Consider the following 144179-nt stretch of genomic DNA (forward strand, 5'->3'; position numbering starts at 1 on the left):
CATGTAAGGCTTGGATAGGGGGACTAGCCAAGAGGTCAGCCAGGAGATATTAACATAATAATAGTAATAACAATAAAACACCTAGCAACTGAATAGCACTTTTGAGTTTATGAAGCACTTTCAACCTAGAACTACGTTTGGATTTTTTTCAACTTCTCTAGGGCTGTTTTTCTCAACTACAAAGTCTGAGGATTGAAATAGAGAACAGCTGTTCCCTATAAAGTTCGTTAAGACAGAACTTGTCACGGAACCACTCCCTAGTAACCTGAATCCCTCGATCTTTTGGTAACTGGGGCTTGGGAAGTCTAGTGTGGAGCAGGATCCTTGGGAGCAGGATCCAGGTCGTTCTCTTCATCTCTAAAACAGGTATGCGCTCACGGGGTTGTGGTGAGGATTACATAGTGGCCATCAAACAGTTTACAAGTGGCCAAAGTGACTTCTCCCAGTCCATTCACCATCTTAGCTATTGAGAAACCCCAACCAGGACTTGAGATGCTGTAAACCCAAACACCGTCATCTAGACAGACATCCAGTATGTCATTTAAACTGTAACCCAGGTTTTTAGGATGAACCTGCTATGGGCTGTATCGTGACCCCGCCTCCACCCATCCATTCATGTTGAAGGCCTAACTCCCAATAAATCCAGCTGGAGATAGAGCCCTTGGTAGGTAATTAAGATTAAATGAGGTCCTAAGGGTGAGGCCCTAATCAGATAGGACTGTGGCCTTCGGAAGACATAAGGTCTCTCTCCCCTAGGAGCTACTGTGAGGGTGCTGGATGCAAGCCATTAGAGTTGTCATCTGAACCTGACCGTGCTGGCACCCTGATCTGACTTCCAGCCTCCAGAATGTGGAGAAAATCAATTCCTGTTGTTTAAACCACCCAATCCTTGGTATTTTCTTACGGCATCCTGAGCAGACTAAGACAAGTCCTTAGTGGAAATTTTCAGAAATGGCCACACCCTGACTGAGCTCAGAGCCTAGACTGTTACTGGCCATTTAAACATTCCCACTTGTCTTAGCAAAGTCTAACTTCTGGCAATATCCAGAACTAGGGATGGACACATTCGTGTTTCTAAGCGAACAGCTGCAAGTCCCATTATCCTTCAGCTCAAGTTCTTCCCCCAAATCACACCATTTGCACCTCTGGAATCTACCAGCAAATTCTCAAGCTCATGAACTCTCTAGGACATTTAGTGATGACAACAACACTCACTGTCCTCGGAGTCACGATTATTTTTCCCCAAAACTTTTCATATCATCTAAATATCTGAATGCCATATTAAGAACTTAGTTATCATTACTTCGTGTTGTGTGGTGGGAATAACAGCGAAGAGAGGAAGCTTGCAAGAAGAGAAGTTAGTTCTAGGTAAAAGGAACAGCTGTCAAGGACCTCTCCGGAGTCCTCTGTGGAAACCACCTACTTACCACCTCTTTACTCCTTTATATGATGAAGGCAGGGGTGCTTCCAGATGGAAAGTTCGGGATTTAAATAACTACTAGTGACCCTACTCTGTCCAGTAGAAATTGTCAAGCAGATAATGGTGCCAGAAATGACTGACCTACACATCTGTATGAGTAAGTAAGGTGGCAGAATTTAAGAGATGAAAAATCAAGGACTACAATCATGCCAGAAAGAACTTGATACAGATCTCAACTTCATTCTTACCTTTAAACATTTTTTCATAGGATACCACAGTATAAAGTGCCAAAAAGCAAAACATACTGTAAATTCCAAAAGTTATATCTATGTTTGGTCCAAACAGTTCTGGTAGTCAAAACCTTCTCCCTTTTATGTATTAGAGGATATTTATCTGCCTTTTTAGTGAACAAGATAAGTCATGATTTCTACATAGTGAGTGTAACACCTTTAATTCAACTATTTATTGACTAGCTCTGTGCCAGGCACATAAACGACTCTATCCTGAACACAAAGAACTGTGTGCACGACTGACTGTCCATTCTTCCAGGAATTTGGCCTCACAGTTTAGGCTCTAACCCTTAGGTCAAGATGAGTCACTTCTTTACATACCTCAGCTTCATCCATCTCCCTCATGATTTCCTAGCACTAAACTTTTTTTAGGGTTTCTTCTTAGTCTATCTTTCTAGTTTTTTTTTTTTTTTTTTTTTTTTAAAGAAGACTCCCTTCTGTGATCATGTATCACCAGAACCTGATGTAGCTTGCCCTCTCCATCTTTGTAAATGGCAATCACCTAGGGGTTCAGTGACAAGAAGAAGAAAATAGACTTAATGGATCTTCGGTAAAATTGCTTAGAAAGGGCTCACATACTATTTATAGCAAGGAATATAAGCTTATTACTCTCTTCTAAATTCTACATCAAGTAATCACTATCAATCTCCACCTTTAAAAGCTTCCAACTAAATTGTCTCTTATTTAAAACAATCACTAATTTTAGAGAAAGAGATCTTTAGTAAAATTCTGGTAACGTATTTTTTTCTTTTGAGAGAAGTCAGATAAAGAACTTGCTGTGATATAAAAAACATGTAACATCCCCCTTTTACTTTGTTTCCCTATTAAAGAATGCTCTCTCTGATTAGGAGCCCCCACTAAAAAGCTTAAATCAGGGGCGCCTGGGTGGCTCAGTGGGTTAAGCCTCTGCCTTTGGCTTAGGTCATGATCTCAGGGTCCTGGGATTGATCCCAGCATTGGGCTCTCCACTCAGCGGGGAGCCTGCTTCTCTCTCTCTCTGCCTCTCTACCTACTTGTGATCTTTGTCAAATAAATAAATAAAATGTTTTTTAAAAAAGCATAAATCATCACTCTATGTTCTTCTATATGGCAAATCAAATAACTTTATAGTGGAAAGCAAGCTGTTGCTAAAATAACACTTTTTAATCTTGTTGAGAGCAAGCAAACAGTTGCAAATCCCATTATCCTTCAGTTGATATAGCTTGATACATTCCTGAACTGGGAGATATTCCTCTTGGGCCCCCTTCCTTATTTACAGGAGGAAAAGCCCTGAAACTCTCTCTCAGAAGCCTGACATAGTTAAAAACACTGAAAAGGAAGGTCAGATCGCTATCAGTCTGATATGATGCAGATAGCAAGCTAGATTTTTAATACACAAATTGTGATATGTAATTTAATTGTATATGAAGTGTTCTGAAATCAAGAGGTCATACATGCATCAGGCACATTCGACAGAAGACTTTTACAATGGTTTACATTTCCTTTTTATTTATTCCTTGAAACTGCTGTATTGCAGGTTTCTCATGGATGAAATATGGAACTGAGCAGATTCCTTTTTCTACAAAATTATGGTATAAACTTGCTCAATTTTCTATCTTATTGCTAATAAACCTTACAGGCGCACAGTTTGTAAAATAAACCCCTTAAGGACTGAATGTGTAGAGCATGCTGCAAGGTACAAGAAATAAGCTAAAAATGAGCATATAAACCTACATGTGGACCAACACAGTACTGAATGCTGGCAAACATTTATCACAACACAGGGAAAAATTAATAAAAGGAGATACAGTTCAGTCCTGAAAGGGTTAAATAGAAACCCTAATATATTATTGTTTCTAATCATTCATCCCACATTACAGTGCTTGAAAACAAAGTCAAAAGTCTGGCACAGAAAATACACACATTTGTTCAGTACTCATCAGAAAACACAGCTGCTTTTGAAATCAGAAGTAAGTAACTTGGTTAATAATTGAAGAGCATTTTGTTTAAAAAAGGAACCCCTCCCCCCATGGATTATCTGGTTAAACATGACGAAGCTTAGTTCTCAGAAACTGCATTGGGAATATTCTGTGAGGGCACAGATGGTACCAGTTTTGTTAAAAAAAACACACAAAAACTAACCAGTTATGATCGCAAATAAGTCTGTGCAGAAGAGTGATAAATATTTCACTAACATATAAATGAGGATGCCTTTAGTTGCCACAGTTGAAGAAAAGTCAGCAGCAGGTTAAATATTATCCTAGTGTTCAATTCTGAAATCATCCAAAATCAAAAGGGCATTCTACATTTAAAAGTCTTTAACTTGCCTTCCCAATCTATGTAATCAATTCAATGGAAATAATGAAAACATACCAGATCACAGACTCAGTTTCTAGCATATTTTTAGAAATTGCATAGCTCATGAGAGCAGAAGACACGCTTCTAAAACAGAATCAAAAAACAAAAACAAAAACAAAACCCCAAACTCGACAGTTCTCTACTTTAACTGAAGCGTTCACGTTTCTAAGAGAGTCATTATGTGGAAAAGGACCAGCATCTCTAATAATGCCATTGGAGGAGGGGCTGAGTTCTTCTATAAACAGAGGACAAGGCTCCTATAAATTACACACTGAATGATTCACAAATCCACGAAGATTTTTTTTTAAAGCAGCTGACAAAAGAACTACTGATAAAAAAGAAGCTACAACAGACAAATCATTTCAGTCTTTAGTTTGTGGTATGCATAATGGCATAAAACAGCAAGGGAAATGCCTGTTTAAGTACATTCTTGGACTTTTCAAACAAACAAAAAACAAGCAGGAAAAGGCTTTACAGTCTAATATTTCAAAATCATCTTATTAAAAGAAACAACGAGCCAAAATAAGGTATAAATAGTAAAAAAGCGAAGTTCATTTTTAATAAAGCCATAAACTTGAAAAATTAATTTGAGCTGCAAAGGTAGGTAAGGAATTGTTTGTTCTTCCAAAATATCTCATCTGTTACCAGTTAATTTAACACAGTTTCATAACTAAATACCAAATCTGGGAAGAGGAGGAAACTTGTGGCCCATTCAAAGGAAAGCGGCACTGAAAATATTTCCACACTCCGAACAAAAAGCACTGTGTAAAGACTACTTCCGTGACACAACATAGAAGAATAAATACTACTCGGAAATAAGCAAGTTTGCAAGGAGAAGCTAGTAAACAGTTAAAACAAAGAAAGATAAGGCCACAATTCTGCCCTTGATCACTGAAACAGATTTAAAGTGTGAGGCAGGGTTAGCTTACAGGAGAAGCTAGTGACTGGAGCAGATCTGAAGAGAAGGCTATATAGAGAGAATAATGCAGCCTGTGAGTAATTAAAAAGGCTTGCAGTAAGATAAAACCATAATAACTTTGATTTAACCACTAATGTGTTTTACAAATGACTTCCCCCTTGAAAACTGAGGAAAAAGTGATTTAGAGAGGTTAGGAGTCGTTATTTACAATGACATAGTCTGAGCAAAAGAATGAGTGATGAAGACATCTTGCAAAGCTGGGGTGACTTAAAAAAAAGCTACTAATGAAATGTTTAAAAAGTCTTCCAATGAAAATGTTTTCAAAATCGCCCAGGACACCAGAAAAGACAATGTTCTGTCTGGAAACACTGCAGGAAGCTAATCTTGCATTCATAAGGTACTTGTGGCTCCTGTTTCACGGGACAGTAAAAGCTTACCACATTCTAGAGGTAGTTTTTAACTCTAAGAAGGATGATTGTATTACTAGACTGTGTCCTATAAGTTACACACATGGTTCCTGTACTAAATGTAGCCCAATGAGTTGGCTGCAATTTCTAAGAAACTGAACAAAGGCATAACCGAAGCGCAGGAATGGAAGCAATGTGAAACTGGTGAGTCGAGCATATGAGGCCAACACACAACCCTGAATGCTACTAAATCTTAACTGAATGGAAAAGAAATGTTTTGAGTAGGAGACATTTGTGGGGACACTCAGTACTGGGAAAGAGAAGACTAAGAAAGGCAGAGAAATATGGAAAGATAAATTACATTTGCAGTTTTATAATCTCACAACTATCTGTTCTAAAGTACTGTCTTCCAAGCTATTTTAGTTGGTCATCTAATAAAAGCATCTTGTTTTAAGGTTACAATGATGTTTTGACCTAAGCTACCAAAAAAAAAAAAGAAAAGAAAAGAAAGAAAAAGTAAACAAACACATGCTTTTGCTGGGATTTTCCTCGTTATACAATAAGGGCACCATCTACCAACTGGTAGCAAATACATCTCATGATATTTCTTTCTTTTTCTTTTCTTCTTTTTTTTTTTTTTTTGTCATATGCCCACAAGGCAGAAAACACCCTGCTGAATGAAATCACTGGGAACATTCCAAGTTCAAAATAAAATGTTTAACTTACACATAATACAAGTTATGTACAAGATCAGGGAATTGGGGAGGGGGGATGGGGGAAGGGACCTGAACAAATCCTGGAACACGGAGATACATTTATGCATGGGAAAATGGGAGAGAACACTTCAAATACCCAACATGTTCTGTGCCATTAATTCCTTAAGGACTAAATGGCCACATTTAATTCCACATAAATGTCAGACCCTCCTGGAATACCACTATAAATACCTTTAATTAAAAAAAAAAAAAAAAAGGAAAACAAGATCATAACTACGGGACAGCGTCTGTGAACAGAGACGAAGTTCATGTACGTTGCATGTATTGCAGGCAAGGCAGAGGCATTTTTTTTTTAAAGCTTTTGCACAGACTTCATATAATCTTAAAAAAATATGTGGCCTTTACAAGATCTGACTTGCTGAAATCAAAACAATTTTGACTCATGAAAAGTCATAAGACATCAGCTTTAAAAAAAAAAAAACAAAAAACAACCAAATAAAAAGAAAAAAGAAAGAAAAAAAAAGAATAGTTCCAGCCTTAAATTTAAAAAACAAAACAAAAAAACCTGGAAGAATATGGTAATTAGATTAAACAAGTGTGGTCAGGCTTGGAACTTGAATGTACTGAAGAGTGAAAGCTCAAAAGGAGGCAGGAAGGAGAACAACCTATTTGGTAACAAAGGTGTACTAGATACTGTGATACAAAAAAAAAGGTATGGTGAAAATGTACCTTTTGCTAAAGCTTATACAAGTTCCTTGGTCCGTAAAAACTATGTTAGATTTGTTTCCTCTAGTTTGATTAACTTTTATTCCAGCCACATCTCTATTTCTTGCCCATTTAAACAAAACCAAACAAAACCCAATCAAACAAAAAACAGCTTTAAAAAAAAAAAATCAACTTCCAACAGTTTGCACATTTCCATGTTTTGCTTGTCTGTTTTACTGTGGCTTCTGCGCTTCCAATCAGCACTTGTAGGTAATGGGGTTTTGGAACAGTATCACCTGGTATGAAAAGTTTTCCCAAGAAACCACGAAAGATTGTTCATTTTTTTCCTTTTTCTTTCTCTCTCTCTCTCTCTTTTCTTTTTTTGTCAACATCTTGCAGCACTCCAGTCAGTTTAAGTCCTAGCAAAAAGACGGTAGTTAGGACACCACTGTTGCTGCAGAGGATGTGACACTGGTTGAATTTGTGCTGACATTTGTGTAACTTCCCTCGCTGTTTGTGTTTGATTCATTGGGGGGCACTTGGCTTGAATTGGCTCGAAGGATTGCTCCTGCCGCACTGCAGTGTGGCCGTGGCCCTGGTTCTGGTGTGTAGGTAAAGGTAAGGCTGGTGGAGTAAATGATTCCATCGTTACGGACCAAAGTTACTGGAACCTGGACTGGCTGTCGGACCCATCTCCAACCTTCTCGGAATGCAGAAATGTCTGGGACGACACAGAGCATACTCTCTCCACATCTGAGGGGGAAACAGAAATCACTTAGAAGCCATGTATGTTTCAGAACTAGAACTTCAAACAGGTTGCTTGCTACATTACAATCAATATCAAGAAAGAGTCTCATGTATCCACGCCCATCAAAAACTCTAGATGATGTAAGAAGTTTAAGTACCTGTACATAGTTTCAGCTTCTACATCCCCAAACCACACTCGTAAATTTGGAGTGAAATTCTGTCCTGTAAGTTCAAGCATTGCTACGTCCCCACCGCCATTCAACTGAAATTCACAGAAAATGAGAACAACTATTGAGAAAATTTTTCATTTTTCGTTAAAGTACACAGATTAGCTTTTCATTTGACTGTGATTTGTGAAAAAAAATCAATTAAACTCTTCTTTTTAAATAACATGAGGGGTGTCTGGGTGGCTTAGTCAGTTAAGATTTGCCTTTGGTTCAGGTCATGATCCCAAGGTCCTGGGATCAGGCCCCTTGTCAGGCTCCCTGCTCAGCGGGGAGCCTGCTTCTCCCTCTCCTTCTGCCCCCTCCCCCCAGCTTGTGCTCCCTGCTCTTTAACAAATAAATAAAATCTTTAAAAATAGACAAATAACAACATGATTATAAAGACAAAGTGAGCTAATCACATCTCAATGTAACATTCAAGTAGATCTAAACTTAAATTTTCTTGTATAAAAGTGTGTGTGTGTGTGTGTTTTTTTTTTTTTAAATCAACAAACAATGTATTAACATCCCCAAATCACAAGATTTGGAGAAAAATCAAATTTACTGTGAAATAAAAATCACACCTAGTCAGAGCTGGGAGCAGTTACAAAAAGCTAAAAGTCAACTTGTGAGTAAGTGGACTTACCTGAAGACTTTCTACAACAGGCACAGGGGTGACTGGGGCAAGGACAGGGCCCATCCCCTCATAAAATGTATACTCTGCCTTATCTGTACTAATGATTGTCCAGGAAGCTCCATCATTTATCATCTCTTTATTTGGTTCTTTTGGGCATGGAGTGGCCTTATGAAGAAAGAATGTTTAGAAATGGATTTTTATATACATCGCAGTATAAGACAATTTTAACAAGGTAGCACTCATATACTGGAATTAACAGGGAGAGAGTTCAGTACAAATGTATGAACTTCCCAAACACGGTGCTTTGACAGTCCCTAAATAAACACAGAATATTTAATATGGCAACCTCACATTCAGCAGTTTTTATTAGAATATGAAATATTTCAATGACATATTATATACCTTTCATAATAACCATTTGAGAGTACACCAATATCTGTATAATTTCTTTAATAAAAGATCAGTATTCGTGATGTAAATAGCTACTTAAAACTCAGATCCCTGAGAGAGAGACTAGGAGGCCCTCAACCTTAAAGAGTTAGAAACTCATGCACTTTCAGCAGTGGGGAACCGAGATGTGAACTGGCATCCCCCTACCCCTACCTTGAAACACCCAGACCAGCCCATCTGCTCTGAGCTGAGGAGAAGAATGGCTGCACATGGCCTCCAGATGTTTACAAATGAGTTTCACATGAAAGATTAACTATCCTATGAAATCATCTGCCCATGTCATAGATGTCCTCATGAAAGACTTCTGAGTGAATGTAGTGAAAAATCAGCTTTCGAAACATCTTGTCATTAGTATCTAGGAAGACCCCAATGTAAATCGGATAATTCTGAACCCTCCCTCAAAACATGCATGTATCTATCTACAATGTCTTCATGCAGTTTCAGGGGATTCACCAACACCCAAAATCTACCTCTGGAAGATCTAAGGAACTTTTCGATTCCCAAACCTAGATGGTCAAGAACACTTTTATAGTTCCGAGTTCTTCCTTGAGGTATAGTGACTGCCATGTCTCAGGATCATGTACGTTAAGAACCTTTGGACTTGAGATAAATATCTGAAAACAGCTTCACGTACTTGGGCACAATTAACATTAAACAAGTTTTAGGTCTCTATGCTGCTAACCGAAAGATGGCACATTTTTACCAGTAATTTTAAAACATACCTGAAACTGGATTATTCTTTCTTGAGAAAGGCACAAGTACATTCTTTCTGTATCCTTAAGGTAAAATGCACATTTATGGAGTTGTGACACAGGGTCATCTGCATCCAGTAATGCGGTCTGCTTATCAACCTTCCTAATTATCTGCATTTCAATAATTAGAAAAGAAGAGGTCATCACATGTGGAGAAACATTGAGAAGCAATAAGGCGAGGTGTAAAAATACTTTCAGATCACAAGCCTGGTAGAATGTGGAAGCTGTTACCATCTTCCATGAACACCTGAAAAACAGGGCGGGCAGATACTTGTTTTCCAGATCACTGCTTTTCGAACTCTGATGTGCATACAAATCATCTGGTCTTGTTCGAATACCACAGATCTCATAGGGGCCTAACAGTCTGCATTTCTAACAAACTGACAGCTGATGTTAATCCTACTGGCCAATGGACCATATTTTGTGCAGCAAATTCAGTTGACTTTTCCAATAATATATAATGACATCAAAGGAAAAACTGTCTCTAAAGACCACTGTGAGTATGCTAGTCAGTGCAGTCCATCAGCTAATGATCTGTTTTAAAAACCTAAAGTATCGGGGCGCCTGGGTGGCTCAGTGGGTTAAAGCCTCTGCCTTCGGCTCAGGTCATGATCCCAGAGTCCTGGGATCGAACCCCACATCGGGCTCTCTGCTCAGCAGGGAGCCTGCTTTCTCCTCTCTCTCCCTCTGCCTGCCTCTCTGCCTATTGTGATCTCTGTCTGTCAAATAAATAAATAAATAAATAAAAATCTTAAAAAAAAACCAAAAAAACAAAAAAACCCTAAAGTATCATTTTCCAGATTAGGAAGTGGGCTCAGAAAAGTCAGGTAACTTGCTCATATCACCTGGCTAGAAGCTGAAGGACCAGAGTGTGATTCCATGGCTGGATGGCTGGCACAAAAAGCATATAGATACCTGAAAGAGAATCCTATCAAGTCTGAGATGCCACTTAGTCCACAGAAGGTAATCACTAAGTGTTTGATGATTATGAAGATGATCACTCCCCAAAGCATACAAATATGTTATAGAACTATTTCTCATCTAAAATCTAAAGTAAAGAAAATTCTTCCTTGACTACGTGTCCCTCTCTCCCACTCTCCACTCCATTTCTTAGCTCCCCTTTATGGCAACCTCTTCTTCCTCCTCACTGTCTAATCTCCTGAAGTAAACTCCAGCTTTCTGTCTCAAAGTCCCCACAACTGCCCTTGTCGAGGGCCACCAAGAACTTCTGGAGAGATCAATCTGTGGGCATCAGGAGGCATGTCCTCACATTACTAGCTTTCTCATAAGCACTAACAAAAACATCCTCCTTTTGGGGTCCGACCTACTCTAACTGGCCTTCAGAGTGTACCGGAGCCGAGTCCTCGGACCCCTTCTCCTCTCCAACCTCCTTCCATTCTGTACTATTTAGAGGTTGGCAACTCCTAAAGTTGTATCTCCAGCCCTAACTTCTCTCCTACGGCATTCAACTTGTACATTTAACTACTGACTCAACAGTTCCACTTAAGATGTTTAATAGGCAGGGCGCCTGGGTGGCTCAGGGGATTAAGCCTCTGCCTTTGGCTCAGGTCATGATCTCAGGGTCCTGGGATCAAGCCCCACATCGGACTCTCTGCTCAGCATAGAGCCTGCTTCCCCCACTCTCTCTGCCTACTTGTGATCTCTCTCTCTGTCAAGTAAATAAATAAAATCTTAAAAAAAAAAAAAAAGATGTTTAATAGGCTACCTCAATCTTCATCAAAACCCAGATTTTTGTGACACCTGGATGGCTCAGTCAATTAAGTGTCTGCCTTCAGCTCAGGACATGATCTCAGGGTCCTGGGATCAAGTCCCACATTAGGCTCCTTGCTCAGCAGGGAGCCTGCTTCTCCCTCTCTCTCTGCATGCCACCCCCCCCCCCCCTTGTGCTCTCTTCTACCTGACAAATAAATAAATAAAATGTTTAAAAAAAATAAAGTATCAACCCCCCCCCCCCCCCGATTTTAAATTTCCTTCTACGAGTGATCCTCCTCTAACTCACAGCTCAATAAACAGCATCACCATTCACTCAATCCCAAAACTCTGGAGTCACCCTTGACTCCTTGTTTTCTCCTACACCCAATCTTCCAATCTGTCAACAAATTCTATTAGGTCTCCTCTCACACAAATCTGTCATCTCTCATCACCTCACCACTACAATCCTGGTCTAAGATGCCACCATCAACCATCAACGCTGGCTTGAGTTACAACAGAATCCCAAGCTCTGTCTCTCTGCTCCCACTGCTACACCCCATGTTCTCTTCACAGAGCAGCCGCAATTACCCTTCTAAACATAAACAGCCATCATGCCCTGTTTAATACCCTCCAGTGTCCTCCTACCATATGTAGACAATATCTTAATTCTTGTCGCTCGCTCCCTCCATTCCTCCCCTGGCTTAGGCTACCATGGCTTCTTTATTACTTCTTTATTATTTGTCTCATATTCTCTCCTAAGCTCTTTCTGTGCTCATGCTGTTTGTCTGAAATGTTCTTCACAGTTCGTAGTTCCCAACTTCATTCTGGTCTCTGTTCAAATATCCCCACTGCAAAGATTTCTCTGACCCCTCAAAGCACTCCCAGTCTCTTTTTATCCTGTTTTAGCTTATTTTCTTATCATCTGTTTTAACCTTTAATATGTTAATATGGGTATTTCTTTAGCTGATTTTTGTCCATCTCCCTAACAAAATATAAGCTCCATGAGGACAGAAAGCCTATCTTGCTCACCAATGTATCTCTAGCATCTAGACAATGTCTGGTACATGGAAGACTCAGGACTATTTGTAGGATGCATGTATGCACACAGGACTGCAATACTTTGCTTCACAGTGAATATCCTTAAAAGGAACTACTCAGTTTTATTAGGATTAAATCACTACATGTGAAAGTACTTAGAATAGTACTATTAGTATCATGCAATATTGTTGGCTTTACTACTTTACATCTCAGTATTCAAACTTTTCTTTAAGACACAATTGTATAACAGTTCCAATCTTTCTGAAGTTAACATTTTTTTTTTTAAAGATTTTATTTATTTTTTTGACAGAGAGAGATCACAAGTAGACAGAGAGGCAGGCAGAGAGAGAGAGGGAAGCAGGCTCCCCGCTGAGCAGAGAGCCCAATGCGGGACTCAATCCCAGGACCCCGAGATCATGACCTGAGCCAAAGGCAGCAGTTTAACCCACTGAGCCACCCAGGCGCCCCTGAAGTTAATATTTTTTGTCATTTACATTTTTTAGCTCTGCTGGTTATTAGTCAGAATATTTGCCATTCCACTAACACCACACCAATTTCTGAGTTTAAAGGGAGACAGTACACTTTTAGCAATATAACTTCTAACATAGTCTACGAGACTGACTAATCTCAAGCAAAATGTTTCAATTCAATGCCAAAGTCTTCGAGCTACATTTAAATTTGATGAGGTTTGGATTTAAGAGAAATCAATGACTTCTAAATGATGTAAGTCTAGAGCTTCCTCTAAGTCTACTCATGCTTCCCCATCATTTAAGAGTCAAAATTTGCCTAGATTACTGTTATTTGTATATTCCACTGTTTCTCCACTAGCTAAGAATAAGCACATTGAGAACATGAGACATGTCTGATTCAATTTTATTCCCCATACGAGTTCTTTGGAAATAGACACTGCTGAATGACCTCTCACCAGTAAAGAAACCAAAGATGTTCACTAGTATTTGGCATCAAAAACTTGCTCTGGTCACTTCTAATTATTGAGAAAAGGTAAGAAATCTGATAACAGGTAGTGCAAACATTATACCTTAAGGTATGTGTCTGGTGAATTCTACATTCATTAAACATCAGGGATTACCCCAACTGGTGTTCTCTCCTCTATCCTGGCTTTGTAGCTTGTTGGTACAGTATTTACCATATTTCTGAGATAAGCTGGATATACAGCCCAACACCATGTCCCCCCAACTTGACCCTGAATCAGGGCTACTCATAAATCCCCTCTATCTTAATTAAATTGTACTCTTATTTTCATTTTACTAAGAAATGCAATTTTTAGTTTTAAAGTCATCCTAGTGAACAAAAAGCCCTAAACACCATGCCTCTCTCAGAGTATGAAATGACAATTTAATTTTCAATAAATTTATATTCTTGTGGGAAAGTAAACTAATAAAAACTATGCTTGTATTTTTTAAAGAAGTAAGAATTTCTATGCTTCTAAAACTTGGTCCTGTGGTGAGATACAGCAGGTACCAGAGAAAATGATTAGGGTATCTGTATTAGTTAAGGAAAGAAATCATAATGTAATTATTTAGTGCCCTCTATTGAACATGTTCAGATATACAACCAAAAAGGAAAACTCCACCAAAATTTAGAGAGAGTGTAACAGAAAGTCATCAAGAATGCAGTCATAAAAACGGCTAACTGCCTTAAATCAATAAAGTGGTTAATATAATTGTAAATAAAGAATAGCAGTGATTATTGATAAGTGTTCTTAAATTAAAAAGCATGAACCTGAAATGTATTTTTACATTTGAATGCTGTATCTTTTATTTTTACTACACATATGACTAAAGCAAAAGTAGAGCCATACCAGTCTTGGGAGTGCCATGCCAGTAACGGAGCACACAAGTTTGACTGTTTGTCCGTAGTGGATGTAGCCATCGCGAACTGTGAATTCTTCTCCTTCTGATTCATCATCATCCACTATGGTGGAGTGAATAAAGAGATTAAATTATTACCTTATAGAATTCATTAATCTACTTAGGAAAACAACAAAACTAATACAGCTGTATGTCTTTTTATCAAAGAATTTAAAAATTTCACACTAAAAATATCAAATACACATTTTTGTACTCACAGAGATGAATGTAAAACGCTCCCCACTGCTGAGAACTGGCATGGAAATTACCTCCTTCTACATGCAAGTATCTGGTACTAACTGTCTGGGATCGAAGTCGATTAAACAGAGCCACCTTTGTTCCTGAGGCAATGCATACTGCAAAGAAAAAAGAGCTTCTATTTAGGTGACTGGGGGGAAGGGACCTGTACTTGGCAAGTTATGATTATTCTTCATTATAACTTAATAATTAACAGATTCTACTAACAAATTGATACCCTAAGGGGAAAAAAAAAGTCAAGGTAACTCTCATTAATAATGTCATGCTAAAGATATAAGATATGTCCATAAATAATTTTTAAATGAGAGCTACACAGTATGTTTCACGCAATGCTGTTCAGCAAAGGGAAATAATTTTTTAAATGATAAATATCCAATAGTAGGAAATTGAGTAAATAAATTATAATGTCATTTACCTACTTGAATAATGTGTACCTCAATGCACCAATAAAGAAAGTATCTCCCTAGAAGACCAGAGAATGGAAAAGCAGACCATAAAATCCTCTGTATACTGCGATCCCATGACCTGAGCCAAAGACAGATGCTTAACCAACTGACCTACCCAGGTTCCCCAAGATTAAGAAATTTTATTTTTTTATAGTTTTTTATAACATATTTGTTTTTATGTGATCATGGTATTGTAATTATATTAAATAAACAAAAGCCCCTCTCTATCAGAGATACATATTTGCAGATGATGTCTGGATTTGGATCAAACTAAAATGAGGCAGAGGAAAGCAGGGTAGGAGATGGGTACAGGTGAAATAAAACTGGCCTGCAGTTAAGATCATTGCTGAAGTCAGATGATAAACACAAGAGGTTTCATGTAATTATGCAACTGTCTAAGATGTTCGAAAATTTCTGTAATATAAAGTAAATGATTATAGTAATAATGACTGAGAAAATGAAAACCAACCAATACATAAAAACCCATTAAGTTCATAGTAAAACAAAATGAAACAAAAGAAAAGCAATCAAACCAAACAAAACTCCTAACACCTCACTGGGCACTTTCAAAGAATACTATTGTTATTCTGTAAATTAGTAAACAAGCATTTATCCTGCCTTTCCTCTGCAGACTACATTTGAAACAAACTGCTAACAAATTAAGAGTAAAAGAATCAGAAAAAGCCCTTCATAAAATACTGGATTGAAGCAGCCATTATCAATGGTTAAGGTTGCTGGGGAACTCTGTAATAGATGGATTAAGCTAACAGCTTAATTTACTATAAATCATCTTAATAGGACAAGAAGTAGGATGATCAGACATCATAGGACTTCTGATTTGAAGGAAACGAACATATAGAGGACCAGCTAATTCTAAAGTCTTTAAATTTAACCATCAGTTTATTGAAAATATGAAAGAGGCACATGTAATCAGCCAGATTCAGAATATGTAAATTCCGAAGGAAAAATGACCCCCTTTCTTCAACAAATGACATGGAAGAAAGGTTGGAGGGGGAGAGAATACACTGTCACACATTAAAATGTATCGATCTTATTTGGATCCAAGTTTGAACAGGCCAAATGCTAAGAAAAAAAACCCACAAACACGCAACTGTAATAAATCTGCACATGGACTGGCTTTCAGATGGCATTAAAGAACTACTTCAACTTTTTTAGGCATACTAATGTTTAAAAAGAAAGCTATCTGTTAAGAATCACTACTGCAGAAATGGTGGTTGAAACAACAGGATATCTGAGATTTCCATTAAAATATTCCAGCCATCAATGGAAGGAAGAGGCTATGGAAATAATAAAGAGAACCGGCAAAACCTGTTGAGGCCAGGTGCATGGTCACTTGGTGTAAAAGGGAGAAAGTAGTAGCAATTTGAAACTTTTCATCATAAAAAGTTAGAACTAAAAAAAAGAAAATGGCATGTAAGAGTTGAAATGCAGAATTTAATCAGACAGCATTTGTATGTGGTAGTCTAAAAATCTGCTCATAAGCAGGAGTCTTTGCCAGAGAACCATGTTAAAAGTTTTGTTTTGGTTTGCAGGATGGCCTTCCAAAGCCGATTTGAGAACAGTGTCTCTCAAAGAGGAGCTTTTGACAGTCTTGGTGGATCAATTCTCCATGGAATGAGAGAACATTTAGCATCACTGGCCCAACACACCCAGTGCCACCATCAATCACTCCCTGCAGTCACTGACAGCAAAAGGAAAAAACTCCCATTTTTCCCTATGTCTCTGTGGAGCAGTGAAGAACCCAGTCTGGTTGGGAACTATTTCCCTAGACCAGGTCTTGTTCACTTCAATTAAAAAAAGAAAAAGGAAAAAACAAACAAAGAAACAAAAAGGAAGTCTATAAAGTAGCAAAAATACATGAGTGTGACAGTTTCTGATAAAGCAAGGGCCACAAAAACATTAGTAAAAATGAACTTGCTCTCAAAAAGTGATTTTTTTTTTAACTAAAAAAAAAAATAGCTGAATCTGTCTTATTAATTTATGATGGGAATTGGTGGCAAAAAAGAAAACTCAAGCATACATACAGTCAGCATTTTTCAATGACTGCTTCTTTTTGGAAGGTTTGGAAATGACTTTTATCCGCTTGCTGAGGAACACACCGATGTCATCGCTGTTGCCGTAGAACATCTTTACAGACAACATGAAGTGCTTTCTCTTGTCTGAGTCAGATATGTACAATGTTTTGGCTGTGCAATAGTTCTGTGAAAAAAAAGTAAAGCTTCAATAGCACCAAAACCTTGTTGGTTACATACTTACATCTTAGTATGGCCAAGACTAAGTTTTCAATGAATGAATTCAATGAATAACTGATAAAACCAACTTTAACAATCACTGAAAGACGAAGTACAGTCTGTCGTCTTTATCAAGTCTGTCAAATACTAATGTTGTGATCCATTTTACCCTAAGATTGTTTCAAAACACAGTTTTTTCTTATTTTATATAGCTCTATGCCTTTATCACAGAATTACCAATGCTACAGCAGTAAATATTTAAAATAGAATTTTATAGTTAAAATAGTCCATGACTGTATTTCTGCAAAGAAAACATACAAATAAGGCTATCAGAATTCAACAAAATTCTGTAAAAGATTTTAGCACTGGTCCTTATGAAAACAGTACATACAGTATTTTTCTTTATATAGCTGAACACTAGAGCAACCGCTTTTAAGTCTGACGAAATGTCAGACTAACTGGATAATTATAAAATATTTTATGCCAGAAAGGGATAGAAGCATACTTTAAAGAACTTCTTATTAAAAGAAACGGCTGACTTTGCCTGTGGGGTAATTCATATTACAGCATCAAAATAACTGGACTAAGGGAGTGCCCGGCTGGCTCAGTCAGAGGAGTGTGCAACTCCTGATCTCAGGGTTGTGAGATCAACATGAGATCAAGCTCCATACTGGGGGCAGTGTTTACTCAACAAACAGACAAAAACAAAAACAAAAAAACTGGATTGAAAGTTAACAGAGAAAACAAATGCAGCAAATTATGATGCCAGTTTACCAGAAAATAAATTCTGATAACTAAAAAGACAGAATTATATACAGTTATTATATTATATATATTATATACAGAGGTATAGCACTGGCTAAAGACACTCTCGATGCAACCATCTCAAATATATGTGACAATTCTAAAATCTTTCCTACTCCCCTGATCTGTATGAATTAGGCAAGGAACTAAATTACTGATCTCTTTTTCCAGACTGGGTAAACGATGCTCAAAACACAGCTTAAGTATTTAAAATATCTATTATATTTTTTAAAAGATCAATGCTGTACCTTAAAATTAGGCTAAAGAAGTTTCTTTGACAACGTCTAGTCTGTGTTTATTCTAAAAATCAGGAAAAGTGCCACTCATTTATGAAACAGCTAATGTAGTCTAGCTTTTAAATTTTTTAAAAATTGTAATCACAGGGGCGCCTGGGTGGCTCAGTGGAGTTAAGCCTCTGCCTTCAGCTCAGGTCACGATCTCAGGGTCCTGGGATCGAGCCCCGCGAGCCCCCGCGCTGGGCTCTCTGCTCGGCAGGGAGCCTGCTTCCCTTCCTCTCTCTGCCTGCCTCTCTGCCTACTTGTGATCTCTCTCTGTCAAATAAATAAATAAAATCTTAAAAAAAAAAAAAAGTAAAATAAAATTGTAATCACGGGCAATTTTAGTAGCAGAACAAAAATAATACCGCAGTTTATTTCATTTCTCAATAGCAAAGTTACATAAGAAAACGTAGTTGCCATGTGAATATTTTACACTCAAATTAAGTTTTCATAAATTCAGAAGTGTGGTAAAAGCTTTGAGAAGCTTTGTTCTGCAGAAAACAAAATTAAGATAAAGTTAGTAAAAAGAAAAATAAAAACAGTACTTCGCACTCATACAGCGCCTTCTCAGGGATCTCTAAGTGCTCGGAGATGCTATGGCAGGACCTACAGGTCTGCCATACAATAAAAGGCACTGAAGGTTAGATTAAGCCTGAACTATGGAATTGTTCTGCACCATAAAAGACAAAGTCTAGGAAAATAGATTATCAACATACTAAAGCAGATAGTTATAGGCAGCAAAAATGAAATGTGCATCTAAATGAAGATAGTTAAATTCTCATGGGAAAAAGACTTTCACACAAAAGGTTTTATTTTGTTTGGAAAAAGCGAACACATATATAACCCTTTGAAAAAAAGGAAAACGTATCCCTATTTTTTACAAAAGTGAGCAGTCTGAATCCACAAAAAAAAAAAAATCATACCTGGGATAACTTTATCAGAACAACTATCTTAAAAAAAAAAAACTGTAAGACCACTGCCCACAAACTACTCAAATCCCATTAAAAAGGAGGGAAGGGGAGTCACTCCTCAAAAAAAAGTATTACGGCTTTAGGAAAACAAAGTAAAGTTTAAAGTTACATTTGTCATACTAAAAGGCTAGATTAGTTAACAAAATTCTAGAATAGAAAATGGCATAAAATAAACCTTTCTATAAATAATAAACAATTTAACTTAAGAACAACTGTTGAAAGACAAGATCTTCAGACCATAGTAAAAATATTTGCCCTGAAATGAGAAATACCAGATATAATACTACAAAAGTACTATAGAAATGTATGAATTATACAAACAGTGCTAGCAAGAGAGGTGTAGGGGATGTAATTTTTTGAAAGTAAGAAAAACACAAATGGGCTAAGTAGGGTTGAATTCATATTGTATAGCTTACCTAGTTCCAACTACGTAAGATACAAAATTGAGGAAATGAACATTTAACAAATTTCAAACATGATTAAGTGAAATCTCGGATCCAAAATATTATCAACACAGAGTCAAATGTCATAATCATATTTAATGCTACATATACCAGAACTTTACTATAATGAGTATTAAGTACAAATACCCAATAGTGCAAAACAAATATCCCTTCTTTTTGAATAATGACTAACTGAACCATTCAATGAGCAGACTATTGAAAAGAGAAGAGTATTACCTTAAATGAGTTGAGGTGAAGAGAGACAGCAAGAGCAAAGGGCCTCTCTCTGAAGCTCAGTGTCACACTGTTCAGGCCATCTTTGCCTACCTGGGCCCACACCTACCACGTTCATATACCTTTAGGCTCCAAGCATATAGGATGTTCCTTCCACCTGGAATGCCTTCTGCTGACTCTCAACAAGTCTTATTTTATATAAAGTAAGTAAGACTTCTCTAATAGCATTTTTCATTAAAACTAATATTCACAGGTAAATGTGGCTTAGAGACATTATGCCACCCCATTAGTAGATGCTTTAAATACTAGTTAATATCAGGCTTTCAGGTATTTTTTTCATCTTGTGTGAATTTTTAGGGCTTGGAGAAAGAATATAGTGGTGTAAGTTGAAGAAAGATCTACCGAACCATGGTGCTGGAAAAGGCAAATGGGGTGTGTTTGTTTGGTATTACTTCCCCTAAAATGCTGGAAGCTGGAATTGGTTAAAGCAGGCAATGAAGTTCAGTTAACAGTCATATACACTGGTAGCTACAATCCCTGTCTTCTCACTCCCTGCCTAAGTAGTCACTTCATAGCACCATGTATCTAAATGCACAGCCTGGAGACGTGTAACTGAGAGTTTCTAAAGAACAGGAAAATAGGTGAGACACAGCTAAGGCCTATCGGATCAGCCTACCACTTAAATACATACTTTGCGGCTCAAGGGTCATAACTTAGAAATATTTCTTACGGCTCTATTTTCTTTTTAAAATGAAACCACCTTTATTGTAATGTTTTACTGCAAACCTAATTAAAAAATACCTAAGTGACAAGGCTTACCGGCAAAAATTATAAAGATACAAATGTCATAAAAATATTTGAAGGTGGCTGTTATTAAGGCTTCCTGATGCGCGTTCTGCGTATTATCTGTAAAATGACTAAAACTGAACTGGAGTGTACAAATCTCCTAGCTCCTCACAATGTTACCCACCAGTCCCATCCATACTGCCAACTGCAACACGGCAAACGCTAAGATATTCAGTGAGGACTTACTGAATGCGGAAACAGCTTCCTACATACTGTTTTAAGACATTCATGTGATCGTTGAGAACTATTTTTCAAATTTTAATATCAAGGGAAAACAAAATAATAGTTAAATGCTAAGTCATTAAGAACTATTTCTGAACACTAAAGGTATAGACTGAAACGATTACTTTCTAATTTCATAAAATATAATTAGTAAAACTAATACATAAATTCCATTCCCTAACAAATTAAAGAAAACCCCTAAAAGTTTGAATCAAGCTTATTGTGGCTGTTCTTATCTATTGTAGTTTTGCTCTACACAGAAGCTAAGTAAAACATTTATGATCTTTATAAACACAGATAAATACTTCTAAGAATTAATCTCTATCACTTTGCTTCTCGTATAAGACTAAGATTAAGAGAGAATAAAATATTATTGAGCTATGTATTTTCACTGTTTGTTGAATATCAGGTCTCCTCCCTGTCAGTCACATGACAGGTAAGCCTCCTTAATTTTTTTTATTGGCTTCCAATGGAAACCTGATTTATAGCCTACTAAAACTGCCCCCAAGCTGTGGAAGCTTACTATGGGCTACCTTTAGATGTCCACAGCTCACGACTAGCCCACAGCTATTTGAGAAGTTTATCTCTGGTGGGTGGTGTTTCAGAAAATCACTACAGAAAGCCATAAAAGAAAAAAAATCATCACCACGAAAACAAATAAGGAAACTACACACGCTGGTACCACGGTGCCATTTAAGACAAACAACGTAGTTTTAATTTACCTTTCCTTCCAAGTTCAGCTGCTGCATTTCTTGGTCACTATTTCCTATTCCAATAAATGCACATGGTTGAGACTCTTGTTCAGAACAACCATCCCGTTCCATTTGTTCTTTTTTTTTCTTCCATCCACTGCCCATAAGATACACACAAGGAGGAGGGCAAAAAAACCTGAACCAATGGGGGAAACACACACATATACATACCACACAAATACAAAAACAAACAATGCTATTAGATTTAAGAAAGCATTTCTTTTCTTCGAACATATGAATACAAAATTATACTGAACTGCGTTAAATAATCTCCTAATGAAACATTCTAGTGAAGCCTTCTGTGATGCAAATAGTCATGTCCGGAGCGCAGAAATCAAGGCTTTCACAAAGACCACACTTGTTCAGTGTAGGTCTGTCTATACTCAAATTATGCACTCAATTACAACAGATACTTCTTTGAGCAGGGAGCATTCCTTTCATTTTAATGGAGCTCAGAATTCTGAACTATTGGAATTCAGTAAATCCAACAAAGTCTAAAGGGTTGCAGAAGATGATACACCACGAAAGAATCTGCAATTATTACTTAAGATCTATTTAAAATGACATATTATTAATTGATGGCATTATAGTTACGGCTATTACACTTAACTTCATTTGGTAATTAACCTGGAAAAAAGAATTAGAGCAACATCCAAAGTAGAAACTTCCAAAATAATAATAAAAGTAGAAGAATTAAAAGGAAAATGGACACTGAATTCCTATGTTTTATGTATTTTATACCCTGAACACCTGGTGCAAGTGAATGACTGAAAGAACAATGCACTGTGCCCTTTCACCTCACATTACCAACGGATTTGTTTTGCTAGCTGCCCAAAGCCTGCCTTCAAAAATTCTTCCCACCTAGATTAACTTCCTTATACAGTTGACCCTTGAACACTCTGGGGGTCGGGGTGCCAACTCTGTATGCAGTTAAAAAAATCCATGTCTAACTTCTGACTCTCCCAAAACTTTACTAATAGCCTACTGTTGACCAGGAAGCCTTACCGTTAACATAAAGTCAACACATATTTTGAATGTTATATGTATTATATACTGTATTCTTACAATAAAGCTAGACCAAAGAAAGTATTACTAAGAAAAATCTTAAGAAAAAAATACATTTGGGATGCCTGGGTGGCTCAGTGGGTTAAGCCGCTGCCTCCGGCTCAGGTCATGATCCCGGGGTCCTGGGATAGAGCCCCGCACTGGGCTCCTTGCTCAGCGGGGAGCCTGCGTCTTTCGCCGCCTCTGCCTGCCTCTCTGCCTGCGTGTACTTTCTCTCTCTCTGGCAAATAAATAAAATCTTTAAAAAAAGAAAAAAAATCATTCGTAAGACTATACCATATTAACTATATTAACTGAAAAAAATCTGCATAGAAGTAGAGCCTGAAGATTGAACCTGTGCCATGCAGGAGACAACGGCTATCTCATTTCTAGCAATTAAGAAAAGTCTACTTCAGAGCCTAGGTCAAGCCCCTTCTTTTACAGTTTAGACTACCAATCCAGTCCTTATGGAGAGCATAACTTGCTTTTTGCTCAGTTATACACACTGGTTTATGTACACTTTAAAACATTTACACCATGTCTTATCCAGGGGCTCAAAAACTCAAATACATACTCAAATAGTAGCTAAGTAAACTCAAATAGTAGCCAAGTAAGAAATTTAGTGGGTGAACCAGGTGCACAGTAAGTAAGTTGGAATATCATGTAATTACTCAAAGAAGTAGGTTCCCTCCTTTCTTCAAACACACAGCCCTCACGGTAATTCCCACTTGCTGTATAGTTATGAATAAAGGAAAATTTTTCTTAATTCTTTTAAGCCCACTCTAAGAAAAAGAGGATCTTAAACGCAATGACAATCAGCCACTGGTGTGTGACTTGGATGATAGATACTAAGGCACAACAGAGACTAGCAAGCCTGTGAGTACACACCCTCTCAATCACTTTGCCAAACTACCTGCATGTGGGCCTCGAGTCACATCCTCCAACTGTTCAACATATGCTTGAAATCGAATTTTAGATGAGATTCCCAATTTTAAAAATTTAGTGACGAATTTATGCTTTTTAACATTTTGCAGGCCAACAGCACACAGGCTTAAGAAAACAACAACAAAAAATGTGTACACGTGCCTACTTGTGCATATGTGACACATGGACAACACCAGGCTAGATCTGGCCTCAGCCCTTCCTAAACGTAGTTAGTATCTCCTTCTTGTTTGCTTTCTCCCCTTAGTACCTACTACAATACTGACTGAATCGAATCAAAATTAAATAATATCCACTTTTTGCTCAACTCTAAAGACTACTTTAGGAGCAATTTATATTAATTTATAAGAAGTGAGCTGGGTTTATGTAATATTCATTAATTCACTAAATTATTACATCCCTGGTCTGTATTCCTACTGTATCAGGCACTGGGAATATAGTAGGGGGAAAAAAAATTCCTGTCTTGGTGGAATTCACACTCTAATAGGCGTGACAATTAAAAAAAACCTTAACGTGTAAAATGGCTTATATATTCTGTTAGCTGGTGATAAACACTGAGGGAAAAAATTAAGCAGGTAAGGGGTACTTAAAATGTAGAAGGCCTGGGTGGCCATGGAAAGCTTCCTTAAAAAGGTGACCCTGAGTCACAATCTAAAACCACGGGTAGCTGTGTGGGAGCATTTCAGCTGAGACAAGAGCAAGTGGAAAAGCTCTAAAGTAGGAAGGACTAAAATGGACCGTGTCTAAACAAACACAGAGCAGTGTAGCTGTAGCTGAGAAGAGAAGATGAAGCCTGGATAATGGGGAAGTAGACCAAGTAGGGCCTGGAGGTCAAGCTGAGTAAGGAGGGAAGCCTTTCAAGTCTTCCCATATTTATCTAAATCAGTAAAAAGGAAGCAGAGCCGCTTTCATGCCTGCATACTCTCACTGTGGCCATGGACACAGAGGTCACAGCCGAGGTAGTGGGCTCAGCTCCAGGTCACTCCAAGTTTGGAGGGATGCCTGGATTAGCCGACTAGTTCAGGAGTTGGCTCAATTCAAGTCTACACCAGGGATCTTTCTGACCTCTAATGCTGGGAGCCACCCAACGCTTACTATGGCACAGACTCAAATACCTAGCTGGCACACTACCGGGAGTTGAGAAGGAATCAATTTAGGAAACTTGTCTCCTATTAGTGTTTTCTATTGAACACGGATATTAAGACTCCTTAGCAAACTGACCAGCTATAAAATTCAAAGAGCGGTGCTTTAGTAAAGTGTACCAGATGTGGAATTCAAATCTCAAGTTATCATAAAAGATAACTTTTAGGGGCACCTGGGTGGCTCAGTGGGTTAAGCCTCTGGCTTCGGTTCAGGTCATGATCTCAGGATCCTGGGATTGAGCTCCGCATCTGGCTCTCTGCTCGGTGGGGAGCCTGCTTCCCCCTCCCCCTCTGCCTGCCTCTCTGCCTGCTTGTGATCTCTGTCAAATAAATAAACAAAATCTTAAAAAAAATTTTTTTAAAGGATACTTTTATTTCATATTTGAAAAATATAAAGAGGGCTAAAACTGTACAAGATTGGGTAGTGCTGGTTTTCTCAAGAGTACTGTGATAAAATGGCATAAACAAGGTATAAAATTAGGATGACAAGCTATTTATCACTTAAAACTCGGACCAAGATTCTATATTGTAAGTGCTTTCCAATCATGTAATAAATAAGAAAAAAAAGAAGACTCTTCACAAACGCCTCTAAACTAGCCTTGTTTATCAACTCTATAATTCAAAGAAGTCATGATATAAGAAAACAACAAATCCGGGGCGCCTGGGTGGCTCAGTGGTTAAAGCCTCTGCCTTCGGCTCAGGTCATGATCTCAGGGTCCTGGGATCGAGTCCCACATCAGGCTCTCTGCTCAGCAGGGAGCCTGCCTCCTCCTGTCTCTCTCTGCCTGCCTCTCTGCCTACTTGTGATCTGTCAAATAAATTAAAAAAAAAAATCTTAAAAAAAAAAAAAAAGAAAACAACAAATCCAATACGATCTAAACAGAGACTATTTCTATATAATGTGTTGATGAAATTATATTTTAAACAGCCCAATATTGCCACCCCTTAGGAAACAGCTAATGAGCCAGGTTTGTATTTCTAGACCTCAGTAGTAATATCATCAAATAGAAGATAAGCATAAACACAACAAAAGAACACAGACAAAAGAAAGGAAATTAAAGGGAGTGAGGATTAAAAAAAAAGCCACCTAATTAACAGAAGAAAAATTAAAATACACCTTATAATGCCGTGTGCGATCAATGATTTTTTGAATCTGGGCAACTGGTCAATACATACCAAACACACAGTGAAAAGTTTGACTACCAAGTGGCCAGCTCCCAGAGTTTAGCAGCTGCTATAAAAGATTACGCTATGAAACAACGTGCCTTGATTTTCTAGTATTTCCTATGGCTCTTAACTAGCAACTATGACAAACAATGCTGTCCTTCTGCCACTTGGTGGCAATATGCACACATTTACAATGTTATTCATTTCCTAGTTTAAACAATCAGTCTTTATTTTCAAAGAATGATTCAAGAACTTTTTCCTCAAACCCTGAGATGAGGTCTGGAAAATACCTTACAGACTCAAAGAAGCCTTTTTAGTCAGCCCAATATACAAAATAGGTTAGGTTAGACAAAATCCAAACATCATTTACGTTATCTGACCTTTGCAGAATCATTATCCTTTGATAATTATTCAATCCAAAAGCACCAAAATAGAAACTTTTTTGCACACCAAAGTTACCTCAATTAACACGCATTCTCAGTATGACTTGAGGAGCATCACCTCATTGTCTACATGGTTTTACTGTTGCCTCAACAGTATCTCTACCACCTCCATTACTGCTTAAAGACTTCCGCTGACACAAAGTTGAAGGAACACTAATACGTCAACTGTAGTTTCCCCCCCTTTAATGAAAATTTTCCTCTAGACAAAACCATCTTTTTAAAAGTCCATTTTTTAAAACCTAGAATAACCTTCTTTAATGAAAAAGTAAAACTAATCACTAACATCAGTGGGATAAAAAAAATAAAGATTCGTTATTAGGCACCAAAGTTATTATCAAGGACAATTTAAAATTTGAGGATCAATTTTCCTGACCTAGTATTTCTAGCATCATTCTCTGGAGTTATTTTATATGCCAAGAAGACTGTGGTCATGTCCCCAGGTTACCTTGTGCTTAATGCCTTAGTAGCTTTTCAGAAAGGCCTGAATCTGGATCAACAAGAAAGTTGGCAGATCTTACTCTTTCCACCATGTACGCCACCAGTGAGTAAAGGGCCAGACTTCATCCAGGAGGCTGGAACCTCATGAGCAGTCCCTTATTGCTAATCCTTTTTAAAAACCAAGTAATTCTAACAGGTTTCCATCTTTGTATGTAAAATGAATCCATGTCTACTCTGAAATTTTAATAATAAAAAATTTCATTTAATAATTTAATAATACAAACATATAAAAAATAAAGGAAAATAGTTACTCTGGCCTTTTCATTATTATGTCTTCAGTCTTTGGAAGCTAGACGCTTAGATTCTTCAAGCTCTCCTTTATCTCCTGTTTTAGACAGGCCAGACCATACCCAAATAAAGAGGAGCTGAAAAGGAAGGCAATCACAATGAAGGGTAACCTTTAAATCACCTACTTGAGGAGCCACTACAGCTTTGTACTCACTTCTTTTCTTTTCTTTTTTAAAGATTTTATTTATTTGACAGAGAGAGAGAGAGAGAGAGAGAGAGAGGGAGAACATGTAGGCTGACTGGCAGGCAGATGGAGAGGGAGAGGGAGAAGCAGACTGTCCGCTGAGCAGGGAGCCTGATGTGGAGCTAAATTCCAAGACCCCTAGGATCATGACCTGAGCTGAAGGCATTGGCTTAACCAACTGAGCCACCCAGGTGTCCCTCATTTATTTTCAATAGTAAATAACAAGCAGGAACCTTATTTGGACTTAGGCATAACTGTTTAAGTAGTTGTTCTTTTGTGCTTTCCCCACAGGGCCTCAGTTATCCAGTATTAAATGACATAACAACTTCCCAAATTCCCAGGAAAGATCCTTTTGCACAGTACCTGGCACCTAATTTGCTAACCAAAATAAAGAAAAAAAATGAATGAATGAATGAATCCAGTTGTACCAAAATGCACCTTCAAAATCCCAGAGCAAGAACACCATCGCTGCAGTAAACACACATCTACTCCCATTTCCCTGCAAGCAGCCTTTGTCCACGAAATAGTTAATGCAGTCTCAAAGAAGTCTCAAAGACAAGAAAATTCCAGCAACCAAATGAAAAAACAAATAGCTAAAGTCCATAATTATATACCCCAAATGCTGAAATTCATAAGATACTGCAGCAAATACTAAATATGAAGATCACTTTGCTATACTTTAATTCTGTGAATCCAACTTCCAGGTTAGTTCTGTAGTGTGTGAGGACAGACTGAGTACCAACTCAGTGTTGCCATTTTTCTTAACCTGAATAAGCACAGGGTCAAGGGTGGAGAGCTTTATAATCACTCCATAGTTCAATTCAGGTATTTATTTTAGCCTTCTCCTTTTCAAAAGTACTTGGGGGGGGGTCACATGTTTATAAAACTACATTTTCCACCAAAAAGAGAGCTATTTTTTGGACGAGCTAATGCACCACAGAAATACTTAAGGGAATATCATGTAGGCCGCCCCCCATCCCGGCAAACTATGGATTATTTCCTTTCATGACATCAGAGATCTAGCCAGATGATCTTTACTAAATATGCCACAGTTCACTATATTTCTCCCCTTCAATAGAGACAAAGCCCCTATTTTTCACTTTGTACTTGGAAACCAACCCAATAAAAGAAACCACCCTTTAACTTGTATATTAATACATCACTTGCAAAATCATGTGATAGCTACAATTAACTACCCATTAGAAAAACAATAATCTTACCTTTTTTCATTTCCATATGACTTCTGTGCAACTTTTGCATGAAGAATAAGTACTGTTTGATCCCCTCGCTCTTTTAAGTAATTTCGCATAGCTTCCCTAAAATAAAATATAAATATTACTATTACAGGGGTAAGATTTAGAATATTACTATGCTCTGTGATGAAAAGAATGATTAAATATATTTTTAAATAAGCAAATATAAAAAAGAAAACAAAAAAGCAGAACAAATCCAATAACTAAATTTAAAGAATATTATACAATGGGACCATAAATACTGTTCATTTTCGACTCCATATTTTATCCTTTAAAAGAAGAAACTGTCAAAAAAGAAGAAGAAGAAGAAGAAGAAGAAGAAGAAGAAGAAGAAGAAGAAACTGTCCCTCATTCCTGGAATTTATGATATAACTGAATTAAATCACAATTACAACTTCTAAAGAATAACTAGAATCATTATATGCATTGTTTACTTTACTTTCAACTGTCTGTAAAATGACATGCAACACTTTTATATTTAATAATCTAATTCCCACCACCACCAGTGCCATCTCCCCACCTACTAGGATCAGTACTTTGCAATGAATACAAGGCCATAACAAATCATTAGGTCACCCAAACTTATTATATGTACTATTATTATATGTTCTTAAAATTAACAGCCTTATATGAAGACTATGAAAAGGTTATCATGTGTACACAAACACACAATTACCCTGGAGGATGTTACCGAAGACATAACAAAATTTAATAAAGGTTAATTCAAATTAGTGAAAAACTAAATTAAATTTTGGGAAAAAATAATGTTAATTCTTTGAAATACAAACTACTTCAACTGCCTATTATGCACAAGCTGCATAAAAACTCCACTGTCTGAAATATATTTATTCTCTCAATTATTTTGCTAAGCAATAAAGAGTATACAAGGTCTACACAGATCAAACAATTCTGAATCTGCAGAGTTCCAATTCTTTAGATGTTTTACGCATTATGAAATTAAAGCAAAAACAATCAACAAGCATTTTGAATGCATTAAATGCTGTTTTATTTATACTGTAAATATAAGACAAATGTATTAAGAGGACAGCTATGCAGTAACTACATTATTAAGTGTAGGGAGTTCCAGACTTCTAGCATGTAGAAAGTGGCTTGGGACAAATCATTTCACCTCACCCAAGTCAAATAATAATGCAGACCCAACACAGATTGGTTGTGGGGATTAAATGAGATAATCTAGATGGCAGCATGTGCGGTTACTTACTGAAAACCTGCTGGCTGTGAGGCAGGGCAGGTAACACTGAGATCCAATAGCTTGAGAATTAATCCCTACTGCTGACAAGGAGCTTAAAAGTCCAGTGAAGACAAGAGCTTGGAAAACAAACTGTAATAAAATACATGACTCAGTCGTAGGAACAAAAAGCACCACTAAGGGAATATTTGTGTCAAGGAGGGGAAGGGTGACAAAGAACTACAGTTAACTCTTGAATGATGTGAAAGGTGGGAGAGCCAGCACCCTGCACAGTCAGAAATGTGCATGTAATTTTTGACTTCCCCCAAACTTAACTATTAAGAGCCTACTGAGGACTAGAAGCCTTCCCAATACCATAGTCGATTAGCACATATTTTGTATATGTATTATATACTGGATTCTTATAATACAGTAAGCTAGAGAAAAGAAAATGTTATTAAAATCATAAGGAAAATCCTGTACTGTACTCCATTTATCAGAAAAAAAAATCCACATGTTAAGTGGAACCATGCAGTTCAAACCCATGTTGTTGGGCAAGGGTTAACTATATACGCTAGGAAAAATTTCTTAAAAGAGTTAAATTCAAAAGGAAGAGGAGCAGACACAGGAAGTGGGAAGAGGAAAGAAGAAGGCATTCCAGTATCTGGGAGTGGTACATATATAAACACCAGAGACCCTACACATTCCGGTACATGGAGATTCAGGCTGAGGAATAAGGTAGACGCAACAACAAAACAGCAGCCAATATTTCTCGAGTATTTACTACATGCCAGAACTAAGCATCTGATGTGCACTGCTTCATTTAATCCTCATAAACCAGAAAGGTAAGAAGATTCTTAAAACCACTGTGAATGTCTTGCCCAGTGTGTAGCAATTCATGGCAGTTGGGAACTGAAACAATTCTTTAAAATTCAAAAGTGTGCCATGCCAGCGAGGAAAGGGGACACAGTGGGTAGAGTCCAGGTGTGAAAGGCTTATCAAACCCCTTGAAAATGTGACATTTGTAAACTTACATACTAATTCCAAAAGTTTAAGTTAATTCAAATATCACTCTGTGATAGATGATAATAAAAGTGGTAGCAAGTAATAAAATTTTTAAGAGACCTGGGGGGGGGAATTAAATGTAAGTAAGTAAGTAAATAAATAAATAAATAAAATCCTTCTCTTTGAGAATTGGGAAAAGATCATCATTTAATTTTATCCAAACCCCCTTCTAGAAAAACACAGCGCTACAGAATCTGGATTTTCAATCTAGACAAAAAGGCAATGAGAGATCTTTAGGTTTTTAAAACATTCAATTAATTTCCCTTTTAATGGTGGAATAGAGAAAGGATTAGAAAGCACTGAGACAAAACAAACTTGAAAAAAAGGCTGACACACTGAAAAGGAGGTAATAGAAGATAGTAGGAGGGAAGATGGAAAGACTTGCTAACTGTATCTTTTGTTCTGGGAGAAGTGGGTGCAGATTAACAGATTCTGTTTGATAAATGGGAATTCTGAAGTGTCCCTGGCTCTATGTATTCAATAGGGTGTTGGAAATTCCCATCTGTAGTTCCCGAGACAAATCTGGGGAGCAAGAGTGGGGCCTGCTGGTATGTAGTTCACACATGAAGCCACCATGGTGAATACAATCTCCCAGAAAGAAAGTACAGCGACAGGAGAGTCAAGAAGAAAATGTGTAAAAGGAAACAGTGAAGAACCAGTAAAGGGTAGAAATGCTATGGAAGGGGACAACCTTGAAAGAGGGTAAGAATCAAAAGGTAAGATGCTGCAGAGGTCAAGGTTACTTTATTTTTAGCAAGAAGTCTAACAGATGCCAGCTAACAGGAAGCCTTAATTTGTAAAATGAAAAGTCACCGTAACATCTTAATGGTAAGAAGAGAGCCATAATTATCTGGCAACACCCTCAAAGAAATGGCACAAAGCAGCCAACTATGGACAAGTAAAATGACAGAAGATCAGCATCAAAGGACCAGCCGTGGTGGAATCCATAAATGATGGTGCCAATTCCCACCAGCATCCAAAGCTGGGAATACAGACAGCATATTCTCAAAACTGCTGAGTACTGGATAAGAGGTACAGCCTGGAAAGGATAATGATGATAAAGTATTTGAGGTGTTGTCAGTAACTAATCATAGAGTTCAGCATGGAGAAGAAACCAAGATCAAAGTCAGAAGGCCAGTATCTTGACAAAAATGGAGGAGAAGTCCAGTTCTTGGCATAGAAACTTGAGAAGTTGCTATGTACTTGGAAAGAAAAATTTTAAGTAGCAATTTTAAGTATATTTCACTCCACTATAATCTATTTACATCTATAATCTCTATTATATCATTCAGCAATTACTTGGCATGTTTGTCTTTCCGAACAGAACACAAATTCTCTAAGACACACTATTAGGCATATTTTAGAACTGGGAGAGAAGTTAAACACCCAGAATTCAAACTTAGGTAGTCCAACTCTCAAAGACAAAATTATACTGTCAGATACTTTGCAACAGTTAAAAGCACAGCTTTGCTGTGAAACATACACGCACAAAAGTCTGAGTCTTAAATCTTGCCCTTTACCAAGCCTGAGTTTCCTTGCCTGTAAAATAGATGTGTACATATGTATTTAAACTAAGTTATTAGCCCGACTAACTTATATCAAGTGTCAGTAAACTCTTCTATTACTACTATTATCCTCTGAGAAGAGGGTAAGGAGTAGGAGGGCAAGGCATGGCAGCACTTCCACTGAAGTTTGAGAGCAAACTTGAAAAGGTCCTGGAGGTAAATGATCAGGCATGTCACCTGACCTACAAGGCGCCCTGTCTGTGGACATGACAGGGAAACCTTACATTTACCCATCTTTCCCCCATTAAAGATTTACAGAGAACCTATATCCCAGCACTGGCCATCATGCTAGTTGCTCATACTGGAAGTAGCTGTGTATAATTACGATTGTTGACAAAAGATTTCAGGATCTCAAGTTGTTTATGTGAGTGAAAGATGGCAGTTCCAGTTTTAATCTTCTCCCTTCATATTTATAATATGAATTCTTGAAAAAGCAACAAGAACCTTCAGATAACCATTAGTAATAGATGTCTTGTGACTAATTTGCCAAATAGCTTCTTTCAGCAAGGAAAAAAAGCCCTCTGCTTCCTTAATAGAATATCAAACCCACTTTTCTGGTAATTAAAGCTTGATCCTTTCATCCAGCATTCTTAAGGAGTCATAACAAACAAAGCCGACATATTCCAAAGAAACACAATTAAATAATAAGGCCCAGAGAATGCCAGTCCAGTCCATGTGCCTTTCATCCAAATAGAGCAGGGTTTCACCAACAGGAGGGGATTTCGGTTTCAGCACCGCTGACAACCTGGGCAAAACAATCCTTTGCTACAAGGAGACTCTTCAATGCACCAGAAGGAGTTCAGCAACATTTCTAGCTTCTACCCATCTGAAGCCAGCAGCACCCTTCCTCAAACTATGGAAACCAAAACTGTCTCCAGATACTGGCTAATGTGAGGGGGCTGCAAAGGGGAGGTCACCTGGGTTGAAAACCACTTGGTTAGAGAAAGTCAAAAGTATTCCAATAAAATGGCAAAAATCATCCGCTGTCTTTTTAAAAAAGAATAAGGGAAATTTTATCATTGGAAAACATAGTCTAGGTATTGTAAGAATCTTACTAATAAAATTACTATTCTGTATTACTGAATTGTTAAAAAGAATGACAAAGTTAAAACTCATAATTTCTTGGAAGAGTCACTATTCTAATGAGTTTGTATTCTTTGTTAATTTCATTTAATGATTCCTTAGAACACAAAATATTCATTCTGAATAAAAACCAATTAAAAATTATTTGAAGAACACTGGGTAGAACTACTTTTCAAAGAGTCTGCTTACTCAAAACACAGAAGCTTAATGTTTAGAAAAGCAGAAAATTTTGTTTTTATCACTATCTTTACTAACATGAAGTCATGGCAAGTGCCATGCTAGGTTAGTATGTTCAAACTGCTTGTCATTGTATTTGTCCCTTTTTGGCTGTGTTTTCCTTTATAAATTTGAAACTTTTTTTTTTTTTTAAAGTTGTTTTTTTTTTTTTTTTGTTTTTTGTTTTTTTCTTTTTGGACAGAGAGAGAGAGATCACAAGTAGGCAGAGAGGCAGGCAGAGAGAGAGGAGGAAGCAGAATCCCTGCTGAGCAGAGAGCACGATGTGGGGCTTGATCCCAGGACCCTGCGATCATGACCTGAGCCCAAGACAGAAACTTAACCCACTGAGCCACCCAGGCACCCCAAATTTGAAACTTTTTATACTGCAAACAAAATTCATTTTTAAAAAATGTCCTTATGGTGCTAATTCCCATTCTTCTATAAAAGCCCCTTACTCTACACTCATTTACCTCCATGTTTGCGCCAAGGGACTAATATGTAATTTACACTGTGTGTGTCTGTGTGTGCGTGTTGGTGGGATGGACATATGAATTGGGAGCAATCACAGCTACAGCCCCAACTACTCTAGGAGGGAAGTGACCCACAAGGTAGGGAAGTCTAGTCATCTTACCAACAGGCTCAGTCCCCATATTTCTCAAATTAGATACCTGTCACTTCTAAAATCCAAATAATAGAAGTTCCAACATGAACTATCTTATGAAACGAAACCCATTTATACAAGAGCCACAAACATTTTAGAGAGCTGAAGAGCACACTTTGGGAAATACTACTATAGACCAAGGTTTAGAAAACCATGCCAGCAGCCTGTTTCCATAATCCCTAGGAACTAAAAATGCCTTTTATATTTTTAAAGGATTGTGAAAAAGAAAAGGAGACTAATATCATATGGACCTCAGATCCTAAAATACATGCACTACTTGGCTCTTTACAGAAAGCATTTGCTGACCCCTGCATAGGCAATAAAAAACAAAAAGATAATTTTAAAAGAAAAGTTGTAAAACAGAATGAATAATGACATTCTGATTTGTTTAACCAATTAAGTATATCACATGGTTGACATTTAATACAATTATTTTAAAAAACTCTTCCTTGAAACTGGACTTGGGGATACTTGATAGCCTGGAATCCTCAACTGGACTCTTCTCACCTCTCCTCTGGACTGTGGCCAGGAGGTGACCAGACTCATGCCTCCAGCCCGCAGACCCCAACCCCCACTCATGGAGCTGCCCCATTTCTGTCAGATTCCCCAGGTAGTCCATCACGTCATCACAGACACCACTTTTCAAAGCGAGCTCCACAACAGTTACAATTTGCAATGGAGAGTGCTCTACTCAAAGAAGTTTTAGAGCAACTTGTTCACATAAAGTTAAAACCAATTTTTTCACTGCAGGCTATATTCAGTCTTAAACAAATCTTCAAGAGAGGGTACCTGTAATACAGTACTGATCCAACTATCAAACCAGACCAAAATCTCTCGTTTTTCCCTCAAGTGCCAGTTTTGAAAATGACTATCTAGGGATAGGGCTAACAGTCTGTTCTCATAATACTAAGGAAACATTAAGGATGCTACACTAGGTTTCTGTTATCTATTGGTGACCAAGGCCAAACAACAGTATAGGTCATGTTCACAGGAGAACGCTGGCAAATCTCATTCCATTCCATCCTGTAATAAAAAGAAAATGAACAACCCATACGTAATTCTATGAAATTCTATGAAAGTTGATACAGAGATAAACTGCTTTAAGTCCTGTCTCACAGCTATGAGACAAATCCTTTCATAAACTCTTGTTGTTTTTATTCCCCCTCCCAAATAGACAAAGCTATTACATTGTAAGGACTGGGTCATCATCACTAATAGAACAATACTTCTGTGTCCTATTATTTTAAAGTGTCTGTTTATTTAAGTTTATTTTGGAAACACTACTTAAGGCTTTTCCCGTGTACAGAAAAATCAGACTTGAGGATTTGGATAACATGTAACAGTAGGGCGTACTGAAATTCAAAGGTAGATCATCATCTTAGTTCTCAGATATCTAGGCTTAGTTCTCAGATAACTTGGCTCCTCAAATCCTAAGGACCACGTGGACCCTTCCTATTCCAGCTCATTTTCTTTTTCCCCCAAGATGCCCTACAAACACATGACTGGCCTAAGTAAAGTTGGATACTAGTTGCAACCACTTTTATATGAATTATTTACCACTTATAAACTAATTATCTGACTCAAAACTATATAGTGCAAAGGTCACACATTACTATCAATGTATATTTAACTTTACGGTTTTATTTTACTATAAACCTGTATCTGTTTCATTTTGACTTAGTTTATATGGTGTTTGCTACTCATGACTGTCTTATGAAAAGTAAACGGAAAACCCATAACTGGATTAAAACATGAATATTGTATTCTGTAATATAAAATGTAAAGTAACCTCTGATTTCTAGAAAAGAACCAAAGCAGACATTATTCGGAGCTAAGTCAATAAAACAGAATGGATGATTCTCTTGTCACAAACTGAAGAGGATGGATCATAAAGAGTCATAGTAAATAGCGACTTTAGCTATAAGCCAGGGCAGACAAGGAGAATACATTGCTTTAAGAGTTTCTCATTAGACACTGGTGAACTGCTTCTCAAAACTGCATGCTATGGACAAGAAAGAAGACATTCACAAAGAAGAAAGTAGGGTCTCACTCAAAGACAAAAGAATCCCAAAATTAATACACAAATATTTACAAAATATATATAACCTGTGTTGAAGCAAACAACACATACGGAGGTTAAATCTTAACTGTGCTCTTAAGAAGTTAGGCCTTATTCTGAGACAACCCGAAAATAAGCCAAGGAAGAGCCTGGCAACTGTGTTTTTCTATAGTTTGACCAGGAGAGTATTGGAGGTATGTATAAGTACAGTGAGAAGAGAGGTATGGTAGTGAGAGCAAGGAGGATTGGGCTTCAGAAAAAAAACCTTATGAAGGAAACCCCAACAGTATATGAATTCAAGCAAATGCATGAGTTAGTGGATACCAATCTGCAGTATCGCAGAGGGGAAGAAAGTTAAGAGTACATGCCTTTGAAGGTTATCTTTAACTTAAGCACATTTAAAATTCCAGCTCTAACCTTCTGATTATTGACAACACGGTAAAGTCTCTTGGTACAATGGCATCTTAAGTTGAATAACATCTATATTTTCTAAAAGCATGTGTTACAGGGCCACTCCAAGTCATAATAGCAGAGCTCAGACACACTCTCTCATAAGGCACGGGTACGCTCACTGTAATCTATTCAGCTTTCCTGGAGAATGACACCTAGTTGCACTGCAACTAGTATTTTCACTGATGACCCCAGGTTCTAAATGACAAAATGAGAAGCCTCCACAATAAAAGAACAACTGTTTCTATACATCAATATAAGGTCTGGTTATTCTGTTTTGTGTTTGAATCCACAGTCAGTTATACCTGTGAGCCTCATGAAGGGGATTATTTAAAAGAGAGTAGGATGCCCTTGTAAGTTAGCACTCAATTGCTTCTATATATGTGTTTCTGAAAGAATGTCATATTCAAAAGAAAAAAAAGTGAACTGATAATAATGCTGAGTAGTACATGGTTAATTATCCTTATCAAAAATTTACATTTTGTGTAGGTAGAACTATGTTCTAAGCACTACCCAAAACACTGTCCTTTAAATAAAAAGATAATTTTTAAATATTGCTTGATGTGAAAGATGAGGGTAAGGACAGAATAGGGGAGTTCTAAAGATTTATTTTTTTAAGGGACCCTCTCTTAGTTCCCTACCTACCCACATCACAATTAAAAGAGATATAAAATTCCTTTAAAAACATTTAAAAATTTTTTTATTTGAGAGAGAGCAGGAGAGAGAAAGAATGAGGCAGGGGAGGGGTAGAGGGAGAGGAAGAAGCAGGCTCCCCACTGAGCATGGAACCTGACTCAGGGCTCCATCCCAGGATCCTGGGACCATGACCTGAGCAGAAGGCAGATGCTTAAACCAACTGAGCCATCCAGGTGCCCCTAAAAACATTTTTAATAGAATAAAGGACACTAAAGTTTTCCTAACAGCGAAAACTCTTTAAAGGAAAAATGGGAAAATATGATTAAAAGGAACCAGAGGAAACCTATATTTGCTATACTATCAAAAGGGAAAACTTCCTGCTTCATTTTTCACTTTGGGCTTAAAATTAAATTTTTATTACAGAATTGGACATTGATTTTACATTCCAATTTTCTGTTTGATACAAAATGTTTTACTAAATTTGCTTTATATTAGCTTGGATAATAAAGAATAAGGGGGGCCTGGGTGGCTCAGTCAGTTAAACGTCTGATTCTTGATTTCAGCTCAGGTCATGATCTCAGATTGAGCCCTGTGTTGGGCTCTGTGCTAGCCATTCAGCCTGCTTAAGATTCTCCCTCTCCTTGGGGCACCTGGGTGGCTCAGTGGGTTAAAGCCTCTGCCTTCGGTTCAGGTCATGATCCCAGGGTCCTGGGATCGAGCCCCGCATCGGGCTTTCTGCTCAGCGGGGAGCCTGCTTCCCCCTCTCTCTCTGCCTGCCACTCTGCCTACTTGTGATCTCTGTCTGTCAAATAAATAAATTAACTAATTAATTTTAAAAAAAGATTCTCCCTCTCCCTGTGCCCTCTGCCCCTCTCTCTCTCCCTTTCTAAAAAATAAAAATAAAATAATTTTTTAAAAAGATAGTAAAGGATTACAATCTGTAAGTTCATTCTCTTTTCTTAAAAAAGATTTAAAAAGAAAAGCTTAACTGAATTCTCCCCCTAGAAGATATACTAATTCCTTTTAAGGCATTTTTAAAGGACAAAGCTAATAAAATCTTTTACAACTTTACTGAAATTTAATTGAAACAAAAAAAGTATTCATTTTCAAGTATATAGCTGGATAAGTTTTGGCATATGGATAAACCATCAACCACAATCCAGATGAAGATAGTCATCATTCCCAAATTTCTCTTTTGCCTCTTTATAATCCCTCCTCTTACCCCTCCCTGTCCCCAGGAAACCAATGGTCTGGCTTTGCCATTATAGATTAGTTTCCATTTCCTAGAATTTTACACAAGTGGAATCATATAGTAAATATCCATTTTTTTCTGACTTCTTTTGAAAACTGACCATAATTAGAAGATTTATCTATGTTGTTGCATATCCCAACAGTTCATTCCTTTTACTGCTGAACAGAAATCCATTGTAGTATATGCCACAATTTGTTGATCCACTCACTTACTGGTGGATGTTTGGATTATGCCTGTTTGGCTATTGTAACCAACAATATCATAAAGATCTGTGTTCAAGTCTTTGTATTCACATTATGTCTTAATTTTTCCTGACTAAATATGTAAAAATGGAATGGCTGGGCCATTCAGTAGGAATATACTTAACTTTTTAAGAAAGTGTCAGGTTATTTTCCAAAGTTGTTGTACTACTTTACATACCCACCACTAGGGTATAAGAGCGTTAGCTGTTCTAACACCTATCTCTTCATGGTCTTTTAAGGTTTTATTTTTTGTTTTTTTTTAAAGACTTTATTTAGTTATTTATTTGACAGAGAGGGGGAGAGACTACAAGCAGGGGGAGCAGCAGAAAAAGGGAGAAGCAGGCTCCCACTGAGCAGAGAGCTCAATGTGAGGCTCAATCCCAGAACCCTGGGATCATGACCTGAGCCAAAGGCAGACACTTAACCCACTGAGCCAGCCAGGTGCCCTGCCCTTTCATTGTGGTCTTACTCTGCATTTCTTCAGCTGTTATTTGCCATATATATACACTGTCTGGAGTATCTGCTCAAATCATCTTCCCATTTAAAAAAGAGGTTATTTCCTTATTATTGACTTTTTGGAGTTCTTTTCATAATCTGGGTACAAATGCTTTATTCTTAATTTGGATGAAGTAAAATTTATCCATTTCTTTCTTTCAGAGATAGTGCTTTTGGTGTTATATCTAAGAAATCTTTGCCTAACCCAACATCACAAAGATATTCTCCTATATTTTCTTCTAAAAGCTGTATAATTTGAAGTTTTATATTTAGGTATAATTTTAGCTAATTTTTATATATGGTTCTAGACACGGATCATAGTTAGTTTCTGTTTGTGTGTATGTAAATGGTAGGGACGTATGGATATCCAATTGTTCCAGAATCCTTTGTTAAAAACCCTTCAACTAAATTGCTTTTGTACCTTGACTGAAGACTATACATCACAAGAACTGCTTCTAGCTACAACCTGTTACAGTGATCTACCTTGGCTATCTTTCTATCAATACCATCCTTGATTACTGTATATAGCTTTCTACTAAGTTTTGAAAACAAGTAGTCTAAGGTTGTTTTGGGTAGTCTGGTTGTTTCCATTTACATATAAATTGTAGAAACAGCTTGTCAACTGCTACAAAAAGTCCACTGGGATTTGGCTGGTATTATGTTGAATCCATAAGAAGTGGGAAGAAGTGACACCTTACCAATATTGAGTATTCTGTTCCCAGAACATTTATTTAGGACTTCAAGTTCTCTCAACAACATTTTAAGGTTTTAAAGTATATAGTTTTTGTATGTCTTATGTCATATTTTCCCATAAAAATTACTTATTTTTGATGCTATTAAATATAGCATTTTTATTAAATTCTAATTTTCCATTGTTCATATTAAAAATACAATTCATTTTTATATGTTGATCTACCTTGGTAAAACTCACCTATTAGTTTTAGCAGCTTTTTAAAATAGATTCCATAGGATTTTCCATATAGATGATCATGATGTCTGCAAATAAAGACAGTTTTACTTCTTTCTTCCCAATTTGGATGCCTTTCTTCTCTTTCCTGGACTTACTGTACTAACTAAAACCTCATTTACAATGTTAAATGGAAGTGGTAAAAAGAGACAACCTTACATTGTTCCTGATCTTGAGGGAAAACATTCAGTCTTTCACAATTAAGTATCGTGTTAAATTTATTTTTTTCATAGGTATACATTTTCAGAATGAGGAAATACTTCTATTCCTACTTTGATGAGAATTTTGATCATGAATGAATGTCAGTCAAAAGTTTTTCCAAACGTCTTGAGATGACCATATGATTTTTCTTTTTGTTCCATTAATATACAGAATTACACTGATTTCCATTTCTAAGATAAAGCCATATTGTCATTTTCATTGTAAATATAAGACTTTTTGCATCTGTGTTCATAAGCAATACTGGTTTATAGTTTTATTTTCTCAAAATGTCTCTGCCCTGCTTTTAACAAGACAACTCTGTCCTCACAGAATGAACTGGAAAGAATATCCTGCTCTCCAATTTCCTGGAAGAGTATATAAAGAACTGGCATGATTTATTTCTCAAATGTCTGGTAGAATTCAAAAGTAAATTCATCTGAGCCTATAGTTTTCTTTGTGGGAAGGTTTGTAATTACAAATTTGATTTCTTTAGTTAATAGAGCTATTTAGGTTATCTGTTTCTTCTTGAGTAAACTTCAGTAGTTTGCTAGTTTCAAGGAATTTGTGCATTTCTTCAAAAGTTGTTGAATTTATCGGCAGAAACTTATTTATAATACCTGTTATCTCCTTTCTAGATTTTTACGTCTAAAAAGGTCTTTATTCTGTCTTGCCTGGGGATAAAATTCTAGGTTGCTGCATTTTTTTCCCCTCTGAGTACTTTAAAGCTCTTGCTTCATTGTCCTTTCCCTAGCAAGGGAGAAATTCCTTTATATGTATCTTTTTTCTCTGTTGTTTTTAACATTTTCTTTATCACTAACTTTAAGCAATTTGATTACAATATGTTCCAGTGTAGTTTTTCACATGGGGTTTACTGAATTCTCAGAACTATGGTTTTAACAGTTTTCACCAAATTAAGGAAAATTTCAGCTGTTATTTCTTCATCTCTCCTTTTAGTCATACCTCCCCCTTCGATGACTCCAATTACTTGGATGTTAGCCACTTGAACATAAACCACGGCTCACTTACAATGTTATTTTACCCCCAGACCTTTTCTTTATGTTCACTTTGGCTAGTTTCTATTGGTATGTCTTCAAGTTCATTAGTTTTTCTTTCAGCAACATGTACCTGTAATAATCCCCATCAAGTGTATTTCATCTTAAATACTTAATTTTCATCTCTAGAAATCTGATTTAGATACCTTTTTAATCTTCCATATCCTCTATTTAACTTGTTCAATCTTTCCTCTAGCTCAGAGATCACAATACAATTTATAAACCAAATCTGATGCACCCCTCTTTGTGACAGAAAACTGTACTCCAGTGTATACACATGTCCATTGGTTTACATGTGGTCTATGGCTGCTTTCTTACAAGAGTTGAGTAGTTACAGCAGAGGCTACATGGACCACAAAAACTAAAATATTTACCATCTTATCATTTAACCAAAAAAACAGGCAAACTCCTGATGTTAGCATACTGAACATACAGAAGACAAATATAATAACTGCTATAATGTCTTTGATTCCCATCATGTATGTCACTCCTGGCTTGGTTTTAATTGAGTTTTCTCCTCATATAGATATTTTCCTACTTTTTGTACGACTGGTGTATTTTGATTAGATGTCAAGACTCAATAAATCTTACTTCTGAGTATTTGATATTTTTCTATTCTTAGAAATATTATTGAGCTTTATTCTGGTATACATTCAAGTTACTTGGAAAAAATCCGATCCTTTCAATCTTGTTTTTAAGGTTTCTTAGGTAAAATGCTCTGGTGAGCAGCATTTAATGTTGGCCAAATTTTGCACCACCTCTGAAGGGAAACTCTTCCGTGTAGTAGTACTCTAGTAGATGCATCATGAAGTGTAATATTTTTCCACTTTAGCTGCTGGGAAAAGGCAGTGTGTAGTGTGAGCTTCAGGAATTTTTTCCTCTAACTCTTCAACTTGATTTTTTTTTTTAAAGATTTTATTTATTTATTATACAGACAGGTAGGCAGAGGGGCAGGCAGAGAGAGAGAAGCAGGCTCCCTGCTGAGCAGAGAGCCCGATGCCGGGCTTGATCCCAGGACCCTGGGATCACGACCTGAGCCAAAAGCAGAGGCTCTAACCCACACTAAGCCACCCAGGTGCCCCTTCAACTTGATTTTTATCTTCCAGCCTTAGGCAGTTTCCCAACACCCGTGTGCTGATCAATACTCAGCTGAAGAGGAGAGGGTACCTTCTGCAGATCTCTGGATCTCTTTCCTCTCCAGCTCTCTGCCCTGGGAACTCTAGCCACCTTGAACCCCACGACACCTAGCTCCATCTCTTCACCTCAAGGTGCTTAACCAGGCTCCACTTGGATTCCTCCTCCCTATGTAATGTTCTAGAAACTCTCTAGGTACTAGGCTGGAGCAACTGTGGAGCTCACCTCACTTGTTTCCTGTCTCTCAACAATCACTGTCCTTTCTTGCCTGCCATCTAGGATTTTGAAAATCGTTGTTTTTTTATTTTGTCCAGGTCTTTAGCAGTTTCAGTTTGGAGAGTAATTCCAGTCCCTGTTGTTCCATCTTAGCCAAAAGCAGATGACTTAAAAGCTTACTAAAATTTTCCAAACAGGGAAAATTACTTAAAAATCATGATAAAGTAGACAGGACCTAATTATATTACTATATATACTTGAAGAAAGGAAAGGACAATCTCCTTATGATATTTATTATCATCACTCTGTTTGCTATTTTTATAGAGGTGTCCATTAAAAGCAAGTGATTTATTCATCAAAATATATTTTATGGTTAGGAGTCATTCTGGAACCAATCTATTTCTACTAGTAATAAAATAAAAATATCTACTATTAAATTGTAACTATCAAAACATCTGCACATGTGAATTAAGTAATTCTGCTTAGAATTTCTTCAAGATATATACAAACATGTATTTAACATCTCTAGAAATTCTTTAAAATTTAAGTAATTTCACTTACAGGAAAAGTGGCAAAAATAGTACAAAGAATTCCTAGTCCTCTTTCCTCCATACTCACTGAACATCAATATTTTACCATATTTATGGTTTGTTTTTTTTTTTTTTAAAGGTTTTATTTATTTGATAGAGAGAGACACAGTGAGAGAGGAAACACAAGCAGGAGGAGTGAGAGAGGGAGAAGCAGGCTTTCCACTGAGCAGGGAGCCTGATGCGGGGCTCGATCCCAGCACTCTGGCATCATGACCTGAGCTGAAGGCAGACGCTTAAGGACTGGGCCACCCAGGCGCCCCCATATTTATGTTTTTAAGCCATTAAGAACTCATTGTAGACATAAAGCTCTTATACCCAGAATACTTCAGTGTTAATTTCCTAAAATGAAAGACATGCTTTAAATAAGCATAATGCAATTATCACTGATACAAATACTTGTGTATATGGATTTTATTCAAATGTCGCCAACTGTCCCACAATTGTCCTTTATGTACGGGAATGGGAGGCAGTGTTGAGAAACTAATGCTCTCAGAACAAATAAGGATAGCCACCGGTTTTTGTAAATTAAGTTGAGCTGGAATACAATCATACCATTCACTTACGTATTGATTATCTATGGCTGATTTGGGGATATAAAAATTGGGATGAGAAGTCACAACCTCAGTATGGACTAAAAAGTCTAATATGTTTATTATCTGGCCCATTACGGAAAATATTTGCTAACTCCAGCTTTAAAAAAAAAAGAAAAATACTTCTTCCTGGTGACCCAGAATTTAATTGAATTTAGTTGTCATGTCTTTTTGGTCTTCATTAATCTGCTAATCCTCAGTCTTTGTTTTTTATGATCTTGGTAAGTCTGAAGAGTAAATGTTATTTATTTTATGGAATGTCCCTCATTTGTGCCTGTCTGTGGCATTTTCTTATGCTTAGACTGAGCTTATGCATTTCTGGCTGGAACATCACAAAAGTGACACTGTGTCATCCTCCTCAGGATGCACATGATGTTTACTTGTCCATTACTAGTGATGTTAATTTAGATCACTTCATTAAGGTAGTGTCTGTTAAGTTTCTTCACGGTTATGTTACTATTGCTTACTTTATAATTAATACATACTTTGTGAGGATATGCTCAGAGTCTAAGTGAATATTTGTTTCTCACCAGACTTTAGACCAATAGTTTAAGCATTCACTGATGATTTTTGCCTGAAACAATTATCACTGTAGTGGTTGCCAAAGTATGATTTCCTAGTTCTATCATTCCCTCTACATTTATTAGGTGGAATTCTGCTATAAGAGAAAGAATTCCTCTCCTCCACTATAGAATCATTACTTTAACTCAATGTAGACTTTTAAACTGTATTTTATTCTATGGGTTCTTATCTATTACTATCATTATTTATTTTGAAGACTGAAGTAGCCATGATTTGACTAAAGGGAACTTTTTCAAACTGGTTCCCTTTCTGTGTCCTTTTGGCATGTCTCTATCATTCTTTGTGTGCAACAGCTTTTTAACAATAACGATAATGTGGACATAACCCAGTGGTCATCAATGTAAAATATTAAATAAGGAGTAGTGTGAAGGCAATGAAAAACTATGGAAACATGAAAGATAACAAAGTAGAAGATGTAGAGTAAGTGGAGTTAAAAGGTCCAGAACAATGGTAGAGCATGATGCCAGACTTAAAAAAAATAAAGATAAAACAGACAAGCATATGCTTATATTCGCATGCAATTTTCTAGAAAGACAGTAAGAATGCAGGATTAACATTAAATCTAGGATGTAACTGTGCAACTAGGTGTTCTACTTTTTATTTTACAACTGCTAATTGTTGAAAAATTTAAAAATCACTTCAAGACTAATACTTTATATCTAACATTTGGAATTAAAATGTATATTGTAAAATTAATTTACATTATTAGAACACAATGTAATATTTATAGTCTCCTTAAAAGTGAGTAAAATCATGTTTTCTTTAAAATTCTTTTCTAAAGCATTTATGAAATATCTTTCAGGTGCCACCTATAATCAATAAATTGTGACTGGCTAAATGCAGCTAGACTGGCTAGATATAAGAAGCTATCTTTATACTGTCATCCTTGTTATGTTAACTATATAATACTCAAGATTAATTCTTGAAAGGTTTCACTTTCCCCTTTGAACTATATCCTATCATCCTCTTTTTAGTGGGGCAAGGGAGGGAGGATGTGGGGAAGGATGGGAATAAGCTTATGATCTAGATACCACTATCTGAATAACTTCTTTTCAAAAAGCACCTAATACAGTTTTTAAGATAAAAGAACCTGCTATTTTCATGAAAGGTTTGGGTGAAAAACTAATATAATGCTTACCTAGTGAGTCGTTTAGGTGGAGGCCGCTCACCAAATTTTCTGGAAAAAATAAGAAAAAAAAAATAAATACATAGGCTGTATGACACAGTCCACAGTAAGCTTTTTAGGCACCATTTGAAATTCCTTTATGAAATTCCTATATTTCAACTCCACTAAAGAACAGCATAAAGGAAAATCCTCTAATAATCATCCATGCCCAGAAAAAAAAAATTCCTTTAAAAATGGTTCCTAAACAAAAATGCACCCTAAATAGGTCTTACACACCCACTCTAAGCATGTAGCATAATGATAAGATGAGGGTGACAGGTACCTCCTAGAGATACCTTGCAAAAAAACAAACAAAACCCAACAATGACAACAACTAATCAAAAACCCCCAGTCTCACACAACCTGCAACACTCAGAAAAATTCTCAAACCCCAAGAGGTGGTATAGAGCTCAGTTTGTCATTTGCCAGGCACTTTGCTGTACATTCTTTACACCTTGCCCTCTTTAATCATTATAGTACAATTTTGTGAAGTACATATGGATTCATTTTAAAAAGATAGAAAGCAACTTGCCCGTAAAGTAAACTAAGTGGCAGGCAGAGTTGAAATTTAAACCAGATGTTGACAAATATTATCGAATTTTGTATGGACCACTGAAGACCCAGAATAGCCAAAGTCATCTTGAAAAAGAATAAAGCTGGAGGTATCACAATTTCAGATTTCAAGATATTGTACAAAGCTGTAGTAATCAAAACAGTTGGGCACTAACACAAAAACATAATCATAGATCAATGAAACAGAACAGAAAACACAGAAATAAACCCATGCTTACATGGTCAATTAATCTATGACATAGGAAGCAAGAATATACAATGGAGAAAAGAGTATTTTCAAAAAATAGTGTTGGGAACACTGAACTACTTACATGCAAAAGAATGAAACTGGACTACTTTTTAATACTATAGAAAATACACTCAAAATGGATTAAAGATCTAAATGGGAGACCTGAAGCCATAAAAATCCTAGACGAGAACATGGGCAGTAACACCTCTGACACTGGCAAAAACATCCTTCTAGGTAAGTCCTCCAAGACAATGGAAGCAAAAGCAAAAATAAACTATTGTGACCACATCAAAATAAAATGCTTGTGCACAGCAAAGGAAACCAACAACAAAACAAAAAAGGCAACATAATAAATGGAAAAAGATATTTGCAAATAATACATCCAATAAAGATTTAATATCCAGGGGTGCCTGGATGGCTCAGTTGGTTAAGCATCTACCTTCGGCTCAGATCACAATCCTGGAGTCCTGGGACCAAGCTCTGCATCGCGCTCCCTGATCAGCGCTCTGCTTCTCCCTCTGCCCCTCACCCTGATTGTGCTCGTGTATGCTCTCTCCCTCTCTCTCTCAAATAAATAAAAACTCAGAAAAAAATACAGACTTAATATCCAGAATATATAAAGAACTTCTACAATTTGACGTCGAAACAATATGATTAAAAATGGGCAGAGGACCTGAATGGACATTTTTCCAAAGATGACATATAGATGGCCAACAGATACATAAAAAGATGCTTAACATCACTAATCATCAGGGAAATACAAATCAAAACCAAAATGTGCTATCACCTTACAGCTGTCAAAATGGCTAAAATAAAAAATACGAAATATTACAAGGTTGACAAGGACATAGAGAAAAAGAAACCCGTATGCATTGCTAGTAGGAATGTAAACTGGTAAAGCCACTGTGGAAAACAGTACAGAGGTTCCTCAAAAATTAAAACAGGAAATCCTCATGACCCAATAATTCCACTACTGGGTACCTATCCAAAGAAAATGAAAACACTAATTCAAAATGGTATAAGCACCTCTATGTTTACTGCAGTATTACAATAGCCTACCAAGTAACCTAAGTACTGACAGACGAACAGATAAAGAAAATATGGTGTGTACGCACACACACACAAAGAGAGAGAGAGAGAAATATTACACAGACATAAAAAAGGGAGATCTTGCTATTTGAAAAAACATGGATGAACCTAGAGGGTATTATGCTAACTGAAATAAATCAGACAGAGAAAGACAACAACCTTATGATATCCCTCCTATGTGAAGTCTGAAAACAAAACAAATAAACTAAAAAACAGAATCAGACCTAAAGAGAATAAACTGATGCTTGCCAGAGGAAGGGGCATGGGGGAGAATAGGCAAAACAGGTGAAGGGGAGAGGGAGATACAGGCTTCCATTATAGAATAAGTAAGTCACAGCATATGGAATACAGTCAATCAATGATAATATCATAGTGTTGTGTGCTATGAGAGTGTAGTCACACTTCTGAGTGCGACATAACAGAGAAGTTGAATCACTATACCATACACCTGAAACTAGTGTAACCCTGTGTCAACTATATGCAAATATAAAAATGTTTAAAAAATCTTAGATGTTGACTACTTAATTAGCTTACACTATATGGCCCTTCAGAAAGAAATATGCTAAGTGGACAAAAAAAACATTTCAGCTGGTGGTTAAGAGGGCAAAGAAAAGCTTCAGCAAGGACAAGAAAGCACAACTCAGGCTAGAGTTAGAATACAGCATGAAGGTTAAGAAAAATGCACCAAGTAAGATCAGCTTCCAAATCCATGATTTAGTATTTTCTTGCCATGTGTCTCTGAAATTACTTGACTCTCTAGACCTCAGCTTCCTCATGAGTAAAATGAGCATAGTGACTGTGTTTACCTTAGAGAGGTGTTGAAGGGATTAAATGTGTTAATATACAGAAAACACACAGAACAATGCCTGGTATACAGTAAGAGCTCAACAAATATTAGAATTATTACTGTATTTTAGTTATAAATCAGTAAGACAAAATAACGAAATAAAGGAATTAAGTAGGATGCTAACAAGGTTACATAAATATAAAGGAAGAAGAAACTAATTCCTGTGTGATGACCTCTGTCCTCTGAAATAGGAAATGAGGTTTTCTGAGAGATGGTGGAACACAATCCTTGAAAAAGGACCAACAGAATTTTGTTTCCTTTTTTAACCAGATTGTAGTTTTATACATGTTAAATGACTTGCTCATAGTCAGCTACACGTAAAGTCTAACTTAAAATTTCTCCACTGTATTTGATGTCCCACAAAATTATTAGCTTTGATGATAAAAGTCTTAGAATCTGATTCTGTTGTGTAATTTAAGGCTATATGACATTTTTTATGAACTCAAAATTTACAAACCGTGTTATCTACGACTATGAATATTTTTGTTAACCTTGAAATACTGAAAAGTGACTTAAGTGAAACAGCATAAAAATATGAATAAATAATCCAAGTTTTTGTTAGAAGAATTATTTACTAATTCTTTGATTTTACCTTATCGGATATTCAATTTTAAAAACCAAGAAACAAAACACAATGTGCTGGTAGGAACTTCAGCAAGGCCACTGAATACCACAGGTTTTAAAACACTGAACTACTGGCAAATCTGTGAAATTCAGTTATGGAATTAAAGGCAAAAATCTTCTGAATCTTTTTCCACAGGAAAGACTTTTCTGAGCCTTTGAAACTAATGAAATGTACCATTATAGCGTGCGATTAAAATGTAACTGCCTCACTAGGTTAGAAATAGTTTGCAAAACCCAAGAAGCTTAAGACAGCCTTTAAAACACCATATATATATATATATATATATATATATATATATATATATATATAACAGCACAGCTATATTTTATAAAAAGGAGCAAAGTGAGATGTGGCCCAGAATCTACTCAAGGGGTTAAAATGGTGAAAATTTCACAGAGACATAGTTGACAAATGAAATAAAACTTGTCAATGAAGATCATGACACGGTACTTTTCATACTAACTACTAATATTCCAGTCATCAAGCACCCTTTGAGATCTAACAGGTTACAGGACTAGTAAGAGATCTACTGCACTCAACTGAAATGTAAATTTTGTTTCTTGGTGCTCTGAAATGCTTTCAAAATTAGATTAACAACTAAATGTTGATTAAAGTATCTGTCTTTGTTTCTTTGCAGAAAATACCTGTTACAGGAAGTCAACAATTACAGCACATGCTCCTGAAGTACAACTCCTATCCCACAGAAAACATACAAGAGAACTCAACAGTGAGCATGCCAAGCTTGAACAGCACTTCAAAATTTAGCATCATTCTAAATTCTAAAGCTAGGTGCCATCCTAAAGCTAGGAATCTTATAAATGTTAGTAAGATTAAACTACTTCTTCAATATATAATAAAGCGTCTCCAATAATTGTTGTGTGCCATCCCAGTCCTTTCTTTAATGATGTGCGATCACATTCCTATTTATCTCATTAAAACTAACGGTTACTATAGCTACTACAATGGGGAAAAATAAGAAAAGGGGTTTTCTGAGAAAAGTCATGCAATGCATTTAGTAGGTTCACAATGCAAAATTCTGAAGGCAGCAATTAAACCTAATTCTAATTATTTAATAAAATTCATAGGTCTACATACTTGAAAATGTTAAGTTATAACAAGGTATTATATGGATCCTGCATTTAACAAGACCCATTTTCACTACTAATCTGATATACAACTAATACATAAAACTTCAGGAATTATTTACTGCAAAAAGGTGGTCCATCTTCAAACATGAATGAATTAAATTCATAATGTAGTATTTATATCATGCATTCAAAATACTCACTTTTCAACAGAAATGACTGTAGTCCATTATCAATTTCTCAGAGATTGAATGTAATTTAAACACTAAGTTCTGTCTCTCTCTCTTATATAATAGGGAATGAGATAGGCAGGCACAAATTTTTATCATTATTTGCAATCTATTTGAAAAACAAGGTGTCTACTGACATGATCTGCATTAACAACTGAACCAGACATAAGTTGGAGCAACCAAGTTTTAGACCACTCTTACCTAAGATGCTTTTCATATAAGGTTTATGGTGTATTTAACAATAAAAAATAATCTAAATCTTTAAGTACTCAAAGGATGGCTTTAATTTCACAAAATACTGATTTGATTCTTCGTAACAAAGAATCACTGCTATCCCAATTTATCTTTTTGATAGTATAGGTTGTTGATCATTTGATAGTAAAAGTTGTCATCTACATCAAGCTTCTCATATTTTATGCATGCTATATTATGTGAATTGTCATCTTGCTTAAATATAATAATCCTGTTATATATTTAAGGAAAAAAGTTACAACCCTGGCTTTTTTTTTTTTTAAGTAAAAAGGAACAAAATTTAGCTTATATACAGTTGATTATACCCTAACCCATGTCTTTTCCTTCTTGTTCTGTTCTGTATACTTTCCCTTCAGACTGGTATTGGCAATTAAAACAGAAAAATTCATGTGCCATTTACCTAACAATGCTCATATAATACTACAGCTCAGGAAAACTTAAGTGACTTAAAGTATGTATGTCATAAATATAATTTTAAAGTAGCAAATTCATTTTGCTTTAACTTCACTAGCTTTTCCTAAGATAACAATGATCTTTTATTTAAAATAAGCAGAGCTGAAGAAAATGTTAATTACTTTATTTTCATATACCTCAAGTATATAAGGATTCTTAAAAGCTACCATCAACCATTAAACATAGTACTTCCTGCTTATAAATAGTACTGCATGCTGTTCCCAGATATCCTCCAATGATTTAGAATTTCCAAATAAGTAAAAAACCTCTATACACATTACACTTAAATTACACACTTCCTTTTTAAGCTCACAGTGGAGATGCAATACTGTTTTCTCCTGTAACACAGATACATTTCCTTCTATATTTACCAGTCTGTTAAGAAAGTGCATGACCACAAACGTACTGAGGACAAACATGATAAAAATTTTATCAGAACTTCACCATCTTAACACCTTTTCTATCTAACAGATGATTCACATAAGAAAATCAACCTGAAAATCAAAAAGTGGAGGAGAGGATATAAGAAAAATCTTTTTTGAATATAGAACAATTTGGTAATATGTTGCTAAAAAAAGCCCCAAGAACCTGATGTTATCTAGTGTTACCTAGTTAACAATATTAGAATATCAGTTTTAAAAACATAGAGCTCTCTGGAAAAGCAAGCACAGTCATGTGGGAAACTCTTCCGCCCTAGGGTTCTGGAACTAAAAGCAATTTCTATTTTTCTCTATTTCATAAATTTCTGCTTAAACAGAAATGAGAATTATGAGATTAAAATAAATTAAGGCAAGAAACACTGGTGCTGTATTTGCAGGAAATAAGCAGAAAGGAGAGCATGAACAATTCAAACTCATAACTAAACCAAACCTTACACGAAATGTGCTATAAACAGTGTATTAATTTTATATGGTTCGAAAGTATTGGGATTCCTATGATTTAAGATAGTGAAATAAAATAGTACTTGACTGAGGAAAGATTAGGAAACTTGATTCATACCCTCAAGGACCCACACCTGGGCATTTCACCAGTAGAAGGAAACAAATAGGTATATAATATGAAAAGTAAAGCAGTGTACTAGAAGTTGTTTAGCAATTTAGTCACAAAAAAATAGGAAAGGCTAATTAGAAAAGGCTATATATAACATTCTGTCCTTGTCTCCAGATTCACTGATTCACCCAGCAGGAACCAGGTATCGGTATTTGGTATACAACAGTGAACACGAGACACAAATCTATGCCTTCATGGAACGTGTATGCTATTAGGACAAATGGACAGTGACATACATCCAAAGATGTTCTTCTACATAATTAATAAAAGCAAAATTTTAAAAAACAAATTAAATATTGTATCTACTGAATATGACTGAAGATTACTATCTGACCAATTGAAAATATTTTTAAAATAAATATGTAATTTATCTCTCCTGTAAAAAGCTTATTCATTCTCCATCCATGGCAGAAAAGAACCTCTTTTTTTTTTTTTTAAAGATTTTATTTATTCATTTAACAGACAGAGATCACAAGTAGGCAGAGAGGCAGGCAGAGAGAGAGGGGGAAGCAGGCTCCCTGCCCAGCAGAGAGCCCGATGTGGGGCTCCATCCCACAACTCGATCATGACCCGAGCCGAAGGCAGAGGCTTAACCCAACTGAGCCACCCAGGCGCTCCAGAAAAGAGCCTCTTAAGTCACATAACTTTGAATAAGACATGTCCACCTTTGTTGTACTTTGATTTCTAGTTTTGAGCTTGCTATTTCCTTAAGAACCACATTTGATAACAATATTGCTCAAAACCCATCAAGGGGTAACCAGTGGTCCTTGGCTGCTAAAACAAAAGCAATTAAGCACGACATACTCTCCTGGACTGTCACATTTATTAAACATGTTTCTATTAGAACAGATATTCCAAGGGGTAGACTTCAAAGACAAGCCATGCTGGTAGCCCCACCAGGTAGAGAAACATGCTCCCCTTCTTAATTCCGTGTACTGGGTAAAACATTTGAAAAGCACTGTGTTCTTTAACTTTTATTTTACCTCTTCTTCACAATAAAAGAAAAACTTCAACTGAACTTTGTAACCATCGGGCAGCAGTTTGTGAAAAGCAGCAGGAGGAGCAGAAAGAAAGGAGTGTGACTGAGACCATCATCTCCAGCTATGGATCTGCCATCTTAGGTATCTCCAAGATTGTTGCCACGTTAAGCATGTCTTCCCAAAAATCTATACCAAGAAAGGACCTTCCCAGGTTAAACCTACAATAGTCGTAAGTCCTTCTCTCCAGAGGGCATATCTGAGTTGTGAGAACACTAGCATCCATTAATACTGCATATGAAGATCTCATATGGAAGTACGCATCTTAAAATCTATCGCCTCCACAAGAGGGGGCAATCAGACACTGGGCAAACGAATTTCATGTATCAAAAGACTGAATGGGGCAAATTGACCTCAACGGCTTCCTAGCATAATGTAAAAGAAAAGTACAGTATCACTTTTGTGATATTACTGCCAAAAGATGAAGAACCTGAGTCTAAACATGAAGAAACATAGCAAACCTAAAGCGAGGAATAGTCAACAAAATAACTGAACTATACTTTTAAAAGCATCAAGGTGATAAAAGACAAAAAACTGAGGAATTGACCCAGATTCAAAGAGGCTAAAGATATATAAAACTGAGTACAACATACTATCCAGCATTTACTTCTGCTTTAAAAGACAATATTTAGACTGACAAAATTTGAATAAAAATTAACAGAGTGGAGAACAGGATTATATTGATTTTAATTTCTTGGTTTTGATAATAGTACAGGGGTTATGTAAGAGACTGTCCTTATATTTAGAAACGATCACTGCAGTACTTAGGGGAAAAAGAGTATGTTGTCTACTTCTTACCTTCAAATCATCTAAAGAAAATAAATATGTTGTGTAGATATATAGACGAATAAAAGAAATGTGGTAAAATGTTAATACTTTAGATATCTGGGTGAGTTTCCTTACAGTATTTTTACAATTTTTCTGTATACTAAAATTATATCAGAGTAAAAAGGCCACACTCAGAGAAATACTAATCTCCTGATCAAGTTGCTGGCCTGACCCTGCTTGCCACAGAAACTGGTGGTGACAAACCTATCAAAAAACATTCACGGGAGGTGTCACATAAAAGATTATGGCCAGCTTCCTGGCACCGCTTTTATGTTCTCACGACAATTATGCAAGGTTCGCTTACTGTAGATGTAAAGTTTGATAATGCTAGTGTACAAGTGGAGAAACAGGAAATCTCATGCATTGTTGGGAGTTTAAAATTGTGCAATCATTTTGGAAGACATTTTAACAATGTCTATTATAATTCTAGATGTCAATTACTTTGAATTCCTAGCCATTTGATTCTGGAAATTTATTATATAGGTAGACAAATGTGCATACCAAGATACTGAATAAAGCGTCGTCTGTATAAACAAAAAATTTTTAAATTCCATGTGTAAAATCAGGAATAGACTGCTGATTACCTATTACCTCCCAGTCATAGCTATACACATCTAACAAAAAAATGATCCAGTAACGAGCGTTCATTTTTCAATGAGGAAATAAGATCTACATTTTCATCCTCTACCCCAAGCGCACATATAAAACAATACATATACCCTACACACAAAATTATCTGTGATAATGTGATAATACATATACCCTACACACAAAACTATCTGTGATAATGCCACTATTACTATCTGTGACACTGGCAAAAATTCCACTTTGCTCTACAATGCATTATACAATTAAACAGGTGTTTTATTCTTTACTAATTGTTTGATTTAGGTAAATAGCAAATGAAATTGCATCCTCTAGAAATCAACTCACACCAAGTTAAGAACACAGCCACCTTAAAATAAAAAAAGGAAAAGGCATACAAGTTAAAAATTTACTTAAAAAAATTGTCTCCGCAAATTTCACTGAGCAGGCTACTTTAGAAAAAATATGCCCACTTCAAATAAAGAAATTCACACCCTGTGGAAAACATATACTTCCACAAAGGGAAATACAATGCAACTTAAAAGAAGTTTAAATAGGTTTCAATCTTAACTATCTGTTTAATTTTTGTTAAGAACTCCTTTAGACACTTTACCTGACCTTATGAACTACCTTTTAAGGCAATGTTGAGGAAGTGAAAGTGTCATCTGATGAGAACACAAAATATAACGTATACGGGAAAGGTAACCAAGTGCTGTGGTTCAGGAGCTGGGTTGCTTAAATTCAAATCCTGGCTTTAATAGAAACTAATGGAAGTTACTTAAACTCTATGTCTCCGTTCCCTCAATTGAAAACACAGATAAAAGTACTTCCATGGGGGTGCCTGGGTGGCTCAGTAGGTTAATGCCTCTGCCTTCAGCTCAGGTCATGATCTCAGGGACCTGGGATCGAGCCCCACACCAGGTTCTCTGCTCATTGGGGAGCCTGCTTCCTCCTCTCTCTCTCTGCCTGTCTTTCTGCCTACTTGGATCTCTGTCAAATAAATAAATAAAATCTTAAAAAAAAAAAAAGTACTTCCATATAGGATTCTTGTAAGAATTTAAAATGTTCATATGTGTATAGCATCTTAAAAGAGTACCTGGCACTGCATGAGCACCCAATAAAACCACTACTTCGTCAAGGCTGGATTACTCAATGATATTTACTCTAATAAATACAGTAAAAATGAAATAGATCCTTCAAGACAAATACCTATGTATACTGGTTTAGAAATAAATGTAAATAGGGGCTCTTGGGTGGCTCAGTCGTTCAGCATCTGCCTTCAGCTCAGGGCATGGTCCCAGGGTCCTGGGATCGAGCCCCACATCAGGCTCCCTGCTCAGCAGGAAGCCTGCTTCTCCCTCTTCCACTCCCCTTGCTTGTGTTCCCTCTCTCGCTCTTTCTCTGTCAAATAAATAAATAAAATCTTAAAAAAAAGAAAGAAAGAAAGAAATGTAAATAACCATCCACCTCATATAACTGATACCCAGAATATAAAAAGAACACTTCTAAATCAACAACAAAATACCTAATTTAAAAATAGGAAAGGAAGGGTGCCTGGGTGGCTCAGTCGTTAGGCATCTGCCTTCAGCTCAGGTCATGGTCTCAGAGTTCTGGGATGAGGGCCTACATCGGGCTTCCTGCTGGGTGGGAAGCTTGCTTCTCTCTCTCCCACTCCCCCCTGCTGTGTTCCCTCTCTCACTGTGTCTCTCTGTTAAATAAATAAAAACTCTTTAAAAAAAAATAGGAAAGGAAAAAAAAATAAGAAAAGGACCAGAATAGACATCTGTCCAAGAAGATAAACAAAAGGCTAATAAGCATGAAAAGATGTCCAACATCACTAATCATTAGGAAAATGCAAATCAAAACCATACTGAGATACCATTTTACACCCATTATGATGGCGATCATCAACAATAACAGAAAATACAGTGTTGGAGATGATGCACAGAAACTGGAATCCTGTACATTGCTGACGAGAACATAAAATGGTGCAGCTGCTGCAAAAAACACTACAGTGGTTCCTCCAAAAGTTAAACACTCAATTACTACTTGATCCATCAATTCCAATTCTGTGTATAAACCCAAAAGAAGTCAAAGCAGGGACTCAAACAGATACTTGCACACCAGTGCTAAGAGCAGCAATATATACAACAGCCAGAAGGTGGAAACAACACAAATGCTTACACCAATGAATAAAGAGATGAGGCAAATGTGGCATATACACACAATGAAATATTATTTGGCCTTAAAAAAAGGAAATTCTGATACATGCTACCATGTGGATGACCTTGAAAACATTATGTTAAGTTAAATAAGCCAGACACAAAAGGACAAATGTTCTAGGATTCCATTTCTTTAAGGTGCCTAGAGCAATCAAGTTCATAGAAAAGTAGAATGGTGGTTGCCAGGAGCTGGGGTGGAGGCGGGCATGGGGTGGGGGAGAGCTAGTATTTAATGAGTACAAAGTTTCAGTTTGGGATGATGAAAATGCTTTGGAGACAGATGGTGGTAATGGCTGTGCAATAATGTAAATGTACTTACTACAACTGAACTGTACACTTAAAAATAGCTGAAATGGTTAATTTTAGGTTCTCTATATATTTTTTTAATTATTTTTATTAACATATAATGTATTATTTGCCCCACGGGTGCAGATCTGTGAATCATCAGGCTTACACATTTCACAGCACTAGCCATAGGTTCTATATATTTTACCACACAAAAAAATACATTTAGTTTTGCCTTAAGCTATGGCTTACAGTCATATAACTGAGAACCTGGGTGGCTCAGTTGGTTAAGTGTCTGCTTTCTGCCCAGGTCATGATCCCAGGGTCCTGGGATTGACTGAGCCCCACATCAGACTCCCTGCTCAGTGGGAGTCTGCTTCTCCCTCTCCTCCCACTTGTCTCTCTCGCTTTGTCTCTCTCAAATCAACAAATAAAATCTTAAAAAAAAACCATATAATCTCACTTAAAAAAAAAAACACACACCTATGGCTTACAGGGGGATAGTGGCTTAGCTTTGAGGGGTCCTATGTTAGTACCAGGTCAAGTGACAGCTGCCTAGTAATTTAAAAACAGACAACGAGGTGCCAAAACAAATGAGGAGTATATGTATATATAAAGAGAAAAAAGTACACATGTGTACATACACACAAATGGTTCCTACTACTATTAAAGCGAAGACACGAAAGAAAGGAGTCTATCTGAAAATCTCTACCTTTCAAGGAAGGGCAGCACAGAGAACACGCAAGCAACCTATCAGAAACTGTTCAGGACTAAACATCTTTCACAGAAAACCCACAAGTGATCATGGACAACTGGCCTGTATATGAGGTATATGAGATGAAGTCACAAAGTTTTCTCCCACACACTTCTCGTCTTATTTCTCATCCCCAACTCAAATTATAAGTAGTGAAGACTTTTTCCCCCCTCTACAAATTTTCTGTTGCGCATGTTAAATGGCTGTCAGTTCTCTGAAGGCTAGGTGTTCAACTAAAATTTTTTTGCCAAAGAAATAAATCTGTTATTAATCAGAAAAAGTATTAACTTTTCTCTCATCTCTTAAATATTTTTTCCAACCCTAGTAAGACAAGGGAGGAAGGTAGGGAGGGAAGGAAGGAATGAAGAAGGAATGAAGAAGCCAGCCAAAGTAAAAAACATTTTCCCCCTACCTAAAATGAAATTTAGAAGGCCATAAGAGTGGAGCACCTGGGTGGCTCAGTCAGCACTAGACTCGACTCAGGCTGTGATTGAGCTCTAAGGAGGGCTCCATGCTCAGCACAGAGCCTGCTTGTCCCTCTCCCCCAACCCCGCTCTAGTGTGCTCTCCCTCTAAATGAATGAATGAACAAAAATTGAAGGAGAAGGGGAAAACCATAGGAGTATACAACCATCCATAACAGGATTTTTTTTTCACCTGTCCTTCACGGGTTCTACTCTTAGAAATACATGCAACATTTAGTGTATAAAATCTGTCTGGAAAGGGCTCTAGTTACCTGTTAACCACTGCCTAGGACAAGTGAACAAGATGCATTTGGCACTGAGATAGGTCACAACCCCAAGAAGTACCCATTGATGATTTCTGTTAGGGAAGCTTAACCCACAGCAAAAAGGACCAAGGAGATTTTTAATAGAAAAGGATATGAGGAAGACAAGTAAGTTACATTTCAGGAGGTTTCTCAGAGTAAGTTCCTGCCTCCAAAGAATTAACAAACTATGGAAAAATAGGTAATTTTCAATTAAAAAAAATAACTATTAAGCCAAAAGACCTCACAATTTTAAAGATGGACTCTATATGGAGTCTTAACACTCTAAAAATAAAATTTTCCATGTACCTGGTGAGGAATCAAAGGATAAACACAGAGGAGAGAGGCCAAGCATTACACATCACATGGAAAAGGAAACAAGAGAAGAAAAGAATGTTTCCCTGTAAAAGTCAGGTCCAATGGGTCTCTTCCTAATTTAATCCTGACTCTGCCCGTGGAATAGAATAGCCTCAGAAGCAGTACCATGCAATCAGGCAGTACATAAATGTCTGTGTCTCTTCCTTAATAAAAGTATACCTGAGAGGGACACCTGGGTGGCTCAGTGGGTTAAGCCTCTGCCTTCAGCTCAGGTTATGGTCTCAGGGTCCTGGGATCAAGCCCCGCATCGGGCCCTCTGCTCTGCAGGGAGCCTGCTTCCGCCCTCTCTCTCTGCCTGCCTCTCTGCCTACTTGTGATCTCTCTCTCTCTTTCTCTCTGTCAAATGAATAAATAAAATCTTTAAAAAAAAAAAAAAAAGTACACCTGAGAATGTAGCAATACTGCTAAGATGATGGACAAAGTTTCCAATATATGCTTGCTGACTTTTGATTATTATTGCTGATGAAGTTCAAGAGTGGTAAAACGTTATAATCACATGTGTATAAATGTACCCAGGTCATGATCCCAGGGTCCTGGGATGGAGTCCCACACAGGACTCCCTGCTTAGCAGGAAGCCTGCTTCTCCCTCTCCCACTTCCCTCTCTTGTGTCTCTCTCTGTTAAATAAATAAATAAAAATCTTAAAAAAAATTTTTTTTTAAATATTATGCCAGTGAGGACTTAAGTCCTAACTAAACTGGTCTTCTTCCCTCACCATCCAAACTGTAGATCAGATATTCCAACAATCTTCTCTCCTACTTAGTAGGCAAAAAATTAGGATCATCTGTGGTCTTCTATTTGGCGAATCATCTATCACAAGATTATGCCTTTTAAAAAAATCACCAATCATGCAGTGTCATGGAAAAATACTGATTATGTACTAGGATTGGAATGCTCCCATTATTAATTTTAAAATTGGCTTACTTTGCCTATCTCATTTAAAACTGAAAAGAAGAAGGAGGGAGAGTATAATTATTTTCCTAGATTCTGCTTCCTTTTTATTTTTATTATTTTTTTAAGATTTTATTTATATGTCAGAGACAGAGTGCACGAGCAGGAGGAGCGGCAGGCAGAGGGGAAAGCAGACTCATGGATGAGCAGGGAACCTGATGCAGAACTCGATCCCAGGACCCTAGAATCATGCCCTGAGCTAAAGGCAGACGTTTGACCCACGGAGCCACTCAGGCGTCCCATGGTTCCTTTTTATTTTAACCATTTAATACATATTTAAGTGCCTACTGTATGTTAGGCACTGCACTAGACATGCAACACATGGCAACAAATAAGAAACACCGTCCCTAACCATACAGATTACACTGTAATAGCAGCTAGTAGAAGACTGGCACAGGCTAGGAACTGTGCCCCCATATCTCAACTTCATACACCTATCAGTCTCATAAGGTGGGTGCTATTATCATTACACAGATGAAGAAATTAGCTTAGAAACTACCTTGCCCAAGTTTACATAATGGTAAATTTTGTTCAAAATGTACTTGTTTTGAACAAAACATAACATGAACTTTGTTCATGTGTTTCCATATACTCTGCATTAAGATAGAATTTAATTATAGTTCAATTCCAGATACCAACATGTGAAGAGAGTGCCTGGGTATGAAGTTTTCTTTAAAAGATTATTTTATTTATTTATTTATTTATTTATTTATTTGAGAGAGAGACAATGAGAGGTGGGAGGAGCGGAGCTGAAGGAGAAGCAGACTCCCTGCTGAGCAGGGAGACTGATGGAAAGGGGCTCAGGAAATCATGACCTGAGCTGAAGGCAGGTGCTTAACTGACTGAGCCATGGAGGTGCCCCTGGAGCATGAATTTTTATGACAGACTCTTAAAGTGCAATAACTGATTCTAAAACTTTCTATGATAAAAGATTTGATTTGCTTCAGTGAGGGGGTCAACAAAAAACCTGAAAGTTCAGAAACCTTCTTTCATTACCCTCCTAATATTTCAGCTACTGACTAAATTTTATGAAGGATAAATTTTTCTTTGAATACTAAAAAGTAAAAAATGCTGTCTAAAGCTATAAATACATAAAATTCGATAAATCTAAAGATAACTACTGTGGAGTCATACCCGAGCTACTACACACATATGGACAGACATGTGTGCACACCTATGTATGTCATAAATTGGACAATTATTCTTACATTTTCCCTGCACAAGGGCAAATGTTACAATCGCAATGGGAACTATGAGAGTTTCATGATTCTACTATTTACACTATCAATCATAATTCTGCAAAGTACATTTTTTCTGAGTTGAAAAGGACCAAGAATCTACACAGACATCTTCAGCTAACAAAGAGCTTTTACATTCTTTTTTTTCTGTTGTTAGAAAGTATACAGACACAGTACTAGCCCAACTCCAACAAGCCATGTTTGGCCAATTTCTTAAATAGCCAAATCTCGAACACACAGTCTGGTATTCTCAAGTATTTGAATTCAGCAGTGCATCCGCCTTTTATTTTCCTTTTAAATAACCCAGACCAGAACATTTATGGATAGGATAGCCATAATAAAGTCTAACGCATAAAAGTAAGGCTCTGACTTGGGTTTATTTTTTTGTTTTTAAATATATCATTTATTTATTTAAGAGAGCAAGTACACAAGTGTAGGGGAGGGACAGTGGGACAGATAATCTGAAACAGACTCCTTGGGAGCCCCTGGGGCGGGGGTGGTGATGGATCCCACAACCCTGGAGATCATGACCTGAGCCGAAGTATGCTTAACTGACTGGGCTATCCAGGAGTCCCTATGACTCAGGTTTGTAACTCAGTTAAGCACTTTCAAAGAAACCTGTCCCTAAGGGCAAAATAAGAGACGGCAATTACCATCTTAAAATATGTAAAATAGGACACCAAATTAAAATGGAGAATTTTAATAAACAAAAATAATAAAATCAAAATTCATATGTTCGGAATAGGGAACAGATTTCCAAAATTTTTTTTAAAGATTTATTCATTTGCGAGAAAGAAAAGGAGCATTTGCACACCCACATGTGCATGTGGGAGGATAGAGGGACAGAGAAACCCACGCAAACTCCACAAGGAGTGAAGAGCCCCACACAGGAATCTGTCCTACAACTCTGAGATCATGACCTGAGCTAAAACCAAGAGTTGGATACTTAACCAACTGTGCCACCCAAGTGCCCCCCCCAAAATGTTTTTTATAACACCATTGCATGAATAAAGAAATGCCTTTCTGCCTGAATGTTAATACCCAAATGATATTTCTTCCACATTTTAACTTTGCCTTCTGTTATCACATGTCATATTAAAATAAACCTGCATTTGTGGTAACGCCAAAACCACTATGAAGAGATGGTCTTAACCACAACTCAAAGCTTAAAGAATGGCTTTCTGCCGAAGTATATCTAAGCCATTACCCTGTCGCACTGCCTTCATCCACCCCTAGGACCAACAACACAGGACAAGTAGCTAGTATCTGCTCCCTCAAGCTTCTCAGGAGGTGTGTGTGATGGGGGGGGGGGGCGCCCACTGGAAAGTAACACAAAAGACAGGGGTACAGGGGTTTATCAACCCTGCAATCTGACAGCAAACCATTTTACCCTGGGTGGTGCTACAAGCAACTTGATACTCTTCACAATCATCTGAGGAGCCTCTCTGCCCAAGGCAGACGAAAAGAAAGGTGCTGCATTGAGAATGACCGTGAAGTGATTAAAAATATCAATCACCAGTAACTTCTAGTGGTGAAGCACTAATCCAGGAAGGAGCAAAAAGCTTTGGGAGTTAAGGGGTAGCAATGAAGAAAACAAGGATAACACCTTTTATAGATGCAGGCTGAACTCTCACCATTAGGGTCATTCATGCTATGTATTTACTCAATATTTTGCTGTGCTAGGAATTTAAATTAGGCAAACTGCAAAGCTGTTGTTAGGGCTAATTTACTAATTGACTGTCCAGTCAACTGCCTGACATCCAATTGTCTAATGAGAAAATAAGAGGATATGTTTTTCTTCAAACTCCACTGTAACAACTTAATTCTTAACATTCCTTTCACCAACTTCCATATCTGTGTGCTCCCAAAAGACATGCAGTTTCTCTTCTCTACAGTTATAAGTATAATTGACCTCTTCTCATTCTTGCCTTCTGTCACAAGCAATTCACTGACTAATGTTACCAACTGTATTTCAAATTATCTTCATTTCCATTCCCTGATTCCATAAGGTTAGATGAAGCTCTCGTTACTACTTAATCCACAGCTTCCTAAACTAGCCTCATATATCAGAAGAGAAAAGTAGATAACAACAAATATATGCTCTCATTTACTTCTCATTAACAACATGAGAGGCAGACATTCTTTCAAACTTAGAAAGGAAAACTGAAGCTCAGAAAGTCAGAAGGTAGGACCTTCCCCAACTTCTAATTACATACCAACCATTCTAAGGTCAAGATAATGAGACCCACACTCTGGTCCTTAAACTGTTTATCTTCTTTGCCTTCCCCAAATAAGGACTTCTTTGCCCCCTAGTTCACTGAAGAATTAATGCCTATTTGCTTTTTCCATTCAACAAACAGCCTATCATATGAAAATTTATTTAATGTTTCAGAAAAATCACTTTTTAACCTGTAAACTATTTCCCAGCAAACCAAAACTGTTTAATCTCAAGGATGAGAGAATATGAAACAATGGCATAAGGTTAAATAAACCAGGAAAATCTGAAGTGTTAATAGCTCTAGGGATTAATGGAATACAGAACCTTTAAAGAATTATAACTAAATATCCCTGTAATGGAAAAAAAATGCCAACTTGTTTCCACAATAAATTAAACATGCACAGTGGATTTTTGTTCCAGGCCATAGCTTTCATACTGAATAATCTTTTTTTTTTTAATAGCAGAAGTGCACATCAGAGAAATATGGTCAAAGTTACAAGCTTGTATTATTCACATTAATGTTGACTCAAGAGTATACAGTATTAACATGAAGTTTTCAAATATAAGCCTAGAGACAGTGCGTGTTCACTAAACCAATAAACCAGAATAGCAAGTCATTTATTAAAAAAAAGAGAAAAAAGGCAACAGAAAAAAAAAATTATGGAATAGTAGGTCTTAAACTCTAATGTTTAGACTACTTTGAATTAAACAATAATTATGAACAAATCAATCTAAAATAAATTATTTTCTACATTGGAGAAAAAAATTATATATAGTCTCCCAAATAAACTGATATTAAATTTACAAGTTTTACAATGCATAAATAAAGGAACTATTTTACCCAAGTCAAAAACCTATGATGATGACAACTTTCTCACCTTCATTAAACTACTTTTCCCATGGAAAGTGTCCTGATAAACATTACTGTTACTACTTGCTCAACAGTAGCAATACACAACTTCAAAAAAGTGATAAATCCAAGTTTCTGACAGATTCTGTAAGTGACATCAAGGTCTAAATGGAGGGACACCTGGGTGGCTCAGTCGTTAAGCATCTGCCTTCGGCTCAGGTCATGATCACAGGGTCTGGGATCAATACCCACATCGGGCTCCCCGCTCAGCGGGAAGCCTGCTTCTCCCTCTCCCACTTCCCCCTGCTTGTGTTCCTTCTCTCGCTGTCTTCTCTCTGTCTCTGGCAAATAAATACAATCTTTGAAGAAAAAAAAAAAAAGACCTAAATGGAGCTATAAACAATAAAACAATACACCTAAAAAGAAGTCCTCAGAAGTCCATGTTCCTTCATGTAGTTTTGATGAGTCTAAAACTAACTAAAAGGAAAACTTACATATACCAGGTATAGGTCTTCAGCAATTTCACCCAAGCAGTTTTGCACTGTAACATCAATAATCAAACACTAATATAATACCTATTATATATGTCAATATAATGATGCAATTAACACATTTAACAGCCTGGGCTTTTAAAAAATCATGGTGGTTCCTAGGTATGAAGGAAAGTTTAAGACTGAAGTTAGAGTTAGAGCCTTAATTCTAAGTATAAATTTGAACTTCAGAATGAGAACCAAAATTAAAGGGGAGTCATTTAAATTGGTGATTTTTAATTTTTTTCCCTGGTTATCCCTCAGTGCCTTGGTTTGGTTCTAGTATTCAAGAATTAATCATACTAGTCTGGTCATTATACTCAACAAATCTTTTAATCTGAAAGAGGAACACTACTTGTCCTGGGGTCAGCCCTCTTGACTTTTGGACAACTTGCTAGGACCTGTATTTTATATTATTTTCATAACATCCTCATTTCTCACTTGATCTGCCCAGTTTTCGGACTCGAAAGCACTGTTCACATATTATTTTAAGTAAGAGGAACGGAGAACAAATGTTCTTGTTTTTTCAGGCTGCATGTAAATGAGGGAGGGAGGAGCTTGTAGGGTAGAAGGGAAGAAAGGAGAGAGAACACCGGAATGCAAGACAGCAGTAAAAAAGAAAAGGATTGCTTGAGGAAGTGCCAGAGCCACCAAGTTAAAGAGAAATAAAAGCGATGGAGTGTCTAGTGGCCATAAAAGGGCAACTGTCCACCTCCTAACTAAATCTGGTCAATCCCAAATATGGAAATGTTTTAGTTCAAATACAGAGCTTTTCTTCTGTGTGATACAAGCACAGATCACAATCATTCTTTCCCTATTAAAAAAAAAAATCTCACACTTGGAGATCTACCATTGGTGAGTAAAATCTGTTGAATTATTGTATAAACTATTTCCAACTTTTGTTCCCCTGAAGTCAAGGTCTTTCCAACAAAAAAACAACTCTAGCCCTTTCACAGTTTTTCTAGAGTTTCAGTCTCCACATATATAAAATACAAATGTTAATTTTAACAAACTGGAGAGGCGCAGGTGGCATTTTGTAAGTCCAATACTCATTAAATGTTAGCTATTATCCACTCAAGACTTTCTTGCTTTTTTTTTTTTTAAAGTAAGCTCCACATCGAAGCGTGGAGCCCAACGTGGGGCGCGAACTCACGACCCTGAGATCGAGACCTGTGCTGAGATAAAAAAAAATCAGGCATTTAACTGACTGAGACACCCAGGGTCCCAAAGATTTCCTTGGTCTTTAATAGACAATTTAACTCATAAAAAAGTTCACTGATGACAAAACTGCAGAAGTTACAATCATTTCAAAATGTGATTACTTCCTGATATATCCACTCAGTCTCTCCATTGGTAAACTGCCACGGCAGGACAGACACATGTCTTAATAAACTACGTTACCAAAAGTTCATTCATTTGACAAATATTTACTAAGTACCTGCTATGACCAGTCAGTGTCTTGGGGCAGAGAATATGGTAGTCAACAAAACAAAGTGTATAACTGCAGAGGTAGGGAGGGTACGATTGAAAATTGGTTCCCAGCATCTGGAGCAATAGCTTTTACTTCAAAAGTGCCTTCAGTGGGTTTTACCTGTTTCAAGTCACTCCAGTTTGATAACATAGTAACTGTATCTTCCCCATCCCTGCCTCAGGTCACAAGTTCTCACTCACAGATTACTTTTTCCACAAGAATTTCAACCAAAACGGAGTTTTAATAAAGCTCAATTTCATGCATATTGATTAATCTAGCTGCTTAGCTGCCACCATCAGCACTTCTAGCACATTTTTAGTCACCTTTGTCCACCCACTGTTGTAATGAAACACAAAAGCACTCAACCAAAATTAAGTGCTTTGAAAATGCTCTTTGTCCTATCCAACCACCCCAAGAGTTCCCCCCCAGGATTCCTTATAATAAATAATCAAGGAATGGGGGGGGGGTACGCAGTTGTCCTTTCTGATCACTATTTTCCGAAGTAGTACATTTCCAGTCATTATTTTTAAAGACTATATGCTGACATGATAGTTGCTAAAGCAATGCCTGAAGACTTATGGGGGCAATGAAAGCTGTCACTAATGTATCTGCAGTTCACTCACTCTGAACTGTTAGAACCTGGCTACATCACAGATCAGTGCAACTACTCCTCATTTAAGCAACAGTTTTGGCATGTGTGCACACTTTCTGGCTCACCTACAGAATATTCTCCTCATAATCACCTACCAGTTCAATACTACAAGACAGGAACGCCTGGGTGGCTCAGTTTGTTAAGACTCTGACTCTTTATTTCAGCTCAGATCATGGTCCTGGGGTGGCAAAATCAAGCCACATGTCAGGCTCCGTGCTCAGTGCAGAGTCCTTAAGATTCTCTCCTTCTTGGTGTGGTATACATACACAATGGAATACTATGCAGCCATCAACAGAAACGAAATCTTGCCATTTGCAACAACATGGATGGAACTAAATAAAAGGTATTATGCTGAGTGAAATAAGTCAATTAGAGAAAGACAATTATATGATCTCTCTAATGTGAGGAGTTTGAGAGGCAGGGAGGGGGGTTGCAGGGGGTATGGAAGGAAAAAATGAAAAAAGATGGGATCAGGAGGGAGACAAAACTGTAAGAGATTCTTAATCTCACAAAACAAACTGAGGGTTGCTGTGGGGTGGAGAGCTAGGAATAGGGTTATGGACACTGGGGAGGGTATGTGCTACGGTGAGTGCTATGAAATGTGTAAGCCTGATGATTCACAGACCTGCACCCCTGAGGCAAATAATACATTATATGTTAATAATAATTTTTTAAAAACCCACCCAACTAAACTGCCCCCAAATTCTGAACACATGTGAATTAATAAACACTGACTGTTGTTTAAAAAAAAAGATTATCTCCTTCTCCTTCTCCCCCTCCCCCGGCTCCTACATACACTCTCCTCCCCAAAACCTAAATTAAATAAATAAATCATTAAAAAAATATATTACAAGATAAACTGACCTCGTTGTGTTTTTGAAAAGGACGACATTCCTTGATTTTCATAACAATTACTGGTATAGCATATTCCACTCTTCAGTTAGGTTCATGCTTGAGATGGGATTCTAAAGTATTATTTTAATAAGATATCCCAGATCCCAGACAAATGCAAAAGAGCTTTGTTTTTCAAAGTAATGAAATATAAATTAGCTTGAGAAAGTGCCCAATGCTAATAATGCTACATTTACACAAAAGATTTTTAAAACTTTGTTATTTTCAGAATCAAAAACATCTTTTTAAAATCTCTCGAGCAGCTCATCTTCATTCCCAGAGGGTTTTTAACTTGTTTTTAGTAACCAAAAGCACACTGGAAGCATTTGTAATAATTAACATAGTAATTTGTGATATGTTCTTTCTTCTACTCCTAGGTGTGTGGTTGGAGTGCCATCTGTGGCCACTGATCTCCATTCTAGGCCAACTAAACTAGAACGTAGTTTAGTTTCTTTCTAAACTACACTTTAGGAAGAAAAATCTACCAAAACAACAACAACAACAACAACAACAACAAAAGTTGCTCTCATTCTCACACATGATGATAACTAAGCTAGAGGGACACAGTTCTGAAGAACAAATGCTACAAAGTAATAACATGATAACTTGTACTAGCAACAGGACAAGCAGCATGAGGTAACAAGTGGTGAGGTCGTAGTAACAGGGCTAAAATAATGTTGAAAAGCCAAGCAATGCTGTTGATAAGCGGAAGAAGAATTGGGAGAGTCTGGGAGAAGGCAACGTCAGGTTGGTGGGTGGGGGAGAGGTTTGGGGAAAACAAAGTAATAGAACACATGGGCTCTTGTTTTCTCCCTTCACCACCAGCAACATATGCCTTTACATACTGGTGCAAAGATAAGCAACCATCATTGGGGTACTTAATCCACTGGTTGGGGGGGTGGTTATTACTTTATCTTCTGTAATTTCAAAACATGATTTCTAAGTTTAGTACATCATACCCAATTCAGAGCAGGAACTATGTATGCTTGACTCAAATTCCAAGAACTTGCAGAGAAAGATGAATTGTGCTTATCATCTTTTGGCCTCCTATTCTGGCAAAGATTTCTTCCATTTTTCAACTCCCAAGTGTAGAAAACTAATATACAAATTCCATTGCTATGAAACGATTTACCAGAAATCTTCATTCTCTTATTGTTTTCTAAGGAGGACAAAACTGTGTTTTAGACACAATCCTAAAACATACATATGCTGATACTGTCCTACTTTGAAGCTTTATTTATTTTAAAATATTCACCAGGAACTCTGTGATTATCTTCAACAAATCTGTAAAACAGATAATCTGCCTGTTATGAAGACACTGCGGTAGGCAAAGGCACTCATCATAAATAAACAAACAAATAAATAAAAGGTCTAACAATTAACTACCCAAAATATTGTCATATATCTGATTTATGCTTAATCTTTTTGCAACATTAAACTTTTTACCTACCTTCTGATTAAAGAAACACCTATTACATGAAAAAGTCTTAACATTTAAGGACTAGGAAAATGAATTGGGTGGGTTTTAGTATATATTATCAGATTTGGGGTTTTTTTTAATTGAATGGGTCACTTTCATCAATGTAAAGTAAGAGTAAATTCCTCCTCAACTAGGAAATATTCTAAATTTCTTACCTATGAGCTTTTATAAATATTTACCAGGGCAAGCTGGGGCACCAACAATACAATAAAAAAACAAAAACAAGGTCTCACATCTAATTAAATATAGCTTACCGTCAGAGGTAAGACTACTGAGCTGATAATCCTGCTTTAGATATCTGAAGTCTTTTCTGACTGAGGTCAGTTTGGCAACCTCGATTTATAAGACTGATTTTCATCTAGTTTCTCAGCTCATCATTACCAGAACTTGGGTCTCTGCAGTTCAGTACATATACATGCTCCTGGAAATAAAGTTTTATAAAACCATATTGTGGGATATAATCATGACATCTGCTATTCTGTTCTTTTCCACTTCACTTAATTAGGGGAGAAAGGCAACAACTTATTATACTGACTCCAGAATGGGCTGCTATGGAAGTCTGAAGACACAGATCTTTAGATGATAAACACCAGAATGTATGCCAAGGGGCAGTATAGTACATCATTCTATTTGACAAAACAGACTTGATTAATGCCACCCAAAAGCTATTATTATGTTCTCCTATTCTCCTCTACTCCTTAGATACTCTCCAGTAATAACCTTCACTTCAAAGCAAGGGGATTGCAGGGTGATCCTTGAAGGTGATAAAGAGCATGGCGTACCAATACAAGCCACAAACTGGAACCTATCCTGGTCACTTCTTAGCAAGGCATAACAAGACAGAACTAACAGTACCTGTGAGGGACATCTGTGACTATGGTAGGCAACTACTAAAACAACCCAATCAACATACACATAAATGGGTATATATTTTGTTTATTTCTGCATTTTAAAAACTTGAAAGTATTTTAAAAATAATCTTTTCTACACTGAGTGCATGCTGATATTTTATTTTCTATTCTAGCATGTATTCCTAATGCTGGTCATAACCCACTGAATCGATTTCTTGACCCACTAATGAGTGGGTTGAAACCTGCAACTTGAAAAACATAGCTTTAGAGACACAAATCAACCCAGCAGGCTAAGAGGACAATAGATAAATTACAGGTCTCTATTGGCCACCTTTCACTGATGAGAAAAAGCCCAAAGAATTGAAAACATCAAATAGTGATTGTTTATTTAGCTCTAGGAAGATCATATGAGAATGTGTAAGACTAAAGAGAAGAAAAATATTTAATAGCACCCTCCTACTCCCCTCCACCAAATAAACAAGTTCCTGATCTGATATGTAATAGTCATCACCACTGTTAGTCTAACACTGGCTTCCTGTGTGTATAATTTATTGAGATAGGCAGACATTTATATAGAGATACATACATATTTTATATACACACACATATAAAATGCATTAACATAAATCATATATATGTTTATGTTATTATATTTTTAATATACAAATTTAAACTTTTTTTCTAGATCATTTTTATACCCTGTTAAAATAGTAAAGTTAAGTATTAGATCTGAAACACAGGTCAGTTGGCCCCCAAGTCTAAGCTCTTAACCACTAAGCTATAAACCCTTCCTAGGAGTTCTCAACCCTAGCTGTGGATCAAGAATCCTGAGTGGAGTTAAAACAAAACAGATGCTCAAATGCTACCCCAAAAAAGGTATTTTAAGTAGAAGTAGCAAATATTATAGAGAATTACATTTTGTAAACAATGTATCGAATATTATCTCTAACCCATTATGTCAGAAAAGATCTTTTTTGGAGAGCAGACACTACTGTGTGCCATCAGACATAAAATACCTGGTTGAAGTGAATAACTACCTTGGTTTATAAGCTGCCTACTTTACCTAGAAACTTGATTAGATCACTGTCATTACAGACTGGAATTTAACATAAAGCAGTTTTGTCTTAGGTTTAATAACTAAATTCCATTTAGAATTTAACTGCTGACATATCAAAAGGATTTTAACATAAGATAGCCTCAGTGATAAAAATTACAGACTGCACTAGTGTATGTCTGTTAAATTTATCTATCCATGATTTAAACCATTACCTTCCCAACAAACTTTTCTTTACTATCCTAAAGATAAAAAATTCTGAACTTAATATAACATTTATAAATTCTGCATTCTTCCTGGGTTCATTCACTTCCACCATCCGTAAGAAAACATTTAGTTGCAAGCACACAGTATAAAATTAGGAGGTTTCCAAGATTTCAAATAATTAAAAACTGGTTTTGACTACATCAGTCAAATAAAATGTACGAACATAAAAACCTTAACAATTTTTGACAGCTAAGTGGGTAATATGAAACCTAGAATTACCACTATTAGCAACCACAAATAACAGGGGGACTACATATCACAAACACATAAATAATTAATTGCATACATACAATTAGTGAAGCAACAACAATCACTGTTAATAGGGAGCCATGCATTTTTCTCTCGGGAAAAATTCTTTGGAAAAGACAAAAAGCACAAACTATAAATGGTCCATGTAAGAATTATTTTATTTGGTCGAATTAAGGCTCCAACTAAAGCATTCATCTATTTCCTATTCAGGCCATGAAATGACAGCACTGGAAAGAAACTAGTCTATGATGTAAACCACAAAGCTAATTACAGACCAATACATGAATAATACCTAAACTATCTGGTGAAAGAAATTACAGCCCATTACTATTAAAATCCAGGGAAAATATTTACCCCAGTGTTTTCTATAACTGTATCTCAAAGAGGGGAGGAAGGGAAGGAGAAACCACTCATCAAGCTTGTGATATATGGTTTTTTTTTTTTTAACAAAATAAAAAGTACTATTACCATAAATCTATAATCTAAATATTAAAATCTCTTAAAATATGTGATAACTAAATACAGAATCATAAGCGTTCATTCTATCCATGACCCTGGGGTCACTGGGAGATTTCTAAAGCATACCTTTTAATCCACGCCATGGTACTTCAAGAACATGTTAAGGTAAGTCACAGCTTGGAACACTTCGATGCACCTCAAAACACCTCAGCCAGTGTATCTGTATCATTCTCCTTTCCTTTTGAGATCATAATGGTTCCGAAGAACTACAATGCTTCCATGTGAATGATAGTCTCATAATTTCAATGACTTAAAAACAAAAACAAAAAAATAAGGACTTAAGTGTCGGTGTGTTAAGCCACTAGAGCACTGTTAACTGCTGCCATGACTTAGAAAATCAAAGAGGCTGCTGCTGCTACTCTGTCACCCTGTCGTTTTTCATGTGAACCCTCAGATGAACAAGGAGTACGTGCTTCAGAGTGGTCGGAGTGACAGCTTTTGCTTTATGGAGATGGCATACCCCCACAAATTTGATGGCAAACCCCCACAAATCCCTTGCCCCAACAGATTCTTCAGTTCTTCTGAAGAAACGAAAATAACCCTAAAAGACAGGTCTGAACACTTGGTAGGTGCCTATCGTATTCTGTGTTGGATGAGAGCTGGAAATCACCCACACCCCTGCACAAAAGGGAACTCATTAATAAAATAGCAGGGGGTCCTGCCCAACCTGATGTTAATTATGGAATCATTTTAATTCCACTGAAGTCATTAAACTGAAATTCCATGGAGCTCCGGTTTTTAAAGCTTACTTTTTTTTTTTTAAGATTTTATTTATTTATTTGACACAGAGAGAGATCACAAGTATGCAGAGAGGCAGGCAGAGAGAGAGGAGGAAGTAGGATCCCTGCTGAGCAGAGAGCCCGACATGGGGCTCGATCCCAGGACCCTGGGAACATGACCTGAGCCAAAGGCAGAGGCTTTAACCTACTGAGTCACACAGGCGCCCCTAAGCTTACTTTTATTAAGAGTATGCACGTATCAATGGACAATAGATGGCTAACAATCAAGTCGTACTGCGGTTCTGTGACTGCCTTGGCAGATTGTCTGTCCCCCTTTCCTCCTCACTCCAACCCACCTTTGTTATATAAGAACATTTAAAACATTTGGTTATTGGGGCGCCTGGGTGGCTCAGTGGGTTAAGCCGCTGCCTTCGGCTCAGGTCATGATCTCAGGGTCTTGGGATCGAGTCCCGCATCAGGCTCTCTGCTCAGCAGGGAGCCTGCTTCCCTCTCTCTCTCTCTCTGCCTGCCTCTCCGTCTACTAGTGATCTCTCTCTGTCAAATAAATAAATAAAAATCTTTAAAATAAAAAAACATTTGGTTATTAAAATGATAAAAGTTTGTATGTCACATTTTAAATCTAAGAATTCACTCTCCTTCTGCCTCAAGCTTGGCACTCTATAATAGTTACCAGAAGGAATAACTGAAGCTACACAAAGTAAAACTAAATTACCAATACTGTATTGCTATCGATTACCATACAAATTTGTCATAAAGCAATTAAAATTACCTTAGGATGACCGATGAGGAAATTTTTAATAAAAGCATGCCACAAAAAGGGCTTCCAAAGGGGAAAAAAAGTTACTGGTAGAGGTCTGTTAAACTCTGGGCCTGTGGAACAGCCTGTGTCACGTTAACAGACAAGAAATGGAAAATGACCAATCTCCCAGCTAGAGCTGAAAGGTATGTTGTAAGGAGAAAGTAGAACCATTTCCTGCTTGAAAAAGTAGATTCAACTGATGAAAACCTTTCATAGTCCGATGTCAGAAAATTACGTATTTTTGAGATTTAGATTTATTGCAGGTTGTGGGGAAAGCAGATTACAAAATGTAGGCCACTCTTCAGAAACCTAATAATAGTGGCAGGATCGCATATAGAAAGAACTCTACTAGAACAGGCAGGAAGAAACTAATGAAGAACAGAATCAAGAGACCTACCAGGTCCAGTGAAATCATTATAGCCACAGCGATCTTTTTAAACTGATAGTTACCCCCGGACCCTTCCCACTTCAGCCTGAAGCCTTTCACCGGGTCTGTATGCATAACAACTACCTGGAAGGGCACTGTCATTTCTTCCTACATTCTGCTCCTCCAAATAAATGTGTCCTCCACCCAACTATCAGGTTAATGTTCTCAATTACAGCTCTTCTCCCTTGCACATAAAAATTAATGTCAACTATTGGGAAATAAAGCAAGTTATAATAAATACGCTAGATAACAAAGAGAAAAGACTAGATCTGGAGCACTCGCTCATGACACCATTTAATTTTCAGAACTTCATTTTATAGAAGAGAAAATGAACTCTGTGGTCAAGTGACTGATCCAAGAAAGATTGCAGTAAAAGAACTAGAACTTAAATCTAGATCTTCCAGACAGAGTATCAGCACTTTTGTACTACAGTATTATTGTAGAATACTGCTGGGGAAAGCGAGGGTACTGAGGCTAACACTTATCGACACTATGCCATGAACTGTGCCTAGTGCTTCATGTTATTTCATCTTGATCTACCACTCCTAAGACTGACAGGGTGTTTGCCTCCTTTTACATGGAGGAGATCGAGGCTCAGAGAGATTTAAGTAATCTGCTATGCTAATCTATCTTCCAGGAAGAAATCACATCCAACAGTTACGTTTGTTTTTCAACCTGGCCTATATAACAATAATTTAATTTTACAGAGCATCTCACTCAAAACCTAGTCAATGTGTGTAAATGAATTTGTAAACAAACTGCATACACATTTAGTAAAGCCACTAAGAATTAGGATCACATATTATCACTAAAGTCCAGAAACTCCATTTGATTCCTACAAATGACATCTAGCATTTTCATGAAGTTATATACTTGAAGATCTTTTAAAGATAACTTGAAAATCACAGCAGATATCAATATAAATTTTAGGTGACCAAACAAAAATGAACATGAAAAGTATTCTCCTTAAGAGGGTACACTGCTGGGGCGCCTGGCTGGCTCAGCTGGTAGAGCCTGTGACTCTTGATCTCAGAGTCATGAGTTCAAGCCCCACATTGTGTGTGAAGCCTACTCCAAAAAAAGAGAAAAAAAAAGGTCTACGGCCACATTTTTCCAACTGGGCCCTGTCCCTTAAACTGCTACCAGTATAAGCCTCAAGGGAAGAGAAATTTATTAGCTGAGGGAGGTGAGGTCATTCAGTCAGGTTATCACTAATTAAAAATACAAACAAAATAAAACAGAACAACAACAACAACAACAAAAGCTGATGGACAGCTTCCTTCAGTGCTTCAAAACATTATTAAACTAAAAGAGAAACAAAAAGCACTGAAAGAAATCCCCCAAATTAAGAACAGGAAACTCCTAAGCAACTTCAAATTTGAATGGAAACCATGCATGGAAACCATGTATCCACACTGCATGCCACTATTTGGTAACAAGTTAGATGACTCAAAGTAACCATTTTTAAATTGCTGAAACAAAGTGTTATGGAATTATTACATTTAACAGTCAAACTGTTACGGTAAAAAACCTAAAGGGTCTTTTAAAAAATATCTTCATCAGTAATAGCACTAAGCCTTCTGCAGAACTCATTTTATTAATATGCCAAATAACGGATTATAATAGGAATGCCCATTAGAAAATCTGATGCCCAACCACATACCTTTTAATTTCAAAATTAATGTGTATTAAAGTCTATGCATCTGTCTACAAAACATTTCACTTCTTATAAAAGAGACAAATACATTTCCATGCAAATTATTACAGACTCCTTCACTATGCTATGTCCAATAGGGCAGCTGCTGTCTATCGTTCTAAGCCCATCATCTAACTTCCAGAGACCTGGAACACACTAGGCACCAATGATCTAAGTACGTGAAAATGTTATACACCCCATTTTGGATACATGACTGACAACTAAAAAAAGAAAGTTCATGATATGCACTAAAACTAACAGGCACACAAGTATTTGAGTGAATGAAAAAAAGTATTTAGGAATGGTTTATACATGCTACAATGACAATATTAAGAACAGATTTTGAAGGAAGATGGGTTAACACAGAACACCATTTGTGACGAATGAATTTTGTTTTGTTTGTAACTACTGAATATTTACCATATAACATTTCTGAAGGTAGATCAGCACTACTGCTAAAGCATAAACTTTAGAAAATTAGAAATAAGATACCACTAACTTGAAATTTTTATGCTTTATAAACAGCCTCACATAGTAATCTGAAATGACAATAATGAATGCATTCAACATTACTTACTAAGGAAGGACTAGGAAGTTCTTTCTGACAACCTAAGAACAGTGAGATTATGGCATATCCATACAATGGAAATTATAGTCAATGATATTGAAATCTGGAATGTAGTAATATGCTAATTATATATGGTTACTCAACCATACTTAGTTATTTTCCCACATTAGGTATGTCTGTATATATTTATATATTTAACAAACATAGAATATTGCAAATATATTTATAAATATCTAAGTTCCATGAGATCAGGAACCATTTCAGACATACCTCCAGCACTTACCACAGTACCTTGAGAGAGGTGTCTTTGCACAGGTGACTATTTAAAGCTTGGTGGTTAGAAAAAAGGGCTCTGAATAAAAGACTGCCTGGTTTTGAACTGAATCCCAGATTCACAACTTAGCTATGCAATTTCAGGCAAGTTAATAATCACTAGGCACCTTTGTTTCTCCTTTTGAAAAACTGGGATAAAAATAACATTCATGTAATGGAAGAAAACAATGAGTTAATACATGTAAAGGCTTTAGAACAGTACCTGGCACATAGTGGTACACCAATGAATGGGAGATGGGGTGGAGAAAGAGAGGCAGTGCGTTCCCAGATACCCAAGTAAATGAATGGATACTGTCTTTAAAATATAGACAGAAATGCTAGAAGCATATACAAATATTAAATAGTTTTTCAAACTTTGCTTACCATAACCAAAAGTAGATTTTTCGGTGACAATCTGATACACACTCCAATAGATATACTGTATCTTATTCTGTCATAAATTTATTTAAATGCTAGTTATAACCCACTAAATTGATTTCATGACAACTAGCAGGTCACTTTCTAAGCTATGGACTCCTAAGTTCTCCTTTATTTTTGTCCTTCAGCTTCATGTTTCTAAACACAGGGCAAGAATATTTACCTATTAAACCAAGAATCTAAGGTCAGAAAACATTCCAAAAAAGTCTTTTGTCACAAATTTTTTGTTTTATTCTTCCTAAATTCTACTCTTTACTCTTAAGCCACCAGAAATTTTAACAGAAAAAATTTAAGAGATTAAAAGCGGGTACAGAAATGCGCCAGCTTTAACACATACCTAGGTAGACTTACTCTTGAGAAAATTAAATTTGGGCAGGAGAAGAACACTAAATTAAGAAAGGTATGAAAGAACACGGGTTACTGGTTTTGGTATTTAAGTGGAGAACTACATTCCCACAGGGTCTTTTCCTGATCCAGCTTCTGGTCTCCTCCTACCCATACAAAGACAACATATGTTCTAGTCTACAATGGAACTTAACACAGTTCTCAGAACACACCACAGTGTTTCAGGTCTCTGGACCTCTGCACATACTATTTCTCCTCACCTCCCCCCCACACCGCTAAACTGCAGGAGCAGTGCATGAAATAGACTTTAACATCACATGATAATAGAAGAATAAAGGAAAGAAAAAAAACAAAATAGGTGAGACTAGAAGTGAAAAAATTTTTAAATATTTTCAAAACCTACAATGTAAGATATGTGAGCCAAGTTGGTATTTTTACATAAATTCTCATATATTATCTATAAAAAAATGTTTAAAAATACTGCATACTGAATTAATGAATGTAGTCTTTTAAATTAGGTAACATAATTTACGTGATGTGTTCTATGGACGCTTGAATTTTAAACAAGTTTTGTCAACCAAATACTTGGAAACAGTCTTGTTACATAATGACAGAAAATTAACCACCACTATTGTCAAAAGTATGCAAATCACATATTCCCGGGACTTCAACTCTAGATTCTGGCAATGCTAAAAAAGATTATAAATGCTAAAGCTAAACCTAATGATTTTGAGTAATTTTCAAAGAATCTTCCTAAGAATAATGAACTATTCTGATTTCCATCCTGATAGTAAGACCATGATTCCTTTTCCAATTAGGGACAAGGGGACATCAGAACCTATAACTAAGGCTAAACTCAGGATCAACATGGCTCAATAACTAGACACTTGTGATCTAGCAATTATGAAAGATGGACTATTCAGCTAATTTTACTTTTGAGGAAGCCCCAATTGGGAAAACTTCTGAAAATGTATATCCTAATCTTCAGTAACACTGACAAAAACTTCTATAAAAGCAGCTGATAGGCTGCTGCCACTCTTAAAGTAGCAAACACCCAAGGTTCAACCACAATATGCCTCCATATTTTTGGAGAATTCTAGATGGCACAGTATACACAGGTATTATTTAAACATAAATACACACACACATGCATACACACACATAACTACTCTTTTTTAAATAACTACTCTTTTTTAATCTATTTTTTTTTAAATAGATTGGTGTTAGCAAGTTATTACCTGTCCATGAGACCAAAGGTAGGAAGGCGGGGAAAGTGGAAAGAGGGACATGAAAAACCAGTAGTTCAAAAGTGCTGAGTAATTCTACTCAGCCATCGAAAGAAAGAAAGAGAGAAAGAGAGAAAGAAAAAAAGAAAGAAAAAGAAATCTTGCCATTTGCTCCCATACAGAACTAGAGGGTGCTATGCTTTAAGTGAAGTAAGTCAATCAAAGAAAAACAATTATCGGTATCATCTCACTGGTATGTGGAATTTAAGAAACAAAACAAAGGATCATAGGGGAAGAGAGGAAAAAATAAAACAAGATGAAAGCAGAGAGGGAGACAAACAGTAAAAGACTCAAGCATAGGAAACAAACTGAGGGTTGCTGGAGGGATTGGGGTGGAAGGATGGAGTAACTGGGTGATGGACATTAAGGAGGGCACGTGATGTAATGAGCAATGGGTGTGATATAAGACTGATGAATCACTGACCCCTGCCTCTGAAACCAATAATACATTATATGTTAATTAACTGACCTTAAATTTAAAAAAAAAAAAAAAAGTACTGAGTAAAGGATGTCAGGGAAGGAAAGGTAGTAGTGGTGAAATAAATCAGCTCATAAACACTACTACACATTTATGCAAAACAAGCAAATTAATAGAAGCTTCTTTAGAGTCCAAAACTAAGAACTGCTAAAGAGACTGAATCAAGTTTATCTCTACTTTCTTTGTACTTTTTAGGAGAGTTTCTATTATTTCTCCTCCAGCTTAGTTGCTTAGGTCTCTTTTTGTTTAAAATAAAATGTAAATTCTGGTGACTTAAAAGAGTTTGTCATCATGAGTGATACAAGAACGTGCTGATCAAATTTTGGACTTGGGAGTCAGGAATCACAGGTTAGAAACTTAGTGAGCATGTAACTTCTCACCAGTCACAATCTCTCTGTGGCTAATACCAGCACAAAACTGCAGTAACAATGCTTATATGTGAAATCATCAAAAATACTGTCCACCTGAGGATGCATAAACATTTACTAACTTTGGAAGCACAATTTGGTAATCAGTTACAATGTCTGCTAATGCCACAATTCTAGAATCAAAATAAAACACTTTCCTAGGAATGTTGCAATTAAAATGTTCAAGAAGTACTTATGATTTGTTTAAAAAAAAATTTCACACTTAATGTTTATTCCAATTATGTGGGTGATGATCCAGTCTGTGGCTCTAACTCATGCCTTCAAGCATTCTCCCCCTTCCAGACAAATTCATTAGCTTAACAAATATCTGAACAACTACAATGTGTGGAAGACCTTTTGTAAGCACTAAGGACATTTCAGTGCACAGATCAGACCAAAATCTTTGGCAGAGTTAACAAAATAATTAAGAATTTCATATGGTGGTAAAAGCTATGAAGAGAAATGGAGAAGAAAAAAGGACATGGAAGACAGGAGATGGGGTGCAATTTTTAAAATGCCCTCACTGAGGTAATATTTGAGCCAAGATACGCAGGAAGGGATGAAAGGAAGATGCCATGCAAAGGAAATAAACAGCAGATCCAAGGATCCTGAAGCAGGAGACCAGCGTGGCTAGAACACAGAAACCGTAGGAGGATACTAAATGAGATGTTACAGGGAGGGGAGGTGCACGCACATGTTCTTGGGGACACCACTGAGCATGAAGGCCTTTAGCTTTTTATTCTAAATTTTGACTTGAGCAAGACCAACATCTGAGCCAAGAAAGCTTAGCGGGAGTCTAGCTGGTGAGCAGAGAAAGATGGTAAGGCAGAAAGGAAGAAGCAGCAGAGATCAATTAGGCAGCCACTGTGACTATGGAGGTAGAGAGGACAGAGCCTTATACCACAGTGAAAGCAGTGGACATGTCACATGTGATGAAAACTATGGGCATATTTTAAAGACAAAATGATGACATCTCACACTGGATGGTGGAGTTGGGAGGGGGAAAAGGAAGAGACAACAGTGACTCCAAGGTTTCTTCCAGGCTCAGCAACCCAAAGGATGGAGTTACTTATAGAGATGGAGAAGGCTTCAGATTTAAGGAGGGAGGTTTCAGTAGTTTGGTTTGGACATAATAAACTGGATATGCTCAAATATTCTAACAGAGTTTACTGCAGTTTATCAGATCTTTCTGCCAAGGCTAGTGAGATGTGATCAGCCAAGTTAGTCTATTTAGTTCTTTCCTGCCATTGGATATTAAAAAAAAAAAAAAAAAAAAACTGAGGAGGTGAAAGTTTTATTTATTAAACATGTGTTCTGATCATCTTAGTATTTTAATTACACATCCCGTATCATCTGTACTTGTCAGTATTAAATAAAACATAATGTGACATAAGAAAATTTCTAATTACAGGGATGCCTGGGTGGCTCAGTGGGTTAACCCTCTGCCTTCGGCTCAGGTCATGATCTCAGGGTCCTGGGATCGAGCCCCGCATCGGGCTCTCTGTTCAGCAGAAAGCCTGCTTCCCCCACCACTCTCTCTCTGCCTACCTCTCTGCTTACTTGTGATTTCTGTCAAATAAATAAATAAATCTTAAAAAAAAAAAAGAAAGAAAATCTCTAATTACAGAAACTAATTTAAGAGAGATAATCCATATTCAAACACTGTAGAGGTAAAACAAAGCAATTTCAGGTAAGAACAGCAAATTATTATCTGATGCTCTCTAGCCACTAAAACACCTCTCAGTCTCAAACCAGTAGATTAGAAAAAATAAACTTAACAGACAACATTCACAGACTGCTTCCCATATGCTAAGCATCTCACTTAAATTACCAACTACCTTCTATTAGCTTATCTTTTACAATGAGGCTGAAAGAAATTAAAAAATCTAAAAAGCTATCTCGTAACTTTAGCTATCCTAGAAAGAACTAGTTTAAGTCTCCAGAGACTCCTTTTAATATGCTGTTTTAATTTTCCATTACCATCTTCATCTATATTTTGTATTCTCTGCGTGCTTTTCAATTTTCCAGTGCCAAATGTTATCAAAGTTGGATATGCAGCAGTATGTGTAGGTATATCTTTTGGTAAGAAAGAAAGGGGCGACTGGGTGGCTCAGTCGGTTAAGTGTCTGCCTCTGGCTCATAATCTCAGGGTCCTGGGATGGAGCCCCACATCAGGCTACCTGCTCAGTGGCGAGTCTACTTCTCCCTCTGACCATCCCCCCTCTCATACTCTCTCTCTCACTCTCTTTCAAGTAAACAGATCTTTAAAAAAAGAAAAGAAAAGAAAGGAACATCATGGAAAAGCATGTATTAGTGAGTTCCAAAACAACACATTTTCCTGAAATGGAATTGTGTTGAACTGTATTAACAGAAGTCACAATTCAGAAGATGGGCCCAAAATTACAACTCTGCCAGAGAGTAATGGACTGCAGAGAATAAGGAAAGTGAGTATGTATTTTCAAGAGAGTAATGAATAAAAAGAGAAAGGACCCTTCCCCTTGTATACTTATTCTCACTTCTTTGTTCTCATTGTAAGTTCAATTAGAAAATCATTTCGACAAAGGAATCAAGATACTGGAGACAGGTAATACCTTCTGGAGGCAACTCATTCAATCCTATTTTATAAAACCTGTATCACTTAGGTTAGTTCATCAGGTGCAGGGCTATCTTATTTCATTCACCTAATAATTCAATTTTTTTTCAAAAACTGATTCCTCAGTCAACCAGACTAGAACATTTATTACAACACCTTCTGTGTGGGGCACTTTAAAGTGTACAAAATTGGGGCACCTGGGTGCTCAGTCGGTTGGGCATCTGCCTTCGGCTCAGGTCATGATCCCAGCATCCTGGGATCAAGCCCCACATCAGGATCCTTGCTCAGCGGGGAGCCTGCTTCTCCCTCTCCCACTCCCTATGCCTGTGTTCCCTCTCTCGCTGTATCTCTGTCAAATAAATAAATAAAATCCTTAAAAAAAAATAAAGTGTACAAAATTGTGTACAATTGCTTAAGCCTCAAAATATTCCAATTATTATATTAAAAACCCTGGGTCTTCCAAATCCTGTTTATGCTATACCTTTGACCATTATGGTATCTACCCACTGGTAGGATAAGCATTTTAGGTCTTATTTCCAATAGTCATGATATGTATGAGTTGTACAAAGTAAGATCGTTTGTACTCATCTTTGTGGCAACAAACACCATTTCCTAACCGTGGACCTATACAAGAGTACAGTGGTTTGTACAGTTTTATCAAACTCAATTTTATTGTAATCACACTCTAGTAACAAAACAAAAAAAGGCCTACCCCCCTCCATTAAAACCCCCAATAAAGGGGCACCTAGGTGGCTCAGTCATTACATGTCTGCCTTCAGCTCATGACCACAGGGTCCTGGGATCGAGCCCCGCCATTGGGCTCCCTGCTTGTCTGGAAGTCTGTTTTCCACCTCCCAACCCCCCTGCTCATGTTCCTGCTCTGTCTCTCTCTCTCGCTGTCAAATAAATAAATAAAATCTTTAAAAAAAAAAAAAAACATCAAAAACAACCCGTGTCCACTGGCAAATGGATGGATTTTTTAAAAACTGTATGTATATATACAACGGAATACTAAATGGAATACTATTCTGCCTTAAAAAGAAATTCTGACACACGCTATATAAAATGGATGAAACTTGAAGACATTATGCTAAGTGACATAAGCCTGTCACAGGACAACAAATATTCCATGACTCGACTTATTATGAGGTACCTAAAGTCAAATTAATAGAGACAGAAAAGCAGAATTGTGGCTTCCAATTTACTTATCGAGGCTCAGGGTAGGGAGAAATGGAGACTCATTGTTTAATGGGTTCAGAGCTTCAAATTAGGAATATGGAAGAAGTTCTGGAGATGGGATGGATCGTAGGTAATTGTTATACAACAATGTGAATGTACTCAGTAACACTGAACCGTACAATTAAAGATGGCTAAAATTTAAAATTTCAAGTGATGTATATTTTACCGCAATAAAAAAAGTGAACACACCTTATAGAACTGTATCAGTGGACAGTAAGTGATTTTATTCCTTATGTTTTTTTTTTCCTAAAGATTTTATTTATTTGACAGAGAGAGAGATCAGAAGTAGGCAGAGAGGCAGTCAGAGAGAGAGGGAAGCAGGCTCCCTGCCGAGGAGAGAGCCCGATGCAAGGCTCAATCCCAGGACCCTGAGACCATGATCTGAGCTGAAGGCAGAGACTTAACCCACTGAGCCACCCAGGTGCCCCTCATGTTTTGTTTTGTTTTTTTAAGATTTTCTTTATTTATTTGACAGAGATCACAAGTAGGCAGAGAGGCAGGCAGAGAGAGAGGAGGAAGCAGGCTCCCCGCTGAGCAGAGAGCCTGATGTGGGGCTCGATCCCAGGACCCTGAGATCATGACCTGAGCCGAAGGCAGAGGCTTAACCCACTGAGCCACCCCGGTGCCCCTTATCTTATTCCTTATGTTTTGTTTTGTTTTGTTTTTAAGATTTTCTTTATTTATTTGACAGAGAGAGATCACAAATAGGCAGAGAGGCAGGCAGAGAGAGAGGAGGAAGCAGGCTCCCCAGCGAGCAGAAAGCCCGATGCAGGGCTCAATCCCAGGACTCTGAGATCATGACCTGAGTCAGAGGCAGAGGCTTTAATCCACTGAGCCACCCAGGTGCCCCTATTCCTTATGTTTTAATAAAAATTTCCCTTACATTTTTCCCAAACCTATTTCTCATTCTATTTCTTATTATCTTCACAAAAAGCACACCTGTGCACTCAAAGAGCCACAACATTCAATCTTTTACCTTCTCATCTTAAGCCACCAAGACTTACAAACTGATTTTAAATCTGTATACCTGTATAGCTCAAATCTGATACCTTTCTCTCATTTCTAATGCCAAGGCCTTCATTAGAGCAGATGATCATTTTAACAGCCTCATAGCCAATCTCCCTATCCTCAAAAACCTAGGCTTCACAGTTACTGCTCTTGAAATACAGCTCACATGTAAAATCATCGGGGGTGGGGGGGGGGGAGAGGAGTGGTGCCTGGGTGGCTCAGCTGGTTAAGCTCAAGTCATGATCTCATCCCAGGGCAGGCTCCATACTCTACAGGGCATCTGCTTGGGATCCTCTCCCTCTTTCCCAACTCATGCTCACCTGCATGTGCACACAAGGGTATGGTCTCTCTTTTTCTAAACTATATCAATCTTTAAAAAAGAAAAAAAACCTTTTGAAAGACTTCCAGTGTCTATTCAAGTTTAAACTTCTGAACAACACATTAAAAAGCACTTCTGTTATTTGGTCCAACCTACCTTTCTAGACGCATCTTCCACAAGCCCCTTATTTCCTATATGCTACATCAGATTCTTTACTCCCTCTTTCCTCACCATATCTACTAGGCCCTCCTGCCTCTTTGCTTTTACTCATGCTTCCTCATCTGTACAGAATCCCCTTGGTTTCCATTCCTATTGAAATCTATTCATCAACTCTCACATACTGCCATATATATAGCATATATATGTATATATATATGTGTGTGTGTGTGTGTGTGTGTGTGTGTGTGTAATTAATAGAAACTTTTGGAGAACAACTTGGCAGCATCTATCAAAACTATAAATGAATATATCCCTGCAATTCCACTTCTAAGTACGTCCTACAAAAATATTCATGCAAATGTGGCACACAAAGATATTTACTACACTGTTGTTCCTAAAGGAGAAACATATCTAGTTGTACACCAAATGGGAACTGGCTCAATAAACTGTTACATATGGGACGCCTGGGTGGCTCAGTCGGTTAAGCATCTGCCTTCGGATCAGGTGGTGATCCCGGGGTCCTGGGATTGAGTCCCACATTGGGCTTCTGGGTCAGCAGGGAGCTACTTCTCCCTCTGCCTTCTGCTCCCCCTGCTTGTGTGCTCCCTCTCTCTTCCTCTCTCTCTCTTTCTCACTCTCGCTCTCTCTCTGGTAAATAAATAAAATCTTCAAAAATAAAATAAATAGTTATATCTATATTATGAACAGAGAATAATACACTGATTTAAAAGAGCAAACTAATCCTAAATATATGCCAAGAAAGAACTCGAGTTACCATTAAATTTTAAAAATAAACATAACATATAAAACATGAACACAATACGAGCCCATCTTCCCTGAAGAAAACCCAAACTATATGTATGTACTGTAAACATGTAAGTACACAGAAAATTGTCAGGAAGAATATACCCCAAGTTTTTTACAGTGGTTTCCTCTGGGGAAGGGACTTTTAAACTACTTAATAATGCTAGAAGAGGGGCGCCTGGGTGGCTTAGTGGGTTGGGCCTCTGCCTTCGGCTCAGGTCATGATCTCGGGGTCCTGGGATCGAGCCCCGTATCGGGTTCCTTGCTCAGTGAGGAGCCTGCTTCTCTCTCTGCTTCTGCCTGCCTCTCTGCCTACTTGTGATCTCTGTGTCTCTCTCTGTCTCTCTGTCAAATAAATAAATAAATAAAATCTTAAAAATAATAATAATAATAATGATAGGAGAATATATTCTTGTTTTAACTGTGTAACATGTCAGTAGGTCACAAACAAGCAGGAAGAGCCTACACAGACAGATGAGAACAGACTCACTCCTGATCTATTTGGCCTGATCTAGTTCCTACTCTATTTAGCCAATGATACGGAACTTAACGGAATGGCAGTGGCTATATAGAGCAAAAGCACATGAAGCCTATCTTGGCACAGACTTACCTTGGCACTCACAACTGTGAGTCACACACTCGGGTGCAGTTCTAGCAGAAAACTGCCACATTCTCACTAGGCCACTACTCAGGCTTACCTTTCAACTGACTTTGTTTTCTTCCATTTAAAGGAATGTTTACAAACACTGGCACTTGTAGCTTGTGAATAAACTCATCAGTTTCCAACAAGAACCACATCTTGAATGAGAGGGGTGGAGGACAGAATCAGTATTTAGGTATTCCTGAACAAAATCTCCTGCGTCCAGATTTCCAGAATTCGTCTTCCTCCAGCATAATTTAAAGTTTAAAAATAAGAAGAGGAAGAAAAAAAATCCTTGAAGTATTGCTGAAACCCTTAGTGTGAATGAATCATTTCTTCTCCCATACTGCAAGGTTCCTCGTGAAATGTCTCTTATTTAGAGAACCCACTGTGTTCTCTTTACATTATAGTTATGAGCACTAACAGATTACCCACTGAAGGCATAAACTACTGAGGACTAAACTTTCTTAACTGATCTTTTATAAACCTTAAGGTGTTCAAAATTCTTTTTTTTTTTAAAGAATTTATTTATTTGACAGACAGAGATCATGAGTAGGCAGAGAAAGAGGGGGGGAAGCAGGCTCCAATACGGGGCTCGATCCCAGGACCCTGGAATCATGACCTGAGTAGAAGGCAGAGGCTTTAACCCACTGAGCCACCCAGGCGCCCCAAGGTCTTGCCTGTAGCAGGTTTTCAAGAAACGACTCTTGAATTCCATTTGTTGAAAATATTCCAGTATATGATACTAGATAGTTCACAGGGTATTTTTAACTTCAGAAATAAAAATGTCAATAGGCAACATCAATTAAAAAAAACTCAATAATAAGTTTTAAATGGAGTTCCATTTCAATTTATTTGGCAAAATGAAAGCTTTGAGTTGGAAGAGAATATAATTCTCAAAAACCACAACATGTCATGGACAAAAGTATGAAGTATAAAACTTTCCATGGCATTTAAAATAGAAAAAAGTCCATTTCTATTGTAATCTAAGGAAAAAAAACCGGTTTGTGTCCTCTTGACATATAAGAGCCTAAATATCATCACAGCTTCTGCATATTCTGATTACTTGATCAGTTTCCTATATAAATCTTTGCCAAAAAGTGAAAATACAAATCTCATTTACCACATTTTATGTATGCTTTCCTTGTGACTACATTTGGTGGTAAAAACACAATCCTGTCTTCTCATATTTTATATTAAATAAAATTGATAGATGTAAAAATTATTGAAATTGTTAAAACTTGCTGAAAATATTCCTTGGTAGTGGTATATGTTAATGTCATGCTCTGAAGAACATTATGAATTACAAGAGCTAACATTTATTAAACTTCGTGTATAAAAAAGATTGTCTAGTATTATCTCATTTACTTACTACCAACTCTGTGGGTAGGTATAATAATTCCATTTTATAAATACAGAAACTGAGGCTTAAAGAAGCCAAGTTAACTTGTAGAAAGGAACATACAAATAAATGGCAGAGCCAGCAAAGCCTGGTCTGATTCCAAAACCAATACTCACCTGCCAGTCATCTTACACAACTTTATGAATCCAACTAAAACAAAAAATAAACTCTGCTCTACAATGTATGTTTCTCTGCCGTGAATTACTTCTTAGGTGACTAGAAATAGGCGAATGAAGCTGGTGTGAAAGGAAGTCATGTTGGCATATAACACAATTTTTCAAAGCATGTTAATGTTTTGAGGCAACTGGAACAAGCTCTTTCACTATTAGAGATAAAACCTTAGCAACAGATGAATATTTTAAGGAAAAAAACCTGAAAATCTACAAAAGCACTTTTCTTTCTTATAGTAGTGGTTGATTTAATGGCTTCAGGAATTGTTCCTCTTTCAGCTAAGTTCTAAACATTTGGCAAAGCTGCCTGTGCAGATGAGGAAGCAGCAAAAAGAATAGAACTTAAAAAAAAAAAAAAAAATTCCCCCTATATTCCAACAATGTCTTAATCAAGAAAGCTACATATCTCAGATTAGATTTTTTTATTTTAATAAAAACAGGCTCTTACAGGCAGTGTTCTTACAGAACCTACAACTAGGAGGAGGCTGGAGCTCAAGGTTTAAGACTCCAAAAATCGATGGTAATACAAGGTACACAAAAGCTACTTTTGTTTTTTATTAGAATTGCTATTGGTGGGCGCCTGGGTGGCTCAGCGGGTTAAGCCGCTGCCTTCGGCTCAGGTCATGATCTCAGGGTCCTGGGATCGAGTCCCGCATCGGGCTCTCTGCTCGGCAGGGAGCCTGCTTCCCTCTCTCTCTCTGCCTGCCTCTCTGTCTACTTGTGATCTCTGTCTGTCAAATAAATAAATAAAATCTTTAAAAAAAAAAAAAAAAAAAAAGAATTGCTATTGGTTTGGGTTAGTATTCAAGAGAAGAGTTCCATGGATTTTCAGTAGTCTGCCCCCATCCCGTATGCCCCAATATAAGCTTTATTACTTTCATGGAAGGATTTTGCAGGATTCAAGGTTTTTCAAGATATATATGGCACCATGGCAGAAGCTCTTGCATGCATGAGACAAAACAATTCCTATGAACCTTCTGCATATATGGACTTAATAAAATGCCATGGATTAGGGGTTTTTTTTGTTTGTTTAGTTTAATTTTTTAAATACTGTCAGGTAAACTCCAATCCTACAGACAAAACAATGAAATGTGTATTAAAACTGCTACCATTAGGATGAAAATGCGGAAGTAGATATTAATGTTACTTTGATTTTAAAACAATTTAAATGACTTTTTGTTGATCTTTAAACAAAGATCAACAATATCATAAACAATAACTTATTGTGATCCCAGACAAAGCAGACACGCAAGAAACACACACACACACACACACACCCCACACACACCCCAAAGAGGCTCTTAGCATACTTCCCTTCTTAACTAGAGAAGCAGATACTACAAAGGGACTGTATTGAGTAATCTACTGCATAAGCTAAGGCAGTAGGTTCTACCCAACATACATATAATTCCAAATATAAAAACATACTATCATAAGGGAAAGCTCATAGCAAAAGACAAGACATAGTTTGTATAGAAAACAGGGCATCTAACAATATTTTGATAGACACAGTTGCCTTGAATTAATTCTCAAAATATAAAGCATTCTCAAAAAAAAAAAAATTGTTTCAAGTGATGCTTAGAGACCTAAGTATGTGGTTAAATGCGTTCTGGTACCAATTCCAACATGGGGAGGGGGTTTCCTACCCAACAAGCAATTTTCTGGACACAAGCAGGATGTCCTACAGTTCAGCTCAATTCTGACACTAACCAGAGACAGTTTCCCCAGGTAAACAGTTCTGTCCCAAAAGAGTGTCCACCACCCCCATTTCAGATGGTAGTTGCAAGTCAAGGTTTTATCTGTGCTTCTGACAGACCAATAGACTGGAGGCTCCAATGACCTTCTTCTTGGGTTTGAATGATTTGCAAGTGCAGCTCACAGAACTGAGGGAAACATTTTACTTACTAGATTTCCTGTTTATTATAAAAGGATATAACTAAGGAACCGCCCAAAGGAAGAGATGCAGAGGGCAAGGTATGGGGAAGAGGCAAAGAGCTTCCATGCCCTCTCCAGGCACAACACTCTCCCAAGTGAAACCTCCCAAGTAAACACCTCACCTGCAAGTGTTCACCACCTGGAAGCTCTCTGACCCCTGTCCTTCTGGGTTTTACTGGAGGCTTCATTACATAGTCATGATTTATTAAAGCACTGGCCTTTGGCAATTGGTACAACCTACAGAGGTGGTGAAGAGCATAGGAGGACTGAAAGTTCCAACCCTCTAATCAATCACAGGGTTGGCTCCCCTGGCAACCAGCCCCCATCCTAAGGTGCTCTCTGAAATTCATCTCATTAACACAAGAAAGAAACCCTTATCACTCTCACTGCCTAGAAAATACCAAGGGTTTTAGCAGCTGTGAGCAGTGCTCCTCGAGGGCAAAGATCAAAAATATATATGAAAAAGACTATGCGGTCATCAGACTGACCAAATACATACTTCTTATAAATCACAATATCACAGTAGTCAAATATTTATGTCTTAATTTCTCACTGATCTAAATATTAGGGATTCATACTGCCCTACTTCCCTATTTCTATCTGAAATCTTAGTATTTATGTTTCTCATATATCAGAGATTACATATTAATCTGTATAATAGTACTATATTGTTTAAATCAACAGCATTGGAGGAAAAGTTATATACTTTAATAAAGCAAAAATTTTTCAAGTAATTACTTAGGTAACCCACAATGAATGTGTAAAACATGTTAACTTCTGGGAACATTTCTTTCCTTTACAACTACATTTGGATGAGGCAAATAAATTTGTTCATCTTCTTTAACTGTCAATTTAGAGTAAAACAGTTATTCAAAATCATGTTTCTTACCAAGAGTTGGCCTGCCTACACTTTTTTTAATCTGTCCCGATGCAAATCCAGAAGCCACACAAGCAAGTTACTACTTTGCATATATCCTCATCTCCTACTCTCATCTGATGTGGAGAACAGATATTAAGTGTGAGAGTGTCCCAAATTTGATTACTTCCCTGTGAAGACAAGCAGCTTCCTGTAGTATGCTATCTAGAAGTTATTTCTGTAAAATTAAAAACACTTAAGGTAAACAATGGCTTGTTGGCTAAGAAAAATCATCTGATTTCTACAGAATTAAAAAGAACTTGAATCTAGCCTTTTGAATGACTCTATCACAAAAAATTAGCCAAGATTTTGTAAAGTAATGAAGTATATTACATATACTTTTCCAATTTATATAGCAAATTGATGTTTAAATACAGTGGTGCCACTAAAAAAAATGCCTTGTGAAGATAAGGGATCTTTCATTCTAATAAAGTGTCTTTAAAACCTTACTTCATTTTATCACAATATTTTTTAACATTTCAAACTTCCATATACATTTGATGTGTCCATTACTAAAGTACAACAGTTCAGTATAATTACACAACTGTGTAAATACACAACATATACCGGGGTACATGTTAACTTTCTACAGACACAGGGGAGCAATCAGAAGTCTAAAGACTGTGACATAGTACACAGACTGCTGCATGTGTCACACAGAACTCTCGCAGAGCATGGATAAAGATCCCAAGGACACTCAACCTTCTCTGGCTTCACAGAAATTAACTAAATCCACCATTTCCGTGAATCAGAGACACCAAGCAAAAAATATGGAGGAATCAAGCATAAACACCATCCCTTCAGGAGAAAAACAATAAAGAATCTCAATCTTAAAATGGGATAGTCAACGTGAAGAGACTGAAGTTAACAGAATCAAATTCATTAATGTCCTCACAGTCACAGCATTACTGAATTGTGCATCTGCCTCCCCAACAAAACCCTTTTTAAAAAGCACCCAAACAGTTTCAATATAAGTTTCATCCCCTTCCCTCCCTTTGTTCCTTCCAAATCAGCATCTAAACAAGTCAAGCCTATTCTACCTTTAAAAGCACCATCGCAACACATTGCAGCTCCCAACACTCCACTGAAATTGTTCTTACTAAGGCCTTTCAAGTCCTGTATCTGTTGAATACTTGGATTTATAGCATTTGCCCTCTTTCCAGCATCTGATGCAATTGACTAGTTTTCTCGCCTTCTAAAAGTACTCTTCATTTTTGTGACACTATATTGTCTAGGTTTTGTCCCACATCTTTCAGTATTAGTTTTTTTTCCACTGGTTTCCACACCTCTACTCATTCCTTAAATTTTAGTGCTCACCAGCAGTCTGTCCCTGCTTAACTCCAACTCTCCCAGGGAGGTTTTGCCCACTCCCGAGGTTTTAATTACCATCTAAAAGTTTTCAGGTAGGTCTCTCCAACCTTGACCTCTCTCCTGAGCTCCAGGAACCACACACCTAACACATATATGTAACTGGCCACCAGATATCTTCATCTATCTCTTGCAAGGACCTCAAACTCAACACACTCAAAACCAGAAAGGTCTCCCCCCAATACTAACTCCTCCACTATGCCATTTATCCCAGTGCCATCTCATCTCAACAAATGGCAGTACCAACCTGCCCATGACAACATGTGTAAAGCACGAGAATTTTTATCCTTCTTGACAAATTGTTGATAGAATCAAAGCTGAGATCGATCTACCATAACTCTTACATCTTGCCCTGACCAGTTATATTAAAAGTAAAGCCCCACCCTATCTTTCCAAAAGGCAATGTCTTCACTTATCTCCAAAGTATCACTGTTTTTTTTTCAGATGTCACTAAGAAATGACTTCAAAAAACAAACATATCTTGCTATTGACTAAATACAGTCTACAAATGTAAAGTTCTTAGAATCATATTGACTGTGGTGTTGAAATTTCAGGAGCCTTAACTATACATGTGAATCTCTAATGCATGTGTGCACGTGTTTTTAAATTTCCAACAGAAAGAGAACAGAAGGAGAAAGATAATCCTATTAGTAAAATCTCCACAAAAGCTTCCCATTAGAGTTGAAAAACTATGGGATTTTATAATTTAAGCCCCTGCATCACTGTATTCTCTGAAAATCTTCCTCATACAATCTTTCCATACAATGGAAACCTATCCTTAAGCCTAACAAAAACTCTCAATGCCTCAAAGCACTGGATGGGCTGGTCATCTGACCAGACAGAAATGAAAATAGCACACTGATGTCAGAGCTCATGAAAGTCAAAAAGTGGAAGAGGTAGCTAAGGAATCCCTGAAAGGACAGCTGAAGCATTAGTAGCCACTACTGATTTCTCTAACACAAACAGATTATCTTCCCCAGGAGCGTGGGAACTATACACACTTTCAACTTTTTACAAGTTCTTGAATTGACTAAGTCATTTTATCATCTGCATCATATTCTACTACCAGGTGTGATCTTTCAAAAGGTGTGATTAGGAAATCATCCAACATAAACATGAACCTCAGTAGGCAGTGTTAAGGACCAGTGCTAGGAAAGCCATCTGTTCGATGAAAATAATATTTCTACTTCCCTAGTGATTACAGCTATCCATAACAACTGTGAAATCCCAAGAGAAGAAATTTTAACTGCCTCAAAACTAATTATTCATATAAACTGGCCAAGAAATTAAATATTACATAAAGGGCTCCCTAACCCTTAATATTTCTTGGCTAATTATTCCACTGGTGGTCTACATCTGCACTCCTAAAATTTGACGATGAATCAGAGTTAACTCACAGAGAACGCTTACATCTAAAAGTGACTACAGATAATAACTACAATTCACAAAAATTGTTATTTTTTTTAAAGATTTTTATATATTTATTCAACAGTCAGAGATCACAGGTAAGCAGAGAGGCAGGCAGAGAGAGAGGGGGAAGCAGGCTCCCCGCTGAGCAGAGAGCCCTGATGCGGGGCTCAATCCCAGGACCCTGAGATCATGCCCTGAGCTGAAGGCAGAGGCTTAACCCACTGAGCCCCTCAGGTGCCCCGAAAAATTGTTATTTTTAATGTGCATAAAATCCTCCTGAAAACATGCCCCATACAATAAAAGAACAGATGGTACTGTCAAAGTTTAAACATTATTACTAGAAGGAATGACACTAAATTTAATAAAAAAGTTTAATTTTAACAACATACTTTTGAATATCTTCAATACTCAACAATTTATGATCAGGAAGCATGTTAACTACTGCCTTTAAAAGTAAAGTGAATCTATTTTGATGATTCAAATATATAAATAGGTCAGAGATTTGCAAATATATATTCTAAGACATTCAGAAATACTGGCCATAATCCCACATATTACTGCGGTGGGGTTTTTTTGGTCTCTTGGATCCTCATTTGTTCCAAATGTCACTTTTCCACTCTTCCTTTTTTAAAAAAATAAACATTTTCTAGAATTCTTTTGAGAAATTTATCTTCTAGGTATCTTCATAGAAAATACCACAACCCCTTTACTTCTTGTAGCTCAACTCTTAGATGTAGCATTTAATATCTTGGAGTAAAACTACTTTTAATAACTTAAGAGTTAACTATTTCAACCTGTTCAGTAACATATTAAAACCGTAAGCTTTTGAAATAAAAATGGGTATATGCACTGTGCCTATAACTACTGATATGTATGAGCTAATCATACCAAATAGAAAATACTTAAGTCCCAAACAACCCAACACTTAAGGGTTTTAAACCGTAGACACAGGTAAAGATCTTTCGCAAGAGCTATTATACAAAGTAGTTGAGAGTAAAAATATCTGATGACAGAAACCATGTCATAAAATATCTTAAAACTACAATTTACCTTTACATATATCTGAATAACATGTTTAAAGAAACAGTCTATCGAAGTAGTTAAGCAAAATATTCTAAATTCCTTCAGTCTTAATAGCAGTAGCAGAAATGATTGCTCCAAAGATTACCAGAACAGAAACACTCTCTCAGTTTGTACTATCCTAACTCACCCCCCTCAGAACACATTTACCCTTAGGGATTCACAAATAACAAACACACAATTCATTTCAACCACGGCTACAATTTGTAAGCAGCCTTTCATTGCTCCATAAAGGCTCGTCATTGTAGATGCTCATCAGTTTTTAAGCCACATCCACAGCTGCTATCTTAGAAAAACAACATTTGCAGCAAAAACTTTAAAATTACATTTATAAAACAGTTTGACATAAAACAAAATTAAAAGTACTCCAGTATAATACAAAGAATGAATGTATCTAGAGTATCTCATCTCAAAAGTATGAGACTCAAGTCACTCTTAAGAGTAATACTTTTCATCTTTATAGTACAAGCATTATTTTATTTTCTAAGTTCTCTGACACATACAGTATCATATGTAACTTAAAGCCTAGATCAAAGAGATATTTATCATGCACGCCAAAAAAAAAATGAAGTAGAGATATTACCAAATTTCTTAATGAACAGAATCTGTTTCACGACCTCCAGCCTGTGTTCTTTCTACAAACTTTCTGCCAAAATCATAAACCAAAATGCAGAGACAAAAATCCCACATAGAAGTGTCCAAAAAATAAAGTCTACTTTAAAAAAAATTCCACATAAACCAATTCCCTGCTCAACTTCACACTTCTGTCTCAGATCTTTACTCTGGCTGGACCAAGGGAAGGGGATCTTCTGGTTAGAGAGCACAATCAATCATGTAGACAGAGGACAAAAAAGATGAATTTGGGGAAATTTTGGAGGAATGCCCAGTAGCATTATCACATACTAGATTACACAATCATTAAAAGATGCTCATCACAATGAAACTGGAAACCAGAGACATGAGTCTGAATTCCAACTCCCCCACCAACTAGCAAGTCCATTTGGTTAAATTTCCATAAAACAGATTAATACTACCTTCCACACCAGACAGTGGCAAAGGCTAAATCTCAAGGCTACTGAACCACATTCAGGTAACAGATTATATTCAAAACACATTAGATAAATCTGTACTAATACTGGGGGCCCATAAGACTTTATAACATACAGGAATATAAGCAGGATTTCAAATCCGGGAGAAAAGAGCATTCAAAAAGTGACACTGCTAAAACACTTCATTGGTTCATTCACTCATTCCACGAAAACTGAGCATCATCTATGTACCAAGCACTCTATTTTAGCAGGGCAGAGATAGACAAAATCAAAAGACAAAGAATACATATCATGAGAAGTTGATACATGTAAGAGAGAAAAATAAAACAGGAAAGAGTACAGAATGTGTGATAAAAAGCAGGAAAAATGTGGTAGAATGAGAAAGTACTAGAAAGGAGACCAAGAAAAAGGTACCAGCAAGGTGGCTACTGAGGACAGTTGTATCCTACAAGACAAATTAAAAGTATCTGAGCAAGAAGGCAGTGATCCAAGATATCAAATGCTGATCAAGTCAGGTAACAGATGAAAAAAACTCACCACTACATTCACCCATACTTTAACATGGTAAGTTAAGGGGAGGAGGGGTTTTTTGGTTTTGTTCTTTAAGATTTTATTCATTCATTTCACGGAGACAGAGCAAGCACAATGGGGGGCGGGGGGGGGTGAGGGGCAACAGGAAGAAAAGGGAGAAGCTCCTGGTTGAGCAGGGAGCCCTATAAGGGGCTCGAACCCAGAGACCCGAGCCAAAGGCAGACGCTTAACAAGAGGAGCGGTTTTGTTGTGGAATGGTGGAGATAAAGGCCTGGCTTAAGTAGGTTTAGGGAGAATGGAGAGTGGAGACAGAAAGAACTCTGCATAGGAAGTTTATTGCAAAGGAGAAAAAGAAAACTAAAAGGGGAATGCGGAATCCAGAGAAATAAGAGCATGTTTATATACTGTCAAGGATACTTCAAGAGAAAGGTAATAACTGAGACGAGAGACAGGGAAGGCAGCTGGCTAGGCTACCCCAATGTTCTAGAGTAGCTGAGAAGGGATGGGATCCAGTGCAGGAGCAGGGAGGAGTTCTCAACCATGATTTACAAACTTCAACAGGCATCAAAATCACCTGGACGGCTTGCTAAATAAAACAGACTGCCAGACTCTATTCCTCCAGGGCTTCAGAGACAGGAGGTCTGGGGTGGAGTGAAAGAATGTGCATTTTAAAAAGTTTGCCCACTGCTGCCCTCCAAGGATCTCATTTTAAGAAGCACAACTCTATACAACAGAAGACAGAAAAAAACTGAGTATATGAAAACAATACATTTGGTTATACACTTAGAAAAAATAAGGTCAGAGCCTCATCACATAACACACAGGAAAAAAAACAAAAACAAAAAAAAAACAACAAACCAACCAACCAAAATCTCCCAGAAGGGTTAAAGGGATAAATAATTTTTTAAATTGTAAAAGAACATTTATAAGAAAAGCAAAAGAATGCTTTTGTAATTTCAGGTGTGAGGAAGACAAGCAAAACATAAAGCCAAAGGCAAAACTACAAATTTGACTACATTAAAATTTTAAACTCAAGACAATAATAAAACTGAATGACAAATGAAACAGCAGGAGAAAATACTTCATATAAGTTGACAAAAAGTGGGGTGCCTGGGTGGCTCCGTGGCTTAAAGCCTCTGCCTTCGGCTCAGGTCATGATCCCGGGGTCCTGGGATGGAGCCCGGCATTGGGCTCTCTGCTCAGCAGGGAGCCTGCTTCCCCCCCCCCCTCTCTCTCTCTCTCTCTGCCTGCCTCTCTGCCTACTTTTGATCTCTGTCAAATAAGTAAATAAAATCTTAAAAAAAATAAGTTGACAAAAAGTATCACCTGGAAAATAAAGTTATTACACAAAAGAAGAAAAAGACACTTCATTGGAAAAATATGGTTATAAATACATCATCAAATCTAACTTTGAATGCATTTCTAGAATACATTTATTTTTCAAATAATCAAATAGTAAATCTAATACTTCATCTAAAGTAATAATCTAATATAATAAACTTTATTAGAATTCTCTCTGGCACTGCTTGCCACCTAGGAAAGAGCTTGGAAGCTTTCAGGTGGTTTTCATTTAGGTAGAGACAAAAGCTCTTATCAGTACAGGCAGGGCAATGAATGGCAGAGGCAGAAGTAAAGCTTCATGAACTTGAGTTAAATTACTAAATACCAGACCCTCAGACTTCTTAACTATAAAATGGAGATACTATCTCCCTCAATGTAGTTGAGGACTCAGTAGATACTCAACAAAATGTCAATTCCCTAAAACCCCTTTATATGTTTACTAAACTACTGACATTTAATAGAATGTCAGCATTTCCACTAAAAAAAAAAAAAGAAAGAAAGAAAAGTTGAAGACTATACTCCCAATTGTTCACAGCAGTTAATTTCCTGGTGGAAGACTACAGCAGCTGACTTTTCATAATATATTCAAATAAATTTTGAATTTCTTGTATACATTTTTCCAACAGAAAACATAATCCAAGTATTTACGGATGACATTAATTAACCCTTAAGAAAAAGTCCCACATCAACAATCACTTGCCTGAATTAGAAAAACAAGCTAAAAATGAGATGAAAAAATAAATCAACTGCACATCTAAGCTACCACGGTAATTTAAATTCTAATACAATTTAAGATATTTAATTTACCAACTGACAACTTTCAGGAGTTACATCCTTGGAAACCAGGTTTAAGTAAACGGTATGTTCCTAAATCCTATACGTAAAAGATTTCCCCTATATCGTGGAGTAGGCCAGGATAAAAAATGGCTTGTTTACCAATAATTGGGAAATAATCTTTGAAAGCTACAGCTACCAAGTTTGTTTTTTTAACATCACAGTAGTTAAGAGGCAACTCCCACTAATTCAGTACTATCCATTTAATCAAATGAGAACACTCATTATAAGCTGTAAGTAAATTACTAAAACTATCACTACTATCTTTGGAATGCTGAAATGGATTTAATTCACTTCCCTGACGTTTGGTTAAACACAGATAATAGATACAACACATTTAATGAATTCCACAGTCAGGGAATAATACTGTCCTGACATATACGTTAGAAAAACCCCTGTATAAAAATCACCAGGTTCATAAATGGTACATCTTCTAGCGTAAAATTTCAAGTTATAGCCTCCTTCCTTATATGACGGTCTTTAATCTAAATCTCTTTTTCTGTCCATCCATTTTCTCTACCAGAGGCTCTGGAAACAACAAGCTGCAATTTAGTGCAAGTGGCAGAATTAAGATGCTAGGGAGGCAAGAGGCAGACACTGGGGTGAGCCAGGTAAGCCAGAACCCACACAGTTCTAGAGTAGGGACAACTAAAGAGAGTGGGTGACAAGTGGGCACTGAGAACAAATGTGTTCTAAAACAGAACACTGGTCAGTCAAAACTATAAGACAGAGAACATAAGCAGCATCAAGCACAGGAAAACAGCCAAGGAGGAAAGAAAAGGCAAGCTCAGAGCTGATGGTTTATTAACTAACACTGGCAGCAGCCCTCAAACCAAGCTTGGGACTGAGAGATTTGCATTCTTGGTGTTAAGTTCACACTCACAGGAAAAACAAAGACAAAGCAAAGAGCATGTAACATTAAAAAGCAGCGGAGTGGTATATAGACAAAAGACCAGCACAAGTCTCTCCCTAAAAAACAAACCAGAACTAGACTCAGCTCAATTACTGAATGGGTCTCAGCCATTAGCCAACTGGAAATTACTCAGTCTATCTGTGCCTTCGTTTAAATAAGTAGTTACTTTAGGGGTGTCTGGGTGGCTCAGTCCGTTAAGCCGGCCTTCAGCTCATGTCATGATCCCAGCATCCTGGGATCAAGCTTCTTCCTCTCCCCCTGCCTCTCCCCCTACTTGCATGCTCACTCACTCTCTCTCCCTCTGTGTCAAATAAACAAATAACATCTTAAAAAAAAAAAAAAAAATTAGTTACTTTAGAACACATGATTAGTGAGGTCTTTTCCAGCTCTGAAGTTTCTTGAATCTAATGGAGTTAACAATCTCTAACATTTGTCACACTGGATATAATTACATACTATGGTATGTTATACGGAGAACACAATATACCAAAACATAAATAACACAGAATCACAGTCTAGTATCTCTACAAACTTCATCATCATCTTTCAGTAAATCCAGCAAGAAACAACTTCCTACAGTCTTCTCCTTTAACCATAAAAATCATCGCCTAAAATCTAACCACCAAGGCTTCACTGTCTATACGTTTGGAGATGGAGAATTTGGTCACTTGCGCAATTTCACTGAGCTTCCTTTCAGCTTCTTTCTACAGGACATGTTATGGCATTATGCTTTTCTATTTTTCAATACTTTGAGTTTTCTATTTAATGTATGTTTCATATTCCACTTCAAAAAGTATGGCCCAGGGGCGCCTGGGTGGCTCAGTGGGTTAAGCCACTGCCTTCGGCTCAGGTCATGATCTCAGAGTCCTGGGATCGAGCCCCGCATCGGGCTCTCTGCTCTCTAGGGGAGCCTGCTTCCTCCTCTCTCTCTGCCTGCCTCTCTGCCTGCTTGTGATCTGTCAAATAAATAAATAAAATCTTTAAAAAAAAAAAAAAAAAAAAAAGTATGGCCCAGGAATGGCTGAAAGCTAACCATAATCCAGGTGGTCAGTTTCTCCATGGGTTCCTAGAAGAACTAATCTACGCTGAACGTCAGATTTATCACTCAGAGTAAGTGCCACCTAGTGGCAAGTTTATATATTAAATCCATTCAAGTCCTATTCATCTAGCAAGTAACGTTTTCGGCTAACAATTGCGACATAATTATGCAAGGTAAGTAAAATACTGATCCTGTCCTTACAGAGCTGGCTGACAAATCAGATTTAGAAGGGGAGAAACACTCAATACAGATATATTTATATAACTGCAGAAAGATGTTAAATGTTACAAAAGTATGTAAAAATGTTACAGAAATATGCAAATTAAGTATTCAGCATTTGTTCAAAAGCTAAAAGAAACAAAACACTGTTATGTAGGTTTTCTTGTACCTGCTCACCTCACTCAGACTTTCCCATTTCTAATCACTTCACCCAGCTTTATTATTTGGTTTTCCCCCACCCTGCCTTCCTTCCACCCTTCCCTGCTCCCCCATCTTATCTTTTAAATTCTACTCCAGATAAGGGGAAGAGAAGAACCTGTTTATTGAGCAACTACTACTCCTAGAACGGAGCTAGGCATATTACAATCTCAGATCTCATATAACCTTCACACCAATACCACGAAGTATTGTTTTCTCCAATTTTTCAGACAAGGGCAAACCAGATTAAGTGAAATGCTTGTAGCCACAGATTGTCTACAGAGTACTGATTCCAAAGCTCCCAATACCATCCTGTCTCAAAAAGCTGTTCTGTTCTTTCCATTCCTAGGCCTGCTACTATGAAGATCAGATCTTGGGTACATTTCTCCTATGGTCTCCATCCACCCCAATCTATATGACACTGATTACACCCCACCTCACCTCTGACAATGTTCAATGAATGCCCTCTTACCCCAAACCCTGATTGACATCCAAGCCCTTAACTTTGCACTCAAGGTCCTCCAAGAAGGCCCAAATGCTTTTCCAGTTTTATTTCCTAATACCCCTATAGACTCTTACCTTTTCTAAGAACTCTCCTGCAATTAAAATAATCATTCACACCTGTGTTCCCACCAACATTATACATGTTACAGCACTTAGAATCTTTGTTATATCTATGCACTTTCCACTAAATCATGAGCTTTACCAGACAACTTCTTGGCCACCTTTATAAAACTGCTAACGTAGCAGTCACACCTATTATGTGTTCAGCAATTGTTTATTTAAAACATATTTAAGCAGTTATACTAAAGCACGGTTATAGGCATTTCCCTTAACCCCTCCCTTCATGATTGGGAACCTCAATGTTTCTGCTTCCTCCAGTTGGTATTTGGTATCAGGAGCTCTGTACAGAACTATATAATTTTCTGAATGAAAAATTTTCTCATACTCAAACCAAAAATTAAATGATTGGAAAACGCATGCTAGGAACTGAAGAGACAATACAAAGCTCAGTGGTTGCAGGGGTTAGGGGTGGGAAGGGGATGAGTGGGCAGAACACAGGATTTTTAGGGCAATGAAACTACTCTACAAAATACTACGCTGGTATGGATACATTCACATTTGTCCAAACCCAAAGGACAAAGTCTAATGTAGACTATGACTCAGATAATAATGTGCAAGTTTATCAATTATGACAAATCGGCCACTCTGCTGAGACGTTGATAATGAAGGAGGCTATGTCTTTACAGGGGCAGGAAGAACATGGGGAATCTCTGTACCTTCCCCTGGATATTGCTGTGAACCTAAAACTGCTCCAAAAAATAAAGCCTATTAAAAACAAAACAAAACAAAAACAACAACAAAAAATGGGGTGCCTGGGTGGCTCAGTCAGTTGAGAATCCTACTCTTGGTTTCAGCTCAGGTCATGATCTTGGGGTCATGAGATCCAGCCCCATGTGGCTGGTTTCCTGCTGAGCGGGAAATCTGCTGGAGATTCTAACCCTCTCTGGGTCCCTCTGCCCCTCCCCCTGATGCATGCACTCTCTCTCTCTCTCAAACAATTATTTTTTAAAAAATGGTATGTTAGGGTGCCTGGGTGGCTCAGTCGGTTGAAAGACCACCTTTGGCTCAAGTCATGATCCTGGGGTCCTGGGATCGAGTTCCACATTGGGTTCCCCCTGCTCTGCAGGGAGCCTGCTTCTCCCTTTTTCCCTCTGCCTGCTGCTCCTCCTGCCGGTGTGCCCGCGCTCTCTCTCTGTCAAATAAAGAAATAAAATCTTTGAAATAATAATAGTAATAAAAGGTATGTTAGCAAAATAAGGCAAGATCTTAGTGGGTCTGCAGTTTTCCAATAAGGGAACAAATACCCTTCTTCCAATTATGCAAACCAGCCAAAAGCTAGTATATTCTGTCTGGAGAAAAACTAGTTTCAAAATAGATTTTTCATAATAAAAAAGAAAAAACCCTACAACATTGGTTCTGTTCTTTATAAGGCAACTAATACTGCAGTTATAGAACACAAACTTTACCACACTAATAAAAAATAACAGAGTTTCATAAAGTGATAAACATTTTTCCTGGTTATATAAACTTTTTATAATTCTATCATCTAATTAACAATGCGCAGAAAAAACATTAGCTCTAAGGCCAAGTTAAAACTACTGAATATAGAAAAGGAAGTGTGGGAGGAGAGTTAAAAATAGTCAACTTGATTATCTAGTATCTTTCAGCTCACATCCAACAGGTGCAGCATTTTCATCCCAAGGTTTTTGTAACTCAGGATACCTAATCAGCACTGGTTTCTGTACTGTTTTTGTAAACTTAAAATAGTGCAAATATTTCTAAGACTGCCATGAACATGACCAATCTGAAACCTACACAAATATTTATGCAGATAGGTAATTACTATCAATTATAGAACCCAAGTCAGAGTGCCTCTAACACTGGCTTTTCCTCAGAAGTATGTTCAGGAAACATATTATCCTTTTCATACTACTAGGATATCATTTCATTCCCTGAAGCAGAAGTAGGCCTAATGAGGAGTAAGTGACACCATGATGTTGTGCTAGGCCTAAGGAGCATCCAGAACTGTGGGCAGGATGTATGAAGGATGGTTAGCCGTCAGGCATTCAACATTCCTACATTATTACAGTTGTCTAAGCAGAGAAGACAGCAGTAACAAGTAGACCCCAAAAGTTGGGGGTGACTCAATGACAACATCCATGGTCGAACAGTAATTTACCAAATATGTCTGCTCAAAATGCGAAGGCACATATTTCAAGGGCTGCGGTCCTCTGCACTAAAAACACTGCTGCCTTCCTAAAACATGACCCACAAACCACAAAATAAAAAGTCCAACCTGAACCCTGCCTGTGAAAGGTTAGCAGGAGAAACGATTTGTTACAATGAAAATATTTGTATACAGTTCTTTAGTATTTACAAATCACTTAAATATATGTTTTATTTGACTTTTATAACTTAACATATTTTACTTTATTTGATAGTCACATGCCTGTCAGATAAATACAACAAAATTATCATTCCCTATTCTATAGAGGCAGAAACTCAAGCTTGGAGAAACTGTAACCTGTCCACAATTCCTGAGGCCTCCTGAAGATTATCATGATTATCAGGTTATTATCTGGTTCTATGGCATGCACCCCCTCCCCAAAAGAAGCAGTTCACAGAGTCTTAAGTTTTAATGCATCTAAGAATAACTTAAAACACGTAAAAATAATGAAACCCTTTTAGAAATACTGGTCAACTATACAAAAAAACAAAATGTGAAATTTAAGCTTATCAGTTTTGTACAAACAATATAGTATAATCCAAAGGAACTCCTGGCTAAGATTGCACTATTATGTTCTCAGAGGCTATGAGAATTCCTGTAGCTGAAAATATCAATTCTTTTGGGTACCTCAGCAATTAAATTTCCTGGAGAATCAATACATCCCCTATGCACATCAAATTCTGACTACAGGCACCAGGTTGCACCAAGCTTTCGAAGTATTCTTGAGTCATTTGTTCAAAAAAACTTTTTACTGAGTCCCTATCATGTATTGGACACTCTTTTGAGTATAAGAACATATAAATGATCATTTAAAAAAAAAAAAGGTATCTGCCACCAGGAAACTAACGAACAGCCTCTGAACGTGACAGACAATAACTCAGTATGACACTTCCAAGAGAATTTTCCTGAGTCCTTTAAGAACACACTACAGGGGTACTGAATCCAGGCTGGTAGATCCTGTTAGAATATCCCCAAACCTAAGTCTTGAATAATAACCCACTAATACCAGCACTTTTCATGTACTGGAAGGCATTAAACTGCTAAACCCACCCAGGAAACTACAGATTCTTAAATATAGCCGGGGCACTGAATATTAGAGGAAAGAAAGGCATACAGTTCAGCTAGAGAAAACGTAAATGAAATAGTTACAGAGAACCATATATGCCTAACTAGCTAACATTATTTGAGCACCTGCTATGTGTTCAGGTATCCTACTAAATGTTTTCTCACAGTCAATCCTCACCAAAACCCACTGAGCTAAGAGTAATTATCTTGCAATTGATGGAAAAAAGCAAAGAGAAGTCAGATCACTTGTCAGTGTTAAGAGGTTTTAAATGGCAGGGACAGAACTGGAACCCAGTCTGGATTAAATGCTAAATATGAGCTCATACTCTCTACTCCACTGCCTCTTTAATGAAGGCTGCTAGGGGGAGCCATTGAAAGGTTTTTAAACTAAGAAGTAAAGTGATCAGATTTGCTCTTTAGACTGTGGAATCTGGATAAAGGAGGTGAGTCTACAAACAGAAAAAGGAAGCTACCAATGTTTATACTAACTCATATGAGAAATGATAAGAACATGAATTGTAGCAGTAGGGATGAATGACACTGATACAAGAGATTTTCTGGAGGGAAAATTTTCAGTTCTTAGTGTCTAAATGTGAAGCGTTAGTGTAAGAGAGGAATCCAGAAACTTCGCTTGGGAAACTTAGCTGGGATGTTGTACCATCTACCAAGAACAGAAGCAACAGGTTTTGTTTGTTAAGTGAGTATCTTAGGAGCATCTCCTAAATGTAAAACACTCTCCTAGATCAAGGGCCAACCCTGAAATCATGGCCTTGGCTGTTAGAAAATATTCTGTAGAGCAAGTAACAAAGCATTAAAAACTATAAGGGATACTGAAATAGTCATTACTATTTACAGATTTGGCCTAGAGGCTAATGAAAACATTTTGTGCCACCATTTTTAAAACATACTACCCATATGCATAAAATAAAAACTTAAAAAAAATCACCGGGCACCTGGGTGACTCAGTGGGTTAAAGCCTCTGCCTTCGGCACAGGTCATGATCTCAGGGTCCTGGGATCGAGCCCCACATTGGGCTCTCTGCTCGGCAGGGAGCCTGCTTCCCTTCCTCTCTCTCTCTGCCTGCCTCTTTGCCTACTTGTGATCTCTCTCTGTCAAATAAATAAATAAAATCTTTAAAAAAAAAAAAAAACATATGCAGAAAACAGATCAAAAGAGGGAAAGCATCCCATAATTTTACAATGTGTTATTACATATGAGTCTGACAGATTTTCAATTTCTTATACAACAAATACACCACCCTGTAATTTGTTTTACTAATCCCTCTCCCTCTAAGCTTATAGGGGAAAAAATGTACTGGTTTTATTACCCAAACTATAATACATATTTTTATTTTTTTCATCCCACTATCACCACTGTAACTTGCCAAGAACTTCGTTTATAACCTCCTACTTGACTTCCTATAAAATATGACCTACTTCACATCAGCTTATTTCAGTAACAATTCCTAGACCTTAACCACACCTTTCATCCAAGGATGCTCTCTGCAAATCCTGAGGCACAGCAATCCTGTGCAGATGTGGCAAGTTATTACAATTCCCATTTTACTACATAGTTAGGAAATTGGCCCAGGGGAAGTAGAGTAACTTGGAAATAATCATAAAGCCAGATGCCAAGAATAACAACTTTTAGTCAATCCATGAGAAAATACTGCCCCTAGTTGAAATAACATGAAATTTAGTATTAGGAGGAAGCAAAAAAATGTTTTAAAGCCACATCATAGGTTTTTAAACTTTATTTTTTAAAATGACCCAATCCTAGAATTAAGATTAGTAAAAACTTTCAAACGCACCATTTTTTCCCTAATACCTTATCCAACCAGAGTGCCAAAGATTATTTAATGTACAGCTGGCAAGAGTGGCTTTCTCCCAAACCATTTTTTATCTTACCCTTTTAAGGACAGAAATCTGTTGTTATCGGACAAAAGGTAACTTTTTAATAACCTAATTTAAATAATCCAATACACAGAAGCATGTATTAGAACAGATCTGAAAATACTACAAGTAAGCATCTTCTTTTTTTTCTGAGAACACCATGCAGACCCATTTGCAATATACCTGGACAATAAATTTAAAGCTTTAATAGTCACTAATCAGAACGAAAGTGTCCCAACCACAACTGACCCGGTATGTTCTAAATATGCTGCTGTTTGATATAATTTAGTAAAAGCGTTGTTTCATATGATCACAAAATAAAGGTCTTAATTCAATTTAGAAACAAAAAAACCTACACAACTCAGTTTGTAAAAGTTGCTTTTATGATTTTTGTGTGATCATTCCTAAATGTACAAGTCAGAACAAAATACATTCCATTACACTATATTTACATTTTTGTTCAGAGTCAGAAGAAGTGTAGTCAAGATTTTACCTTCAAAAGAATGATTATGCACAAAGAAAAAGTACAGGAGACAAATGATTACAGGTAAAATCCACTCATGGAACCCAGACTGCAAATTTTCACAAAACCCTCACGTATCAATTAGGAAACAAGATTTTCCATTAAATAAAATTCAAACTACTAATTCCAATCGCAGCCTTCAAAAAAAAAAATGTTTAACAACATTCCTCACACTAAATCTTGTACATCCTCTACTAGCAGCACTTTATGTGGGACTTTAGTTTATAAAGGAAATGACACTCCACATGATTTTGTTAACACAACTTCTAAAATGAGTGATCAACTAGTAAGGGGGGGGACCAATTTTTGAACAATATATCCAATCCAGTAATCCTGGTAAATTGAATACTTCTTAACCCCCAGTACCAGAATACTCAGGCTATTTAAATACACCACACCACCCTTCCCCCACGCACACAACTCCCAGTTTTTACATTACCATAACAATAAGCACTGTGAACAATTTAAAGCTCCTTTAACATTCGAAGTGACTTCACCTTACTTAAGACTACTACTTAAATGTCTTTTAATTGCATTTGATTAATGCATTCCACAAAGATTCTAGAAGCAGTATTCATCAACCAGAAACTGCACTCTTAAGCGTGTTCCTCATTTCAACTCCAAAGACGGGACAGAAGGATTGTCACGTTCTACAGAGCAAAAGTAGATAATTATAAACTAATGATGAAGAAAAAGTAAAACATTTATATCAAACTCCCAAAAAGGATGCCTCCCTTTTCCTTAGGGAGCAGAAGTTAATGGTAAAATAACTAACTTTAGACCTATAGTCTAGAAAATGCTGAAATTTTCCGCACGAATATTCAGAAGTTTTTAACATCAAAATTGACGCTACTACTATTCACGTACCTAATGAATAGCTAACGTGGATATCTGAAACTAGTCTCACACACCAACACAAAACAAAAACAAAAACAAACCTCGCACCTCTTTTAACCTTCCTACAACACCCAGAAGCAAATCTACGACAGCTGCCCTTGGCCTAGGCCATCAGAAACGGCCTAAGGGCAAAGGGGGCGGGGGTGGAAGAGCAATAACCAAAAGACTAGATCTTTTTCCAGGGCTACTGTTTCCAAGCAAAACAACCATGCGCCCAAAGAGATCGCGAAGAAAACTAGAGACATTGTAATCCCGAGAGAAAGGTGTGTGTGCGTGTGTGTGTGCGTGTACACATAATCCCGAGAGAAAAGGGTGCGGAACGCCGAGGAGGAAACTATCTCCATGCCTCTTTAAGACCCACAAAAACAACAACAAACCGTAGGGTCTGTCTGCGCGCAGAAGCACCAGATGGAGTCCCTGAGGCTGAGACAGTTCAGCCGACATACTCCGTGGGTAGTGGATAAATCAACCGATGATGGGAGGGGAAGGGGGTGCCAAGTGAAAAAGCCACTAAATGGGGGAGACAAAGACTCCGGGAGTGATCAAGTACCAAATCGAAAGGTGAGAGGAAAACACGTGAGAAAAATAATGGAAGAAAAATTAAAAGACAGAAATCTGGTGCCTGGGCTGTGGCAGGTCACTGAGCTACGGAATAGCAAAGGGCACAACAAAGGGGCACGGGAGGAAGGACAGCTGAGGGGAGGAGATGGAAAAGCGATGCGGGGCGCGCCGGGTCGGACAAAGCGCCCAAGGCGGTGAAACAAAGGGCCGGGGGTAGAGAGTCGCGGGGGGCAGCGGGGAAGACAAAGCGCCCGGGGCCGGGGACACCGGCCCGGTGAGGAGGCGACGACCGCCCGGAGGAACAAAGCTGCGCGGGGCCGGAATACGGGCCCGCGGACGGAGACGCTAGAGGCGGGCGGAGGTGCAAGAAGCGCGCGACCCGCACGGCGCCCGCGGGCCCCGCGCGCCCGGCCGCACTCACGCCCGCACCCGCCGGCGTCGCTGCCGCCGCCGCCGCCGCCCGCCCTCACGCGCCGGAGCCCGAGCCACGGCGGCGCAGAGCGAGCAGCGCACGGCCACACGCCGCCGCCGCGCTCGACGCACGCGACGCCGCCCCCGCGGCCCCGGACGCCAAGCGCGCCGCTGCCCCGAACACGCCGCCCAACGCGGGCTGCGAGACGCCCGCAACTTTCCCGATTCCCAGCGCTCCGATTCCCCCAGACTTACCCTGTCACAACAGGCGCCATCTTCCACAAACTCTCGCCAAAACTCCAACCCTCGCGAGATTCCCCCTGACGCCTTCCCTGGTCCCTCTCCCCCGCCCCTTCCCTTTTTCCTCACTCCTCGATTCCACCCAGCCCCCGCGCTTCTTTTCCCCTCGCAGCCGCCGCGAAGAGCCAGACGCCTCGCGCCGCCCGCGGACTAAGGGATCCTGCTCGCTGCCTTCCCTGGAAACCTACCCAAGCGATGGAGCATGCGCAGGCGGCTCCTCCGCGGGCGAGCCCTCAGTGTAGTCCATGGGGAGTGCTCCGGTTATCCGGGTTTTGGGACGCGCCCTGAGGGACGTACGTGGAGACTGAGGAAAACCGGAGGGGATTACAACGGGGACGGGGAATGGAGGGGTCAGGAGGCGGGGCCGAGGGGAAGGGAGGAGGGGTCCTGGGAAAATCTGCCGCGTTTCACAGGCCTAGATGAAACACCTCCTCAAATGGGTGTTTTCCAAGTGGCTTCCCGCTCACTCTGGTTCCCAGCCCTTTTCATTCATTCAGACGTTCGTTGGACACCTCCCTTATGCTAATGTCGGCTTTAGATGCCGGAGCTACAGAGATGCCTGGAGTTCGGCGACTGACAAACCTAGAACTGTCTTCGCTCTATTCGAACCCCCATGCTTGCGCACAGACAAGATGACAACGTGGGCTGACCTGTCAGAGCTCTGTAAATGGAAAACTTTTGCAGTTGAGCTCTGTGGACTTAGATTTCTTCTCCTTGAGTGTGAAATGAGGTCAAGCCAAGGCCTCTGGCAAAGACACCCCTAATGTCCACTTCGTATATGCATGCCAGAGCGCCGCGTAGTTTTCTCTAGAGGTGAAATCTGCATTGGAATTGGGCCCGCACCCGCACTCAAACCACGGGTGTCCCTGGGGCAGAGAGCTGCCTGTTGTGTGAGCCTCCTCAGCACCTCACCGCCGTCCCCAGCCGTGTGTGAACGCAGGTGGAATGGGGACAGACACTGCCCGGGTCCTTCCGTGGGCCTGACACAGTCGAGGACGCTGGTCGCTGCCGGAAACGCACTTCAGGCAACCTAAGCCTGGAAACCCCGGAGCCAACTTGGTCCGTCTGGGCATTTAATAGAAAGGAGAAGGGCCCGAATCCTGACCCCTCCTTCCTACCTGCCACATCCCTTTCTCCACCCTTGCCACCCCAGCTAGCCTTGCCCTTTCAATTCCTAGAGATTCCCAGATCGAGCACTGCCTCCAGTAGGGAGCCCCAAAACCCGGAGAACTGGAATTCTCTGCCGGAGACCTGCTGAAGGCGCCGCAGGATTGGCGCGGCACACGCGAGCGACACTGCGCATGTGCCCAATGCGGGCAGCCCAGTCAGTCTCACGCTACACCTCCTTCCCACCGCCTTCCACTACTCAACTCAGACACAACACGGGCCGTGGGAAATTTCCTAAACCTCGCGAGAATGCGCCCACTGTTGCCTATGCTTTCGCCCCCAAATCTCGCGGAGTCCAGGCGGGACAGGTGTTTGTCTAGTGCAGCTCCCGGCGCTGTTCGTGCCGCGCGTGCCCGGGCGGCTGGGGGCGGGCGGCGGGCGGGATGGGAAGGGAGGGACTCGCCGCGGAGGCGGGGCGGGTGGGCGCGTGGCGGGGAGCTCTAGGCGGAGGGCCGCTGGAAGGGGGTACGACGTCTTGCACACACACGCCGCGTGACACTTTGTGGGAGAAAAATGGGTGGCGGGATGGGCGGGCTGTAAAAAAAGAAGGGGAAGCCAGGAGATGAGAAACTCCTCTTGGTGCAGATGGTAAGAGGTCAGACTGTAGGGCAGGAGGAGCCCCAGGCCGAGCCCCCGGGGAGGTTTCCTGTCGCCTTCCTCGAGCCTGGTACTTTCCTAAAATGTGTTTGACGCCGCGCCCCCGGCCTCCGGGAGCTGACGGCCCCCAGTGTCGGGTTTGAGTCATGCCTCTGAGTCACCTAGTCTGGCCACCACTTTAACTTGGTTTGAAACAAGTTCGGATTTCCTTAGCTACTCTCTCTCTTCTAGCATTTGGTTTTCTTTCTGATCTACCCGCTGGCATCGCGAGTGGAATAGATAAAAAATACAGCTCTCTGCGCTCATGCATTGTAACCCCTTATAGATTCCGCCCCCCCCTTCAAGGGCACAGTTTAAAAATTTATTTCCCCTAATCTCTTCCTAGCCTTTTGAAATAATTCCTATATATGAGTTTCTGTTCTTGTGTTTTGTTTTCCTTTCCTCCCGCTAATAAGAGTTAAAATACTGGCTTTTTTCCCCTTCACTTTCCATGTGTTTGCTGAAATATTCATTCCATTTTAGGTATTGTTTCATCAGATGCTTTAAGCTACGACTGTTTTAAGTGTATCCTTCTTTTGAATTATTTATTTGTCCAGTGAATTCCTGGTTACAGTCTTCAATCAGGCACATTTCAGATTGCCCTGGTGTGGTTTCTTTACCAGCCCAGCCTGGCATTTCCTAGGAGCTGGGGGCTTGGTAATATCACAGACCCACAAATGTGGAATTGAATTGAATTTTGATTTCTGGAGGACAGTGAGTCCTCTAATAGAAGCTCATGTTCTACTGGATATGAAGCAGACAGGAAATCAGGTTTTCGAGTCGTTTTCAACGTTTTTAGTTATGTGTGTTGATGTGTGTGTGTGTGTGTGCATTTTCCTATCCCTTTGATTAAATATTTCACAGATGAAAAAAAGATGTAAGGACATTTAATACAATAGCTCACTGCAAATCTGCTTTGGAACGGGATAGCTCAGGAAGACAATGCCCATGGGCAGTATTCCTTAGAGTCTTCATCCCAAGAAGACGTGTCAGTCATAGTCTAGTCCAGGCCATTAATTTAACTTGGAACCCTGGCCATCTGAGAACCCCAGCCACAGAAAGCCATGGTAATCACAAACCAAATCGCAACTCATCTTCACCCTAAAACATGATCTGCCTGCATTCTTTCTTTCCCCCATCCAGTAAATGACAACTCCATCCTCTACTTCTTTAAGCCAAGAACCTTCGAGTCATTCTTGCTTCCTTTTCCTCTCACTTCCAATGTCCAATCTAACCAAATGGTGCCAGCCGTTCCTTCAAAACAGACCCATAGTTCAAATATTTCCACACCTCCATGGCTACCAGCCGAGGGTGACCCATCTCCTTTCTCACCTCGTTTACAGAAAGTCTCTTAACTGGTTTTCCCTTCTTCCATTCTTGCCCTCCCTCAGTCTTTTCTCAGTAGAGCATTCAGAACAACCCACTAGAACTTTCCATGGTTTTCCTATTTCACTGTAAGGACCTATACCATCTGACCTGCTACTCAAATCCCCTGACCGCCCTGACCTCACTTCTTCCTCTTCCACTTGCTCACTAAGCTCTAAACAGCAGTCTAACTTGCTGTTCTAGGACATACCAGACGTACTACCAGCTTATTTTGTTCTTTCCTTCAGATACCTTACTCATTTTTTCACTGCTTTCAGATACTTGCTTAAATGTCACCTCAATGAGGCCTTACCTAACCACCCTCCACGAAAGTGGCTCCTCATACTCCCCATTCCCTCCTCCTCTCTTTTTCCCAAGGCATTTATAAATTAACATACCATGTGTCATACCTGTGTATTGTGTTTACCTTGTGCCTCCTCCCATTATAATGTAATCTTAAATGGCAACAGGGACTTTTGTCTGTTTTATTCATTGTTTAACCCTAAGCCACTAAAAGAATGCCTCATGCATGGTAGGTGCTCAGTAAGTATTTGTAGAATCAACAGGATGTCTTCCACTCTATAGCAGGAGAGAAATGATTCTGGAGACTGGCAAAGCCTTCTAGGGTTCAGAACAGCACTGGGGTTAGACCCACAATGAATGCTGCAGTGCCAACCTGCCTGGAGAGAAGAGATCCCATAGAGCAATCATCTGTGTTGACTTTCTGCAAAAAAAAAATTCTCGTTCCTGGGTTAGACCATTAGATGAATCTACACTTACTTAAAGGGTTTCCTTTATTCATTTTAGAACCTCAGGAAATAAAATACTATTGGCAAGGGGTGCCTGGGTGGCTCCCCTTAAGCATCTGCCTTTAGTTCAGGTCATGACCCCAGGGTCCTGGGGTCAAGTCCTGCATCAGGCTCCCTGCTCAGCAGGGGAGTTTGCTTCTCTTTCTCCTTCCCTCCCCGCTCCTGCTTTCTGCTCTCTCTCTCTCTCTCTCTCTCAAATAAATAAATAAAATCTTTAAAAAAGGAAATATTATTGGCAAGATACCAATAAACAGGTATTCACATATGTTCTATTGGGAGTGAAAATGAGCATAATCTTTATGAAACCATTTTTCCAAAATTTGTCACTACCTGTTAATCCTACAATTCCATTTCTAGAAATCTTTCCTACAAATAGACTAGCACATGTATAAAATTACCAATACATTGCAGCATTACCGGTGGTAGAGAATACTGGTAACAACTTACATGTCAATCAAGAGGTGTCTTATTTAAAAAAACAATTGTACCTGAAACAAATATAAACTTATATGTTTACTGGAATTTTTTTTTAAAGATTTTATTTATTTATTTGACAGAGAAAGACAAAGCAAGAGAGGGAACACACGCAGGGGGAGTGGGAGAGGGAGAGGCAGGCTTCCCACTGAGCAGGGATCCTGATGGGGAGCTCTATCCTGGGACCCTGGGATCATGACCTGAGTCGAAGGCAGAGGCTTAACAACTGAGCCACACAGGTGCCCCTACACTGGCATTAAAATTAAAAATTTAATTTAAAAATCATGATATATTCTCAAGATTGAATAGTATGTATCCATTAATAAACTGAGGCTGCTTTTTATGTACTTATGTGGAAAGATTACAAAGTTTAGAAAGCAAGGTATAAAATAGCATCAGACAAATGCATACTTATTTGCCTCTATGTATCTAAAATGGCTCTGGAAGAAACCATAAACTAGAAACTGTAAGGGACTCAGTGGTGGGAGGGTGTAGTGAGAAGGTAACTTCTCTCCGAATCAGCAATCTTGGATACTTCGAATTTTGTACCTAGTGCATGTATTGCCTATTCAAAAATATAAAACATTAAAAAGGGAAAATGGAAGAAAAGGATTAAGTGTGCAAGAAGAAAAACATTGACCAAATGAAATTATTTCCTTGGTCCTATTTGCTAGAAAATTATTTTCTAACAGAAATGATGGACTTGACCTACCATCTCAGTAGAATTAACTGCAGAACTGTCAGTACTTCATTCCAATCATTGGGTAACAATGAACTTATAAGCAAGTCCAGACAGCAAGTTTAGAGTCCCTACCACTTCATGTCAGGCATGATCTTTAGTGGTTTAAGAAGCTAGATAATGCAGAAACCTCAGGGGACTCCCTGGCTAACAGTCACAGACCAGTTGCAGTGTAATTCTAGGATAGATCTATGAGTTTAAGGGCATTCCAGTACAATGGAAGGAGCACCTAACTCTTGACTGATGGATGCTAGGAAACCTTACAGAGCAGACTGTTGAACTGATTCTTAGTAGAGGGGGGCTTGAGAGGACCATCAGAGAAGGAAGAAGCATGAGAAGCACAGGAAACAACATGTTCAGGCTCTGAGGTGTGAAAGAGTATCTTGTACTCAGGGGAACTCCAGGTGGGGGGTTGGTGCATGTAGAAGCAGGGGGTAGGTATCCTAAGCGGGGTCACAAGAAGAATCTGGAGACAGGTCCTCAAAACTTGGCATCAGAATCCCAAGTCCCCCTCCCTAAGATTCTAAATGAGTAAATCTGGGCTGAAGCCTGGGAACAGGCATTTCTGGCAGGCTGTAGCAGGCTGATCAGGGATTCTGAAGCAAACTGTCCATGAGCCAAACATGGAGAATCTTTGTCATAGGGGTTACACATATCTTTCTTCAAGAGTTTAAACGGAGTAACAGCATATAGTTGTTTTTATTTTTAAACAATAAGCAAGACACTAAATACTAAAAGGAATGAATTTCAGAGCCCCTGAGTGTATGTCCAGTGGGCATGTGAAGGAGTTAGTGGCAGTAGATAAACACATTCACGAAGGGAGCATGCTTTGCTGGCCTGGCTGAAACCGTTTCAGTGATACATTTCAACATTGCTCTTATTCGAATATTAAGTTACCCCATCTTCTATTAAAGAGACACAGTAAAACATTGAATATTTTCCGGGCAGCCTCATAATGAAAAACATGGGCTCTGGCACCATGATGCATGGGCTCTGACTCTAAGACCTCAGACAAGTTACTGCCTATTGTTAATGCACAAGTTTCCTCTCCTACAAAATGGAGATAATAGCCCCTGATTCACAGGGTTTTCATGGGGATTCAAGATGTTTATTATGTCATGAGGATTCAAAGTGTTGAGATCTAAATCACACAGAATACCTATCACATAATTGCTGTGGTAGTGTTAGTTTTTATCATTATTATTTTTATTTAATAAATCCGTAAGTTTCATTCATCTAATAAAGGTATTATACATGCTTTTCAAGAATTGTCAACACTTCAAAAATCAGTATTTAAGTTGCTGAATATAGTGATGATTTTATCCAGGTTGGCATTAATCCATTTCTTTATCCTATCCCACTCAGAAATAGCAGGATCACTATTATTTTTATTCAATGTTAAGAGGTGCACATGTCCCAAAAGGTTGGGAAACCTGCTGTATTTGGCCAATGAGAGCTTCTTGGGCTGTAAATCAGGGTTTGGTGTGATTGGATCATGAGGTAGCTGTACGCCTAAGAAAGGCTGACTGACAACTCATATTAGAAATTAGGAACTTGGGGCTGCTGGGTAGCTCAGTCGTTGGGCGTCTGCCTTTGGCTCAGGTCACAATCCTAGAGTCCTTGGATGGAGCCCCACATCAGGCTCCCTGCTTGGGAAGGCTGCTTCTCCCTACTCCCCCTGCTTGTGTTCCCTCTCTTGCTGTCTCTCTCTCTCTCTCTCTGTGTCAAAAAAATAAATAAAATCTTAAAAAAAAAAAAAGAAAGAAAGAAAGAAAGAAATTAGGAACTTATAGGGTGCCTGGGTGGTTCAGTTGGTTAAGTGTCTGTCTTCAGCTCATGTCATGATCCCAGGGTCCTGGGATTGTGTTCCCCCTCTCCTACTCTCCCCCACTTGTGTTCTCTCTCTCTCCCTCTCTCTTTCTGTATGAAATAAATAAATAAATCTTTTTAAAAAATCAGGAACTTTTTCATAGAAAGAAAATACCATATGATTTCATTCATATATGGAATTTAAGAAATAAGACAGATGAACATGGGGGAAGGGAAGGAAAAATAAGATGAAAACAGAGAGAGAAAGACAAACCATAAGAGACTCTTAACTATAGGAAACAAACTGAAGGTTGCTGGAGGGAAGGTCGGTGAGGGGATGGCATAATTGGGTGATGGGCATTAAAGAGGGCACTTGATATTATGAACACTGGGTATTATATGCAACTGATGAATCTCTAAATTCTACCCCTGAAACTAATAATACAGTATGTGTTAACTAAATTGAAATTAAATAAAAAATAAGAAAAAAAGAAATTAAGAACTTTTACCCCAGAGAAATTTTTTTCTTTTTTTCTTATTTGTTTATTTGAAAGAGAGAGCATGATCAGAGAAGGAGGGAAAAACTGACTATAGACTCCATGCTGAGCAGGGAGCCTGATGTGGAACTCAATCCCAGGACCCTGGGATCATGACCTAATACAGAGGAAGACGCTTAGTTCAGTCCCCCCTTCCCCCGGCACCCTACTCCAGAAAAATTTCTTAACTTGTGGTTTTCATTCATCTTTATAAGCGTGAATTCCCCCCTTCTTTAATAACAGTCTCCCCACTGTTTTCTACTACATGTTAATCAAGGTTAATAAAGTGTGCAGGGGATTGAAAGAATGTCAAGGATTCCATCAGACTATGTAATTCTAGAAGGAAAATAAGAATTAAAAGAAATAAAGAGGAAAAAAAAGAAAGAGAACACTGAAAATGAGTCATGGAGTGGGCTTCAGGAGAACTTGAGGAACAAAAATAAATATTTACTCTTTTTTCCAGTTGTGTTTGATTTTCACAGGATTCTTAGGCCCTGGGAATTTGATTTTCTTTCTTTCTTCCTTCCTTCCTTCCTTCCTCTCTCTCTCTCTCTCTTTCTTTCTTTCTTTCTTTTTCTTTCTTTTTGCAGGCCCAAAGCTTTACATACTTTCTAACATGTGCAGCAGTGCAAGAAGGTAAAGTAAGAAAAAGAACGGGCCATTCACTCAAGTGATGTGGAACGTGAATGGAATCAAATGCACTTTTGGTGTGTACAAATCTAATATTTTGTCAAAAATTTTCATAGTAATGTAACTGGAAGAAAATCCTTCCATTTGTGATTGATATGCCTTGTTCTTTTCAGGATATAAACAGGATAAAGCCAGTTTTATAAAAAATGGCAAAATGACAACACTATACAAAATAAGACAATGCTGCATGAATCATAAAATACCAGTTATTTGTTTACAAGGGAATATATATAAATTTTGATTTCCTGAACTTTTCCCTTTGTCATATACCCTATACTGCAGTGGTTTTCGGTTCTGTGTTGAGCACCCATAGTTAAAAAGACAGCTGGAATATGAAGGAAAGAGCACTGGACCAAGTCTACCATGGACAGTAGGCACTCTGTCAATGTTACCTCTTTAGGAAATTCGGTCACCCATACTGTTGCTCAGTTTAGTTTTCTTTTGTTTTTGTTTTTGTTTTTGTTTTTTCTGTTAGATGGACTAGTACTACCTCCCTTAGGGATTTGCTGCACAGATCAAACAAGATAATTATATAGATGATTAAATGGAAGGAATTCTCAATAAGTTCATTGTATTTATTTTTGATTGGCACATTTATTTGTAAAAATTTGACTACGGTTATATAGGAAATCAAGAGAACAGAAAAAGATCCCTAAGTTTTTCTTCTCTGGCCTGTGTTACCATTAACCTTGGGCACAGATGGGCCTTATCAGTTTTTCAAAGAAAGCTTACCAGAAAGGTTTTACTCTTTGCATCTGTGTTACTTTGTGTCACAGATAGTGTAATGATAAGCATCAGCTGGTAGATATGACCTTTGTGGCTAGCACCCTTGTCCAAAATAGACTAAGATCAACTTTGGAGCCGTCTATTCGAGCACTGGCAAATAGTGAGAGATATCAACTCCTATCTTGTGAAAAACCTAGCTGTGTCAGAGACAGCTGATTAACTACGAATACACTGGAACATCATAATCAAAGGTGTACATTGTCCCTTATAATAATTACCATTATATCAGGATGTCCATATTTTTTATTTTAAATATTTTAAAAACCGTAATTATGTCAACATGTAAGAATAAAAAAAAAGAAGATCTTGTGAAATTACTGCGGGAAAAAGCCATCTATGATACTTTTTAATTTTTAGGCGATTAATAAATGTTGAGTATGGGCTTAATTTTATGTGAGAGGTATGTTTGAAAAGTTTCATCTCAATCTCATAATGATGTATTTAATTTGTAAAGGGCATTTAGAGAAACTCTGTATTTAAAGGTATCTTTAAAGACTTCATGTAGGGACATCTGTCTAGCTCAGTCAGTAGAGTGTGTAACTCTTGACCTTGGGGCTATGAGTTTGAGCCCCATGTTGGGTATAGATTCTACTTAAAAACAAACAAACAAATAAATAAATAAATGTCAACATGTGTTTTTAAGAAACTAAATAAAAAATTTAAAAAATAAAGACTCCATGTTATGATTATAACTGGTATTGTTGTGTATGTAGTTTTTGTTACTTAAATGATTATTTAACTAAATTCTATCATGATTAACATCCTGTGAAAGTTAAAATAAGTTAAGTTATATTAAGGTATTATGAATATCCCACTAGTGGAAAAAACATTTCTCAAGATCTTAACTACAAATCGCCTCCCATCTAAGTACTTTGGAAAGATTGGAAATTTATGCATGCTGCTTCTTCTTTTTTTTTCTCTCCCAGCTTTCCAAACACTTGGCTTAAATTCTATCCTCAGAGTTACTTTTGACTTCAGTGAGAGTTATAAACTATCGTCTGGGAGAAGCATTTGGCTCCCACTTTTCAAGTCTAAGGTTCTCCAGAAATGTTCTTATGAAATGCGAGTCTGATTTTCACCACACAGTTTTACCTACATAGCATCATATTTTCCTTCACCAGCAAACACTAAGTATTTTATTTTTAACTTAGCAAAGCTATATCTGTATTTGCATGGTACTTTCCAAGTTTCCGAAATAGGCAACAAATCAAAGAATCTAGGCAAAAAAAGGACTTAAGAACTGAAAGATAACTTCTGAAAAACAGATTACGTACAGAAGCATTTAGTTTTATGCAATAGAGGGTTTTTGAAAAGTTGTATGCCAATGTAACATGCAGGCAAACAGCTTTCTATTTAAAGGGATACTATGATATGCAATTTATGAATAGACGGAAAATAAAATTGAATCTACCCTGTCCCAAGCCTTCTCACAAATATCATCTCAATCAGTCCTCAGGAGAAAGAGGAGGGAGGGGATTTTATTCCTCGTGTTTTGTTTGTCGTTAGTCTGTTTGTTTCTTTTAAGGTGGGGGCAGAGAGAGAGAAAGAGAGAGAGAGAGAAGCGACAGAGGGACAGGAAGAGAGATAATCACAAACAGGCTCCACGCCCAGCACAGAGCCCAAAATGGGGCTTGATGTCACAACTCCGAGATCATGACAGGAGCCGAAATTAAGAGTTGGAAGCTTAACTGACTGAACCACCCAGACACCCCTTTATTCCTGTTTTTACAAATGAGGTTCAGAGAGCATTACTTACACAAGTTATACCTCTAGAAGTGGAGTTAGATTGCCAGTGAGGTTTTTTTTACTATAGAAATTAAAACGATTTTATTATTACAACCTGTTAGAGAATATCTTATGTCAAACACTCAGTAGCTGATTATAATTTTAATAACTTATTAATGAAAATACAAATGATAAGAAATTCAAAAAGATTTATTTTTAAATAGCCATTTATATGAACTAGTGAATGGTTAAGGGCCAAGGAAAGGAGACCCAATACGCTTGTAGATTTTTTGGTGTAATTATTATTTTATTTTATTTATAAAGATTTTAATTTACTTCTTTGACAGAGAGAGAGAACACAAGTGGGCAGAGCAGCAGGCAGAAGAAGAGGGAGAAACAAGGCTCTCCGCTGAGCGGGGAACCTGATGCGGGGCTTGATCCCAGGACCCTGAAATAATGACCTGAGCCAAAGGCAGCCATTTAACTGACCGAGCCACCCAGGTGCCCCAAAGTAGGATTATTCTTTTAAAAAGTAATTTACCAAGGACACCACATGAAAAACACTGTAAATATAGACACAAAATCCTCAACAAAATACAGATGGCCCTTACCTTAAGATGGTTCAACTTACAATTTTTTTACTTTATGATGGTGTAAAAGTGATACACATTGGGTACAACCCATACTTTAGATTTTGAATTTGATCTTTTCCCAGGCTAGCAATACATGGTATGATACTCTCTTACGATGTTGGGCACTGGCAGCAAGAGGCAGCTCACAATCAGCCATGCAATCACAAGGGTAAACAACTGATACACTTAGAACCAGTCTATGCCCATACAATCATTCTGTTTTTCACTTTTTGTATGGTAGTCAATAAATTACAGGAGATATTCAATACTTTATTATAAAGTAGGTTTTTGTTAGACAATTTTGCCAGCTATAGGCTAATGTAAACGTTATGAGCATATTTAAGGTAGGCCAGGCTAAGCTGTAATGTTTGGGAGGGTAGGTGTATTAAATGCATTTTTGGCTTATGGTATTTTCAACTTATGTTGGATTTATCTGGATGCAACCCCATCATAAATCAAAGAAGATCTGTACTAGCAAACACCAAGCAAACCAAGAATAGAAGGAAACCTGTTCAACCTAATAAAGGGCATCTATGAAAAATCCAGAACCAATATCATATTTAAAGGTAAAAGACTGATGTTTGTACACTAACATCAGGAAGAAGGCAAAGATTTCCATTCTTAACCACTTTTATTCAACATTGTACTGGAGGTTCTAATCAGATACTTTGGCAAGAAATTTAAATAAAAAGCAACCAGATTAGGGAAAAAAGCAAACACGGGGTGCCTGTGTAGATCAGTTGGTTAAGCGTCTGCCTTTGGCTCAGGTCATGGCCACGGGGTCCTGGGATCAAGCCCCACATCGGGTTCCTGCTTAGCAGTGAGTTTGCTTGTCTCTCTCCCTCTACCCTCCCCTCGCTCATGCTCTCTGTGTCTCTCTCTCAAATAAATAAATAAAATCTTTAAAAAAGAAAGAAAAGAGCAAAACTATTTTTATTTGCACATGACATGATCTTATAGAACATTCTAAGGATTCCACTAAAAAAGTATTGGAACTAAAACAGAAGTTTAGCAAGGTTGCAGGATGTAAGATCAATATACAAAAATTCATTATATTTCTATATATTTGCAACGGACAAATGAAAAATAAAATTAAGAAAACAATTCCATTTACAATAGCATTAAAAAGAATAAAATACTTAGGATAAATTTAATTTTAAAAAGTTCAGTTCTTATGCTCTGAAAACTACAAAACATTGTTGAAAGAAATTCAAAAAGATCTAAATAACTGGAAAGGCATCTCATGCTCATGGATTGAAAGAATGATTATCAAGATGGCAACACTCCCAGATCCGTAGGGTCAACATAGTAACTATCCAAATCCCAACTGTCCACTTTGCAGAAATTGACAAGCTGTTCCTAAAATTCATATGGAAATTCAAGGAAACCAGAATAGCCAAAACAATCTTGAAAAAGGACAAAGTTGGAAGATTTACACTTCCGCTTTTCAGAACTTACTACAAAACTGTAGTAATCAAGACTATGTGGTATTGGAATAAAGTAGACATACAAAGCAATAGAAGTAGAATGAGAGCAGACATAAGCCCTCACATTTGTGGTCAATTAATTTTCCAACATCAGTGTCAGAACAGTTCAATGGGGGAAGAAACAGTCTTCAACAAATGGTGTTGGGACAACTAGATATCCACAGGCAAAAGAGTGAAGTTAGGCCAGAACTTCACAACGTATATAAAAATGTCCTTAAAATGAGATCAGAGACCTAAATGGGGGGCGGAGAGGGGAGAGACTGCTAAAACTGTAAAACCCAGAAGAAAGCATTAAGGTAAATATGCATGACCTTAAAAAAAAAAAAAATGCATGACCTTGTACTAGGAATGGTTTCTTAATCAACAAAAGTATAAGCAACGAAAGGCCCCCCAAAAAACAGATAAATTCATTTCATCAAAACTAAACTTCTATGCTTCAAAGGACACTCTCAAGAAAGTGAAAAAGACACCCCACAGAGTGGAATAAAATATTTGCATATCATATATCTGATAAGGAGCTAGTATCCAGAATACATAAAGATATACAAATAGATACACAGTTCTTAAACTAAGAAAAACTACAACCCAATTTAAAAATAGGCAAATGATTTAAATAGACATTTGTCCATAGAAGACATGGAAATGATCAATAAGCTCATGGAAAAATATTCAACATCATTAACCATCCAGGAAATGCACATCAAAACCACAATCTGATACCACTTCACACCCACTAGGATGGCAATAACCAAAAAGACAGATAAGACAAATGTTGGCAAGGAGGTACAAAATCAGAACTCTCACACATTAATGTGATGGAAATATGAAATGATGAAGTCACTTTGAAAAACAGTCTGCCAGTTCCTCGAATAGCTAAAGGTAAACCCAGCAATCCCACTCCTAACTGGATGGCCAAGAGAATTGAGAATATATGTCCACAAAAAAGCTCATACGTGAATATGCATGGCAGCATTATTCATAATAGCCAAAAGTAGAAACAACCCAAATGTCCATCAACCGATGAATGGTTAAATGAAATGTGGTGTATCTATAACATAAAATATTACAAGACTGCAAAGAGAAATGAAGTACCGATACCACAACATGGTTATATCTTGAAAATATGCCATATGAAAGGAGTTACAAAAAGTCCCATATTGTATGATTCTGTTTATATGAAATATCCAGAATAAACAAATCTAAAGGGATAGGAAGTAGGTTAATAGTTGCCTAGGGCTAGGGAGTAATGGGTGGGGGGTGACTGCTATTGGATGAAGGACTTCTTTGGGAGTGATGAAAATGTTCTAAAACTATGGTGATGATTGCACAGCTCTGAATATACTGAAAACCCTTGAATGTTCACCTTTAAATGGGTGAATTAGATGGTATGTGCGATGTGTCTCAATAAAACTGTTAACCAAAAAAAAAATGCAGAAAAAAATTAAAATGTAACTTATTCAATTACGTGATAATTTTTGTCTTAGTCATATGCTGATATAAATGTTCGAGTGCAGGCAAATAAATAAAAAACTCCATAGAAAATTAGGGAATAATCATCACTGTGTCAGTTGATTGACCCTCTAGCTTCATTTCACAAGAGGACTGGTCCTATTTTAAGATAAAAATCATAGTTGAAATGACGGCGTACCAACTTAAATCCAAGGACTTCCTGCACAGGATGATCCCATTTGCTCCTCCCACACCCCTGAAGAGGACTCCCCTCAACCCCTTTAAGAGCTAAGGAAGCTGTGGCCCAGAGAAAGTAACTACTTTTCCTTATCTCAGTTATAGATAGAGCTAGAATGGGAATGCTGGGGGCACTTCTGACCTTTCCTATAACCTGTCCTATGCTAGGCCTGCTGGGTCACTTTCTCTTTCATTACTGTTGGTGGATTAAGATCCTAAGGCTGAGACTTGTAGGGTAATTACATGATAGGTATGTTAATGTTACCTGGAGAACCTAAGAATTAGGAGGCCATCTCTAGGCCGCTGGTGAGAGCCCGTGATGGGGGTGGGGAGTTGTGGAGGGTTGGAGTTGGAAATGGAACTTCCTTATTTTCAAATGTGCAGGAAAGAATGAAGGAACTGAAAAGAAAATCCCCACAGTTCCTTCCAGCTCTAAAGTTCAGTCAGTTTAAGCTTCTACCTTAATGGCTCTGAAGGTACGGGGAATACAGGTAATTTCTTTCCTCTCCTGACTTAGTCTTGTCCCAGGATCCATGACTGAAGTGTCTCCCTCAGGGCTCCAATGACTACAACTCATCAGGAAGTGTGTTTCAGATTTTTTCCCCTTAGTTGTACTCTGCTGGCAAAATGCATGCAAAGATTATCTTGGCAAATTTCTTTCTTTTATACTTGTTTAGAAAAATTATCCTTAGGATACATATTTAATTTCAGTCTATACCATGTCTACTTCTTGTCCTTTGCTAAAATTGCCTTTCGGGGCGCCTGGGTGGCTCAGCGGGTTAAAGCCTCTGCCTTCAGCTCAGGTCATGATCCCAGGGTTCTGGGATGGAGCCCCACATCGGGCTCTCTGCTCAGCGGGGAGCCTGCTTCCTCCTCTCTCTCTGCCTGCTTCTCTGCCTAGTTGTGATCTCTGTCTGTCAAATAAATAAATAAAATCTTTAAAAAAAATTCTTAAAATTGCCTTTCAATATGTGACAAATTGTAAAAACCACTTTTAAAATTTTTTGATTATTTTTAGAATGAATAATATGTACACAAGGAACAAAATTTAAAATTTATAGTAGTCTCAGTTGCCAGATCTAGCAAATAAAAATACAGGACACAAGTTAAAGTACAGTTAAATTTCAGATAAACAACGAATAAATTTTTAGTATGAATTTGCCCCACCCAGTATTTGGGACATGTTTGTACTAAAAATTATTTGTTATTTATCTGAAATTCAAACGTAAGCGGGTATCCTGCATTTTAGCTGGGAACACTCAATGGCAGAGAAAAGCAAAAATCCTTCTGGGGGTGCCTGGGTGGCTCAGTGGGTTAAAGCCTCTGCCTTCGGCTCAGGTCATGATCCCAGGACCCTGGGATGGAGCCCTGAACTGGGTTCTCTGCTCAGTGGGGAGCCTGCTTCTCTCTCTCTTCTCGGCCTGCCTCTCTGCCTACTTGTGATCTCTCTCTCTGTCAATAAATAAAATCTTTAAAAAAAAAAAAATCCCTCTGGCTGAGCTCTCCAGGGACCCAGTCAGTTAACCTTTCGAAAGGAAATCCTATAACCAATTTCTTGCGTATCCTTCCAGGAATATTCTATAATTAACTTTCTTTTTTGCAGCAAAGTTATCAAGCCTCAGTACAAAATAGAACTTGGAAAAAAGGATCTAAACCAAATATAACAGTGTCTGTGTTTTTAATCTGGACTCATGACAGTTACTAAAGAAACTCAGCAGAGGCTATGTGATGCACAGGGGAGGGATTTCAGTTCATACCAATGGGGTAATCTTGAGTATGTTCCTTAATGTCTGGCATTATCTGCAAAGGAAGGATAGTATTAATGCTGCATACATTTGTAGTGAGTAATAAATAACACATGTAATGTGTATGCAAAATGCCTGGCACAACGTAGGCATACGATGGGCAGAGCCCCTCTCTGGATGTTTTAGGGTACTCATTCACCTGTAACTTTCTTGAGAAGTTCATCATAAAGGCCACTGTCTGGACACACAGGCCAGATAAACTAAGTCTGTCTCAGTAGAACCTTCTAAATTTGCCATTGGGTAATTCATTAACTCAGTTTTCTCCCTAAGCCTCTACCTCTACCAAATACATCATTCAGGGTCCTGATGGCTCAATTTATTCTAAGCCACTTTCACCTCATTGAATCTATTCCTCCATCATCCATGGATGGATTCAAAAAAAGTATTTACTGAACACCCACTCTGCAAGGCACCGTTCTAGGTACTGGGGAAACAGTTTCGAGCAAGTGAGGCAAGATCACCGCCCTCATGTTCAGAGATGGAGACATAGATAATAAAAAGGTAAATAAGAAAGACTATTTTAAATAATGATAGAAATTATGCAAAAAATTAAACAGGAGGGGGAAATGGTAGGGACGGGGGTAAGCTGACTTTATTTGGATCAACTGCCCTAGTAATCGTAAATTTCTTCCATCCTACTTAAGCTGCTCAAAGCACTTTAAATTGAAAAGCTTTTGAACAATGCAAGTAGAGAGCAACAAACTTTACAATTTTAAGTTTGACTCAGCAGTATGTAGAGACCAAGGTCTTTCTACCTTTCTTTGGAAAGGAAAGTCTCCATGGGAAAAGGAAAAGTGATAAGCACTCAAGTTTTGAGTGCAAATTATGAATGTGCAAAGCCTCAGGCTGGTTATTAACATTTATAATTCTCCCACACCACACAAACGTACACACACACACACACACACACACACACACAGTGCTAAAAGTTGGCTGTTGCCACACCCAGATCAGAAGAGGACAAACCAGATTTGAATCCATTTTTCTGTCTTTTTACTTGTGCCAGTTAACCTATAATTTCAGGCCATTTCCATTCCTCCCCAAACCATGCTTCTTCATTAAGAAGTTTTCATTAAAAAAAAAAAATTACTCTAAAGGAAGTTGGGATGTATTGAGGTTTGGCATAAATAATTCAGCATCTTTAAAAAATCACAATATAATAACTTCCCACTTCATTTTGCCTGTTAGGTCACATATTATCAGAGCTAATATTCAGAGATAATTACCTATTTGTAATGGGAGTGATTCCTACATTATTTTTAAAGCAGCCTTTCTCTGCTTGCTGTTTGCCAGAATAATGCAATTCCTGTTTGTGCATTATAAAATTAGTACAATTTAGATGAAGAAAATCTTTTTCCTTGGTTTCTCCCAGTGAAATGATGCACTTTCATGATGATTAAAAGCAAAACAGCTGAAAATGCTATATTAGTTCACAAAAATTTCTCAGAATAGTGTATTAAAACTGAAACTGACACATTACGGAGGTGGTAAAATCTACTCACATTCAATTATTTATGGGCAGAAAAAGGGTTGATACCATCAGTGTTTGCAGACCTACACAATGTGTTAACTATGATATTGGAAACAAGCCTGAAATTTAGGGTGAATTGTCTAGATAAGGATGTTCTTCTAAGCGGGTTTAGAGATTTGATTAATTATTGGACTCATAAAATTAACTAAGGTGTAAAATGAGAAATACCTAAGATATTATTATATTAAACTTTGCTAAGATAAGAATCATTTTGAAACATGACTCCTTTTCAGCTTCTTAGTTGGCTCTCCCTCCCCTGATCCTAAGGATTTTATCTTTTGAGGTATAAGTGTATTTATTTCATTGCCTCATTCTTTTTTTAGAGCTCTGTGTGTGTGTGTGTGTGTGTGTGTGTGTATGTGTGTGTGTGTGTGGGTGTGTGTAATGGGAGGGAAATGGGGTGTTTCTACAGGACAGGTTGCATATCTTGCAGCACTAATACAACATTCCCTGTTCTACCTTGGTTCTTGGAGGTCTAGATTTTAAATGAATCTAAAATGGGCAGTCTTATTCTACTTACACTCTTTTTATAGATTTACTTCTTTTTTTCTTTTTGAGCTTTTATTTTTGTCTTTTTAAGTTTATTATTATTATTTATTTTTTTAGTGATCTCTACACCCAACGTAGGGCTTGAACTCACAACTTGAGACCAAGAGTCACATGCTCTACTGACTCAGGTCAGGTGCCCTCAGATTTACTTCTTAAAAGTGCTTTTTTAGAATATTATTTTGTATGTCATAACTCCACCGGTCTTCCTGCCTCTGAAATGTGGATTTTCTTGACCTGGTGAAAGCAATTTTGGTTTTGTGTAGGCAACACGTTAAGGCCTTGTTGTCCTCTCCAAAACCTGTGTTCACCCCAAATCAGCTTCCACAGTTAAGAATACTTTAACAAGGGGTGCCTGGGTGGCTCAGTTCGTTAAGCATCTGCCATTGGCTCAGGTCATGATCCCAAGGTGCTGGGATGAGTCCCGCATTGGGCTCCCTGATCAACAGGAAGCCTGCCTCTCCCTCTCCCAGTCCCCCTGCTTGTGTTCCCTCTCTCCCTGTGTCTCTCTCTGCCAAATAAATAAAATCTTAAAAAAAAAAAAAGAATACTTTAATGTGCTAAGAAACAGACTCGTCAAGAATGCTGCTTTGAACTTAAGTTTTATAGGAATTTATAAACCAGAATGTTTCCTCAAATTATGATTACATTGGACCAATCTTAGTTATTAAGAAGATCCTTTTAATACCTCTTCTTCCTCTTCATTCACTGGAAAACGTCTGGTCTCTTTTGGAGTTTGCCCATCTCGTGCAAATCCCCTGTAGGGTTTGCAAAACTGCAACCCATAATCCCCTCTTGAAAAAACACACTGATTATTTGTGCTTATGCTGGTTCCAAATATTACAATAGTTTCTGGATTTTTGCCACATTCCTCTCTAGATGGTCATTTGGGAGACTTTGTTTATAATGTGCGTTTTGAATGAAATTTTAAAATTCCAAGACCACAGGATGTAAGACTCAATTGTGGGTTAAACTTAATTTTGCATTTTTTCAAAGAGGCCCTTCTTAGATTACAACAATAGCAAACATTGAATAGAAAATGAGAGAAGGTATGTTTTTTTCCAAGGATTAGTGTATGAAAGAATATAAGAGAAAGCATGCTATTTCCAAGGATTAGGGAATGTTTTCAAAATGGCCTATAGTGTTTAGTTGGTGGCTTAGGCAAATTAAAACATTAAGCTGTTTTATGGATATCAGGAGAAACATTTCTTTAGTAATTGTGGTACTTGTGATTTTAAAATCAGAAACAAAACCCTGAATTTAAAATAGCAATCCCCCACCCCGCCCCAAGAAATTTCTTAAGTTCTTGGGGATAAACAGTATAATAACATTTTTAAAAATTTAAGGCAATGTTAAAAATATAAAAGCTCTTTGGGGACTTTTTCCTTCTAATAAATTCTATTTTTTCCCCTTATACTCTTTGTTTATTTTAGAAGCTGATGCTTGTTAAAGAACCCTCAGAGATTTGGGAACAAAATAAATTGACTTTTCAAAAAAAAAAAAAAAAAAAGACATAAATGGAACCTTCTTGCATCTGATTACAACCTTCCGGAAGTTTTTTTAGCTTTACAAAGGATAGACTCAATAAATTGGTGCCTCTGACTTTTGTTGTTTTGGGTTTGGCTGTCTGTTACCACTTGGATGTATTCTTTGACTCTGCACTCTTATCAAACAGAAAACAGTGACCATAGCAGACAACAAGGCCAGCATCCTCTATCCACTGTAAACTGATGGATCTCTCCTCAAAATGTTTCAGTTGATATTCTCTCTATAAATCTCTCTCTCTCTCTGTCTCTTTCTCTCTCTCTCTCTCTCTCTCTCTCTCACACACACACACACACACACACACACACACACACAGAGAGAGAGACACACACACACATCAGTGATTTCTATGACATAACCTTTCTGGAATTCAATAAACACAGGCTATGCAACACGGGTTAACCACTTGTCTAGGAAAGAAAACAAGCAGACAGTTACCCACAGAACACATCTTACATTTAAGTGTCTATGTATGCCAAGAAAGTGATCCAAGAAAGTGATCGCTTTGAGTCCCTGCCTGAATAATAACAGGACCTTGAAAACACTATTGCTATTTTAAATGGATGTTGCTTGTTAGCAGAATGCAGAATGAATTATGGCCTCTATATGAAGCTCTTTTCTTTTATTGTTGACCTTGATCTTCAGAGAGGGCGTGGTAGGTAGCCAACTACGAATGCAAAGCTTACATTAAGTACATAGAAATATATTCTACTTAGAAAGAAAATAGAATATAAACATTAATGTCACTGGTTAAAAGAAAATACTCATCAAGGTGAAGAATAAGATATTAATAGTGCCTGTATGGCAGCCTGCTTGAAACTTAGAAATGGTAGAGAGTAAGTACCTTCTTTCCCTAATCCGCCTGACTAAATTGAGCCTCATCAATATTGTCCTAACACAGGGACAACACCCATGACTTGATGCTTCGCAGCCACATTCAACAATGGACTTTAGGCCCCGGTCTGTTCTCAGTGATGTGGAGCTGAAGAAGCAAGAGCATAGTTAGAGGTAGGTAGGGTGTGTGGGATGGGTGTGAACAACAGCATTATGTTCTGTAATTACAGTGGGAGATCAGTGTGCAAAATTTTAGAAACTTTTCTATTCTAGAGAAGGCACGACATCGGGAAGCTATGTTACGGCTGCTGATTACAGAAACGGTCTGTCAAGGAGTCAAATTAGTTCCTCTAACCTCCACTTACGACAGATCCCGAGGAAGGATCTTCAGTGGATGCAGAGGGAATATTTTATCTCCATTGCACCCTTATGAACTCACTAGGGCTCATTATTCCAGGTGCTTTCTTAGCAGATCTAAATGGAAAGAATCTGTTTCTCCATGATGGATATCAGATAAGCTCTGCAGGAGTGAAGTGGCTTCCTGTGGTTGTACAATTATACAACGCCTTTAATTTCACCCTTGGGGCAACTCTGCAGCATCGCAATCTGAATGTGAACGCAGCAGAAGGACCCAGACTGAGGAGTCAGGGAAGCCCTTAGGAGGTTCTTTTCTTCCCTTCAAACATCCTTGAATCATATGATGACTAGTTGAGCAGGACTAAGCTGCTAGACACCCACTGCCATCGCCTCTCCTCCAATCCCCAAGTCAGCCCAGTGATTGATTCCTGGAGGTAGCACAGCCAAAAGAGATGGAATGGGCTGCCAGCAGAGTGGCTTTTGTCATAGAACCAAGCCCAAGAATTGGGTGTTGTAGGAGCGAGTGTGCCTTGGGAATTCCTACTCATTCTTCAATCTCTTGTGCTGCTATCAGTCTTTCTTCCCATTCCCATCACATCAGTGCTTTCCGATCTTGCACCCAACACAGTGCAAACAATCTCTGTTTTCCAGAAAAACAAATGAACAGCAACCACACTGTGAAAGGGAGGGAAGTAGCCCACTTCTCCCCACACGCGTGCACGCGCACAGACACGCACACCCTCTCTTCCTGGATGGCAGCCGTCCTTGTCACTTCACCCAACAAAGTCATTCTCATGGAGGAAATGTGGAGGCAATGGAAGAGGAGAAAAATGATCTTGTCATTTCCCCACTTCAATGTTGTCAATTATGTACAGCGTTTCATGCAAAGTCCAAAGCTTGTAGGTCCAGAGGAAATGTCTGGAGGGGATCATTCCTAAGAAGGGCAAAGCCTGGTGAACAGGGCAACACTCACCCAAGGACTCAATGGTTCTTCCTTGATTCTTGTCTCTTCATCACCAACCCTAGCCAATCCATTGGCAAGTCCCATTAGTTCTACGCTCCGACCACGCCCCACATCTTCCTCACTCTCCCCCACCACATTGAAGTCACATCACCTCTCTCCAGGTACCTGCATTACCCGCCCACCATCTTCCTACTTCTACTCTGCCCTCCCAGCCCATTCTCTATGGGATATCCTGGTGTGCTCTCTTAAGATGTAAATCAAATCATAATCATGTGACTCCAATTTAAAACTTCCCATCTACATGTCTATTATTTTTGTTATTCCTCGAGCTCTTTGCTATTGTTATTAGCATTGAAATTAGCATTGCTTTTTGTTTGTTTGCTTGTTTGTTTTAACCAAAAAGCTGTGTGCTGTTTTACAGGAAACAAACAGAAAGCTGAGGTCACTGCCTTCCAGACGCAAGAGAAAGGGTAGGTGGTGAGAAGGATCAAAGGGAGGAAAGGCAAGAGAGCCCTGGGGGGCTGGAGCCCAGGAAGGAAAAAAGGATACTGAGCTGACTTGCTGCAGAGCTGTGGCCTGGGCTGAGCAGTGGGAGGACCCCTCCAGGGTGTGACTCCCGTCCATCCCCTCCCGTCCTTTTCTCCCACTCCCCCTCACTGCCCTCCTCCAGTCCTTTGCTCCCGCTAGATTCAAATACCTTTCATTCCCGAATGGAGGGACACCTTCTTGCCTCCTCCTGCCTTTTCTGTGCTTAGAAGAAAGAACTTCACCCAGTTTTTCTTCCTGGTGGCAATGTATTCAGCTCATACAGTATCCCAAACTAAACTCCCCCCACCACGAGCTAATTTCTTAATTGCTTCACCTTTCTTGGAAAATGGTAAAATTGTCAAACCTATTCTTTTTCTCTAAATGGCAACTTTGCAAGAAGATCTTTCAGTTGTTTTCCAACGTCTGAAATTTTCTATGCGCCATGAAAATGGATGTTTATAATTCTATCTTATATATAAAAAAAAAAGATTATACTGAACAATGTCCTATTAATAGGACAGGCAAATAATCTCCCTTGGTCCACACTACCCACAACCAGAAGAGAATCTCAACACACTGGTGGCTCTGACCAGTGGCCACCCCCACCACCGCCCCGACTGTCTCCTCTTCTAGACTCTGGGTTATTGTACAAAGAATAACACTCTTTTCTCTCTAGTCCCTCCATGCACATTGATTTTGTCTCCTGCAGCATTTCTCAGACAGGTAGTATAGAACTATAGGTAATAAAGAGAAAGCAAAGCTTGTAAATGAATACTTACTGGCTCAGGGCACAGAAACTGTGTTCAAGAAGAATGCTTTTTATTTTTTTAAATGAAGGGTTATTTACTTTATTATCTGTCTACTTCCTTGAAGGAAGCCCAGCTGGTTTAAAACAGAAATAAGGGCTATTGGTTTTTATGTGTTTAATTTACAATTCTATTCTGGAAGGTGGAATCCCATTAATAAATGAAATATTCATAAGTACTACAATATTTAAGTAAAAGCACACGAAGTCATCGACTTTGGAGGGAACATTCAGGGTGTATTTCTCAGCTAATGGGACAAATCCGGAAAGAACCATAGCATTTAAAGAAAACGCGTTATTACTGGAACTGAACTTGAGTACTTTTACGGCAAGCCTGGACAGCCGCTCGCACCTGCCTGAACTTTTTTTCAGGCTAAAGTTATCTATTCCGGGATCCTATGTCATGCAGTATAAAGCTTTGGTTTCCATCAGTCACTAACCCAGGACCTTGGGTATGTTTGAAATTCCTTTTGGGGGAAAAAATTGGCCAAGCCTTTTGACAGCATTGCTTCTCACACCAGGCCAGAGTGTGCTGGCCCTCCATGGTGACAAGAATGCATATTGGCATCTCACCCTTAAAGTCACAGAATTATAGCATTTTGGTCCAAAAGGGGCTTTAGGATTCACATGGTCCTTACTTATTTTACATTTTTCTTTAACATTATATCAGCATTCCTTGCTCTCATATAGCAAGTATCCCAAACTCTATTTTAACTGGCAATACAGAACATTTGTATTATAGGTGGCTGATAGAGGGTGTCAAGACAAAGAAATAAGATTCAGCAGTTCATGTAAGGACTCTCACTTTTACAACTCCTGATATTTGAGGGAGATAGTCCAGCAGACAGATTAATGATCCGTTCATGTATATTCTCCAAGTTCCATCCTTTAACTTGGCAAAGAAATGGGAGGACAGTTTGCCTGGGCTGCATGTTTCTTAGCTTCTTGCTCAAATGTAGTCACAAAAGTTAAAGGTGAGGTATGACCTCTGTTTATATACAGGGTTGGTATGAGAATATCTTTCACACAAGCAAGACTGAAGATACTGACCACCACGTCCAGTTGCATTATCTTCACACAGATCCATGAGATAAATTCCTTCTTGAATTTAGCTTCAGGCAATGATAACAACGTGTATGCTCCCTCTTGTCAGAAAGTGAAACCTCTGTTGCCTATTATGTTTCTTTTTTCACCTTTGCTGCCAGAAAATTATGAACCAAATTTATTGCCAAATGTAATCTGATAAACTCTGGTGCCTAGAAGTATTTGCTCTCTTACTTTCTTAAATATTTCATTTGTAAACTGCCTCAAGTCATTGTCAAAGTCTATAAGTTGACAATAAAAATTTAAATTAGGGGCTCCTGGGTGGCTCCGTTGTTAAGGTCTGCCTTCCACGGCTGCCGGTCATGATTGGGATTGAGCCCTGCGCTGGGCTCCCTGCTCAGCAGGAAGCCTGCTTCTCCTCTCCCACTCCCCCGGCTTGTGTTCCCTTTCTCACTGTGTCTCTCTCTGTCAAATAATAAAATATTTTTTTATTTTTTTTAAAGAGTTTTATTTATTTATTTGACAGAGAGAGATCACAAGTAGGCAGAGAGGCAGGCAGAGAGAGAGAGAGGAGGAAGCAGGCTCCCCGCTGAGCAGAGAGCCCGATGTGGGGCTCGATCCCAGGACCCTGGGACCATGACCCGAGCCGAAGGCAGAGGCCTTAACCCACTGAGCCACCCAGGCGCCCCCAAATAATAAAATCCTTCTAAAAATTTTTAAATTAAAAAAAAGTGAGTAAAAGCAATTGTTGGGTAATAAGGAATGGTCAGACTTGCCCACGACACTTGTCTGTGCAAAGACCTTTCTGCCAATGCTCCCATTTTGAAGGTAGTAGAGAGATCTTGCATTTTGTATCAGAAAATTTGGGCTTAACTCCCAGCTATACAACTTACTCGCCAAATAACCTTACAAAAGTCACCTAAGCCTCCATTTCCTCATTTCTAAATGGGGATATTAGTGCTGTTGATTCACTGGGTTGTTGTGACAACCAAATGAGAAAACAAGGGGAGATGCTTTCTCAATAGTGAGTCATTCTAGAAACGTTCGTTGTTACTTCCGTACTCTGTCTTGCAGGACTCAACCACCCTCACCAGTACGTGATGTTTAGAATAAGTTCACACATTCCCAAGTAAGCTTAGAAATCCTTTGATACTCCTCTTTTTGGGGGGTGGAGACTAATTTCTCTCCCCTGGAGTGAGGGCTGTATTTAAAACTTGTTTCTAGCAAAGACACTGTGGCAGCAGTGACAATATGTGACTTGTGAGACTAGGTCATTAAAAGCATTGTGGCTTCCTCTTTGCTTTTACTCTTAAATCACTCATTATGGGCGAAGCCAAATGCTGCATCATAAGGACACTCAAGCAGCCTTACAGGGAGCTCCATGGGGCAAGCAACTGAAATCTCTTGTCAGGAGCAGAGTGAGTGCACCATCTTGGAAGCAGATCCTTTGGCCCAGTCAAGTTTTCAGACTGCACCCCCGGAGCCAACTTCTAGCCTACCGACTCCTGAGAGACTCTAAACTAGAACCACCTGGCTAAGTAAGGCACCCCTTGAATTCCTGACCCTCTGAAACTCTATAAAAGTAGCAATGTGTATCTTGCTTAATGCCCCTAAATTTGGGCTAAAATTGGGTGTAAGGTGAGGTAATATATCACACTGCAATAGATAACTGATAAAATGTCCACAATTACCTACCCATACTCTTGGAGAACACTACTGAGGCCAAATAACAGACCTTATTCTCCTCAGATGTTGTTATTAAGGGTAAGTCAAGTGTCTTGATATATAACAATCATTGCATTGGAAGTTGAGTCTGGATACGAAGATCCATGTTTGAAGGTACATTGAAGTTTAACCTGTCCTAGAGGTGGAAGTCATACAGTAGGCTTTCTCATCCCAAACAAAAGAGGAAAAAATAGAGTTGAGAGGGACCAGATGAGATACTTTGGGGTACTCTCAACTTGGTAATGTCACTTTCGGACCAAATAACTATTAGTTGTAAAACCAAAATTTATTTCCGTAAGTAGGAAGTTATGGGTTGAAGAATTTTAATTACAGTAAGGGATTAATAAGTGAAAGACAACCTTTACACATCCAGCAACACAACTGTTAAAGAAATACATCTGGTTCTGATGAATGAGTATGAGGACAGTATCTTCAGATTTGTAAACTTCTTTTGTCTTTACACCTCGTCTCTCACTTTTGTATTTTGTAGGTATCATATATAACAATAAAATAAGTACTACCAAAAAGAACTTTCCAGTTTGAGAGGTGCTTTCAATAATCATGACCTGATTTTATTCTGTAATTTGGATACTGATAATTTAGATATTATGAGAAAATGCCCAACATCACTTACTTTTAATTAAGTTTTCTGGATGCCTTACCGAACCACAAAAATAACCATACTAAGAGGTTTATTTAAATGCATTCAGTAAGAAAGAGGAGAAAATCAGAAAATCAGTAGTTTCTGACCCTTTTGCTTTAGAAAACTTTACAAGATATCTTTAATTAAAAAGTAAGACTTTACACTTCAAAATCAAAGGGGCAATATTTTCTTGATTTCAACTAAATTGAAATCAAACTATTACAAAATATGTCCAATGCATTTGATGTCATAATTAAAATTTCTTAGAAGCGTATTTGAACATGCAATGTTTCATTCCACTCTTTTTCTCTTGCACCAGTTTATTTTGTTTTGTTTTGTTTTGTTTTGTTTTTCTCAGATGATTTTGTTCCATGTTCCCGTATTCAATACTAAACTGGAAATTAAACTTTGAGCACAATCTCATAGTAGGTGGGGATTTTGACATGGTGTTGGCAGCTTATCCCAGAAGAAAGAAATGCACCAGGCGTGGATATGTTCCTTTTCAAGGGTTTATTTCTCTTGGTGACCTGATTGTACTGTCCATAGCAAAATTCCTTTTTAGATGATTCATAGACAAGATTTATATTAGCAAAAAGAAAAGGAGGATTAAGGATGGAAGCCGTTATTTACATCTTATAGAATCCCTTGAAATTTTGATGGAATTATGACCCTTTCCCTAGATAAACACACACACATAAAGTTTGCATGAATATTTGTCAGGGGAGGTCCTCCCTGATCTAGATAATTTGGAAAGGGTGAAGCACTTTGTTTGAAAGAGTTCTATGACTCAAATAGAAAGGGAGGATTAAATTAGAGCAGAAGGGTTTTTAAAATTAACTTTGTAAATTCAGGACTAAGAACTGTTAAATCGGCATAACTCTTTCGTTCAGACATCAAAAATCACCACTCCAAGGCCTATGATTATTTACATGTAGCCAGCTGAAGTTGGGGGATACACTTATTGGATAATCCCATCTTCCTGATTTGCCTATTCTGAAGATAAATATACATCTTGCTTAAGTTATTTTTTCACTGGCTGCTAAAAGCGACCCACAGAATATAAATCTTTTTCAAACACTAAATATTTTATAATTACAATAATAAACAAGTCAGAGAGAATTTTTAAGATGATATAGTAGAGTGGTTTCAAACTCTTTTTTAAGCAATGGGATTCTCCGTAGTATCCTAAAATACAACAGATTAAAGTGGCATTTTTAGCATAAATCGTTTTTATATGTTAAAATGGAAATAACTCCTTATTTATTTATTTTTTTAAGATTTTATTTACTTATTTGACACAGAGAGATCACAAGTAGGCAGAGAGGCAGGCAGAGAGCTAGAGATGGGGAAGCAGACTCCCTGCTGAGCAGAGAGCCCATGTGGGGCTCCATCCCAGGACCCTAGGATTATGACCTGAGCCGAAGGCAGAGGCTTTAACCCACTGAGCCACCCAGGTGCCCCAGAAACAACTCCTTATTATAATGTCATTCCAAGAGGCTGTTTTTGTTTAACACAAACATTTAGAAATAGGACATAATGGAAGAGAGTTAGAGGTCCATCCTCCATTGTATATCTGTATTTAGTTTTGGCTACTTGGTAAATATTAAGGAAATTCTGCTTTGGATATAAATGTGTTTGCAAATGGTTACAATTTTTAAATAGTCACCTTTCAATCTCAGGATATTCTTCAAATAAATAAAGATGGGAGGAAATGTTTTATTCAAAGTCTACATAAAAACTTGATAGTGCATGGAAAGTCTCTAACTTCGACAAATTTAGCTTATAACCCATCTGAGTGTCCATATGCTTTTTAAAAATTTTTATTGTGATAAAATATACTTAACACAAAATTTGCCATTTCAATCGTAAGTGTACAATCAGTGGCATTAAGTACAATCACAAGGTTGTACAACCATTACCAGAACTATTTCCAGAACTTTCTCATCCCAAATCATTAGCTTTGTTTTTTTAAGGTCCACTTTTTTTCAATCTACTTTTTTATTAAAGAGTTATTTATTTATTTGAGGTGGGGGTGGGGAAGGGACAAAGAAGGAGAGAGTATCCAAGCAGAGTTCTGCTGAGTGCAGAGCCCAGAGCCCAGTGCAGGACTTCATCTCATCACCCATGACATCAGAACCTGAGTCAAAACGAAGAGTTGGTCGCTTAGCCCACTGAACCACCCAGGCGCCCCTCCAGTCCACTTTTGCAATTAATTTATTCTGTTGCCCTCCTTCAGGAAGATTCACATTAGAAAGACAGGTGAATTGTTAGCTGCCTACTGAATAATATTCATGTGAAACAGCTGCTTGCAGAGGGTTGGAACTCCCTATGTGAATTTTTCATCCCACCCCTGCCCACCCCGTCTGTGTATGACAGCTCGTCCAGAGCAGGGCTCCCCAGGAAGACTCCACCCTGATCTCAGGGGCCACTCTGACTTTCCACTCTCTCCTGGAAAGAGAGCATGCAGCAGGGTGCTGAGCCTCTGAAAATGCCTTGTCTGGCATGAATCAAACCATTCACTTTTAATAACAAATTTTTAAGCAGTAAAAAATGAAATTTGAATCAAATGTTTGCCAAGCTCCTAACGCACCTTTATAGAACAGCTTAGAAAGTCGGGTGTGCTCAGTGATCCGAGGCACAGAGAATGAAGTGACAGAGACAGGTCTGTAGGCAGGTGAGGGGAAGAAGGGATGCTCTCCTGGCCACCAAATAAGGCTGCCTTTTCTATTGTGACACCCAGAGTGGCAACATCTCTTTACAATTCTACTCTTGAAAAGACCATTTCAACGCCACTGACAAAAATCCTTTTTCCTCTCTCTGTACCTAAAAATGAGAAGTTCAAATGTGGCGTGCAAAAACCTGCTATCTTCTTGGGAGGTTTTACTGAAATTCATCTCTGCTTGTCTAGTCTGGTGTTAGAATCATCCTAAATTAAAAGCAAGTCGAAGCGACTACAGGAATTGGTCGAAACATTTCAAATATCTTTTGCAGAACAGCCTGCTATGCAAGCCTTGTCTTCTTCTGTAAGTGGCCCCTCGATGTTTATAGCTAGGCTCAGATCACCAGCCCCCCTTCTGTTCACTCAGGTTTAATTCAGTGACAGTCATGAAGAGCCACCAGGTATGACAGACATTTACCACCAACAGGTAACGTTAATTGAGTACCTACTATGTGCCGGGCAACTTTGGATCCACTGGTAAACTCATTTTGGCATTCCAGATTGCCTCCATATATATGTGATCTTCAAATTGCCCTTTGAATTGGTTTTTAATATCCCTCTGGTTCCCTCATGGATTAATGAGTTAAATGAAGTCTTTAACATATATTTATTTTCCATTTGTATGAGAATCATGATTTTACCTTTTTGAAAATTATATTTTAGCACCTTATCTGTAGAAGAAAAACTGAAGATGACTATGAGGCATATATGATAAAGTACCCAGAACACAAAGACAGCAAGTAGAGGTGAAAGGGACAGTCACTGAAGAGTTCCTAATTAGAATGTCAAAGCCTTGGCATTCTCAACAGACACACGAAAAGATGTTCAGCATCACTTCACCCTGGGCAGGGAAATGCTAGTCAAAACTGTAGTGAGATATCACCTCATCCCTGTCAGAACGGCTAGCATCAAGAAGACAAGAAACAACAAGTGTTGGTGAGGATGTGGAGAAAAGAGAACTTTTGTTTGCTGTGGGTGGGAAGGCAAACTAGGGCAGCCACTGTAGAAGACAGTATGGAGGTTCTTCAAAAAATTTAAGATAGAACTACCGTATGATCCAATGATTGCACTACTGGGTATTTACCCAAAGAACAGGAAAATGCTAATTAGAAGGGATACATGCCCCCTATGTTTATTGCAACAGTGATTTACAATAGCCAGGATATGGAAGGAGCACAGGTGTCCATCAGTAGATGAATGGATAAAGGTGTGAGAGATATATATATATATATATATATATATTTACAGTGGAATATTATTTAGCCATAGAAAGAATGAAATCTTGCCATTTGCAACAACATGGATGGAGCTAGAAAGTCTAATGCTAAGCGAAGTAAGTCAGTAAGAAAAAGAAAAATCCCATATGATTTTACTCTTCACTCATATATGGAATTTAAGAAACAAAACAAATGAACAAAGTTTATAAGAAAAAAAAAAAAGGAGACGCACCAAAAAACAGACTCTTAACTACAGAGAACAAACAGATGGTTACCAGAGGGGAGGTGGGTGGGTGGATGGGGGACATAGGTGAAGAGGATTAAGAACACACTTATCTTGATGAGCACTGAGTAATATATGGAATTGTTGAATCATCATATCATACACTTGAAACTAATATAACACTATGTTAACTACACTGGAATTAAAAATTTTAAAATTTCAGGCAAAAAAATAAAACCAACTTGGCATTCTCAATTACAATACTATACCCAGTGCATAGCACATAGTAGGTGCTCAATAAATATTCAGCAAAGGAACTAGCTTGGAAAATAAGATATAGATCATTACCAGGAAAAAGAACATGAAGATATCACACACAAAAAAACTTGTACACATGACATGAATATTGAATCCAATTTTTTAAAGCATGACAGAAACCTATGGAGAAAAATAATACATTTAAAAACAGTAATTGAGCCAGCAAAATTCTTCCTCTGTGCTTTTGGGGCTGAAGAAGGTCAGGAGGGCATTTCTCTCAGGGAAAAATGTGAGCCCACATGTACAAACAAAGTGTCTTCCTTCTGCTAACATTGGCCTCTGTCGCTATGATCCTAGATAGTTTAAATCCTGTGAAAGAGATGACTCGGCCCCCTCTACCCCTGTAAGGCAGTGTGTCCTTCCCACTGTGCTCTTCCTGGTGCTGCCCTGGCTTTCTTGGGCACCTACGGCTCAGCCAGGCTGGGATTCAACTACGTAATTCTCAAGGGCAACCCACAGGAGCCACGCATCAGAGAACCCAGGCCTCACAGCCCTCGGGCTTCCATTCTAGTCCAGGACCCAAGAAAGGGGAGAGACTGGTCTGGGGGTGCAGGGGATGGAGTGGGGATTCCTATATCATAAGCTAAGAAATTCCATAAATGTTGGATTTTTCATGAGTGCTAGTGTTACAGAGAGGGATCAGAGCCTAATTTTCACAAGTTCGGCTTTTTTACTTGTAGAAAACTCTGTGGCCCCGTAATTCTCCGACAGTGAAGATAGAATACCATCTAGCCAAAAGGAAAAAAAAAATTGAAACCAATTTCACGGGTTGAACAAGGAACATATTACTTGACTCTGCTCTTGCTGCAAGAGCCTTTCTCTGAAGATACAGAGATACTAACCCTGACACTTTGTTGGCTTATTTGAAGTTTTTCTTAACACAGTATGTGTTCGATTAAACGTCGAACGATTGATACTGCTCCTGTCGTCCTGATGTCATAGTGAAGCAAAGACTTGTTTTCTCTCCCCTTTAAGTGACTCTTTGTGTTTCACATACAGCATTTAACCAGCAAAGCCACGAAAAACAGAGAGGTGGGCAGCAGAGACAGCGTTCTGGTGTGTTAATGACAAAGCACCTCCAAGCCTGGAGCCCAGGGTGACACGAGATTTTCCATAGATTGCATTTTAATAGACTTCTGTGGATTGTGCCATTTCAGGAAAGCAGTGGCACCGGCATGGGCGGCATCCATCCTCAGAGGTGGCCAGCCTACCCCAAGCAAGTTCCCCGGGCCCCCAGATCTCATTAGCCATAATTGTCAAGGCTTTGCTTATTCACCTGAAAGAATGTGTTTTAAACTGGAAACTTTCAAAAGTATGTCTACTTTATATTTGCAATAGCTTCAAAGTTAGCTTGTCATTCTTAATGTCTCACTTTTTTTTTTTTTTAAAGATTTTTATTTATTTATTTGACAGACAGAGATCACAAGTAGGCAGAGAGGCAGGCAGAGAGAGAGGAGGAAGCAGTCTCCCTGCTGAGCAGAGAGCCCGATGCGGGGCTTGATCCCAGGACCCTGGGATCATGACCTGAGCCGAAGGCAGAGGCTTTAACCCACTGAGCCACCCAGGCACCCCCAGGTCTTGGGCATTTTAAAGATTTTATTTATTTATTTGACAGATGGAGATCACAAGTAGGCAGAGAAGCAGGCAGAGAGACAGGAGGAAGCAGGCTCCCCGTCGAGCAGAGAGCCCGACGTGGGGCTCGATCCCAGGGCCCTGGGATCATGACCTGAGCTGAAGGCAGGTGCTTTAACCCACTGAGCCACCCAGGCGCCCCAGGTCTTGGGCATTTTAACTGAATCTGCTTAGGATGCCAACTGCCCCAGCTTGTCCTAGATAGAAGTCAGGGAACCCATGACAGCAGAGTGGAAAGAACTCACCTAGAGAGTCAGATGTCTCAGAGGCTGTCTACCACTTTCTCTCTGCATGACCTTGGGTAAGCATATGACCTTTCTATGCCCCATTTCTTCATTTATGAGATGTCGATGATGACACATAACTCACTCATTTGTCATAAACATGAAGTGACAAAGGAGCCCATGCCTCATCACTCAAATGTTCTCTTTCTCCATGCCTTCTATCTCCCTCCCTCCAGCCCTGGTATGTTAGAAAGATTCTCCTTGATCAAAAACTCTACCTTCCTGTACCTTCTTTTCGGTTTCAGAAATTCCTCAAATTCACTCATCATCCACAAATACTCACTGAGCACTTGCTATCTACCAGGCATCGTTCTAGGTGCTGGGGTGTAGCAGGGAACACAACAGTCCATGTTCCTGGGCCTTGGTGTTTCCATCCTAAGAGGCCAAGGCTGTGGGGGTGGGGCACAAGAGAAGAAAAGAGAAGTAGGTTGTAACGCGTGTGCCCCACGTGTTAGGAGCAGATGAGCATCGTGCAGGAAAATAAAGCAGAAGATGGTAGCAAAGGCTCCATCAGGGTAGAGTCCCCAGTCCATCTGTGGTCTGGGGACTATCTTCTCTTCTCTGAGAAGATAACATACAAGCAAAGACCCAGAGGAGGCAAAGGAGTGGACCAATAGCGCACTCTCTTTCCCCAAACCACAGATGATACGGACAGCGCCGGGAGAAGCAAGCCTGGGCCCAGACAGGTCCCCGAGAAGGTGTCAGTGCCGATGGCTACGTGCTGGTTGGGTGCAGAAGCACAAAGCTCTGTGACACTGGGTGCGGGGGTGGCTGGGAAAGGCCATGGTCACCACTGATGACAACAGCTGCCCACTTCCCTACTTATTCCTGAAAGCTGATGAGGGGACAGAGGCAGTTGTGGGAACAGCTCCTTGGCCCAGTTCCTCCAGGCCTTTCTGAAGGCCCGTGTGCGTTTCTGGGCAAAGAAATGGTTAACCAAGTGGTTCTTCCCTGGGCTTGTAATATATGCCCTCCTTCTCTTAGATTCCAGAAGAGCCTTGGAAACCTACACCCCTCTCTGCCGCCGGCTTCTCTTCAGCCAGCTAGAGCTGGAAAGATCTTCGTCCTCGCTGCCTGCCAAGGCCAGGGGGCCCGCTGGGCCACATTTCGCCCTCTCGGAGGTGGCCAGCCCAGGCAGCTTTGGAAAACAGGGAGCTTAGTAAAAAAGTCACTTGGATTTTATAAAGTGGTAACTACTGTGGGGCTTCATGTAATTAAACCTAAAT

At 38.1% G+C, this 144179-nt stretch overlaps 1 protein-coding gene across 3 annotated transcripts; it reads right to left on the reverse strand.

Annotated features, from left to right (window-relative positions):
* Positions 1-6616: 6616 nt before the first annotated feature.
* LOC111148915 (recombination signal binding protein for immunoglobulin kappa J region) lies at positions 6617-109831 on the reverse strand. Of its 3 annotated transcripts, none has more exons than XM_022505706.1 (12): positions 109648-109669; positions 72656-72838; positions 46056-46094; positions 28640-28735; positions 21682-21847; positions 16955-17129; positions 14424-14561; positions 14157-14269; positions 9554-9694; positions 8391-8546; positions 7700-7803; positions 7130-7547 (listed from the first exon to the last, which is right to left on the reverse strand). In XM_022505706.1, exons 2-12 carry the CDS (start codon positions 72670-72672, stop codon positions 7232-7234), a joined length of 1461 nt encoding a protein of 486 aa, XP_022361414.1. In that variant the 5' UTR covers positions 72673-72838; positions 109648-109669; the 3' UTR covers positions 7130-7231. The 3 variants fall into 3 exon arrangements, with proteins under 3 accessions (XP_022361411.1, XP_022361414.1, XP_022361412.1); XM_022505704.1 differs by lacking the exon at positions 109648-109669 and adding an exon at positions 74099-74128; XM_022505703.1 differs by lacking the exon at positions 72656-72838 and having other exon boundaries at positions 6617-7547; positions 109648-109831.
* Between the last annotated feature and the right edge of the window lie 34348 nt (positions 109832-144179).

The sequence above is a fragment of the Enhydra lutris genome, unplaced genomic scaffold (genome assembly GCF_002288905.1).
Source record: "Enhydra lutris kenyoni isolate GAN:26980312 unplaced genomic scaffold, ASM228890v2 scaffoldscaffold21, whole genome shotgun sequence".
NCBI classification, from domain to species: Eukaryota; Metazoa; Chordata; class Mammalia; order Carnivora; family Mustelidae; genus Enhydra; species Enhydra lutris.

Coding starts and splice junctions, on each gene's coding strand:
- LOC111148915 (XM_022505703.1), bottom strand. CDS start 109,667: ATGGCGCCTGTTGTGACAGG. Junction 14,270..14,423: donor AGCGTTTTACATTCATCTCT/GTGAGTACAAAA, acceptor ACTCCACCATAG/TGGATGATGATGAATCAGAA. Junction 7,548..7,699: donor GAAGCTGAAACTATGTACAG/GTACTTAAACTT, acceptor TTTCCCCCTCAG/ATGTGGAGAGAGTATGCTCT.